This window comes from Gavia stellata, chromosome 15 (assembly GCF_030936135.1).
Source record: "Gavia stellata isolate bGavSte3 chromosome 15, bGavSte3.hap2, whole genome shotgun sequence".
Classification (NCBI taxonomy): Eukaryota; Metazoa; Chordata; class Aves; order Gaviiformes; family Gaviidae; genus Gavia; species Gavia stellata.
The window spans coordinates 21,043,662-21,180,346 of NC_082608.1; the positions used below are offsets into that span (position 1 = coordinate 21,043,662).

At 50.5% G+C, this 136,685-nt stretch overlaps 2 protein-coding genes across 2 annotated transcripts; one reads left to right on the forward strand and one right to left on the reverse strand.

Moving 5' to 3' along the window:
* Nucleotides 1-21,429: 21,429 nt before the first annotated feature.
* JPH3 (junctophilin 3) lies at nucleotides 21,430-79,742 on the forward strand. Its single transcript, XM_059824674.1, has 5 exons — nucleotides 21,430-21,811; nucleotides 37,863-38,640; nucleotides 60,289-60,413; nucleotides 66,555-67,474; nucleotides 79,662-79,742. The coding sequence occupies exons 1-5, from the start codon at nucleotides 21,430-21,432 to the stop codon at nucleotides 79,740-79,742; spliced, it is 2,286 nt and encodes a 761-aa protein (XP_059680657.1).
* Nucleotides 79,743-88,089: 8,347 nt separating this feature from the next.
* KLHDC4 (kelch domain containing 4) lies at nucleotides 88,090-116,010 on the reverse strand. Its single transcript, XM_059824675.1, has 12 exons — nucleotides 115,909-116,010; nucleotides 114,336-114,427; nucleotides 113,257-113,335; nucleotides 112,200-112,298; nucleotides 109,253-109,389; nucleotides 102,513-102,605; nucleotides 101,428-101,587; nucleotides 94,256-94,337; nucleotides 92,033-92,241; nucleotides 90,274-90,676; nucleotides 88,989-89,105; nucleotides 88,090-88,675 (listed from the first exon to the last, which is right to left on the reverse strand). The coding sequence occupies exons 1-12, from the start codon at nucleotides 116,005-116,007 to the stop codon at nucleotides 88,500-88,502; spliced, it is 1,746 nt and encodes a 581-aa protein (XP_059680658.1). The 5' UTR covers nucleotides 116,008-116,010; the 3' UTR covers nucleotides 88,090-88,499.
* Between the last annotated feature and the right edge of the window lie 20,675 nt (nucleotides 116,011-136,685).

Here is a 136,685-nt window from a genome sequence, read left to right on the forward strand (position 1 = left end):
GCAGCTGGAGAAGATTTCTTGTCGGAGTAACCAGTAAACAATAACTGAGAGTGCAGTTATTTTCCTCTTTTTGTATTTTCAGAACATGCAGAGGCTGTAACTGAATGTCTCAGTCAGGAGAGGAGAGAGGGTCCATTTCTTCAACACTGGATGCATCTACTTTAGTTCTCACCTGCTATCTTGAGGGTCTGAATTCTTGTACTTGGATTTCCTCAATCCTCTTTAACCAAGGAGCCTGGCTGAAGTGTTTCTTTTCCTTTAAACAGCATGTCAGAGCAAACATAGCCAAATTCACCAAGATAATTTCTTCTCCGTGTGACTTTGACTCAATGCAACATGGAATGTCCAAAAACATATAAAAATTAACTGAAATAATTCAGTGTGAGGTGGGTAGCCGAGTCCTGTGTGAAAGGAGCTATTTCACTTTTTTATCCACCCACAGAGTCAACACGAGATGAGAACCTCTACCACTGAAACGAGAGGGGAAGCTTTGTTTAGGAGGCTGCTGGTTAAAAGGCCAGTTGAGTTACCCAGATCTTTCTCACGTCCAATGCTCCCAGCCCACAGGACTCCTCCACAGGGACCTTTTCAGAGCTTTTGTCTATCACCTTTTAAAAGTTCTCCAGTTCCTTCAGGAGGCTGTTCAACACTTGCCGTTAAATGGGCAGAAGTTTTTGCGTGTGTGGCATTTTTAGACCTCCTAAATGTGGCTTAAATCTTAGCACTTCTGCCAGAAATTAAACCTGGAAATTCTAAGTTTTCTCCCAAAATGACTTGTAAAGCCATAGATGAACCTGCCGCTGTCTCGGTCTCACTGGGTGTGAGTTAGCTGTGATGGGCATCCTTCCCTCACATGGGTTCCACCCAAAGCCAGCTCTCCTCCCTTTTGGGATTGAATGCTGTCCCCGGGACAATATGCTGAGAGAAAGCATACTTCTGTGTATTGATGTACATAAAACCTGACAGACCAACTCTGTGTTGTTTTGAGTAGGACCTGTGTGGACTTTCACCATGGACCTGTTGGCTCCTTTTGTGGTCTTCAGCCCTACCTCCTCGCATTTCCTCTGCTCTATCCCACCTCCCACAAAGCTTCCGCTGCTGATCATCCCCTGCCTCTCCCCACACGCCCTTCCTAGCTGCCCTCTTCCAAAACCTGGCTCCCCATTGCCTGGTAAAACTGCCCATTCTGACCTGCCCGACATCCACCTCTCCCATTCCCCTTCTCCACTCAGCCTCAGTGAAGTCTTTTGATCCTGCAGCTCCACCCCAAACTCCCCCCCGTCTCCTTTTCCGCTGGGATGCAGTGAGTGACAGGAGCAATAGCGTTCTGTGCTGTCTGCGCCGTTATACGGAAGGGAAAGATAAATATTGCTTTTGCACATTCGCTCAACTACTTTTGTGCACACGGGTTATTTCCTGTAAGGTTTCTCGCAGATGCTGGAATTGGAGCTCTTGGGTTTGAAAAAACAAACAAACCCCAGCTTTGAAGCATGTAGAAAATTATCACGTGGACTTTGGGAAAAGGCAAAAAAAAAATAAAACGAAGCCAGATGTCGGGCCTGCAGCCTCCCTTGCAGTATGCCTTTCAAATAATAAACCGAATGCGTTTGGTTTGGACAGGGGTGGTGGAAGGTGTCCTTGCTGCGACAGCAGCAAAAGCAGGATGGATTAAAGGCTGGCAGTGATATGTCGGGGATGTGCGCGGTTGTGCACGCGTGTGCGTGCGAGTGTCACTGCCCTCTGCTGATAGACTCTGGCAGGCACAGACGTGCCTTTAGGGATTTTTCAGGGTTTTTTTCCAGCTGAAGGCATAAAGGATAGACTTGCCTCTCCCTGAGTAAAGGCCCCCCCACAATCACCACCCCGTCTCATCTGTCACCTTTCAAAATTCAAAGTGCGAGTCAGGCCTGAACTTCCCTCACCCCATGTCCTCTGTGTCCCTTCCCTTGTGGGATAGCCCTGGCACGTCCCTTCTTGGCCCCAGAAGCCCATCAGACCTTCTGGCTTTGCGCGGTTCCCTGTGGGGCTTGCCTCAGCGTGAAAATCCACAGCCCCTGGCTGCCAAAAACGCCTCCCCCAGCTCCCTTCCCTTACTCCTTGCATCCGTCTCGGAAACTGCTGCAAAAGAAATATTCTTGCTTTTCCCTGTCTTTCACTGCCCGTGCTTTGGCCTGTCCCTCCCTCTCCTGCTCTGCCTGGCTGGAAGGACGGGGCTATCTCAGCCTTTGCTGAAGCTACTGTTGCCTGCGACAGCCTCCCTGTCCCCACCGTCCCCGTCACAGGGCAGCTATTTCCTTTTGATTCCTGCTCTGAACTCTTCCTTACTTTAATCTCACCCCAGGAAAGTCACATTTTGGGTGACTCTTTACAAAACAAGGGTGTGTTGCAATCGTTTTCAGTTTCCTTTTACTTGAGCTAGCACAGCGGCTTGCCATGTCGGGGTCCAGGTTGCCAGAGCCAACGTTCGCCCCATGCGCAGGCTGCTGCTCTGGCAGCCCGGGAGGGATGTGCAGCAACCCGGAGTGGAGTCGTCCTCCCCTATCCACAGGCTGATTCCAACTCTCATCCATTACACGATGTTAATTTTCTCTTGGCTACAGCCAAATCACTTTACAGCTGGAAAGGAAAGTCTGGAAGTATTTACTTGACTATTCCAGTGACATTCCTTGGGCTGTTTTCACATCACATCCCTCCTCTCTCTGCCTTTGGTCAGTATTCCGCTAACCAGCTAGATCCGTTTCAAACGCTCAAGGAGAAAGCACGAGGGAGAAAAGGAACGTGCACAAGTATTTACCGAATATGAATGTAAAGTTCAGTGTTTCTTTGCAACATTTGAAATTCATGGTACACTTGGTTACAGAAATACCAGCTCGGGCAAGAGACATAATGTCATCCGCCCTCCCTGCTAGCCCCACACTTCACACGCTTCTGTGCAAGCATCTAATATTGACATGTTGCGATGCGCGCTGGAATTGCACGCTGGGGATGATTTCCTGAAGAAACCCACAAATAACTTCTGAATGACGACCAAAATGAGAAAATTGGGATTGGTTCACGAGCAATTCATGAATAGAAAAAGAGATGAAATTAGCTGAATGAACTGTTCATTATGCATTATTCAGCCAGCTGTACTAATTAGTGCCTTAAGGACTGTTCCTGTTCCCACTGCAGCCAACTCCAAAACTCCTTTTGATTTCAGTGGGAGCAGGACAGAGCCCTCAGAGAATGGGCCTGGTGCCTGCTTTCTCTGCAATGCCTTTTTTTTTTTTTTTTTACTATTGCTTATTGATTCCAACTGTTTGTGTCTTCTATTAAAAGGGCTGCTTCTAAAATCTCCTGCATCATGATCAATTTATCGCAGGAAAAGAAACGTACCGTCAGTCCCAGAGTGTGTGCCTTATGCCCGATGTGTTCTCTGAAGGGGAAGGTTTTCCATATGTCTTCTTTTGCTTTGCTTTTGTCCAGACTAGGTAGTACCGAGGAGCACAGAAGCTTGAAAGCCCTTTGGAAAACATGAATCAATCCAGAAATGTCACTAGGGCCGAAGATGCAGGAATTAAATGTTTGCACTCAGCCCAGAACTTGCAGCTGGGCATTTAATTGGTTTTTTTTTCCTGTGTAAGGATAATATTTATGATGTTTCTTTCCCACCAGAAAGTTCCTACTGCAGACCACCATCCACATAATCTTTCCTGCTGGTGATGAGGCCCAGGAGAACCCAGACTGATGTTCAAATGCTGGATTGAATTTGAAGGGATCACATTTAAATGAATTACCCCAGTCTCGCTGCAGAGCCCTTCTGTCCCCCCAGCCCAAGGCAGAAGTGTCTTCACTGGGGACTGTGTAGAGAATTGCTGGCCAGGTAGCAGCTTCCCAATTACGTGTAGACACGTGCAAGTTTTGCCTGGATTTTGCCCAAGTCTATCCATGTGGTAACAGTCGTCTTTTTTCTCCCAGTTCTTTCGATCCCTGGGCGAGCAGCAGCAATGCAGCTCCGTGGTGCTGAGGGTGGGTTTCTGCCCCAACCTGCCCCAACCAAGGTGGAGCTGCTGCTGGGTTTCCTTCCCAGCAATTCAGTAAAATTGCCTGCTGGAGAGAGAGCAGAGGAAGTCCCACCAGCTCAGCCTGGAGGAATCTCCACAGCCCCACTCTTTGGGCTTCTCTCCACAGACTGCCTAAAATGGATATAAAGAAGCCTTGGAGAGGAATTTATTTTCTTCCTAAGACCATCCTTAAAATAACAAACACCAGAAAGCTGGTGACATGCGGTACATCTGTTTGAATAACATGGGCCTTCTGTCTGTAATAGAGGAAACTCCAAATAACTCTTTGATTTGTGTTTCCTTTCTTCTCCTTCCTCATCTCCTCCTCCTCACTACTGTATACAAATCTGTTCTGCAAGCTCAAAACCACCAGTTCTCTCTCCCCTGACAAGCTTGTTTTTATGCCATGTGATAGTGATTTAATTTCCTCTTTGCTTCTAACACAGCTAATATTTATCTTTCCTTATGGGATTGCGTCTTTGTTTATACGCTGATGTCAAGGGGTAAGGACAGCACTTCTTCAGATCCAGCAGACCAAATTCCTGCCCTCTGACTGCATCTCATGGAATAGCATCTTTCCCTGCAGACAGTCCCGCAGCAGCCAATGGTCCCAGTTCAGAAAAGCAGTTAGGATTAAAACATGTGCTTAAAGTTAGCACACGTAGAAGTCCTTTTCTAAACAGGGACGGTCTCTAAAGCAGAGCCAGTGGAGTCACTGGTATGGCAGGCGAGGTTCAATACGCATGAGGCTGTTAAAGTCCTTGTGCCCAGTGTTAGCTGCTTAATTGCTTCCCCAGAAACAGCAAGGCTGTGAAAACAATGGCTAATGGCCATTTCTTCTTCTTTTTTAGGACGACCATTTAAACACAGAGTTTAAACATATGTAAAACGGAGATTGCAAGGCACCGTTTCCAACAATTGGATTGAAATCAATATGACCCTTAGAAAAGGCAGGATCTTACCAGGCGGTGTGTTTTGTCGGTTTTCCTTTGTTCAAAGCTACGCTCTAAACCGAGCTAGGAACCATCTTTTCCTCATTAAATTTGTTTCCTTTCAGCACTGATCCTTTCACTTCATTACCACATGCAATTTTTTAAAGCCCTCATAGCTAATATCACAACTATAGATCTGGGGTTTATTTATAGCCCTAAACTCCGCAGAGAGCTGTGTGTCTTGTTGCTGTGGAAACTGGGATTCTGAAAGTAAAAGGATTTTAAAGGGATTTTAGAAGAGACCTGCTGAATTTGAGTACTAGCTTTCACTTCCAGAGGTCTGTGTTCAACTGTGCCTTAAACTTATCAGTAAAATATATCCGATGGTCTCAGCTAGCCCTTGGGGCATAGAGGTCCTCTACTCTTTTTTTATGATCTGGCACTTTGCAGCCTGGTTTTTGCTCTCTGTTGTGAGACAAAAGATGCGCAGGTAGCTATGGGGCTGTTAAACTCTTGGTGTCAGCAATGGCATATTTGCCAGGCTCGAGGCAGTTTGCTTTTTTTCTTTCACTTTCATTGGTTTTTGGGAGCCTTTTGCCAAGGGAAATACCACCTTACGCGCTGCTACATTTGCAAACCTCCTGCACGCTGCAGTAAACTCAGAGCTTTGAGACTGGCATGGATCAGTCTTTCCTGGAAATTAGATTTTACTGTATTAAACAGTTATTTAAATGATTTTATTTATCTCTGGGTATAGTGTGTAAAGGACAAGAGCGTGATTGATGGCCTGGGTCCTACTTACGCTCTGCATCCTCTATTGGCAAGTCAGCAATGGGCAGACTCACACTTGGCAGAAATGCTGTGCTTTACCCGGGGCAGGGGTATCGCTGAGCCACCCAAGGAAAAGCCAGTCCTTCCCCATGGTCCATCTAGGGATCCTCAGCCCAAAGCCAAGCTCCTGCATGAGGTGCCAAAAGCCGGCAGTGTGACACCCCCTCCGCCTGGCCGTGGGCTGCGCGAGGCTGCCGGATCATCGCAGGAACGCTGTGCTTGCCACCACCCAGGCTTTTTCCCTGCCTCTAAATGTCAGGTGTCCCCCACCACCTGCGGACAAATCTTTCGAGAGCTCTGCCAAAAGGGCTGCGCACAGGACTTCTCTGGTTATGGGTGTCACTTTCTAGCAAGAGCTAAGCTTTAAAAAAAAAAACAAACCCTCATAATTCAAGCAGTAATTCTGTTTATGAATCAGCTCCAGAGCCCAGTCTAACCAGGGCAGAGATTTGAGATGCTTCCAGGCTGCCGAGCTTGGAAAAATAACCTGGAAAATGCCACCCTATCAATGTGGCCAAAGGAGAGGAGGGGGAAAGGGAAGGACAGGCAATGTAACATGACTAGCCCACTAGCATGTGTCTTAAATTCACGAACAAGGCACAAATGTCAGAGCTGATTAGCTATTGCCTTGCATTTCCATAAGTAAAGCAGCAATCCCTGTGCACGCTGGCTTCCAGGGCTTGGGGGGCGATCACCGGGCAGCCTCTCCTTCCCCAGAGGAGCCTTGACATTTGTTCAGCACATTCTCCGGGTCCGTGCTGGCATGGGGTGTATCGTGCCTGGCTAGAAGTTATTACTGTGATATTAGATTAAAAATAGAAATGCAGGAGCCAAGACTCACAGACCGAGGGAATGGTAATTCACTGACTTATCTTTTCCATTAGAGGGTGCCAGGAACCTACTGTTACTGCAGACCCCAGAAATCATGGAAAACGTGACTTTGTCCTGTACATTTTGGGACCGGGCAAATCTGTGCCCAATTTGGGCACCCAATCCTCATCCTGCCCAGCCAGGCCAACTAAAGTAACTTGAGTGCTCTGCTGAAATGTGAACGGGGAAGAGTTGATGAGATGAAGCCCTCCTCACACCGCTGTGTGTGAACAGGAGCATCAGCTGGGGATGGAAGAGGTCTTTACTGGGCTTCATGTGATGCTGATGAGACTCGGGTGCAGTCCAGCGTTCCCCACTTTAGATTGCGCCTATATAGGATGGACTTGCAAAGAGCTGGCTTTGCTCAGCCTGGAAGCAAGGGTTGTTAGGCTCAAAACACAGACCTGCAGGGTTGCAGCATCCCTTTGGATGCTTGTAAGGAAAAGGGGTGACTGACACTTATCAGGGATGGCCCCTGCGTCACCAGTCCCTCCTCAGTAAAGGGAAACCTTCCTGCAGTGCTTCCCAGCCCTTCAACTGTGAAATGTCAGGGGTCTCTCCCAGATCTCATCTGCACGGTGGGTGTTTTACGGGGCAGAGATGTGTTTTGAAGAAGTGAACGTGGAGAGCATGGGATCTCGACACTGCCAAGGGATTCTGGGCACTCTCTGAATGTGAATAGGAAATCCTCATTAAAAAACCCCAAGTATTAACCACCAAAAGTGAAAGAACAGGTGGTAGCTCTAGTGGGAAAGAATAGTTTGTATGGCTATCGCTTGTTGGACTCTAGGTCTAGTGGTGAGGACAGAGACAGTAAAGGATGTGGCCCCCATCTTCTAGTCTGAGTCTGCCAAAAATCACCCAACCTCAGGTACGACACAAACCCCCCAGTTATCAAATGGATCCGCTTCTCCATCCCAGAGATGCCACTTCGGAGGGGCAGAACAGCCTCAGGTCTGTGCTGTATACAGCAGACACCCAACAGTATTTTAACCCTTCCTTGGTTGGAGGGGTGTGCACAGCTCTCCAGCTCTCAAAATGCAGTGCGTTTGACCGCCGAAACAACCGATGGGACTTGGTCTCCACTTCTCAACACAGGTGTTGCTAAATTATTAGCAACAACCATCTACAGGGTTAAAAAATGACAATCCAAAGAAACTAGGAGATCAGTTTTAATGGCATGAGATTAAAAAAGGAAGTCAAATTTTTAAAAAGGGAAAGGAACCCGGTCCTCCCAATTTAGGCTTTTGAAAAGAAGTGCGGACTTTGGGAGACAACATGGCAGAGCAGGCTTAAAGAGTCTTTTTTTAGTTTTGAACTTTGGAAAAACAACTCCCAGATCGATCATTTTGTGGAAAAAGTGTTAGTGAAGCTATTCAGACCAGTCAGTCACTCCCAGCAGCGTGAAGACCCTGGCTCTTCTTCCTGCCCCCAAGGCCACCGATGGAAAGAGCTGAGATGGCCACACACGGGACATCAATTCCTGTCTTTATGCCTGGTGCAGCTGCAGCGGGGCACACTGCTGCTAACGCGTGGAAAAAGCAAGATGAAGCCTTGGACTAGGAGATAGCTTTGTCCTTGACCTGCCTCTGCAGTGATTCATGGTGCAATGCTGGGCAGATCCGTCCCCGCGCCTCGCTTTCCCCATCTGCCTGTCCAGCACAGTGCTCTTCTGGAGCATATGGCTTTCTGGTGGCCAAGTTAACTGGGGGATGTGAAGCTTTTTGGGGTTGGTGGCTGGAAAGCGATAGGTAATAGCAGTGACGGGAAGGGAAGGCTAGTGCTTCTAGATCCCAAAGCCCAGTGCTGCTTGGCTCTGCGTCACACGCTGACAGCTTTTCCTGTGGACTTCAGCCAACGTGGCTCAGGGTTTGGAGCCGTCTGCTCCTGTCCCAGCCGCAGTGGGTGATTCAGAGCAGATGGGATGAAGGGCCGACCCTGAACCCCACCAGCAAGACTGGTCTGTGCTTTCCTGCCTGGGATTTCAGCGTAAAGCAGGAGCAGCAGTGTCTTGACCAGGTGGGTGAGGGCTATGTCAGCAGCCGGCACACAGCCTGGTTTTTTTCCTGGCTCTGGGAGGAAGCTGGTCCTTCTGGACCCAAAAGTTAGCATCATATGCCGGCAATTATTTCTAGCTGACAGATTTAAAAACAAAGGTGGTAAAGGAGCAAGTGACTCGTCTGAGGCAGCAGTTTTGCAATAAAACCATGCTTGGCCAAGTGCTGGTGTTTGCTGAGGCCATCCTTTTGGTCACGGTGGTTTTCCTGGTGTCGCAAGGATGGAAACTGTGGTTCATACGTGGTCCATGTGGAGCTCGGGCGGTCCTCCAAGGGCAGCCCGTCTCCGGCTGCTCCCTTGCTGCCATGGCTAAAGAAGAAACCCCACACCCAAGTCTCCAGTCCCTCTCATACCTCTGAAGCACTCTGATTTCATGGGACGGGAATAGCAAATTGCCAGGCTGCAGTCACATCCTCATGGAAAGAGCCACCGAAGGATGGGGTCATCTTACATTGCTGGAGCGTCTTTCTTCCCAAAACGATCCCGAAGCATTTTGTGGAGTAAATATAAACCAGAGGTATCTGGGGAGGAGCATGGGGTGGGACTCATGGCGCAGAGAGGCACAGCTCAGCAGTTTAGGATAGGAAGGGAAAATACTCACGACATCTGACTACATCGGAGGGAGCGCAGGCCGGCAGAGCGTACAGTACAGCAATTGGCAAATCTGGGGCTTGGCCAAGTAAATAAACATAGGAAATACTTGAGACTGATGAAAACCATGGGCAGCCTGCTGTTGTTTAAAGAGGTCTTTTGGGGACACCGGAACAGACGCCCGTTGTTGGCGGAGCGAGATCCCAGCCCTGTTCAAACTCGTGGCGAAACCTTCATTGACTTCAGCTGGGCCAAGATTTCATTTCAGATGGTGCTGGTTTTTCCCAGGATGTGATTTCCCCTTTTTGGGCCCAGCAGGGACAGCAGGCTGTTGCAATTTTGGAGGTTTGTATGCAGATTTAGGGATGGATCCTGTACGCGGCTGAGTGCTGCCAGTATGCCAGGAGGAAGAAAGGGCGCTCTGCAGCACTCCAGAGCTATGTGCGAGCACGTAGGATCAATACATTCAGAGCTGAAGACCAAAACTGAGTGCTCAGCAGTTCTGGTAATCAGTTGGGTGCCTGCATGTGGCTTGAAAGCCTGTTTCTTCCAAATTTTCACTTTCAACAAATAACTTGGAGGCTTTTCACTCCAGAGTTTGCCTTGGTCCCCTTACTTTAAGAATTCAGAGCCCTCTATGTTCTTCAGTTTCCTAATGAAGATGGCAGGCCCTGGAGCATTCAAGATAAGTGAGAAATTGAAGCAGGTATTCATTTGGCACTGACTTGCAGTCTGAGACCTTCTCCAGAATTAACCATCCAAAATTCACAGGCTCTTGAAAATCCTGGTGACCAGTGACGACGGAAGTTTGGAGGGAAGGGTCAACTAATACTGGTAGATACAAGCAGAGGGTAAAGCAGGAGCTTGGGGTGGTTGTGTGAAGAAAAGCATTTCTAAGAGGTAGAAGCCCAAGGAAGATTTTATTCCTGCCTGAAAATGAAACTGGGTAAGAAGTGAATGAGACGGAGGACAGGGAAGGTAACCTCCAGCTCCGCTCCTTTCAGGGATCTCCATTCATCCCAATGTGTCCGGCACAAGAAGTGGCGTTTCAGTCCAAATTGAAATTTTCCCCCACTTCAGAAGAGTTCCCAGCTGGGATTCATCAGCACCGTGTACTCCTGGGATCCTCCGTTTCGGCAGGACCAAGGTGCACGTTTCATCACAGTGAAAATTCGAATACCCTTTTCTTCTTCATCCCTGCTGCCTCCCATGCTTTGTGCCCGGGCTGTCGCTTGACAGTGACAGCTGAGTTAATCTGGTGGTTTAGGATTCTTGTGGCTTGATTTCTAAATGTCTCGCTGTTCTAGGGCGACGTTTCTTTATCCCTCGCCCTTTCTTTTCCTGCTGGCTTATCCCATGTTAATAGGTACAATGTAATACAGTCTGGTGTTAACTACTCCTGAATCCTGCTTGTTGATTCCTTAAGCAGATCTTGAAACCACATGAATCTGGCTTTGAGTTTTGTGGAGGTTTGTTTTGTGTTTTGCTTTTTTTTTTTTTAAAACACAACGCATGAATGTGTAGGATAGCTTTCTACTCCGGCTTTTGGGAAGCCAAGGAGTTTCATGTGTTTAGACAGTCTAGTACGCTATTCCAGGCTGCAGAGTGCATCTGCTTAAATCCCTGGCAGAACAGGCTGTAAGAAAGAAACCTTGGTTGAAAAATTACATCAAATATGGAATAAATCCTTCCATAGCTGTTTATCTGCTCAGGAAAAAAGATCCTTGAACACTCTTGTGTGACAGTATTTCATAAAAAAAAGAGTTTAAGTAGTGTCAACTTTTTTACATTGCTGTGTCTTCTTGCTTCAATGAAAGACATTTCTTCTTTGTTATGAATTATAAATCTCTACTGCTACAGTCCAAACAATTCTGGGAACTACTGCCACTGGCTTTCTGAACACGGGAAAATACCCTGTCCTTACCATTTGCAATGCTCCAAGCATTTCCAAACATTCATTATTCACATAGAAATTAGTACATCAGCATCTCCATTAAACTGAAAACATAATTCCTTCTTTCTAATCAGGTGCCAAACTACTTCGTTACTTGGTTGATTCCTGAGTGTCCACGGTTTTAAGCTGAATGCTTGGCTTTGCTGAGGCTGGCGAGCGGCAGGCGATCCTGCAGAGAGGACAACCCTCTCCCATACAATTCCTACGGTCCGAGCCAGCAACAGGAGCATCTGCGCCGATGCATGATGGGCTGCAGAGCACTGAGAATCTTCTGTTCTCTTGAAAACTGGGAAAGCGCCTTATTTCTTCCATCAAGAGCAAATCCTGATCCCGGGGTTCAGAAGCGGCACCTTTTCCAAAGGGGCAGACCAGAGGAGCGAGTGTTTCTTTCTGACCCTGACTGTGTGACAGGAGCGGTGCTGCCTTTCTGTGCGACCTTTGCCAAAACGTGTCCTTGGTCCCTGCCTCAGTTTCCCCATTGGCAAAATCAGATACTGGTATTCAGTCCATTGGGAGCTTGAGAAAAGAAAAAGGTAAACCATTTTGGCCAATACTGGCAACCCTCAGCTCTAGAAGTCCTGGAGTTCTTACGAGAGCTTTCGGAATTAAAAAGAAGAAAAGCTGGGAAAAAAAGGCTGGAAAAAAGCAAGCTCTTCCCAGAAAACACCCCAAATATCCCCAAACCAAAACAAAAAACCCTCCGAGTTGTTTATTTTTTTTAAATCTCACGCAGGTTGAAGCCTGTCTCAAGACTGAGGAGGGACATGGCTTTTGCTCCTAGGTTTGGCAAAGCTCTGGGATGTAACCCGTGCCGGGTGGGCAGCCTGGCGAGCCCCGCGTTAGCTCCTCTGGCCCTTTCCACCATCAGCGGGCAGGAGCAGCCTTCGCACATGGCAGTGATGAAGATGGAAACCAGCATGCCAAGTCGTTTTCCGAAGCAGGTTTCTTCTCCTCACATTATGTCAGCCGCATTTCCTGACAAAACCAGCAGGAACACGCGGGTGGCAGATGTCCCTTAATTATCGGCAGCGTTCCCGCTCCTTGGTCTCAGACATAAAATTCAGAGGCTTGAAATGAAGGCCGTGTTTCGTTTGGTTAAGACTGGCTGCCTCGGGTTTATTTACAAGCATCTTTCAGCTATGGAAAATTAGTCACCTTGGGTTTTCTGCCATGCCAAGGGGTATGCCAGCCCTCCACGAGAGCACGGGGTAGGCTAGCGGGGTGGAAAATACGGGGAGATGTGGGTGGCTGGGGAAGCCAAGACCCTTCAAATAAATTACGTTATTGTATTGCCGATCGCAGAGGTTTGCCACCCGGGATGAGAAGGGCAAAGCAGGGCCACTCTGCGTGGCCGGCTGTGTCTTGCAGAGCGGTGACCGTGAGAAGGATCTGGGTTTTATCATGAACAAACAGCTCGACACACATTTATTGGAGGGTGATCCGCTAAACCAAAAGGGGAAATGAGACATCTTGGGGGAAAACCACATTGTTTTCTCTTGGCTTTGTTTTTCGGCTGCCAAGATCACAGTGGGCAAAAGCTACCTCTGTCCTTCAGCAAACATCACAGAGGGATGGAGGGAGGGAAGGAGGACGAGATGCCACCACCTGCGGAGCCACGTACTGCTCCTTTTCTCCTTGTATGATAATTGCTTTGCGGGCCTTTACATAGGATAGCAGGTTGATTTTACCGAATACGCTTGCTGGGTACGTTCCACAGCACATAGGAGCTCAAATCTGGTCGTCATCCATCTACCAATTTATCTAAACCTGCAGCAACAGAGTTTTTCCCCCAGTCTGAATGCCAAATGACCTGTATTACCTGCTCATCTTTCTTTACCCTTACTGCAAAACACCTCGTGCACACCTCTGCCTCCTCTGCATCAGTCTTGACTCGTTTGTCCCTTCCAGCTGATTGCAGCCCGATTCCTTCGCTCCTGAAAGCGCACGAAACATCAGCGCTCGGAGGAGGTCTCTGCCTGCCTGCCTGCGGTTCCCACACTCCCCGGCTCCTTCCTTCAGGCTGCCTGATGGGTGCTGGGGGAATATAGGCCCGGGGGGAAAGATCCATCTGGCCACAAGGAAGAAAGCATCATAACACACTCCGTGCTCCCAGCATTGCGAATCTTCCCTCCCGTGTGCCCAGTTGATCAGGATCAGCTTCTTTGCTGCTGTTTTTGTGCCTCTTGATTTCCACACGGAAACTGGCTCTATTTTTACCCGGCTAAAGCTGATTAGATTTGCTGTAATTGGCAGGATAAACAGAGGCATACTGTAGGCAGCAGGTTAATGCGATACATTCAGTGACCAGTAAATGCACTTAGCCCATGCCCAGCACAAAGACGACAATCAGGGTAATTTATTGTACGCATGCCTGTAACGTGCCCATTAGCCATCCCTGTCCTTCCTCTCTCTGCAAAGCCATTTCCCCTCCGAGACAATGAGGGTTATTGCAGAATGCAAAACATTTCGTCGTTTTCTCCTAAGCTCTTTGCAAGCCGGTATTAAACCCAAGGACACGCAGGAGTTTCTCTTTCTGGTTAACCCAGGTCTTGACTTTTGTTGACCTGTGAGAGATTATTAGCATGGAAGCAGCCACACATTAGAAAAGAAAAATGCTACTTACAACTCGAAGGCTGACCTCCTTCAAGTCATCTAATTTCCAACCATTTCAATCACTTTCATAAGCTACACTCTACCGGAGATTAGCAGTAGTCCTGCTTGCTGCCATATCATTCTGTTCTTTAATTGGTTTTTGGGATAATTTAGCTAGAGACCAAGTAGATAAGAGAAAACTTGGGGACAACATCAGGTGATTGTATACTCCTGGAATTCAATTAACTGGGGGAGGAAATGAGCAGGAAGCGAAAATGAAAATCATTCCAGTTTCCAAAGCTGCATATTTCAATCTAACGTCGTTAGACCTCGGGAATACTCTGGCTGTTGCGCTTGGCCTTTGCAAGGTGGTGGCCGTACCACCCGCTCAAGCCCAGGAGAGACACGCAAGACGAGCAATCCTCAAAAAATTTATGAGCCAGGGTGGGAGGTGCCCTGTTTATTTAAAACCACCTGCATCAAGCCTGATCCCATCCCAGAGGGCTTCCCCATCCCTCCGGCTGCTGCAGGACCCCACAGCGACCAGGGGGTTTTGAGCCACTGACTCCTAGCCCGGCTGCCAGGGATGTGTTTTCTGGAGAGTCCCGTGCGCAGGGCTCTGAGCTGGATATAGAGAATAAAGCCCTCCTCTTTCTTCTCCCCGGGTTGCTCTGACCCCCAGCATTCAGCTCCTCTGCATATGCTGGTGCCACAGGCAGGATATTCAGACCACCTCAGTCCTTACCTTCTCCAGGCACGCCGCAGCCCGAAGCTGCTCACCTGCGATGCCTCTGGAGACGCGCCTCATCTCCGTCGAGGCTCACTCGCTGCTTACAACTGTACTTTGAGCCCTCTCAGTTATGCAGTTTTAATCTATTTCGTGCAAGCCCTGTTGATTTTGCATTGTTTGCCGATCAATCCGTCGCATGGGACCAAGCCAAGGGCTGTGCGGAAAGCTAAGGATATCGCATCGGTATGATTATCTCTACCTAACACCTTGTCACCTCATCGGTGAAAGTCGGTGAGCTCACCACTGCCTATTTCCCTCAAACTCCTGTTTGCCATTCATTGCATCACCCCCTTTTAATTCTCCATCTATGAAGTTCAGCGTTAGTGGTTCCATTAATTGTCCAAGATCCCTCCCAGGCTTAAAGGCTTAAAATTGGTGTCGTCCTGTTCACCCCTTCAAGCGTGGGCACGGCGCTGGCTTTTTCCCAGTCCTCTAGTACTTTCAATGCCTGTTCCAAGACCTATTGAAAATCACCATTAACCATCCAGACAGCTCCTTGGCCACCTCCTTCACAACTCTTGCAAGCTATTCAGATGTGCTGGTTTAAAAATACCGAGCTCCATCAGCTTGCTGTTCGGCGTACCTCCGATGTACTCTTGGAAAGTCTTTCATTAGCATGTTGTCTGTTTTCCATCAGATACCAGGAAGAAACCTGCACTGAGCGTTTCTGCCTTTTCTATGTTATTGATAAATCCCCCATTTCTGTGTAGTATTGGCCCACTGCTAATGCAAGGCTTCTTTTCTTGAAAATCTTGGAAAATATCCTTCTGTCTTTAATTTCCCCAGCTTCTGAGGTCTATTAATTACTACCAGTTTCCCTTTTCTTCTTTTTGCGTGTTTATATTTTATGTGTTAGTCTTGGCAGCTCTTTCTCTTCCTTTCCAAGCCATGTCGGGTTTTTTAACAAAGATTTCTGTCTGTGTTGCTGCTTTTGGGGTAAAATATTCTTAAAGGCTTCTCCCTTTTCAACACATTTTTCATTTAAAGTCTTTCTCCAAATTGATCTGACGTGTAATTATTTTCTGCTTTGTGAAACGGGACCTTTTAAAGTGGCAAGTAAATATATCTATTACTGCTTTGAGCTTTACTTCATTTGCAAATAACAAATGTAATCAAGCCATGATCGCTTGTGTCTAGTACAGTGAGAAATCCGTCTTCTTTGGCCAGGGCGATGTTGAATGTGGAATTCCCTCAAGTTGGAGGCAATATTTTTTGCATTAGGAAATTATCTTTTTTTCCCCCTAAAATTCTAAGGATATTTTAATACTGGCAGCTCAGGACCTCCAGCATCCATCGCTCAGTCTGAAGTCCCCAGTGATCACAAGATTTTTATTAGATATTATGCATGTGGCTGCTTAAAGAAGCAGATTGTGTTGAGTCCCTGCTGCAGCGTGGCAGTCTGCTGCGGACCCTTCTTGCCTTGTGCTTTACTTCCCGGGATATTGATCCAGAAACACTCTGGATCGTTTATTTCCATGTTGCTAATGACTTGGAACCCACCTGGGACTGCTGGTGCTCAGGAGAAGGAGATAGCTGCTCCCAAACCAATCCCAGCGGGATGTGGATCAGGACCGGCAGATCAAGACCTCCAAGCACGAGTGGAAATCAAATGGAGAAGAAGGTGGTTAAAATGCAAGGCTGCAATACTCCGGCCGGAGAAATCTCCCCGCCAGCCTGCGGCGTTAGGAGCAGGGTTGTGGTGCGTATTCAACAATTCCACCTTGTGCCGCTTTGCATCCTGTGATTTCCCAATTGTATATTTTTTGGAGGTGAGTGTGGACCGGTGCCCTCGTTCCTCCTCTGTTACGTTACCAGGCTAACGTGCCCCCAGCTTGGCTGGCCAGAGGACCCCCCAGGAACTTTCCCCTTTGAGATGGAGGTCAGCTGAGCTCTACAGCTCCACCACGGCTGGCCTCACCCTGGGGAAACACAAATCTCCCTACACCGCTTAAACAACCTGGTATTTAATTCCACGTTTAGCTGCCTTTTCCCCTTCTTTCCCTGTGAAACGGGCGATTTTTTTAAGATCACTTTGATGTGCTTCCCCTTCAGCATCATTCGGACATCTCCAGCGCTGCCTGCGATCTGTGAGGTCCTGCGAAGCCCTGCTGCTCGTGCCAAACCCCGTCCTCCCCCGTGGATGGTGGCCCACTGAGTTGAGAAGCCTCTGAATCGCACCTCGCGGCTGGGCTCGGGGAGGCCAGCACGCCGTCCCTCCTCCTCCTCTCCCCACCCTCTGTTGTGCTTCGCAGGATCAAATTCCCAGAAAAAGCTGCCCGCCTTCCTGGGATGCTGGAGATGTTTTTCTGGGCAGCTGGACTTTGAGAGATACATCCCGCCGTTCTCACGCTGAGGATGCAGTAGCAGCATGGATTCCTCCAGCTAATCCTCTCTCTCCCTTTGCTCTGTGGCAGGTTTTTTTCTTTCTTAAGCATAGCCAAACTTCCCAGCAGGTTTTCTGCAAAGGCTGGATCTCCCCGATGCACTTGTCTTTCTGAACCACGTTGTACATCAAAACCCCTTGCCTGCATCCCCATCCCTCCCTGCGCTGCTCCATTAGGCTGTTCCCTGCTCTTTGCAGGGCCAGGCGGGTCTCCGCACACAAGGGCGGGATGGGATCCACCAGAAATCCGCATCTTTCCACCAGTGTTTTTGTCTGCAAGGCACACCAGGAATAGGCAGGTGCGAATTTTATTCTCTGTATTTTGCATCACTCCCGCTGCCCAATGCTCTTTTGTCTTCCCCCATCCATGCTCAGTTACTTATCATAAGCCGATTTGCTTTTTATTGTCTTTTTTCACCATTATTCTTTTATCCCCAGTGTCATCTCACTCCCCTCATCCACACAGACGCCAGGTTATAAAAATAAAAACTTGACAGTCCTATCTAACGCCGCCTGTGCCCTTGGGGGAAATGTCTCCAGAGTTAGTCAAATGTACTGGAGAAATCCCGCTGCGGTGTAAGGGCAGCCCGGCTGCAGCCCTGGCACGGCAGCGTCTGTGGAGGTCAACCTGGTGCTCACCGGCGGCAAAAGCATCTTCCAGAGGGAAAAGCTCACTAGTATTCGGGGCTGGTGTGAAATTTAATCTGGAATTTCCTCTCCCTCAGCCTCCCGCACATCAGCAGCACCGAGGAAATATGACCTGGTCTGGAAAGGACTCCTCAAGGCAGTAAGGACTGCAGATGATTGGGGCGTGAGTTTTTATTTTAAACTAAATCCTGAACTTTGGGTAAAGTCTGGAAAAAAACAGATTTATTTGGGGAGAGGCTCAGGGACAGCAGCGTGGCTGTGTCGTGGTCGGCCACCACGCCACGCTTGCCCTGGCATCTCATAATCAGAGAGTCACTAAGGTTGGAAAAGACCTGTAAGATCATCAAGTCCCACCACCAACCCAACCCCACCATGCCCACTAAACCATGTCCCGCAGTGCCACGTCCACACGTTCCTTGAACACCTCCAGGGATGGTGACTCCACCACCTCCCTGGGCAGCCTCTCCCAGTGCTTCACCACTCTCTCCATAAAGAAATTTTTCCTAATATCCAGCCTGAACCTCCCCTGGTGCAACTTGAGGCCGTTTCCTCTTGTCCTGTCTCTTGGGAGAAGAGACCAACACCCCCCTCCCCACAACCCCCTTTCAGGCAGTTGTAGAGAGCGATGAGGTCTCCCCTCAGCCTCCTCTTCTCCGTAATTGTCCATCCAGCCCCTTCATCTGGTATTCCCACGGTCGTCTCTATTTGGCTGCCAACGTGGCTTTTGGCAGTTTTCGGAGCCTTCTGAAGCCCACCGTAAACCCTTTAATAACCAAGATTGGTTAGATTAATAACCGAGGTTGACCAAACCCTCCACTCCCTCCACAGGGCAGCAAGACAGGCTACGGGCACACCACAAAACCTCAATCAGGTCACGAACAGAAGATGTACCACGTGGCTGCATTTTTAGTGGAGAAACTGCCCCCTCGTCAGACGCAAAGGTGCAGTTCCTAAAATAATACTCATTTTAAAACCACGCGTATCCCTGCACTAGCGCTTGTCACTAGGAAACCTCATTCTTCTCTCTGCTTCCTCAGCAGATTGTTATTAGTGATTTCTTTTTCACCAGGTGCCATTAAACATGCTGTTATTGTCAATACCTGTTTTATTAGGAGCAGCGTCCTGCGCTGGTCGGAGGTGCGTCGCACCTTGGTGCGTGCACAAGCATTAGCCACTGGTCTCTATAGCCCATTGAACTCCACAGAAGGAATAGCTGGCCATTAATTACCATGCCAATTAACATGTAAAACTACTATAACCATGTAAAACTACAGAGAAAACAACACGAGGGGTCTGGAATGTCTTGGTTTTCTCTGCCAAAATTTTTATACGCGTTTAAGCAACTTCAGTTGTAGTGTTTTTCTTGGAAAGTTTGGGGGTTTCCACCCAAAGCCTCTCTCTCCATGAAAAAAAAAGGGAGTTTGCAGTTGCCAAAAAATGCAGTACCTGAAGCGTGGGATTTTTGGGAAAAAAAAACAAACAAAAAACCCCATATATAACGTCCTCGCATTCACGAAGGACTCGGTGTAGTTTGAAAAGACATTTTCAACTCAAAAAAATGCTTCAGGGGAAAATTTCCACCCACTCTGGTTGCATCTCTTCCCTCCAGCTCTGAGGGAGAGGGAGGTTTTCTTCCCAACGAGGGTGGTGATGTTTCAACGGATGGACAAGAAAACGCATCGATAGAGAAAAAAAAGCCTGAGCGGGCAGACGCAGTCTGAAACTTCCACCTAGGTGGGCAACCGCGGCTGGTACCGAGCGTAACCGTCCCTTCCAGTGGGGATGCACGTGCCTGAATCCTGCGGGTTTCCATGGCCAGGGCTTGCACAGCTCATTTTTTTTTTCCTTGGAGTCCTGGCCGAGCCGGGTCTCGAATCCGAGCGGATAGTCTTGGCTCAAAACAAGCACTCCAGTAACGCCGGTGGCGATGGTGGGATGCGAATAGGAGCTGGCGCGCCTGGCAGTCCTACCGGAGATTTTCCGGAGGAACCGTGTTTTCATACATTGCTCAGATTTTGCTTTATAGGCGCTTGTGAGCATCTTTTTAATTTTTCTTAAACGGAGCTCCCCCTTTAATACTTGTGTATGAATACAAATATATGTATGTGTGTGTGTGCGCACAGACCTGCACCGACACCCCGATGCCGCAAATATTTAGAAACAAGGGGCAGCGTCGCCGGCCCGGGACCCCGCGTGCTCCAGAGGCATGGAGCGAGCTGCTGCCGCTGCCCGGGGAGGCTCTTCAGCCATCCCAAGGAAAAAAAAAATACAATCTGTGGACAGGACTGGCGCGGGCCTCCTGCTCTTTTGCCCCTTCCCGATGGATCCAGGCAGGATCCTGAGGAGATGCTCTGCGTTGGAGGGAGGGGACGGAGGTGCGCAGCAGCCCAGCCGGGAAGGGATAGAGCCCGGACCGCTGCCGTAAACCCCGAGCGGCAGCACGGCCTTTTCATGAATAAATAATTTCTGTTGCAGTTGCGGTGTGCTGGGCCCGGCACGGAGCGATGTCTGCCCGGAGACTTGGCGTTGGTGGTGCCGAACGAGGCGTTTGGCCCTTTCCCGCCGCGTCCCCCCGCGGCCGCCCACCTGCCGGTGGGGACCCCCGGCTCTGCCCCTCGTCGCATTGAAGAAGCGGCGGGAGAGTGGCGGGGGAAGAGATGAAGGGATAAATAAAAATCCGGGAGCATCGCGGAGCGGCGGCGAGGCGGTGGGGGGCTGCGGGGGGCCGCGGCCTTTGCTGGGGAGGGAGGCGAAGAGGCGAAGGCGACGCAGTTCGTGTCTCTTTAAATCCACCCTGAGCCGGGAGCCGAGGCAGAGCGGAGCTCAGGATCCCTGCTCATTAATAAGCAGGATTTATCCCCGTAGGGAGCCGGGAAGGGGCGGGGGGGGCAGGCCGCGGGGGGAGCGGACCCCCAGCCCCTCACCCCGGCATCCGACCTCCCTCCGAGCATCCTCCGGCCGAGATGCGGGCTCCGCTGGGCGCGGCGAGCGGGTACCCCCGGGGGTGAGGTTTGGGGGGGCGGGGGGGCGGCTATCGGAGGCGACGGCGGGTTTTTAGGGCGCGGGCTGCCTGCGCGGGGCGAGGCCCGGCGGGGGAGAGGCTGGGGGAGCCGAGCGGGAGGGCGGCGGCGGAGGAGGAGGAGGAGGAGGAGGAGGAGGAGGCACCGCATTGCTGCTGAGCCGCCCGCCGCGCCCGGCCCCGCCATGCCGCCGCTCCCGCCGCGCCCCCCGGCCCTGCGCCGGAGCCAGCCCGGGCGGGCGGGCAGCCCGGGGGGGGGGGGCCCCGCGGGGGCTGTGAGCGGGGGGCGGCGGGCTGCGGGGCCGCGGAGGTGCCCGCTCCTTCCCTTGGCATTTGGCCTCTTTCTGGGTTGGTTTTGGTTTTTTCCCTTTTTTTTCCTCCCCCACCCCCGTTCCCTGCCTTGGATGGTTTTTAGGTGGAGTCGTTTGCACCAAAACCCAATAGCTGCTGCTGTTCTTGCTGCTATTTTTTTTTTTTTTAATGAGACTGTTTCCACAGCAGGGGAAGAGAGAACTGATCCTGAACATACTCCCAGAGAATGAATAATCACGAGAAACTGGCTTAAGCAGCTCCCTGGATCTGGTGCATGATTTCGATTGAGTTTGATACAATTTGATTTTTTTTCCTTTTTTCCCCAAGTCATCGTTCGCATTTTATTTTCTGCATTTCTTTTTTTTTTTTTTCACCTTTTGGGGGATTTGCAAACCGAATTACATGCATGTCCAGTGGGGGAAGGTTTAATTTTGACGATGGAGGGTCGTACTGTGGAGGCTGGGAGGACGGAAAGGCTCATGGCCACGGAATCTGTACCGGCCCGAAGGGTCAAGGTGAATATTCGGGCTCCTGGAGTCACGGCTTTGAGGTGCTGGGGGTCTACACTTGGCCCAGCGGCAACACTTACCAGGGCACCTGGGCGCAGGGCAAGCGCCATGGCATTGGCACGGAGAGCAAGGGGAAGTGGGTGTACAAAGGAGAGTGGACCCACGGATTTAAGGGACGGTACGGGGTCCGAGAATGCACTGGAAACGGGGCCAAGTACGAAGGCACCTGGAGCAATGGATTACAGGATGGCTACGGGACAGAGACCTACTCGGATGGAGGTAGGTGCTGCATTGATACCTTCCCGGCCGGGGCGGGCGGCGGCGTGGGGGTACGAGCCTCCGAACGGGGACCCCGGGTTTGGGCTGGAGTCTGGGAGTTTGCAACCTGCTAGCTTGGAGCGAGGGATGCTCACACCCCGCGGGAGATAAGGAGCCAGCCCCGCACGGCATCAGCCCAGCTCTTTGCCACAGGTAGCCCCGTACGTTCAGCGGGTCTCTGGGTGCCGGGGGTCCTCCCCCGCCTCCACCAGGCTTTTTTGGGGAGGGGAGCTGGCTGTGCTGGTGGGGGGACGCCCCGCTCTCGCCCAGGGAGGGTCGGAGGGTGGGCCAAGCCGTCGGGAGACGACCCAAGTTGCACATGGGATTCGCAGTTCTGCACCACTGGAACCTGTAGGATTTGCATCGAAGCAAGCCGGGGCAGAGGGGAGGCGAGCGTGCGGGGCGGCCCAGGGCAGACGGGCGCAGCTCTGGTGCTGCAAATGCTGCTGGCGAGGGGCTGGGGTCTTTGCACGCCCTGCAGCCCCTCCGAACGCAGCCCCACGCTTAATAAGACCAGGCAGAAGACTTTAATTCAGACAAGAGTCTTACATTCCTAGTTTACGGCTTAATGCTTAGCGTAGGGGCTCAGAGGGATCACCAAAGCTATTCTCTGCCGTCAACACGGCTTAACGAGATGTGGAGGGGAAACGAGGATTAAATAAAAAACAAGAAAACCCAATTGGAGCGATCAAAAAAGAAAAATTGCTGGACTAACAAGCTTGTAAGGCCGAACTAGGAGAAACAGCTGGTGCTGTGCTGTAAGTGGCTGTCTCATCCCCTCTCATGTTTTGTGGCTACTTCCTTCTAAACTGCCACCATAATACGAGGCAGGCCTACCTGCCGGCAGCCGGGGGCATTCGGCAGCGCTGCCCCGTCGTTTTGCTGGCAAAGGCGTCCATCTAAAGCAGGCTCCTATTTATTTTTTTTTATTATTATTTTTAAGATGCTATCCTTTTCCAGGACTGCTACGTTAAGGAAATTGCAGCGTTGATGAGCTCCATCGCAGCCTTCCCGAAAGGTGCTGCAAGACCTAGAAAACCCAGTTTGCCGCTTTGTGATTATAGAGGGAGGCGAGATTAAACGTTACCTGCAGCTGCTCTTTTGTGCTCTCGAAGGGAGAGGTGGAACGATCTCTTGATTTTTTTTTTTTTTTTTAATGATAATTTTGTGCTGGTGGCTTTCTCCTAAAGGAAAATAGAGCTGCAACCTTTTGTTTCAGCTGCCTGGAATAATGCCGGGGTCTGAGCTGGAATCTGCCGGGTGTGTGTTTGCAAGCCGTCGATAAATCCCAGCAGTCCTTCAGTTGAGAATAAACCTTGGTCAGAGAATAATCGCGGTATCCCACCTTCAAAGAGGTCTGGGGGGGGGTTGTGGGGGGCGGGTTTCTGCGTCCTCCCGACGCAACTGCTGTCGCCCTGCTCCCCTCCTGGCACCCAGCCCCTGCCAGGGAGGTTTGCGGGAAGGCAGGCAGAAGTCTCGACAAACTACAGGTCTCCGAGGGCTGGGTGTTGCAGGGCTGGCCCCGTCCCCGGGCACGCACGTGCCCCCACCCCAGCACGCTTCCCCGTCAGCTGCAGCGCGGCGGCTCTTTGGGGAGCATCTCCAAATCGGGGTGGCTCACCGGCAGTTTCACCCTTTCTGAGAACCTACCAGAAGGAAAGAGCTTTTTCTTCCATCTTGTCAGGCCAGCCCGGCTTCTCGGTGTTTAGGGACCGAAAAGCTGTATTGCATGTTTGTCGTTTTTAGGAGGAGGTAAGAGGATCAGTGGGAGACAAGGGCAGGGTCTGTAGCAAAATGGTCCCCCCCTCCCCGGGACTCTGCAGACCGTCCTAGGAGGAGGGGACGGCCGTGCTGGGGAATGCAGAGCGGTGGTACCTCCGGCCAAGCCCATCCTGCCCCCGGGAGCAGGGACGGGCCACGCACGCCCCGACCGGGCTCCTCCGCACCAGCCTTCCCCCCATTTCGGTCGGGCAGTCACCACAGAGTGACTGAACCCAGCAGAAACTGCGCTTTCACCAACTCGGTTGCAAGTATCCGGAGGCCATGTCCCTTTCCCAGTTGCCCGTCTCCATTCTGGGTGGAAAACACCCAAGTTGGGCATCTCTAGCCTTTTGGACACCCAACCTTAATGAACTTTGCGTGTTTGGATAAAGGAACTGGTGCGTGCTGGAGCTCTGCTGGAAGGGTGGCTGCGTAGCTATGGCACAGGGGAGGCAACTGTTGGGAAGGATGTTTCTCATTAATCTATTCAAGTTATTACCTTCATCAAACTGAAGTATCCTAGAATCCTCGCCCCAGCATCTGTCACTTGCCACCCACAGATAAATATTCATCCCTTGCATTTTTTTTTTTTTTAGCACATCAACCAGGGCTAGGGGATGGGTCCCTAAATGCGCAGCGAGGCTCAGGAAGCGAGATGCCCCAGAATTCATGGGTTTCACTCCAATTTTACCATTTCCTTGCACAACAGTGGGTAAGGGCAAATCTCGACGCTCCACCAACCAGCGCTATCTTGGGGAGCGATATTTTGCGTGACTGATGCACACGTGCTGATGCGTTGGGCTTGGCCGTAGGGTATGGCATGCGGTGGCCCGAGCCACGCTGCCACCCCCCCACCCCGCCGCCGTCCCGGCTCTGCTCGCCGCCCCGGGGTACCGTCCCCCCCCTCCACGCCGGGTGCTCACACCTGCCACGCGCACACGCATGCACGCTTCCCCCACATGCAGCTTGCAGATCTCGCACCTCCCACGCCGACACACTCATCGCCATGCACACACGCCTCTCCTCCCCACGCCGCGACGCCGTTTCGCCCCTCCGCTCGCATACCCACACACACGTGGTCTGCCCCCAGCCCGGCGGCAGCGCTCTCTGACCCGTGCACGCGCTGGATGCATGCAAAGCGCGTTCCCCGAGCCGTGCGGGTACGTGTCCATCGACGCAAACCTATTACACAGAGCCCAAATAAGCAAATACAGCCTCGCCGTTCCCCTAGAAGCCCACGCTTTGCCAAATCTCCCTGGCAGTGCTGCATGGCCGACCCACGGTCCTGCACCTGCGGCACACGTGTGCACCATCCTGTCTTCCGCACGCACGCGCTCACTCGGACCCCCCCCAAACCAAGGTACTGCTGATGTATCCTTATCTTTCTGCCAAAAATCCCAGCCACCTCCTGCCCCCGTCCAGCAGCACCCCGATGTTACATAAACCAGGCTTCTGAGGATTGCTTCGCTCGGCTGCTGGGGTTGCGCCGCTCGTTTGCTGGGCCTGATTCAGCCCGGCCCCAGAGCGGGAGCAGGATTGCTCCCTTGCTTCAGGTGAAAGGGGCTGCATCCACCTGGATCAGCACCGATGTGAGCCAGAGCCACTGCCATCGCCCTTGCTGGAGCTGGTGGAACCTGTCTGGAGCGGAGGGCTTGGAGACCTCCTTCCGTTGGAGACCTCCTTCCGTTGGAGACCTCCTTCTGTTGGAGTCCTCCTTCCGTTGGAGTCCTCCTTCCATTGGAGTCCCTATCCTGAGCAGGTCTGGAGATCAGGAGACATCTCAGCTGGTTCCTGCCTTCCTGTAACTCCACGGACGCTTTGGAAATACTCAGTGATTTACCCTGGGGACAGTCTGAGTTGTAACGGCAGACTCGCCATGGGAATCCTAGGGCTGTGCGTTGGGTTTGGGTTTTGCTGCTGAAACCGTGTCTGTGGACAGGATGGGGTGGATGAAGGAAGCCCCAAATCTGCTTTTGCCCTTTCTGTCCCTGCCAAAGCTGTTTTTCTCCTTCCTCCACCTCTCCCCAGCTGAGCATTTGGGATCCGAGACCGGACAGGGGCTTGGGGAGGAGCCCAGCCCCTCTCCCGGGTCCCCGCTGCCTGGCCAGCCCTCGGGGAACGGCTCGCAGCGGTTCCCCGGACTGGAGGTGCCCGCGGTGCACCGGGGCTGTGCCGGGTCCCTCCTGCTGCCACCCCCTCGCCCCATCCCGGGCACCCATGTGCTCCACGCAGCCTTGTTTCTCGGGAGGGTTACCCCAAAACGGATGGGCGGTCGCATCGCGGTGTTCATCTTGTGTAATCCTCCGTGCCCACTCACCTGAATGAATCATCCCTTTGATAGGTGAGTGAAATATAATTAGTGTTTTCATTGTTAGCACCGTGTGAGTAGGCAAGTGGGTTTTCTTGGCCCAGGCTGGGAAATTTTCATGCTTTGCGAGCGATGGGGAGAGGGAAGCGGTGCGGTGGGAGCTGCCGGCGTGGGCTCTCTCGCAGCCTGTCCTGCCCGGGCAGGACCCACGGCGGCTCCGTGCCCCACTTTCCCCACCTCTGCAGTGGCACCGGTGACCCCTCCAGCCGCTCTCTTAGCGGGTGCACCAGGAGCTACCAACCAAATGGCTTTGAAGTGGTTGAGGAGGTGAAAAACATGAAATATTTCGCAAAAGCAGGTCCCTTGCCAGCGGAAAAGGGTCGCTCCGGGGGGGCGGACCGGGGCTGCCGCAGGGGAACCTGCTTGTCTGGGAAGGGGACGCAGCCCCTCGCCTCTCTCCCGACCGGAGTTTTTCACAGGTTACTCTACAGCTGCAGGGAACCAACTAGCCAGGGCAAATTTCCGTGCGGTCTATTCATAGCACGAATGTCAGAATTACCTTAGAAGTATCAGCTCTCGTCTTATTTTGCTGCCAGGAAGGAATTGTTGATGCACTTTAAGTAGTGGGCGGAAACAAGCAAATACAAATGCGCCCTGATCCCCAATCCTCCCGGTTCCTGCGGAATCCGGACACAGCCCAAGCTGGTCCTAACAACCCCCTAAGAACCTGGGAATGAAAAAAAAAGCTGTGAACTTTGTTTATGAAGCACCTCGCTGTCTACATTTGGCACAGAAGACGCTTGCAGTGCAACAGTGGTTACAGGAGAGCAGTAACCAAAACATCAGGACCCACCGAACGTAGAAAAATGAATCAAAATACTAAATGAAGATTCTGACCAGCGTCATTAAAAATAAATGATATGAACTCATGGTAATTACTTATCTCACTGGAACACGCTGCTTAGTTTCAGGTACAGCTCAGGACAGAGGAAGAAGGATTTTGACCCCGGGGAAAAGTACGGGAGGTAGAAATTGCCAGACAGGCTTAGACCCCAGCTCCGTCTTCTCTGTTTTACCCGGCGCGTGATGCTCCAGGGGATGGTGTAGGACCCCAGCCTTGGGGCAACGTGACCCCCTCACACGCCTCTCCCTGACCCATGGTAGAGGGTGACTTCAGTCCTGAAGCACAATGCTAATATCCTTTCACGGGGGATGCTGGGGTGGGTTACCCCGGGCTTTCTCACGGCTTTTAATGCAAAGCTCAGGATATTTGCATGTGATTTGATATCCCGTGGGGCTCCTCCTGGCTGGGTGACATCTGCTCCTGTAGCTGAACATTTTTATTTTTTTTCCCTTGAAGCTCCAGCTTGTGGAATCATGTGATTTTGCAAGATTTTCAGCTTCATTTTTGAAGCAAGGTTTCCACCCAGACTAGTGCAGAAAAGTCATTCTTACAGGCCTGGAAACCAGCAGACGTGAGCTAAAAATGCCTTCTGTTTAAAAATGCCTTGATTTTAAAATGAACCTGATTAATTTTGTATGCTTTGAGTCAGGTAACGCTGATGTAGATGAATGATCTGTATTAATGTAGGCATGACTTGAAGATAGAGAAGCCGGGCAGGATGGGGTTGGTGATGGTCTTACGGGGGGGTAACACCGTGATTTAGCATCTGCCTGGTGAGATTTTGCAGTTTTTGCCTGTTTGGGGTCTGGCTGTGGCATTGGCTGGAATCCTGACCAAGAAAGGATGGTTTTTTTGCAGGAGTTTGCAATAGTTACAGGAGACTCTTGATGCTAGTTTGCCCCTGCAATAAACTGTTTAACTTACAATTAAAGTATTTGTTAACAAAAAGGGGGAGCTTGGAGAAAAAAAAACCTCTTGAGCAGCAAGTGTTTATATTTTGGGGTTTGATATTGGCTTTTCAAAGGCAGATTCTGACCTGTGAATCAAAAATCCTTAAAAATTGCAATCGATGCCCGAGCATTCCCTTAGAACAGCCACTCCTTTCCCAAAATTATTCAATGGAGAGGTTCCACTTACTCTTAACATCCAACACAGCATCATGAATTTTCATGAATGAGTGAACAGCCAGAGCAAGATCCCAAAGTTTGCAGATATCCGCACCAAGATGATTGCTATGAAGATATGATTTCCTGCTCAGGGCATCACTTTGGGTCTGCAGGGTGTTTCCCTGGACTGAACGAGGGATTGATCATTTATTTCACAGGAAATAAATAAACCCTGCTCTCGCCTCATCCCATCCTGTGCCATCCCCACTCCTGCTGCAGCCTCATATCCCCAATCCCTGGGGAGCTCAGCCTCATCCCAGGTGCCTGAGCATCTCCCACACCTCGCAAGGGATGCAGCCCCCCAAAACCCGGCACCGGCACACAGCGCCGTTTGTGAGTGCCGGAGAATTAGCCCTTAGTCCTGTAAGCCTTGCTGAGAAATGGGGTGAGATCACAGAGTTTGCGATGAGGATTAGAGCGCTGGAGGATTAACGGACTAAGCAGTAGCCTGATTTCACTCTGCTTTGTGAGAGGAGCACATTAGCCGTAATAAAGGTGCTGAGCGATGTATTAATGTGCTTCACATACCTCATGCTAAAGCGTCATGCTGGTTTTGGCCCCAGTCGGTGGCCGAATCCGCAGGGATTCAGCTGTCCTGGGCAAAACTATGGGTCCCGTTTCACCAGGGGATGATGCTCCCTTGACTTTTCCTGGCTCCAGCGGACCCGGTGCTTCCCATTCCCAGGAAGCCTAGAAATTTCTTTCTTTGGTTCTTTCCTTTTGAAAAGCTGTGTTTCCCCTGACTCCAGGACCTGGCGCTTTAAGAAAAATCACAACCGGCCTGAAATGCCTTATGAGCCCCATCAGAATTAGCGATGCTGAGATTTGATTGTCATTATAATGGTTTGAAGCATTTCTCCAAATGCTGGCTGGAAGAGGCAATTACTGATGAACGAAAACAGGCTCAGGGAAGCAGGAGATACAGAAACAATGGAGAGGGAAGAGGGAGGGGATGCTCAGGACGCACTTGCGTTTCCCTGCACAGGGTGGAGAGCAAATTGAGATTTTCCCCCTCGAAGCAAATAGCTGAAATGCTTTGGAAGCCGTTGTCGGGTGAGCCGGAACGTAGTTGTGGGTCTGGGGGGGATGCTCCTCTTGCAGGTGTTATCTGAGCTGAATTTCCATATGTGATTTTTCTGGAGCGGCTTCTCCTTAATCTTATAAGGGCAGGTATTCATCGCTGGCCAGTCCCTATGGAAAATGGCTTAATTCCTGCAGCCGGGGTTATCTTCAGAGGCAGGACACCAGCTTCGGGGCTTTGCCCCGTTCCCTGCCCTGCCGTAGCTTTGCTGTGGGCTGTGCAAAGCCGCTTCGTGCCCGCGGGAGAAGGAGGCACAGACTTCGTTTCGTTGGAGGAGCTCTTCCCTCATCTTGCTCTGTGCCTCAGTTCCCCATCTGTAAGTGCAAATATCAGCAGTCTTTGCAATACCACGGCGCACATTAATGTTTGCCGGTGAGGGAAGTAGCTTCATTCTGCTGATCTCCTGATTGGGAAGTATCTTTGGGGCAGGCATCATGGCAATGAGAATATAAAGGGCTCCCCAAGTTTTGGATGGGGCTCATATCCCCCAGATGAGCATTCTCGCCACGGGTGAACCTGCCTTTCAGATGATTTTCCCTATGGAGAAGGGTTGAGCAATCCCTGTTCCGTGGTATTTCAGCCAGAGTTATTTTACGTTGTTGTTGACATCCACAGAGGAGGAGGCAGGTTCCCTGGCTGTGGCGTGAGGCTGTATAAATCCGTCTCCTCTCTCCAGCCCCCGGCTTTTGCTCCTGCAGAGGTGCCCAGCCCTGCACCCATCTCTACCTGCTTGCAATGTGATCTCCTACGGCGCATCATCCAAACCCAACACCTCCACTGGTTTGTTTCCTCAGCTGGAGGGTCCCTGCCATTTAGCTTTAAAAAGTGCGAGCTAACCGTGCTGATACGAGCTGCAGACTTGTAATGATTTATTATCCGTTGAGGCCCAGCACCAGACTTAATGCTACCCGGACGGTAGCAAAGCAGCCCATGACAGCTCTGCTCTAGTGCTCTTCTCCTCTCTTCTCTCCGCTCTGCTCTTCTCCCTTCTCCTTTCCCTCTTCCCCTTCTCTCCTCCTCGGATGCCTAGACCTCACGGTTCCCATCGTGTATGTATGTATCCAGCCTCGCATTAAGCAATATGACTAACATCCTTCACGTGTTCGTGCCTGCAGATTATATTTGCATACTCAAAAATCCGTACTTTATTTCTTCCCCTGTGTAAGCAGTTACCAGAGCATATTTTTGGCAAATAAGCAGCCACAGCAGAAGAATCTGTGTTTTTAGCATGCCTTGGTGACTGTCAGAGGCATGGAGATCCCTGGCAGGGCTGGGGGGGAGGTAATTTGCCACTGATGCTGTACCCGTGCGGCGTTGCAGACATGCACTGTCACCGATTCCCACCTTTCACGGCGGGCGATGCAGGTGGCAAGTCCTAGCCCTCCGTATCATGCCAGCGTGGGATTTAGGGGAGCGTCTGGGGGACGCGCCCAGCCCGACGCCTCGTCCCGCGGCCAGGAGTGATAGCGCAGGAAGGACGGCGCGTGGGGTGTCTTGGTAGCAAACGTGCATGCTCGGGAGGAGCTGTACATGCAGGCAGCATGTTCGGGGGGCACGTTTTTACCAGCGAGGCCCCCTGACTGCTGGACGTCAGCTGGGGTGGCCAACGAGGATGTCCCCATCATCACACCGTCAGGACCGAGGCTGAATTACCGTCCTCCAGTCCTCTCTTTTCTCTCATACACCTTCTCTTTGGGATAGATGTTTTTGAGATGCTAAACGTGATTTGTGCATGAATCCTCCCTGGGCCTTTCTGATATCAAGCAGCTGGAAGGTGATATCTGTAAAACTTGCTCCTTGTGTTGGAATTCAAGAGACTGGCCTAATTATTGCCATCAGACTTCTTTAATTAATATGCTGCAGAGTTCAGAGATGAGAGGGGAGGTGAGCATACCAGGAAGGATCCTTTGCAAGATAAACCAGCAATTTACAAGGCCTAATTACTTCGGCTTGGTTTGGAAAAGTAGACGGGCACTTCGGACGACTCGGAGCTCATTCCCAAATTTCGCTGAGTGGTGAAAGCAAGCCGGGAGGTTTGGATCGCTGCCGCTGCCGAACACAGTCACCATAACAGGCGGATCTGGCTGTGCTTCAAGGATGGGACAGAGGCTACAGAGAAACCTGCCCTTTGAAGCCTGCAGCTCTCCTGTTCTGTGAAAGCTTGGGTCGCTGCGCCCGCGTCGCTGATTATTTTAGCTGACCTGGAGATACCTTGCATTGACCCATGGCAGTGGGTTATTAGTGGGGTTTTTTTGCTCAATGTTAGTGATGGGTAAGGAATATTTTTCTAAGCATTGGACTTTTTCCGAGGTCATGTTGTGATAATAGCATGTATGTGTCCACAGACCTCAAAATGCTTTACAACATCCTAAATAACTGCTTGAATTTCTCCGTGCGAGAAACTGAAGCGGAGCAAGGCAGGGCAGGTCTGTGCAAACCTCCCCGCGTGCTTTACCGCCTGTGCTTGCCAAGGGCTTTGTCCTGCAGGACACGGAACCGGCCGTCTCGGTTTGGGAAAAGCCTGTGAGCAGCCTTCGGTCCGTAACGTTTGTACTTAATGGTGTTCCTGGACTGGAGCCAGCGGGCTCAGCAGCCTGCAAAATGCCAGATCCTCGGGTACAGGGGGAGGGAGGAAAGAGAATGCAGCCATTCCAACCCAAAAGATCCTGACTTCTATCTCCTTCCAATGCCATGGTGAAGATGGATCAGGTTTACATCCAAGTGAACCATCCCACCTTCAGCCAAGGGAAGCCCCACGTACGTTGCTGGGCTGTGAGCAGCTCATCTTCATCCCATGGGGCTTCCCCCTGTATCGTTCAAAATCCGCCTATTGCTCCGGCATGCCCTGAGGTGCTGCTTGTCTGAAAGCCAGACTCCCCTGGGCATCGTTGTTGGTCTTCGCCATCTCTCCGTAAGCAGGAGAGGACTGCGGGTACCAGGCGGCCCCTCGGCTCGGGGCAGCAAGCGGCAAAGCCGGGCGCTTTCCACCCCGTGGTATTTCTCACCTTCACCTGCTGAGTGCAACGCTGTAGGCCACCTCCATCTAGGCCAGAAAGACCATTTTCTAGAGGTTTCAGGTCTCCTTTCCCTCTCCATTTCGCTCTTATGTGCGAAAGGCACCTGGTACGGGGACAAATGGCATCAGTGGGGTGACTCTTCTTCTTACCCGAGGTTCCAGCCCCATGTGCTGCATGTGGGAAGAGCAAGCCATGAGTCGGTTGCCTCTTCCCAGCCATGGTGAAGACCTCGTCTGCAAGAGCAAGCAGCTCCCTCCGCGGTCCTGGGCCCGCGAGCACCCACACGAGCCCCGCCGCAGCGGTTGTACCCTGGGGAGATGAGATGGAGATGGGTCTCCTCCTTCCCCGCTCCCCAGGAAAAGCCCCAAAAACTCTTTGGCAAAGCCAAGGAAACGAATGGAAACCCATCAGTCTTCCCGGCGTCTGTAGTGCCTCAGATCCTTCCAGAGCACTTCGCAAATAGGAGCTAATTAGTTTTCCCAATACCCAGCTGAATTGCTGGAGTGCCGCTGCATTATCCCTGTTTCCAGCAGGGAACACGGAGGCACAGGGATTGCACCCAGCCATCTCACCACCGGCTTTGCATGGGGTCCCGCTCGCCTCCCTGGTTCTGCAAGGTGCAAACCGGGGCTGACTGTGATTTCAGGGATTTTGGCCTTATGGGGACAACAGGAGCAGCTCTGCAGACTCCCTGCTCTCTTCCCAGAATGAATTTTAGCCTCCTGAGCCAAATGCTGAGAAAGGGCTGAATAACGGCAACAAATTAGATTACTTTTTGGTACTTGTCATTTCTCAAAACAAATGATCTGCTGCTGGAGCATCAGGAATGATGCTTTGGAGGCCAGTGACTTCCCGCTTTCTGCTTTCAGCCTGGCTGGCTCTGGCCAAGGATGGGGCTCCGCACAGTCCTCAAGGCAATGGAAATTCCTGCAGGAGTCTTAAAAGCCATTTGGAAACAACCCAGCCTTCCTCCACGGGGAGCCAGCCAAAAAAAACCAACCCACCCCAGGCTTAAGAACACAAGTGAAAATGGCCAACAACCACATTGCCCATTTTCTTCTCTCCGTGTTTCCATCCCATCCTGACTTCCCTCATCTTTCCCGCGAGCCCGTTCCCTTTCTCACGCTCCATCTGCCCTTTCTGAAAGAGGAATATTCTCGCCGATCTGTCTTTCAGGATAACTTCAGTTATTTTCTCCCAGCCTCAGGTTATGCCCTCTCCTTATCTCCACTCTGCACGTGTGCACACGCGTGGCCACAGCCCCACCCTTCTTGGCATCACCTTTATCTTGGCCAAATCCTGCTGGAGCAATTACACCAGGAGTCAAGAAATCTTCCCCCGGGTAAAACCGCGGCAAGCGAGAGCGCAACCTGCTTATTCCCTTGGGCTCTGATTTTGCTGCCATTACAATGAATGGGTCAAAATTCCCATTCCCAGGGCAGCGTCAGGCCCTCTTTTCAGCAGGATCATGGTGGTGGCTGAGATTTCTTGGCTTGGCTGTCCAGTTCTCTCCTATCGTGCATCTGCTCTTGTCCACGACTTCCACTCAGCCCTAGCCCTGGCTGCACAGCTCGGCTGCCGGCAGCTGCCTGCACGATGCTGCCCTGGCCACATCATGGATGCTCCATTTTCCCCGATGCAATCGCTCCATTAATCTCATGCAATTAATGCTTTGGGAAGCATTTTGCAAATATTGATAGTAAAGAAAGAGCTACAACCCAGAAATGGCTGCTGCTTTGGTTGCATTACCATAGTAAGTCACAAATTACCTAGCTCAGGAGGATTTTCTTTCTGTGTCCAAGACTTTCTTGGCTGCTCCTCATCCTTTTTGCCCCGTGCAAAAGGGCCACACAGGAGTGGGATGGATATTTTTGGCGTCTTGGAGGCATCCATAAGAGTGACCTGCATGGCTGGGGGGAAGAGATTGGCACATTTTCCTCCCCAGCGATTCGCCTCCTTCGTGGTAGCTTTGCCTCTTTTCCATAGTGCTCCGGCTTGGGCAATGCAATCCGCTCGTGGCCAGGATTGCGGTAGTGTTGGCTTGCTCCCTGCTTCCCATCCCAACGGAGGCACGTTCCCCTCTTGTGCACAGTTAGAGGGTGTCTGCTCTTCTGCCCCGACCCTGGGAGGTGCTCAGCTCTCTGCGTTTGCACTGAAGTCCTTGAGGACCTCCATTCAGCACCTCAGCGGATCAATCTGGGGATCTTTTGCGTCAGACGTGCTCGCCCTGGTACACCCAGCCCCATCCTACGGTCCCCACTGCACGGGCTTCCCGTTGCACGCTCCCTAGCTCTGAAACAGCTATAGCCGATCCATCCTGGCACGTAAAGTGGAAAATCATAAAATCCTGTTTCCTCTGCAGGGAGAAAAGAGTCTCCCGGCTCCTTGTGAGATTAAGCTTTGTGCATATATCTGCAAATGTTAGGGGGCAGAGGTTAAGCTGAGCAGTGCAAGGGGAGGAGGTGACAGTGCTTAGCAATGCAGATCAGATGGCTCTGAGACCTTCCAGTATTCGTGGCCAAATCCTGGGATATTCAGGGCTTTAAAAAGTAATGAAGTCAGATGAAGTGCTCTTTGGGTGAGGGAGGATGGATGAAATCAGCTCCCTGGAAGGAAGCTCTTTGATCTGCTGGTGGCCATGAAGGTGGCCAGATGTCTTGATGGCCATCAGGGAGGTGACTGTGCCCTCCTAGGCAATCCCCAGGGGCAATCCATGCTGCTGCTTCCAGCAGGGAAGCAATCAGGAGAGCAAAGACACCCATGAAAGCAGACTTGGGGTCTGGGTTTTGCTCTCTGCTGGGAGTTGCTCCGTGTTGCTGGGAGGGGAGAAGCAGGAGGGGCTGGCTGGCTGGGATGGCTCCTCAAGTCCTTGCATCCTCTGCCTAGAAAAATCAGCCTTGCCAAGGAGATGCAGTGATTGCTCCTGGCAGCCTTGCAATTCTAGGAGTAGGTTTCAAGGCCATGCAAAGACGACAGCTTCCTGGGCACCTCTGCCTTGCCGGCGATACGCACAGGCGCTCGCTGCAGCTGTAACCTGCTATGACGAATTTGCCGCCTCTGCTCCAGCTGAGACGCGCTGTCACGCCTGCTCCGAGAGCGCTTTGTTCTGCTCTTTGCCACTGCCTCCAGTTTACAGCAAAGGGCCGTGCTTGCTTTGCGGTGCTTCGGTTTAATCTGTTGGGGTTTTTTTCAGCTGCAGGCTTGCTCGGAGACGGGGAGGTCAAGGGACCTGCCTGGGGCCAGGGACTGAGTCAAGGGATTCAGCCAAGGGAAAGGGAGTCCTGGGCAAGGCAGGCTCTGATGGATCTCATGCAGGACCTTTTCTCCCTGTCCCCTTGCCCTCTTTGCTGCCATCTTTCCCTGAAACCCGCTGAATCCATCTCTAGGGGAAACAGGAGGCTGGGCACGGGGCAAGGACATCCCAAGCCATCTTGGGGGCTCGGGGCGTTGGAGGAAATCTCTCTCACCCGGCTGCTGCCCATCACCCCCAGTAGGTTTTCCTGTCGAGATGCTCTGGGAAGGAACCAGAAAGGGGAGCGAGATGGTGCCAGGTTTGCAGGGGATGTTCGGACGGCTTGGTGGGCTCTCCCCTGCCTCAGGCACTGTTCCGGGGTGCCACTGGGCAAGGGGAGAGCCATGGGTGCACAGCATCGGTTGTTGCCTCTCCCTGGGGACACCAAAGTAGGCTGCAGCGGGGCAAGCCAGGCTCACTGCTCAAACCCAACCGGAGGACATGTCTGATGTCTCCACCGAGCTGTTTGCCGACCATCTCGCTGGTTGTCCCCCATCCTTCTCCCCGCCGGCACTGCCACCACCTCCTCGCCCTGCCCCACCGATGCCTGCCATAATCCCAGTGCTCTGCATCCCTCCCCGGTGCTAATCCTATAAACCCTCAGTAAATCCTGCCCACCTGGCCCTGCCTCTCCATGTCCTTTCTCCGAGACAGTCTTCCTGGGGTCCCCCAGCTTGGGGCTGGCATTTTTTTGGGGTGCCCAAGGCTGTCACCCAGATAACGTAGCACCTCAGGGGGGTTGCTTGCATCGGAGCACCGGGAAGGATGCCCGAGCCCCGAGGGATTTGTGCAAAGTGCTGGCGGCTATTAGACAAGACAGCTGATGCACCCCAAAATGCACCCCAAAACGTGCCCAGGTGCTGGTTTCACACTCTGGGGAAGCAGTTCCCGTGCTCAGCGTGAGCTGCTCCAGCACGTACCCATCTCCAGAGCTACCGCTGAGCCCCAGGAGGTGGAAACTCCCAAGGGAGTCCTGGGGGTGGGATCAGGATGAGGAATGAAACAGAGCAAAAGGATGCGCAGCGGTAGGGTTGGGATTGCTCCTTGCAGTGAGAGTAGTGTTTATCTGGGCTGGGGATAGGGATGGCCAGCACAGCCCCTTTTAATAACCCTTTCCGCTGGCCTGGTGGAAAACGTTGGGAGGGAAAGTGCCGCGGCAAGGTGGATAGGTATCAGGGAACAATATTTCTGCAGCCAAAAGAGACGGCTCAGGTGGACCCGATGGGTTGCTCATGTCTACAAATTGCAGCCTGATTGTTAACGGCAAAGAGCATCTTTTGCAGAGAGGGCATGGAAAGCCTCTATCAGACTGAGCCGGCGGTAATCATCCGGCCCGTTTTCATCGGGGCTGTTTCGGTTTGATTCCAATGGGGTTCACTCTTTCACCAAACCTATTTTAAGACTCCCTCGGCGTGCGGGAGCGGGGCTGGCACCAAGGGAAGCCCCAACGCTGCAAGGTGCTGCCTGCGCCCGTCCTGGCGCGGGACCCTGCTCTTTGCACCGCCGGCCAGGGGTGGGAGGCAGCAGGGCAGCCCGGGGCTGGGACCGGCCACAGCATCCCAGTAGCACCAGTACCAGGCGAGGAGCCATTCTTGGGCTCATCAATCCACCCCGCGAGAGCTTAGGCGGGCGGTGAATCACTGCATCTCGAGCTAGTCCAGGAAAGGTTAAGCCAACCTAAGAATAAAAACAAGCCCGACGGTTCAGCCGGCTGGGATAAAATGAGAAAGCGTGCCAATCGCCGAGCTCCAGGAGGGGAAGGGATTATAAACCCCGGGCAGATTACGGCCATGCGTTTCGGTACACAGGGCAGGCATTAATGCTCGCGTTGCGCTTCCCGGGCTGGATGGGTTTCTTGTGCCTCCGTTGCCAGTGCCGCGGCGAGGTCCCGTGTGCGTTTCATCCTGCTAACGACCAGTTAAGCAGCTCCAGTAAGTGCCCACGCAAATGTAGGAGTTCAAACAGGGCCACATTTCCAAGGAGAATAACCAAATGGATCTCTCCCCGTGAGGCCTTTATTTCTATAGAGCCGCTCCCTTCCGCTACGTGCCGGATGAAAGGCGCTATGTATATAAATAAATGCATTGCAATATACCATCCACTTTGATCACTGCTGGCAGCGTGGATGGGATCAGAGTCCGCTCCTGGATAACGATTCCCCTACCCCGTCTTCCCACTCCCTTCCCTTTCAAATTAGGGGTTGATCTAAGGGGCAGTTACTCGAAGCATCGCTCCCTGCGCGCTGGTGCCCTGGCTGGTTTCTGATATTTCCGCGCTGCAGCTGGACTGCATGCCTGCAATCCAGCCAAGATGTTATTTTTTTCCTCCCACAATGTGACGATCCTTGTCACAGAGATGGGACTGGGATCCAGAGCTGCACTTTGCTGCTCCCACTAAGGGCTCGCAGAGGAGTTTGATGCCGTTAGCGGTCCACAGGACGCCATGCCATGAAACCCCTCTTTGCTTTTGTCTCCTCTTTCCAGGGACATACCAGGGCCAGTGGGTCGGAGGGATGCGCCAGGGTTACGGCGTCCGGCAGAGCGTTCCCTACGGCATGGCTGCGGTTATCAGGTCACCCCTGAGGACGTCCATCAACTCCCTGCGCAGCGAGCACACCAACGGCACGGCGCTGCACCCCGACTCCTCGCCGGCGGTGGCCGGCAGCCCCGCCGTCTCCCGGGGTGGCTTCGTCCTCATGGCCCACAGCGACGCCGAGATCCTCAAGAGCAAGAAGAAGGGCATCTTCCGGCGGTCGCTGCTGAGCGGGCTCAAGCTCCGTAAGTCCGAGTCCAAGAGCTCCTTGGCCAGCCAGCGGAGCAAGCAGAGCTCTTTCCGGAGCGAAGCGGGGATGAGCACGGTCAGCTCCACCGCCAGCGACATCAACTCCACCATCAGCCTGGGCGAGGGCGAAGCCGAGCTTTCCGTCATCGAAGATGACATCGACGCCACCACCACCGAGATCTACGTCGGCGAGTGGAAGAATGACAAGCGGTCGGGCTTCGGGGTGAGCCAACGCTCAGACGGGCTGAAGTACGAGGGAGAGTGGGCCAACAACAAGCGTCACGGCTATGGCTGCATGACCTTCCCTGACGGCACCAAGGAGGAGGGCAAGTACAAGCAGAACGTCCTGGTCAGCGGCAAGAGGAAGAACCTCATCCCGCTGCGGGCCAGCAAGATCCGCGAGAAGGTGGATCGGGCCGTCGAGGCGGCCGAGCGGGCGGCCACCATCGCCAAGCAGAAAGCGGAGATCGCGGCGTCCAGGTAAGGTGGTCCCCGTCCTGATGCGGCATCTCGGCAGGGGTCCTGCCCCGACAGCTGTGGTTTGATGGGCGAAGTGGGATGAGACTTTTTGCGGTAGTAGGTGCTCAGGGAGGTATTTTAGGGAAGCTGCTGGAGGCAGGCAGAGGTTGCGGTGGGCATCTGCCAGCGCAGGCAGCAGTCGGTGCAACGTGGACCCCGAAGGGGGAGCGGGCAGCATGCTGGAAAGCCAAGCCGCTGGGCTTGCCCATGGGTGGTGTTCAAAACAGGGTGGATCCAAGCTGAATTGTCCCTCTGCTAACTCCGAGTGAGCTGTGGATTCACGACCTTCCCGAACCAGCTGGCGAGGCCATGCAGGGCAACGCAGAGCGGTGCATTCGCTGCAGCCTATGCAGGGGGTGGTTGCACCATGGCGGGACTGCATTTGTGGGTCACAGTGTGGGGCTCACAGGTTGATAGCTGTCACTTAGGAGGTACTGTGTTATTTACCCTGTTTCTCCCTAGCCTCTTTAATAAGCAGGATGATTCCCTTAGCAGAAGGGTTCCTGAGATGCTGTTTGCCCATATCCTCTGTCTGACTTATAGCCAAGAGGAACCATCCCAGGGTTGGCCTGTGCTGGGAGGATTCCCAGCTATTTCTGTTCCCAAAAGAGGTTTTGAGCGGAAAAGCAGTCAAATCGCTGGCTGCAGCTGATGCCTTGGGAGGGTTTACCCTGCCTGAGGCTCTGCTAGAAAGCAGCAGATCTGGGTGCCCAAATAATCCCTACAAGCCTGAAGAAGCCCCCGCTCCCCAGGCTGGCTGTAGCCATTGTGGAACTGTTCAGCGATTCAGAGCAGGGACCTGATCCAGCTGAAAACCAGTGGTGGGGTGGGAAAGGGGTTATGTCTAATTTAGACTGAAACAGGGTCCAAGCGGGGCCAAGTCAAGCACCTTCTAGCTGGGTCCCAAAATGCACCGAGAGCTTCGTGACTTGCAACGAGCTGCCAGACAAGAGGTGAGCCGAGGAGGAAAGGCTCCTCTGCTGAATTCAGGGCTCTTTTGTATCACTTTTTAGGGTTGGTTTAATAGAGCATGGTCATTCCTTTCTGGTTTCTGAGCAAGTGAATCCTGTGTTCAGTTTTGGGCCCCTCACTACAAGAAGGACATTGGGGTGCTGGAGCGTGTCCAGAGAAGGGCGACGGAGCTGGTGAGGGGTCTGGAGCACAAGTCTGATGAGGAGCGGCTGAGGGAGCTGGGGGTGTTCAGTCTGGAGAAGAGGAGGCTGAGGGGAGACCTCATCGCTCTCTACAACTGCCTGAAAGGGGGTTGTGGGGAGGTGGGTGTTGGTCTCTTCTCCCAAGTGACAAGCGACAGGACAAGAGGAAACGGCCTCAAGTTGCACCAGGGGAGATTCAGGCTGGATATCAGGAAAAATCTCTTTACTGGGAGAGTGGTGAAGCACTGGCAGAGGCTGCCCAGGGAGGTGGTGGAGTCACCATCACTGGAGGCGTTCAAGGAACGTGTGGATGTGGCACTGCGGGACATGGTTTAGTGGGCATGGTGGGGTTGGGTTGATGGTTGGACTTGATGATCTTACAGGTCTTTTCCAACCTTAATGATTCTGTGATTCTGTGATTCTGTATAGCTGCTAGGCTGAGGAAGAAGTGCTGGGGTCAGGGGAAGAACCCAGGTACCTCCTCAGTCGCCTGTGCTTGATTAATTGTTGGGTATGGATCATTTGTACGCAGAGTCACACCCGAAATCTTTATCAGCATGTCTGCCAATGACTTATCTGCAATGTGAATGAGACTCCCAGGCCTGCTTTGGGAGCATATTTGGGCTTGATGGTGTTTTCGAGCTGATGTTGTACCAAATTGTTGTCAAAGCTTTGGAAAAAAGAAAAAGAAATCCCACTAGATTGCCAGGTAGGAAACCGACTGCAGGGCAGCGGAAAGACCCGACCTTTCCCTGTGAGCTGAGGATGTGAATGCCTCGATACAAAGGCCTGAATCCTGGAAATGTGGAGCTCTAGTCTGCTGTGGGATGCCGGGTCTGAGAACCTGAGCATCCTCTGTCCCCAGGCAGTCATGGTCCTAGAAATCCATGAGGGTGGGAGTGGGAAGGGATATGACCCCCCATGTTGGAAATATTTTGATGAACTCTTGGCATGTGATGTTCCACCTTCTAATTATGAGAGAGAAGGAAAAAAATCAAATTCGATAGCAATGCCAGGGCACGAATACCTTCCTCCCCTGTACCGACCTGAGTAACGCGGTCCTGAGCTCTGCTGGAGAGCGGCAGCGGTGCTGGGGGGGAGGATGCAGCCCGTGACCACGCGTGTGCATGGAGGAGGAGAAAAGCTGTGGGATTTGGGGACCACCCAGAGGACCCCTTTAGTGAAGGTGCAAAGAAATGAATGAATGGGAGTGCACGGCTTCGAGGATACTCCGTCAGAGACTGAACCTGGTCCCACCAGAAAATGCTCCGTGAGCAACCTGGCAGCCGTTTGCGCTCGGTCTTAACTAGTCTGTTCTTGACTAGAGAGAAGAAAGCAAGCGCTGGGAACCCAGGGCTTTGCTCTTTTTATGGCACAGCCCTTGCCTCCGGTGCACGAGGGCTGCTGGTGTGTTGAAAAGCCCTTTATTGATCTGCTGCGCAGCCCATCTCTCCCCGCGCGAGCCGGGGACAGACAGACTCCAACATGACGCGCGCTGTGCATTAGTGCTGGGTTACCAACCGCAAATGACATCCGTCCCGGGAATTTTTGCTGCCTGTGTTAATGGCTTATGCTGAGGCCCCAAAACCTATCAACGAAGAGCCAAACCGTTCGGCTACGGCCGGGCAGGATCGCAGGATTTAAGACTTTGCTGGAGACAAGGGGCAGGTGGGATTAGGTGGTCTCCCAGCCCCAAGGTCTTGGAGGGTGTCTTGGGTTTGCAATTCGGCTGCACGCAGGAGAGGCCCAAAGACCTCGAATGCAAGCGAGGAGAGCTGCTTTAGTCCGAAACCTGCGGTCCGTCCGCTCGAGCTCTTCCCCTTTGCGAGGGTTTTTGCATGAGCAGTCTCTCCTCGGCTGCGTCCCAGCATGCAGAACCAGAAGAGAGCAAGGTTTTACAAACCTAGAACCTGCTAAAAAGGCTTTCATATAATTAGTCCGATTAATTTTAAAGCTTCTAAGTGAATAAACACTCCCCTGCAGTGCCCACGGCAACTTGCATCGTCCAAACAGAAAGAAATGCACAAAATAGGCAGTGGGGGCATTGGCGGAGGAATCCTGATGCTCCTTTCGGTGGCTTTGGGTCTCAGGGGTGCAAGATTCCCTCTCTAATACCAACGTGAGCTCTGGCTTACCAGCACCTGGGGATTTTATAACAGCACTGGTGTGTGTCTGTGTATGCGTGCGTGTCTGTGTGTGTGTATTCTCTTCTGTCTAATAATATGGCTGAGTTCACTCTGCAGCCTTTCCTGTGGTGGGGGGAAATATGTGCCCACCCACGTATTTCATTAAATTTGTAAGAATTCAGTATTTTTGAAAACTCTACCATTCTGTCAGATTTGGTTGGAATTGGCCAACACGTTCAAAAGTTATTAGTGTGGGAGTGATGGCATATAGATATATAAACAGCACAATCACATAAGTAAGCCCCATTTCCTGAGGAAAGTAGGCTAAAAACATAGTGTACTGAAGACAAGTAAATTGGATTCTTAAAGTTGTTTTAGTCTGAACAGAGTACAATGTTATCTGTGACACAGAAAAGTAAGCTCATTTAAGGAATAGTTTTTAGGTTCAGTAGATGATTCTCCTAAATTTTCTTCGATGCCATTAAAATGAAAGACCACTTTCTTTCCTCTTTCACCTCCCATTTGCTGAAATAGTTTGTGGGAAGTCAATGGGCGAGAGGGGCTATGAATCAGGTCTGAAAAACTACCGTTGGGATCAGCTGTTGGTTTTCAGAGGGAGCCAGGGAGGGAGCCCTTTTTCAGCCTGTTTAAAATGAAGGTGCAGGGTGTCCTCTTTGTGCCATGGGGCGCTTCATTCCCCTCTCGTGTCAGCCAAGAGCCGTCACTCTTTCTGCTGCTACCCTGGAAGGGTGAAGGATGTGCTGGAGACACCGGCTCCCATCTCATTAGTGCTAACGTTGACACCTAAGGCAGATTGTCCACATGCGCTGGTGTGTCGTGGTCAACTAAAATATGATATCCAGGGCCAGAAAGCTCATCCTCACCCCTTGGCTTTCGGCACAGGCACTGGCCGTGGAGGATAGATGCACGTGGAGCGTCGGGGGGAGCTCAGGACCGACTCCAGCTCTCCGCGACGGATGATGGTAGTGTAATGCAAGGCAGACAGACCCTAATTCCCTCCAGGGTTTCCTTCTGCTATCACACTTGAAGGTTTTGTAACTAGTGGCTGGACTGCTTACGAGAGGAAGGGCCATCACCAGTGCTGGGGGTATGAGTCCCAGAGACGGGCGGCGTTCGGCAAGCACTCGGCTCCTCTCCAGCGCACGGTTCATGGGACCCCACTGTTCAGCACCTTAAATAACAGCTCCTCGGAGCAGCCGATCCCTAGCACCCCAGAGAGGATGCTGTTCTCGGGTTAGTCCTAAGTAATGCACTTCCAGGCATAATTATAGCTGAGCCATTCACCAACAGTGAGAAAAATATAATTAAGCTCAAAGTCTCGGGAGGAGTCGGGCTACAAATTAGTACAGTGTCATTCAACTTCAGAAAGGGAAGCTGGAGAAAAAAAGAAAAAGGAAGCGAATAAAGACAACTGGCAGTGAGGATGGGTAAAGGAAAATGTTTGGACTCAGCATGGATGCTCCTTCAGGATGCTGCAGTGAGGGCGAAGCATCCGTCCGCGTTTGATGTACAATGGGGAGCAGGAAGGCCAGAAAAGCCCCGGAGAGCTGAACAGCAAAGTGCAGAAGGTTGTTTGAGCCAAACAGGTATTTTCTTCAGAAAAATGGAAATGCAGCCCAGGCAAAACCCGCAGAAAGGAATAGATTCTGCAGTTCTGATCCCAAACATTTTAACTTGCGGTAATGTCACTACCGGCAGTACACCGAGCCATAATAATGCTGCTTAATGCTCTCTCAGGCCTGTGCCTGCAGCTTTGCAATTGTACTTCGCTGCGTTTGATTTCAGGTTTCTGCTGGCTTTTCTGATGCCGGGGGGGGCGGCTGCGGGGCTCCCGCATTAGTCTCGCCCTAATCCCCGCCTCGTGCCGCCGGAGGGGCTTTCGCTGCGGATGGAGAGGGGGAAGGAGGAGGGATGTGAGTTAAGGGGAACGCTGTGGCCCCAAAAGGGTTACATGCCCCCTTCCTCGGGTCGGGATGGCAGGGACGAGCCGGCAGTGGACTGAAGCCGAAATGGGTCACGGCTGAAACGACTGTGAGGATGGGGCTGAGCGAATGCTTCGGGGATCAGCCCAAGTGTGTCGGGGCCTCCCACCACCTTGTCCAGCCCCTCTTTGGGCACCTCTGGTCCTGGGAGGGGGGCGGTTTGCTTTACTTATGGCCCCTCGAAGAAGCGCTGCCCCTTTCCCCGCTGAGGCCATGCAGGAGTCCAGCATCTGCAGCTCCCTGCGGCATGGGGTTTGCAGCTGGAGCTGGGGGCTGTGCAGCAGTCACCTCTACCCGTGAGTTGGGGGCAGATGGGGTCACTGACGGCATCACCTGGTACCCGCTGGGTCTCGTGCAGGGAGAGCGTGCACACTCCGTCCCTTCTCCATCCTTTCCTTGAGGGGTGCAGGGGACAGAGCAACAGGGAGAAAAGCGCAGAGGGGATGGGTGGAGGTGACTCGAAGGGTGAAATCAGCTGGGGCAGGAGGTAATTCTCTCTGTGGCAGCATTTTCTTTTTCCTTCCTGCTCTCCTTCCCTCCCAAACAGCCCCTGTGCAATGCAGAGAGGAGCAAAGCCCAGGGCTGGCAGCCTCCAACGGGCTTTACCATTGACAGAGAGCTGAGCCGGGCTGCGGCAGAGCACGCCGACTTTCCGTCCTGCCAGCTCCTTCCCTCTGCCACCTCCCTCCCCTCCTCCTGCCCGGGCACAAGCTCCCGCGTGTTGACAGGGGTCAGGGGATACCGCGACGGCAGAGATCGGGATCAGCTGTTATCCCTCCGGTTCGTTCGTGTGTCGCTGTCAGCCGGGATGACACGGGTACCTCTGACTCACGGCAAACACAATTTCCACCTCTAGTCCAGGACACTCGAGGAACGGCGGATCTCCAGCTGGCATCCCAGAGCATCGTGTCCTTACCGATCGCCGGCTCTTGCGGGACCTGCTGTCTGCACCGTGACTGTTTAAGTCCTCCTGCAACGCCAACTTAATAACTTCCTGCTCAGACAGGACTTACAGCCTTAAGCCCTTTTGCAGCCGTGTCGAAAGTCAGGACTGTAGCCGGCACCCTCACGCAGGGCCAGCTCCGCGTGTCCCCGACTGCCACCCTGCTGCCTGCGCCGCCGTGCAGAGGTGGAGGGGAGCGTCCGTGCGCAGGCATGAACAGACTGGAAAATCAAGTGCCTTTCATAGGAATGACGCTTTATGAAGTAATCCAACTGGACAAACCTCAGCAGGGTCTTTTTTAGCTTCTAGGAGAGCAGCTTGGTGTGGGTTTCGCCAGCCCCTCTCCCTTCGTTGCTCTCCCATCCTTCAACCACCACCACCGCTCCCGACTTGGTGTCTCCCACCACCTTCCCTTTCTGCTGAGCTGAATATGAGCTAAAACGCTCTGGCTCCGTGGTCCAGGTGTGCAACATGCTTTTGTTTGATCATTTCCACCATTGCTAGGTCGTGATGAAATAACGTGGGTAGAGGGGAGATTCACAGCCCGTTGGATTCGCCGTGATCCCAGCCGGCTCTGCCCTCCTCCCCGCCCTCGTCGGCGAAGATCTCCGAAATCCATGCAGTCCCAGCAGACATGGCAAAGCGCGGCTGGAGGGGCTGGTTTTGCCGTGGAGTGAAGCAAGAGAGGGGTTTTAGGATGCAGGAGGAAGGGAGATGCCCGGCAGCAGAGCCGGGATGGGAGAGCCGTGCCGGACTGCAATGTGCCGGTACCAACTCCGCAGTCGCTTTTGCAGTGGGACCAGATGGAAGCGGGCAGGGATGGCACCGGCCGGCAGCGAGGCAGGAAGGATGGGAGGGCGATTCACGCCTGGCAGCCACCAATTCCACAGGAGGGGGCTGCTCCGGAGAGCTAGGCAGGAGGTGGGGTGCCGCGCGGGGGGCCGAAGGGGAGGCTGCCTCGTCCTCCTCTCCGGCATCGCACGACAGCCCATTGCAGCCCGGATCATCTGCCTGGTTTCTAATCCAAGCCTTGTGCTGGCTTAGCGCATGGGCTGAGTGGCCGGCACTGATGTCCCGCTGGGGCTGGCCCCATGGCAGAATCAGCCCTTCTCAGGAGATGGTGCAGGATGATTTCAGCCCCCTGATCTGTGTCAGATCCCCCCACTAACAAAATAACCTCCTGCCTGCCCTGACTGCCTGCACAGCACAGGGAAGAGGGAATGAGCTGAAGAAGAGGATGGTGAAGCCTCTTCTTCACACTGATGCCAGCAGGGAGCAGGGTGCTGTCACCCGCTAGCTTTCGGCTGGAGCAGCCCTTCATCAGAGGTGGGGGAAAAAAAAGGAAAAAGCCAACAACAACAACAAAAAAGCCAGCCCCTGATTTTCCTTTCTGCTGCTTTTCCTATTCAACGAGCAGAAACTGCAGCGTTGCTTTTCTCAGGGATCTTCGGGAGGGAAGGGAGAGATCCTCCCCCAGCCTGTGCAGCTGCCTGGCTCGCAGCCCCATCGCTCTCCTCCATCCTCATCCTCGCCCTCCGCGGGGTGCTGGGAGACTGGTGGAGGGCACACATAAACCCGTAGCCAGGCCCAAGGGCTAGATGCAGGGGATGCCGACTGTAGCATCCCAGCCCCCTGCCACCACGTCCCGCCACCCTAAACCCCCCAGCCGTGTCGGTGGGAGCTGCTGCGCCGTGTCCCTGCCCGCTCCCACGCTGCACCCCAGCCATGCAGCACGCCGAAGCTTTGTTAGCAGAGGAGAGCCGAGGGGAAGGTTTGGGGTCCCTGCGCTATAGCTACGCTGCCTTCCCATCTCGCGAGAGAGGCCTGCGCGCTTTTTTCCTCTCCCAGCTCCCGTTTTGGGTTTCCTGACATGCATTCCTGCCGGCTGCGCTGCTCCTGCCCCAGCCGCCCACCCACCCGCTTCCCTGCAGCAACAGCCCCAACACCCCCATGCTCCTGTCCCCCCCAAAGCCCCTTCTTCCCTGGAGAGAGGTGAAAGTGATATCAGGAGCGCAACAGAGATGAAAATGCAGAGCTGGGCAAAAATATTGAGTATTTTCCTTGCTGGTGTTCATGAGCATTGCATCCCCCCACAACCAGCGACAGGGATGCTGGGGGGGGGGCTGGCACCGCCGTGGGGGGAGCGCAGCGGCCGGGCTGGGGGATCCCGGTCCCTCGGTGCTCTTGCAGTTAGTTTGAAAAGCCTCGAGCAATGAGGTTTCTGTTGCCTTCTCCACGCAGTACAAACGACAAGCTGTCCTGGCTTCCTAATCCAGGAAATTAAAGGATTTGACCATCGACCCCGCTAAGCAAATTTCCCCCCTGAAAATCCCAGCGGGATTTAACCCATGGATCCGACCGATTATCCCTTTGAAGTTGTGACTAAGAAAGGTCCCAATTCTTCAGGGTGCTGAGCATCCTAAAATCCCATTGCAGTGGTGACGTGGCCATGCCTGGTGCTCAGCCCACCATCCGGCGAGACCTTTTCCCTTTTATCCCCCCTCCACCGTCCCTTTTCAACAGCGGGCAGCAGCCCTTCGCTGCCTGCTCGCTGCCGACTGGCACAGCAGAGCCTCGCTGCAACCACAGCCCGAATCTGCCCTGTCCCATCCCTTTGTGTCACCTTCCAGGGTCATGGCACATTATGTGGGGACTGTTGGTTTTCCCGGTTCGGCATCAGGAGCAGCCCATGGGAGACAGGCTGGGTGCACCCCAATGGGAACTGGGTGGGCTCCGCGCCGGCAGTGCCGGCTCCCGTTCATGGACCTCGAGGGCAGAAGGGAGCATGGACCCAGGCCATATAGCTTTGCTGAATTCATTCTGCTCAATTAAAGCACATCTGGTATCCATCCCCAAAGCAAAACCTTCTGGAGATGGTGATCCCAAGCAAGGCTGGGTCAGCGGACACCCACCGCAAATCGTCCTCGTGAGCCACGATGGCTCGATGACACCGCTCTGAACCCTGAGCAGCACTTCCTCGGGGTTGGACTCTCTTACAGAGCAGAAATAGGTTTGTGGGCTCAAAGCTGGACACAGCGGTCACAGTGGATGTCCCACAGCCACCCCGCTGGCAGGCGGCCACGGCCGGTCCCCATCCAACACAAGGTCACTGGGGAGCTTCAAACAGCCGTGGCAGGTGGCAGCTCTTCCCCAATGCTTCGGTGCTGGGGAGAAACCCTCCAGGCACGCGGTGGCAGAGACAAGAGCCAGGGATGAGGCGCTTTTCCAAGGGGAGAGGTGTGGGGCAGGGCTTGAGCAGGGGCTGGTAGCCCTCTGGCTCACCCGAATCATATAAATGGCCTCTCTGGGGAGACAGGCTGCAGCCTTCTCTCCGTTTTCTGGCTGTGTCTCTCTGTCTGACCTGTCTCTCATCACTGTGGCACGGAGGTGAAGCATAAATAATTAAAAGCCCAGATTCTCTCCTGGCAGAGGTGGGCTCTGAGTCCCTTTCCCCTGGTGTGCTGCTGGATGCTTAAGTGGAAATTTTCGTGGGCTTTGCCTTGAAGGCAGCGCAGACCTGCAAACCTGGGGCCATCTCCCGGGGCACATCGGCATTTGGGGACCAGAAAAGGCACCCGTCACCCCAGTGGGTCCCCAATGGCAGCATCCCATCCGCAGCATCCCATGGGATGCTCGGGGTGCACTGGGACGAGCAGCACCCACCAGCTGAGGATCAAAGCCGGGTGCAGGCAGGTAGCGGGGCTGAGCGGCCAAACCCCACTGCAAACCCAGCAGCTGATGCACGGCCCCCCCATCTTGAGATGCCTCGTGAGAAGTGGGATTTTTGGGGGTGCAGGCTGGCTTTTGGGCTCCTGGGTGCTCAAAACCCCCCAAGCAATAGGGAGGAGAAACCCATGCAGGCAGTGGGGATGAGGGAAGCGGCTCCTTCTGGGTGGGCTCTGAAGTTTGAGGTAGGCAGGAGCTGCTCGTTGCTGTGGCAACTGGGATGATATATTTTTTTCCCGAGTCGGCAGGGCTGCGGATGGCACTCGCACCGCAGAGGGGTCTGCCCACCCCTGCCTGGCTGCCCAGGGCTGAGCACAGCCCCGGAGGCATCCCCAGCCCCTCTCCCTCCTGCCTGCACCCACCAGGGCTGCGGAGGATGCAGGGGACTGGGTGACGTGTGCCACGGGGCCGCATCAGCCCCAGACAGCACTCAAAATGACAAGAAATTTCACCAAACACTCCTGTCCCCTCCATCCCTCCCTATGGGGACCGGAGCTGCAGAAACCAGTGACAGCAGCCTGGCACTAAACATATTTCTGCAGCATTTTAGCATCTAATGGTGCTTTTAGTAGAGCCGATTTGGTGGGTACCGTTTCCAGCTGAGATTTCTGCGCGGGTCTATGTCCAACCAAACTCCGCACAGGGCTCGGCTGCACCGGGGGATAGCGGTACCCTGGGTTTGGGGCACAGCCGAGCAAGGTCCTCGTCCCCACTCAGCACCTTGCAGGATGGCGTTAAGCCATGGGGTTAAGGGAGTGCTGTCTGTGGCATGCTTTCCTTGGGGAATGTTTTTGCTCTGGTTTGGCATTCTGTCGTCATTCCTGGGGGTTGCTGGTGTGCAGGCGTGGGAGCTGGATGTGGCAGCGGGCGATGGAGGTGATGCTGCCGTGTCCCACACTCGGCTGTCTCCAGCTGGCTGCTTTGGGGCCAGTTGCCCCTTAGAGCAGAGAGAAGCTCCCCTGTTATCGCTAGGTCCATCCTGGCAAGGCAGAATGTGCAAGAGGTGCACGGAGCGGTGCCCACTTCCAGCATCTCGCTCCGGGTGGGGAATCAGCCTCCTCCCAGCTGCGTGGAGCAAGACACGGACGTATTTCCTTTCCAAGCATCTTTTAGGGCCCTGGTAGTAGAAATGCGTTTTTCCATCTCTCAGAGGACCGGACCGTTTTAACACATCCCTTAGAACCCTGTCACATCACCCAGAAAAGAGTCCTCTCTCCTACCACGCAGGGCTGGAGGTGGCGGAGAAGTCCCGGAGGGCAAGGCTGGATATCAACCACCTCTCCTCTGACAGCTGGAGCGCATCCGGCAGCGCTCCTGAGGCCATTTCAGCTCCATGTCTTGGCCTGAGTCCAGACTGTGCTGGAACTAAAATATTAAGTTCAGTTAAACGAGTTTGTTGTTGATCCTAGATGAGGGGTTTTTTTTGCAGTTTGCTCTGAACTGGGGTGGGTTTTGCTGGTGGGTGTTGGCTGGTTAAAACGGTGCATGGCCAGAGGTACGTCACGGATCGTCCCTGTCCATCAGCCCATCACTGGAGGAAAGGAGGACCATGAGCTCAACGCTGTGCTGCCTCTTTCAGGCTTTTGTGGCTCTGACAGCAGAAAAAAAAAATTGCCTGGAAAGTTCATTTGCCAAATGTCTGTTTTGCTTGAGGTGACCAAAACTTGTGAAACTGCCAGAGCATTTCAGCCAAAAACCCAAAAGGGGTGAAGGGTCAGGAAAGGAAAATAGACTTTTCCTTGTGGTTCTGTTGTGTTTTGCTTCAGAATTTGGTTTGGCTCGTTCTTTTTTAGGCATCAAAATGAAACTGAAATTAAATCAACAGATCTGCTTTGCTTGCTTGTCATCACCTCCCTCACCTGGAGTTTTTTTCTTGAACTCCCCGAATTCTCTTATTCTGAGCACTTTTCCCTTGGCTGTAGGGAAAGGCCCCTAACACTTCCCAAAGGGTCAGACTGTGCCGATGGCTCTTGGAAGGGATCCAGGGGCTTCCCTGGAGGCAGAGCAGAGGCTCCCTCGTCTCCCTTCGCCCATGGTCTGGTTGAGTCTCTCTCTCTGTGCTGCATTTTGCACCTTTGGCATTGAGGTTTCCACCCCACTCTTCATCCCGTGCGTGGCATCAGCCAACCAAGGAGGTCAGTAGGGAAAACGGGGAGGAATGGGCTGTTTTGGGATGGTGATGGAGGTCAGGGTGGGATGCCGATGGTCTACCAAATCATCCACCTTTTGACCTACAGCCTGGGGCAGGTCATGGCAGGAGGAGGTACTTGGTGTCCACACCGAGCCAGGCTTTTTCTAACAGCCTTCATCCATCCCACAAAGGTTGCTCCAAATTTGTGGTTGGGCTGGGGGTGATCACATCTGGACCGCATCTCTACCCTCCTCTCCTTGATAAATCCAGGAGGATGGGTAAAGTTACACCAAGCCACCTATCCAGACCCACCACGGTCAAACCTCCCACCAAAAACCTGGCATTTCCCCGGCGTAACCAACAGGGACGGGCTCACGAGGGTTTCGGCGGTGCCGCCTTTGGAGCCAGCCTTGCCCGGAGACAGGGCGATGCAACCAGAATGCAGGATCCAGCCTGAAGTCATTACAGTCAGCAGCATGTACAGCCAAACTCAATGCTACACATGTCCAAGCAGGCTGAGTTATGGCTGCTCGGGGAGCTATAACTTGGCCTGTTGTGCATTTAAAAATCTCCACCCGAATGCGGCATTGATGTAGGGCTTTTCTGCTGTTCTGTTTTTGCATTTAATACAGACAGTATAGATCTGCAGTGTGCGGATGATCCAGCGCTGCCCGGGTTCCTTGGAGATTTTGTGCCTTCGCTTGCTTTTTCTGGGGCTTTTGCTTCTTTTATTTTTTTTTTCTTTTCCAAGGGTTGTTAGTGATTTCTTCCAACCTGTCTTGCCTCCTGCCTGAAAGTGGCAGGCTCGTTTGTAATGCGCTATTTTTGCACAGGGTTCGAGGAGCATTTGTGGCATGGTCGCGCCTTTGGGACGTGTGCGTGGAGGGCTGTCTGCCGGCACTCTGCGAGAGCAGGGGATGAAGAGGGGGACGTCAGTGTTTCCCGTTTCCTCTCGCACTATCCAAATGGGCAGTCGCCTTTTCCGTCGTGTACGTGACAGTTATCCAATAAAATCATGGAAACCTGCCCCATCCAAACCGTGACAGCTGGAAAGCAGGCAGCATCCCCTCTGCTCACTCCTTCCCCTTCCTTGAAGCTAACTCTTCCCGAACCCTGCTGCGAGCAGGTTCCTGCAGGTTTTGCGTCACCACCCATCGCCTTCCAGAATATAACGGCGCTTCCAGCATTGCTGCAATTATCTCACGCCTTCCCCAATTTGTAAGAAAAGGGGAAACTCCATCCCCGGAGCTGGAGTTTGCTCTTGCTGCCTCTGTGTCTGATCTGGGAGAGGGGACTGCCCCGAGGCCGGCTGCGTCCCGGGGGCAGCTCCCCACCCCACTGCTACCCATCGCTGCCGTGTTTGAGCCCTTTCCATGGAGCCAGCAAAGTGCCAGGTCTGGAGCGAGGCCAAACCTGTCTCCTTCGGTCGGTCAGGCTGGGGCAGCGGTGGGGACGATGGCATCAAAGCTGTCCTTCTTCCGAGGCAAAGCCCGGCTCCTGCGCGTGGGTCTGGGCTGGCAGGCACCGAAGCACCGGGACGGGCAGGTACTGCCTGGCCGCATCGCTTACCTGCATCCTCTGTAGCTCCATTACAAGTGACAGATGGCAGGAGATGAGGCTCCCTCTCCAGATGTTAATTATCTTGCGAGCTGTAAATAACATCTCAGGGCAGTCTGTGCATCGTCTCAGGTGCAAAAGACCCATCAGCTTTGCCCTTGCCGGGGGGGCAAAAAATGAAAAGGAAGGAAACCCACCAGGAGGGAAATACACGGGTCTGCCAGGCTGTGCGTATTCTGCGTGTCCCTTGGCCGGAGAAGGATGCTGGCAGCATCCTGGCTGACGGTGGCAGATGTGTCTTTGGGTACCAGCCCCGCCTGGCCCAGCCCTTTGAAGTTGATGGAGTCCGATTTGCTTGTGCCAGGGCTGGCATTTTTTGTTTAGCAATGACAGGGGTAAAATAAACAAATAGGAGCAGCCCCACAACCTATTTGGGACGATGGCAATAAGGTGAGCTAGAGAGTATCCCGGCGTTCCAGCCCTTCGGCCGCTCTCATCCTTCTCCATCAGGAATGACCCGGCTCAAGGTCCTGGGGGATGTTTGGGGACGGGAGCAGCCAAGACGGTCGCTGCCTGCTGTGGGCTGTGCTTTGGGCCACATTTCTCCCAGGATTTTGGGGACGTGCCATTTGATTGCGGCCCATCCCTGTCCCCCAGGTCACCGTAACTTTGCACCATTACATGTTGTGAGTTCAGTTCTCCAGCAAAACTCATTTTGTCTACTTAAAGGCAAGGCATAAGACAAAAGGACACAGACTGGGGTATTTTTTTCCCTTACTCAGATTAAAAAAGTAATATTTCAGTGCAAAATGGCAAATCACGCCGTGGTGAATTCGCTCTCCATTTGTAAGCTCCAAAAATATAAAGGTAGAGAAGAATCTGGCACAGGTGCCTGGAGCAGCGAGTTAAAAGGGAACTGGCTCCATCCCTGTTTCCATGAATTTTGGAGACCTCATGTATGCCATGCCCCAGCTGGGTCGCGGGCACCTGCTCTCCGCGAGGTCTCCCAGCTGGCCTGGGAACAATTTCCTCCGTAACGTTACATTTCCCAGTGTAAAACCACAGGGAAACTCAGATTTGGGCTTTTGACCACAACATTTTCCATGCTTCTCTGTATTTCGCTTTCTTGGGCAATAACAAACGCACGCATCGAAGTATTTTTTTTCAGGATTAAAGACTTGGACTATGTATTATTTTTTTTTAATTCAGAACTTTTCTCTTGAAATGTGACTTCCAGAGCAATTTTTTCAGAGCCTGCAATAACCATCCCCTCTGCCCCGTGCCATCCCAGCCATCCCCAACCCTTCCCTCTTGCGGTCTCACTGATGGGAGGTTTCCACCTCCCGCTGCTCATCGCTCCCCGCCGGTACACAGAGCTCGGGCAGGGTTGGTCCATCCTCCCACCCCAAAATCTCCCTCCAGAGCCGGGAAGTCTGGCAGCGGGCGCGGGGAAGCCAGGCTTTCTCTTTGCTATGCACAGCACCCGCTTTCTGTCTGGCTGCAAAGAGCCAGAGCAGACGTTTTTGGCTGCATTACGTCATGTCAGAGGTCACATTAGCTGCTTCTTTCTTCTCGATTAAGAATTCCAGCGATGGGGGGGTGGAGGAAAAAGCAGACGGAGGAAGCGGGCAAGGCAAATCTGCTTGCGATAAGCAGGTAAATGGGAATTTATGCACAGATAGCTAATTGGTGTGTCTAATATTCCACCCCCTGAGTACCGGCACTGTAGTACTGCCTTCACAAATCACTCAAGGCAAGCCTAGTGCAATAACAACCAAGCCAGGAGAGCTGTGAAAAGAGTCAAGCTGGAATTAAGAGTGGGTTTTATCGGGGCAATAAATGCCAGATAGGGAAAATAACAAACAGATTGTTAATTGCTGCCATCTCCCCACTCCCCGAAGGAAATGTCTAGACAGAGCCTGGCCCTGGGTCGCGCCTACCCCAGCCCTTGCAGTCAGGTTATTGCACCGGTCTTCGGGGGCCAGAGAGGTGCTGGACGCGGGATGCTGTGCCCGATGAAGGCTGCCGAGCCGAAGCCCATGCCAGGGGCAAAGGGAGGCAGGACGGGCGCTGCAGCTCTCCCCAGCTCTGCCCTAAATCAGAGATGCTCCCGCAGAGGTGGAAGCCAGACAGTCTGCAGCGGCTATTAATAATTCAGTCCCAATTTGTCCCATCTAGGAGAGCATGAAGACCAGCCAAGCCTGCCCTCCTTGCAGGCAGGGTTTGAGACACTGCCCTGAGCAGCCAGAGCCTCTTTCCACCTCCCATCCCTCCCCGGTGCTGGTTGCAGCTATCGATCCCACGCCGGCAGGGTCGGGAGCTGGAAACACCTCTCCTTCGCTGCGGGGCGCGGGGCGATCGGATAGCCTTGGGACAGGGTTGCATCAGCGCTCCCTTCGGCTCTGGGGTTCGGTTACCGGCATCGATCGCTCGGGGACTTTCGCTTTGTGTTTCTTGGTGCGTCTCGGCTTGATGCAATTAGGGCTGGATCCTGCTCTCCGCTGTGCTGGTGGGAGCGTAAAATAACCCCTGGCGAGTCAATACGGTTGAGGGGCTGTCGTTCATGCAAGCCTGGTTTTTGCACGTGGGGTGGTTGGACTGAAAAGCTCCTTTTCCTCGCCTCGTCCGGCCATCCCTTCCCAGGACGACGTGCATCCCAACGCTTCCCTGTGCACCCCTGAGCCAGCCCCGCTGCAGCCACCGCTGCTTTTCAGAGCCGGGGTTGGAGGGGAGAGCAAAGCACCGAGTCTTGAATGCCCTGCAAATGCTCCCTCTGAGTTTTTCCTGAAGTATTTTCTTGCAGCTGGTGTATGTTTTAATTGAATTTTGCCATTTGAAAAATACATGAACCTCTGTAATGGAGGGAGAAAACATTCCTCCTGTAGGAAGATAAAGATGCATTTTAAAAAAAACCCAGAAAGCTGCCTGATTACATATTGACCTGAGAGACAAAGTGAATCCGATGGAGCCATCCTGGCCCCTTAGGAAAACTTGAGGCTGTTCATTATGTCCCAGGATGAGCTCACTGGCTGGTTAACTCCATCCTCGCCGCTTGCGAGTGCCTACGAGCCAGCAGCTCACCGGCCGAAGCGAAGCCTTCAGCGAAGACGGCATGTGGCGAGTTTGCGTGTTTTCCGTAAAAATGTGGGCCGTTTTCTCCTTTTATAGGGTAGGAGGAGTTAAAAAAGCTGCACGGAAGAAGGCTTTAATAATGGTTTTAACAATTTTCTTTTGATCTCAGCTTTCTTACTTCATTTCTAAGCTCTGGACAGTTAGATCAGTCTGTCCGTCACTCCTGCCCCTCCGTCTAAGCTAAGAAATGGAAAACAAGGGGGGGAGAAGACAGCAAACCCCTTTGTAGGGGGGGGAGCTTGGTTTTCTTGAGCTCCCTTGCAGGAGGGTTGATTTGTAGGTGTACAGGCGATGTGGAAAGGATTAAACCCTAATAGTGCTGTTGAAATCACCTCGGTACTGAGCAAAGGGTTTAGGGTTTGTTGCAGTCTCCCCTGTCAAGGAGTTGGGACTATCTGGAGAGCTCAGGAGAGGTTTCCATCAGCTCTCGGCATGGGATGGAGGAGGGCTGGGGGTCTCCATCCCTGCAGCAGGATCCCGACAATAAAGCAGCAGTTTTGTACTTCCCTGTCAAGCCTAAATCCCACTGAGGAGGGGGTCCCTCGGCCGAGCTTTGAGTTCAGGGGGGAAACCAGAGAAGCAAGGAGTTTGCCTGTAGAGGAACAGTAATCCCCCCGCAAGAGCTGCCATGTGAATTTTGGAAAACAGACCTTCTTTTCCAGAAATCTTGCCCATATGATGCTTTTTCGCATTTAATCCACGAATAATGCAGATTTCCCCCTTGTCCAGCACACAGCTTCCTTAGGCCCCAGACATACATTTGCTTAAAGAGTCTGTTACCTATTTTTATCAAAGAAGAGCCTGTTTCTCATACGGGAATGCAAGAAAAGAAGGGAACAAGGATGGTGAGTCCCTCATCTGGTTCCAGCTCGCCCTTTGCACCACCACTGCGCTCAAAGTAGGATGGAGGTGAAGGACTCGGAAATGAAACAGGTTTCTGGCGGCACCGGGTGCCATCCCTGCAATTACAGACATCGTCCTAACGACTCCCCAACAGACCCGTCTCCATTCAGAAATGTTTCTGGTGGTCTGTAAACTTACTCTAATTTCCAGCCCAATTTTTAAGCAGTTCGTCCCACTTGTTCTCCTGCCAAAGCTGTCCATTAACCTAAACACCACTCAAGCCTTGCCTGGGTTTAATTTTGCTCCGTTTCTGCCTGAGACCATCAGGTGCCACAGATTTTGCTGAGAGTTCACCCCTTTTTGGCTAAACTGGCCCCGAGCATCGGATTTGCAGCAGAAGCTCCTCGCGCATGCAAAGCCAGGCCAGAGTCGCTGTTGGCGTTCCTAAAAAGCCAAGTTCTTCCTTTCAAATCAGTTTATTCCAGCTTCTTATAGATTAGCCGGAGCTGATAAACTTGGCTTTACGTACCACCCGCAGGTATTATCCCTTCTCCTGTCAGTCATGGCCAAATCACAAGAGATCTGCAAAGATTTACAGAAATCTGTTTGGTTGCGATTTTTCCCTGCCTCCTGCCAGCTCTTCCTGCCAGTTTGACCAGTTGCCCGGTCATCCTCCAAGAGTCAGTCAGCTGGGCAAAAAAAAAAAAATATATAAAATATTCCAAACCAGGCCTAGTGTGGACTCTCTGCCCCAACCCAAACCGGACCCTTGGGTCTCGAGAGCTACAAACCACCCCCACCATCATCCCTCTGGCTCTTCCCGATCCCATCCTTGCCGAAACACCCTCCCCCAGTTCAGCTTGGGTGCTGAAGTGCACTAAAATGTGATTTAGTGGTTATAACAATCCTCAAAAGTCGCTCTGTGCTTGGATGTGCTGATGTTCAGAGAGCTCCGGCCGTCTCCATCACCTCGGGATACGTCGCTCCTTCTCCCCGCTCGTCCATCGATGGCAGAGGAAACCCAGATGAGCACCTTCGAGCTGATGTGCAACTTTTAATCAGCCTAGACAAGATGAGAGGAGCACCATGCTCTTGCAAACAACAGCTTTTTTCTGGTGGCTCGTTACAGGATGGAGGACACCACGGGAGGTAATGAAGGAGCGATGCAAGAGGACCTATTTAATTCCTCCCACCCCTGAGCATCCCCAGCCTCCTCCAGCTGTGATGAATCCATAGGGAAGGATCCAGCCTTATTTCGACTGTAGTTTCCAGGATGGCATCTCTGTCCGGGAAAGATTTATGGCAGCGCTTACGGCAGGAGGAGAAGAGTGATTAGATCGGGCCCCGTCTATGTGTCGGGGAGAAAGACCCACTTTAGAAGGAAATAAACTCAAGCAATTAACTGGGGAATTAAGATTTAGCGCACGCGACGAGCAGCAGGCGTGTATAAAGGAGACAGCTGTTAAATTTAGTATGTGACAAAGTCATGCGAACACTAACTGGATTACTTGCATTTATTTGGGAATACTTATGTATTTTATTATGCAACGTATAGATCACCATAATTCTGCTTTTCACTCCGACGGCGCCGCTCCTCCAAGCATCTTAGAGAGCATTACAAACAATTAAGCCTGCCTGCGCCTCTGCGCAGCGCTCGACGTTATATCCGCTTTGTGGGTATTGAGTATATTTTAGATCGGCGATGGCTTAATTAATGTGATTGATTTTTAACTCTTTCTGGGCCAAAGCTCCTAGTTGCTGCTCTTCCTGGGCTGACTGGGGAGTCCATGGGGATGAACTAGTCCAGAAGTCGCTGGAGTGAGTTTTCCAGGGATGGAAATTCATCCATCCATCTCCCAGGGATGGTGATTTTGACCCATTTTGGTGAATAAAGGGGCGGTGATGAATGCTGGAGAGGGGAGCATGGCTGGGGTGGTGGCTCCACGTCTGCTCTTCCAGCGTAACTTCCCGCTCTGCAGACATCTTCGTGTGTCCCCAGGTCCCTTGGAAGTGGCACAAGCTGCTTTTCAGCACTTCCAGCCTCCTTCCCTGGCAAGAAGTGACAGATAACTGCCTCCACTTGCATCTCCGGGGAGGAGTTTAGGGAGGCAGCGTGTAATCCTGCCTGCTGAGTTTGGTCCAGACACTCTCAGACGTTATTAATCCTTTGTATCAGGCCGGCGGGGACAGGCAGCCGGCTCTATAAATGTGCTGCAGTATGGGAGGGACAGTCCCTTCCCTGAACAGTTTCCAGTCCGAGGGGACGGCGGAGGGATGGACGGATGGAGGATCTTTGGGAGACGATGCCCAGACCATTGAGAAGCTCCCATGGAAGATGCCAGACATTTTAACAACCTCAAAGAGTTAGCATCTCAATTTTAATCCTCAGATGAACCGTTCTTGGCACTGGGGTGGTTTAAGCGGCGGGTCCAATGCCACAGCCTTTCCCTCTGACCATGTTTGTGCCCAATGACGGGAGCGGTTTGTGCCTCCTCTCCCAGTAGAGGAGAGGAGAGGTCCCAGTAGTTCACTGCAGCTCTTGCTTGGAGCATCCCTGCTCCTCCTAAGAGAGCCGAACTGGGATATCTGCCAGGGGATGGGGCTGTAACGTGCTTGTCCACTCCTCTGACCCTGCGTGAGTGTGGGGCAGAGTGAGCGCTGGAGCCAAGCAGGGTAAAAAAAGATTTAAAACCGATTTTTGGTTGCATCGGTCATGGGGGACCTGCAGGACCCGCAGCAGCATCACTGCAGCCCCTCCACCACCTTCGGTAGCTCTGGAATCACAGGTCATATCCGCTCCCTCAGCTACTCCAAAGCAGGCAATTTATATAAATAAAGCACTTATTAGAGCAAAGACAACTTGTCAGCACTTGAAAACAAGTGACAGGTTGGCTCCGGGAGCAGGGACCAGGCGTCTCGCCCGGGCTCAAAGAGGTGACAGCGCACAGACGCACGCACACCCGGTTTCGTATCCCCGGCTTGTGCTGCACGATGCAACGCCAGGCACATTACTAGCCCTATTTTCCATTTATAGGAGCCTGTCAGAAATGGCACTCCTCTCCGAGCAGATGTCGAAAAATTAGAGGGAATTCAGAGAGCGGCAGAAAAAAAAATGATTAAAGGAGATGGAGGGCCTGATTTTGGAGGGAAAAGAAATCAGCTGAGCTATTTATAACGCTGCCTGCACCAGGGTGGGTAGGAACAGGCATTTTTTTAAAGTGCCTCAATAGCTCAGCTAAGGGGAAGGGGCAGACCAGCCTCTGAAGGATGCTCGCAGGAACGCTGCAGAGGGGCTGTATAAGACAGTGTAAATCCTGAGCGATGGGTGAAATACCATCAAACACGAGTGTCTGGGGAATTGCCGGTAATGGGTGAGTGCAGGGGACAGTCGCTCATCCAGAGCGAAAAAAGAAAGCCCCGTAAAGGTGTGTTAAGGGGTGTTAGAGGCAGTACCCATGGCAAGCCCCCGCTCCTACCTCTGCTCTTGGTGACAAACAGCGCTTGTATTTACATCCAGCGTTTTACGCCAAACGTGTGGTGGCGGGGGTGGAAATCTTCGCTTTTTCATCCAAAAGCAAATGGTTTTGGTTAAAAAAAACCTACTGGCTTTAAATTCAGACCTTCAGCCCCGGAGGGTGGCGGGAGATGCATGCAGAGGTTGCCGCAGCCGTCTGCCGGGCTGGGGTCCGCGGCGGAGAGATGCGTGGTGGAGGGGGACCAACCTGCTTCGGGGTGATGCATCCCCAGGGGAACAAAGCATCCTGTCCCTACTTCCAAATTGCCTGGGTGATTTGCAGACTGAGAAGCAGTTTATGAGTGCGTTATCGATGTAACATCACCCGTTCCGCAATGAGCTCCCGGTGGCGGCTCCGTCATCACAACCAAAGGCCATCGGAGCAAAGGGGTTTCGTGGGGGCAATTTGGGTTTCTCCGTGCCTTGGTCTGCAGAGGGAAGCTGCCTAACACGGTCCTTGTCTCTCTGGTTGCCTTGCAGGACCTCTCACTCCAGGGCCAAGGCGGAGGCGGCTGTGACGGCGGCGCAGAAAGCTCAGGAGGAAGCGCGGATCGCCAGGATCACTGCCAAAGAGTTTTCGCCTTCCTTCCAGCACAGGGAAAATGGTCAGTGCGTGCTGCTGTGCTGGCTGGCCCCGCGGAAGCGGCTTCCTCCCCATGTCGCTCTCTGCACCGCTCAGCCCTGCAGAGACCCAAACCCCCCCAAAATGAGCCCTGCACGGAGGCTCCGTCTGTGCCCGCAGCTCCCAGTCCTCACCGGGACCCTTGGGGTGGGAAACGTCCTCGTAACACCGGCTTTCGGAGGGTTTAGCACAAGGCTTTCAATACTCAACACTTCCACCCTGTGCAGTCCTGTCATTACAGAGATCTCCTCTCTTCACATCAAAACACCCCCATTTTTCTAATTTGTAGTCCTTGATGGTTGCACAGAAAAAAACCAAGAGCTCCGAAAGCAAAATGTAAACAGAAATGGTCCCAGAGGTGGTCACTGATTTTACCCCCGTGGCTTTTAAAGCCTAGTTTATGGTTTCTTTTGAATGCTTGGGCTTGCATGCGTTGGTACGTAATCCTTCACTTGGGTGTGCAAATCAGTCACATGTGCGTGCAAAGGTGTTGGGGAAATGCGCGTTTGAGGTTTGCCTTGGTGACCTTTCCTCCCCTCCATCATCTTCAACATTTCCTCCTGGTTTGTCCGAATTTTTGCTCATTGACAAGAGGCTCGGGCTCAGCAAAGGCTCAGGGAGGACGAAGCCGAAGCAAAGCCACTGTCGGGCAGGGGTCTGCAACCGACAGGCGCATGGGGAGGATTGGCCCCGCGAAGGCTACGCCTATCCGGGAGCGAGAGGGGCTGCTCCGAGTGGGAGTGGAAAGCTCCAAGTCCCCACAGCAATAATTAACATAGTAATTAATATATGTGAATGGTTTTATTCAAAAGTTTTCCTGCACTGAACCCTCATTAGGAGGCGTCTATCATTATTTTCTCCACCTCCCAGCTCTCTAACTGAAGATTACTCATTCGGCTTAATTGCTCCAGGGGCTGGTGCCGGTGACTCACGTCGGCGGTGCCGTTCCCCGAGGCCGGTGAAAAGGGACCGTTGCATCTTTTGGACCAGCCAGCCCGTGCACGAGTCCTCAATTAACTGCGGCGCGGAGGCTGCGGGGGTGGCTGGGGACATCCCACCGCTCCACCGCCGTGAGCCAGACGGGCTTCGAGGTCTGGCTCCAGCCACGAACCTGCCTGAGCTGGGGTGGTGCGCCTAGCAAACCCCCGTCCGAGACACGGCCACGTGCGGATGGGCGTTTCGGGGGGCAGAGCGTGCGGAGCCCCTCGCAGCCGAGCCCTGCACAGCCCTCTGCTCGCTGGGAGGAGGCGCAGCCCTGTTCAAACGCCCCTCGGCATTTCTCCTCCTGGAGAGGTCCAATTTGTATATCGGAGATCTGAGCTTTTTCGCAGGGCTGCGTGGTCCCAGGGGCTTCTTCAGCCCTGAGATATTCCTCATCTCCATTTCCTCTTGCCAAGAGACTTTGCTGTTTTAAATCACCTCTTGAAAAGATATTTTTAGGTAATACATTTTTTACCAGCTTCTAGACGGGGACATGGTGCTTGACTTGTGTTGGGGCTTGTGTTTCTGGTGGGTTGTGTGTGAGTGAAGGGGGGGGAAGGAGTTTCCACTTAGAGCACATCATTAAAAAACAAACACACCATCCAAGACGTGTCGGGAAACCTGGGAGCGCCCGCGGACCAAGTCAGGCAGATAATAGCTGTGAGCGGCTGCATCACCCCACAGACCCCATAACCTCAGGCTGCCAACAGCCGGGGGGGCGGCTGGCTGGGGGGAGCTGCAGCAGGGACGGGGCGAGCTGCCGCCACACTGCACGGCATGGCAGGGGCTGGACGTGCCCACCTTGCGCAGTGCTGCAGGCGCTGCATGCCACCCCCCTTGCTCAGCATCATGGGTCCTGGATGTGCCCACCTTACACAGCATTGTGCGTGCTGGATGTGCCCACCTTGCACAGTGTTGTGGGTGCTACATGCCACCCGCTTTGCACAGAATCATGGGTGCTACATGTGCCCCCCCTTGCACAGCATCATGGGTGCTGGATGTGCCCACCTTGCACAGTGTTGTGGGTGCTGTATAGTACCCACCTTGCACAGTGCTGTGGGTGCTCTATGTGCCCCCCCTTGCACAGCATCATGGGTGCTGGATGCGCCCACCTTGCACAGTGTTGTGGGTGCTACATGCCACCCGCTTTGCACAGCATCATGGGTGCTACATGTGTCCACCTTGCACAGCAATGTGGGTGTTTGATGTGCCCACCTTGCAAAGTGTCATGCGTGCTGTATACCACCCACCTTGCACAGTGCTATGGGTGCTCTATGTGCCCCCTCCTTGCACAGCATCATGGGTGTTCGATGTGCCCACCTTGCAAAGTGTCATGGGTGCTGTATAGCACCCACCTTGCACAGTGCTGTGGGTGCTCTATGTGCCCCCCTTGCACAGCATCATGGGTGCTGGATGTGCCCACCTTGCACAGTGTTGTGGGTGCTACATGCCACCCACTTTGCACAGCATCATGGGTGCTACATGTGCCCCCCCTTGCACAGCATCGTGGGTGCTGGATGTACCCCCCTTGCACAGCATCGTGGGTGCTGGATGTGCTCCTTGCCAAGTGTCGTGGGTGCTGTATACCACCCACCTTGCACAGAGCTGTGGGTGCTGTATGTGCCCACCCTGCAAGGTTTTGTGGGTGCTGTGTGCCGCCCACCTCCACAGCATCACAGTGGGTTTCATGCCCACCTCAATGTCAGCCCCCCCGGCATCCTGGCGCAGACCATCCCCGCAGCGCAGCCCCTACTTGAACAGACCCAGACTCCAGACCGGCAGACACTGGCTCCGGCTCCAGCACCCCCAGACACGCCACAGCAGTGCCGCAAGTCCTTGACCTGGAAAAACCAAAAAATATCCCTGCTCAGTACCTTGCATCACCCTCTCCCCTGCGGTTTTCCATCTCTGTCTGCCGGGGGCATCTTCCACGTCCCCATCACGCTGGCTGCGGTCGTGCCTCCCCGGTGGCTGGCTCTGCCGGACACCCTTGGCCAGGCTGCCGGCGGGGTCAGCCCCCGGGCTGGACGGTGCCGGTGCAGTGACTCCCCCAGGGTGACGGCAGCGCGTTGGTGGCAGAGGCAGGAGCTCGGCACCGCTCCCGAATCCCGTACGTGGGTCCTCAGGGGCACCGCAGCAGCCGGGGGCACGTGCTTGGCTGTGAAGACGCGGCGGCTGGGCACGGCTGCCTCAATCCTGCTGGAAATCCAGACTTGGTGCGCCGCATCCTCCTTCGCGCTCTCACAACCGTTCTTCCAGGAACATCACGTGCTCCGCGACTAATTTTAGCTCAGAATAATCGTTGCACATCCTCGGGTATCGAAAGCTGGCAAGACAGCACCATGCATCTGTCGAGTCCCTCCGCAAGGCAACGCCTGCATCCCTGCGGGGCTCCGGGGCTGGAGGGGCAGCCGTGACCCAGCATCGCTCGCCCCTGCTCGTCCGTGAGCCCCAGCCAGGGGCTGCAAAACTCAGGGGATTAACCCGTGGAGAGGAGGAATTAGCTCAGCTCGTTGCAGGTCCGGGTGGGAAAGGTTTAGGATGAGGGGGTACTTAACAACATGGTCCCTGGGTGAGGATGCTGGAGCATCACTGGGCTTTCTCGCCTCCGCCGTGGGGCTCAGGGGGGCCAGGGAAGGTCGGGGTTGGAGCTAAGGTGCAGGGGCAGCGGGTGTAGCGAGGCTGTGGCTGGTTGTGCCGTTGGAGGTCGGCTTTGGAGTTGCCGGAGATGGTGGGAAGCTTTGAAGGCCCTGCACCTCCAGCCTGAGACAAACAGGGACACCCCAAGTCTTGGGTGAGCCCGTTTCAATAACTGGCTTTACAGCTGTTTCATACAAAGCCATTTATTCCCTCCCTGCCTCAGTTTCCCACCTGTGAAATGGGAGCGTGGCTGGATCGGGAATGTCTCAACAACAGCCACAAAATCAGTCTGTGTTCTTCCCCAGAGATGGTTATTCTGCATGAAAAGGGAGGGGGTGATCTCCGCCTTTCTCCTGCACCACAGCTTCCCACCAGTACGAGGATTGCTCAGGGGCCCCAGTTAAATCCCGAGGGGTTCAGCCTCCCACAGACAAACAGGGACACAGGGACCGAACTAAAACTGAACTATCTGAGTAATGTCCCAAAACACGAACAGAATTATCTGTGGCAAATAATACAGAAAAAATTGACGTTCATTAGAAAACCAATTTCCCATCCAGAAATTGCTTCTGTAGGAAATTTCCAAGCAGCCTTGTTACTTTTTACCTCCCCTGCAAGTGCTTGGATGGGGACATCCATCCCCACGCTCCCGGCATCCCCCGCATGTATCCGGACCACGGCACGGTGGGACGCGGGGACGGCTGCGGGCGAAGGCACGTCCCGGCAGCAGCAGCTCCCCAAGAAGATGCCATAGAGAAAATTACTCAGCAGAAGTGGAAAGATTAGAGCGGGCGCTTCAGAGCATTTATTTTTAAATCATGGTAAGAAATTGAGTTCTTCCTTTTTGAGACTCATTTCTTGTCTAGCCATAGCAATTGCAATTAGATGCATTTCAGGGGCATTAGGCAGTTAATACATTTATCAAATTATTCACGTAATTTAGCATGGCTTTAGCTGGGAACAACTATGCCTTGAGAGGGTAAAATGAGAATTAACCACTATTAGCTTGCACCCCCTTGAAATAATTTGGTGTTTCATCAATGATTAATAAGTTGCAGGTTTTTTCTAATTGTCCGGAGAAGCGACATGTTTCTTGCCAGCTGGTCACCTCCAGCAGAAGCCACTCAGCCGCTCTGGAAGTCCCTGTCCCCAGGGAGACACTGTTTGGGGTGTGCTCTGGGCTCAAAGGGAACGAAGTGCATTCAGCACGGTGAAATAAGGATGATGGTGTATGTTGTACTCGCGTAGCCCTGAACGTGCTACCTTGCTCCTGCCTAAACAAGCGAGGCACGACCACCCGTGTGCTCTCCATCGCATCCGGCAAGGGGGGCCGAGTGGGGAAATGTCCATGCCCTCCTCGTCTGTGTGGGGCAGGAAAGCTCTGCGATATATGGTTTGTGGGGTTTTGTCTTAATGAGAGGCTTGCACATCTGCCCGGACGGGACCATCTCCCTGTGAAAATTTCGAGGTGAGATTCCCCTTCTGAAACCACACAGCTGCAAAGCCAATGTGTTTCCCATCCGGGGAGGGGTGTGAAGGCTGTCGGCAGTGAGCCGGGGTGATCCCAGCAGCACCCGGAACGCACGAGCACAGGGTGTGGGGTGAGCCATGGGCTGCATCTCAGATTTCCCCTCTCGTGCCTGCAAACTGGGTTTGGAGCTGATGGAAAAAAGGTGGTCAGATGGATGCCCCAAAAAACATGAATGGGCAAGGACATAACCCCCTTAGCGGGGTTAGAGTGACTGCATGCACAGCGCAGGATCGGTGCCGTGGAGCAACGCAGGCTGCTTTCGAGCGGGGCTGCAAGCTGCTGCATCCCTGCGACCCAGCGGGGAAAGGAGGGCCGTAGGCAAAGCGCAGCGCCCGCTCCTCTGCCTGCACAGGGCTCCCGGCACCTCTGCGTCCTACGTGGCTTCCCCGCATCGCTGGGGCTGCAAAACTATTGCAAGTCCTTTTATTTGTAAGACATACGCACGGCCCGCCACACATGTCCCCATGCAAGCTGGGTGCCCGCTGGCAGCTGGGCAGGTGAGAACTGTGGGTGCTAAAGGAACAGCCGCCCTTGAGGCTGTTGGAATCAGCTGGAAATGAGAGCCGCGGTGGTGCCAGGTGGTTTCGAAAAGGGTTGGTAACCCTCGGGTTTGCAGCAGTGGAGAAACACAACCCTAGTGCAGAATGCCTCTGTCTTGACAACACCCGCAGCTGATGCCGAACCATCTCCGTGCCGGGCTGCAGCCACTCACACCGCGCTGCGCTGCGGGTGCTGGGGGTGATGGCAGGTTTGGTGTAAAACCCACGATGCCTTTTCTCTTGGTCTAGTAGCAGAAGCTGTTTATTGTACTACGCTGCTGCTGTCCTGATCTTGCCCCACGGTTTCCCCGCCGTCCAACACTCTCAGCCCTATTCTTTGACATGAAAAACCTGGTGGGCGCCCACAGAATAGAAATAACTCTGTTTCGTTTCTCTCTCCCTCTCTCTTTTCTCTTGACGGCTACACAAAAAGGGCTCGAATGCCAGAGACCGAAGCGCCAGAACTCGAGCGATGACATTGAGGTCCTCTCCACCGGGACGCCTCTCCAGCAAGAGAGCCCCGAGCTGTACCGCAAAGGGACCACCCCGTCCGACCTGACTCCCGATGACAGCCCGCTGCAGAGCTTCCCTGCCAGTCCCTCCTCCACGCCGCCCCTGGGTCCTTCCTGCCGGAACAAGAGCGCTCACTTCTCCAGGCAGGTCTCGGTGGATGAAGAGAGGGGTGGGGAGATCCAGATGTTGCTGGAGGGACGCGGCGGGGATTACTTGCGCCCCAACAGCTGGAGCGAAGAGAAGGTCGGCGGGACTCGCGGCGTGAGAAGCGGGACGCTGCGCAGCGGTCAGCTGGGGTCAGCCTCCGTCCCTGAAGACTACAGAGGTCGGAGTGGAGGACACAAACATTCGGCCTCCAACCACAAGCAGAGAGAGAGGTGGACAGATTCCCCAGCCACGGTTTCATGGACTTCCCACCACAGGTCTCACAACCACAGCTCAGGGAGCTCCAAACTGCTTGAGCTGGATGAGGAGAAGATGAGCAATTATGAGATGGAGATGAAGCCCCTCATGAGGATGGATTCTTATATGCAAGAGATTCACACCCAAAAAAGACACTATAGCAAAGGGGGACCCTGCAGGAGCATGGCTGACGACCACCGCGGGGAAGACCGGGGCTTCGGGGTTCAGAGACTGAGGTCTAAGTCCCAGAACAAAGAGAATTTCAGGCCAGCTTCCTCTGCCGAGCCCACGGTGCAGAAACTGGAAAACCTGAGATTCGGGGACAAAGCTGAACCTCGGCTACTAAGGTGGGACTTAACCTTCTCCCCGCCACAGAAATCCTTACCTGTTGCACTAGAATCTGAAGAGGACAATGGGGATGCGCTCAAATCCAGTACGGTAAGTAGGCAAAATTGCGTGTTGAAAGCCGGCCGAGAAACCCAGAGCAGAGCTGCGGTGCTACTGCAGCGGAGGGGAAAGGGAGGTCGCTCTGCCGGCAGAGCTGACCCCCGAATTACCATGGGTTTGTGCCTTGAATCCCCCCTCCTCCCTTCTCCCATCCTACATAACTGCGTGTGCTGGAAATCGGTGCGGGGTTTTTCTCCGCAGACTGTCTTGGTGGGAACAGCAGGTTTTTCACGGGAGGATGCGAGCAGCAAGTTGGAGTTTGTTTTGCAACCCAGCTCCGGGGCCAGCAATAAAAATACATTATTGCTGGGATTTTGAGCATTCACCTGGTGTAAAAGCTGCAGGAGTAGGCAAGGTGTTGGTGATGCTTCCTTGTGGTTAGGCTCCGGCAACAGAACTTCACGCTGGCCCAAGAGCGTGGCGGGACCCTGTTGCAACATCAGTGCTTAAATCCTAGTAGCTGGGCGTTGCATCAACCTGCAGCGGCTCTCCGTCACTCTGCTGCTGTGTGATGGCACTGCCTCTTGAAGCAGTGGCCTTGTCACCGCGTCGTACTGGGGACCTGACCCAGGGGGAGGAGGGAACCATGCTCGTGGAGCAGGGGACGTTGCAAAGGGGTTGCATTCCTGAGCTGACCACTGCTCAGGTTTTCCTATACTGACCTGCACGGCGCGATACAGCTCACGTTTTTTGGTGTGGGGATGCCGCTGAGCCAGGAGGGGTACAAGCCCCTCGGTGGGGGGGATGCAATGCAAAAGGGTCTTGGCAAACTGCGGTCAAGAGGATGCAATTCAGGAAGGATACCTAGGCAGGGAAAGCAACGGGCAAGTACAGCGAGCGTAGCGGGCTATTAGAGCTCTGCAGGTCAGGGTGATATAGCAAGTTACAGCCAAACGTCAGTCTGTACTATTGCTCCACTTGTGATGAGCACAAGTATGCTTTCCAAGCAGGAGCATAGCTTGTGGGACTTGGAGGATAACCCCCTGGGAGACATCCAGTCCTGAGCCCCTCGTTTCGGGAGAGACAAGGACATGTTGGGCATTAACAGCTGGCTGCTGGGAAGAGCTGGAGGTGTTCGGGCTAGGGAAGAGGAGACAGAGCGATCTTCAAACACATAAAACAGCTGCTGCAAAGTGGAAGGGAATAATCTGTTCTCGATGAGCAGAATTAATGGGCTTAAATTCAAGCATTAGAGGCAGTGGTTAGCCATTAGCCATTCCTAGTGAGTTGAGGGCTGGAATAAACTGCCTAGGGAGGCCGTGGTGACTGGGAGGGAGAAGGTGGTCTAAGACCTGGTTGGACATCTGCAGCTCAGATATAGCTTGGACAGAGCTGAACCTGCCTTGGGAGAAGGCTGAGCTGTGTGATTTTCAGGTCCTTTCCAGCCCTGGTTTTTGATGATTCCCGGACTTGGCATTGAGAGCAGCTTCCTCACCTATTCTCCCTGTTGGTTTGGCATTGCTAGGAGAGCTGATGGGGTCTGATGGGAGCAGTGGGGAAGCCAACACCGCTCCGGATTCCCCCTTGTCAGTCACTTTGAAAGTTTGGGCTAGATGCATCATGGTCCGTAATATACGATTACTGTTGCCATACCTCCAGCATCCCTCCTGCTCCTCCAGTCGCCTGCCGACAGCTCTGCCGGCAGAACAAAGGTGTCGGCACCTGCAGCCAAGGGATGAGAGCGAACGGGTGGGAGAGCGGAGGGAGCGGTGACATCTGCAGCCCGTGAGCAGCCGGGATGCAGGAAGGACTAAACTACAGATCTGCCACAGTTTCCCTGCTGTGGCTGTGGATAAATCACCCCCACACACAGCCCTGTAGCTTTCTGCCTTCCTATTCATCTTGCAAGCTTCGGCGCAGGCTCGACAGCACCCACACAGCATTTAAGAAGAGCTGAACACAATGTGTTTGCCAGTGGACTGCAGGGTAGGACACATCTTGCCAGTCCAGAAAAAAAAGAGAGCTCCAAGTGAAGCCAGCCCTGCGCACACACCAGTGAGCAAACAGCGAGTCCAGACCGGGCTGTCCTTACCTGCTAGTGTCGATGCCTGCGAAGCACTAGAGAAATGACAGGCAGCATTAGGAGCCTGACAGGCTTTCAGAGGGGAAAAGCAGCAGCAGTGATTGCACGGACATCAACCCTGTTGAAGTCTGTGGGACTCGCTGCGTGCCAGCACCTTTGATAACGTGACCTCCTCACGCGGCGGCAGGGAGCTGGGAGAGGCACGGGTCCCAAAGGAGGAATGAAACCACCGTTTCTCCTCGCTGAGAGGCACGCGTTCCTCGGGGAGATCGCTGGCACGAGTGGTCCTGGTGTCTGTCCCCACCCTGCCCAAGTTAGACGCGCTGCCGGGGCTCCCACCGCGCAGGCAGACCCCAGCCTGCACGCCGGAGCCGTCGTACATAACCCTCCTGCCCGGGGAGGAGGGCTTGAGCCGCAACGCTGGAGGTAAATAGCCACTAATGCAACATAACATTAATGGCTATTTTGAGTGAATCCTGGGCAATAACGAAGGGGCAGAGCCTGCATGGAAAGGCGCACAGAAAAGCCATTAGGATGCACATCATACTTTTTAAGTGCTGTAGCTGTGAAGCAGCATGTTCAGTTTTCTCACATTCATAACCGAGGGTGGAACAGATGGCGAAGGTTTGGGAGGAAGCTAATGTAATACAGAGGAAGAGATAATATGTGGATTTAAATAACCTACAATGCCAGCAACAATTTGTTCTAGCAAGAACAGCACCGTGCTAGCAGGGTTTTGTTCCGTGTGGCCTGGCAGGGAGGGGGCTCATCGGACAGGAGCAGGGGAAGGAGGGGTAGGAGAGGAATGGGAGGTGCAGTGACTGCCTAACGCCACGACCTTGCCTGCACCCGCCATAGAGGATCTCAAAGCATTTCAAACTTCAGCGAGCGTAGTGAGTCCCTGAGGAAGAGGGGGGGAAAGCTAAGGGGGAAGGATTTGTCCCACAGTCCCCACAGCCACCGCCCTCTGTGCACACGCGGTGACACGGGGCACTCGCATGCTTAGTCCTGCAAAAAAACCACCGCATCCTGCTCATCCTCCAGAATTAAGGCTCCCCAACTTCCCCTGCTACCCTGAAACATCCCTCCCCTTCCGACTCCCAGCAGCTCGCCTCCAGCGTGCGGGCAAACCGCAGCTCCCGGGAAGGGCCGGCTGCGCGCACGCGTGTGCGTGCACTCCTGTGTGCCCACGCCGTTTCAGCTTGCATGACAGCCTGCTTCCCTGTGATCCACAGCACTGCCATCTGTGAAGCTGCTCCCTGAAAAGGGCATTTCTCATCTCCCAGACAGCTGGGCTGTTTCAGAAAGGTGCCTGCCAATGAACGGGAAGGATGCTCTTAGCTGAGGAGGGCTATTTTTGCCCTACCTGGAGTATCCCTGCCCAGAACTGAGGTCACCCTCACAGGTTAGCTTGTTTTAAAAATAATCTGCCATAAGCCAGCTCCACACACGCCATCAGTGAGCCCGGTGGGTTGGCTCTGCGTCGGAGTGCCAGCTCCAGCTTCGAGAGCAAGCACACCTCTGGCAGTGCTCACGGGAACGGGATGGGGCTGCAGGTCTTGCAAAAATGCAGTTTTAAAATTATCACTTCTCCCCCCACACCTCTTCTCCCAAGTGACAAGCGACAGGACAAGAGGAAACGGCCTCAAGTTGCGCCAGGGGAGGTTTAGACTGGATATTAGGAAAAACTTCTTTACTGGGAGAGCGGTGAAGCACTGGGAGAGGCTGCCCAGGGAGGTGGTGGAGTCACCATCCCTGGAGGTGTTCAAGGAACGTGTGGATGTGGCACTGCAGGACATGGTTTAGTGGGCATGGTGGGGTTGGGTTGATGGTTGGACTTGATGATCTTACAGGTCTCTTCCAACCGTAGTGATTCTGTGATTCTGTAAGCCTGGAACAGCTCGGGGGTCCCTTGGTGTCCAACCTCTTGCAATGTGTGCCCAGGTGGGGATGCAGACCTCTGTAGAGGAGTCAGACCTATAGGTTGCTATATGAGCTATAGGAACTTAGTTCTTCTAGGTCATTTTTCACCAGTCCCTTAAAAAGAGGCTCCCAGAACCCCCTTTCATTGGGGCTGCACATCAGTAACTGAAAATTGCTCTTATAAAGGTCATTTCTTGAGGCCACCGCTCAATAGCATTGATGAAATTCAGTGCTGCTTGGTGTTCGCTGTCAGGGGACTTTGGGGTTTCAGGGTCATCAAGCTGGCGCTACAGTCATACAGACGCTTTTAAACTACATTTAAAGCCACCTGATCTTTCTGTGTCCCTGTGTGCACTGACCCCTGCACGCACAGAACAAACTCACATCAATTGTCATCATTCGAGCAGATGAAAACGGAAACCAACGTGCCAGGACCGGTGTCGGTGTTGTCGGATTAAGGGACTTATATGAACGTCACCGTCCTTTCGGGTCTTAAAGGCCCACAAGGCGTAAAGCTCGAGCCTGTGCCTGAGTGCTTCACAGGTTCCTAGAGCCTTTGAGAAGACCTAAAATGGGAAAGGAAAAAAGGAACTGTTGAGGCACTGGGAAGGGAAAGAGGCTTTCTAAAATGCCAGCAACGCTTTTATCCATCAGCACAAAACACATCACATTTTTAGGGTGGGGGGAAAAAAAAGGCTGTATCTCCTTTTCTGCAGGTGCACAACGTCTGCAGCTTCTAAAAGGGAAAAGAAGTGTTTTAGGCACAGAGGTCCTCAGCATGCCTGCAAGAAGGGCCAGTGTTCAGGCACGAAGGGAGCCTGATTCATCTGCCTGTCCTCATTTAGCAGGAGCAATCACGGGTATTTAGATGAAGACTTCTAGGGACACGTTGTTGTCTCACTGAAGGCACCCTGGAGATGTGAGTAGGCTCGAGACTTGGCCCTTTAGAATCCCCCTGTCTCGTCTCGCTGAGGAAGCCCAACGGGAGGGCAGCAGCCAAAAAAAAACCCACCCCGGCCACCCCTGACATTTTCTTCCATTGTCACACGCTGTCGGATAAAATCTCAGTGGTCTCAGCCGTTTGCTAACGGTACTGCTTCTTATTGCAAAGAAAGCAGGGGAGAGAGTTGCAGCAAATGGAGTTTGCAAGGCATCTGCTGGGTTAGGGATCTCGGAGAGACCCCCCGGTCGGCTCCAGGTACCCGCCGGGGAGGCGGGGAGGGATTCCAGCAGCTGCAGCATCTTCCTCGCTCGCTTTCTGCGCGAGGGGCGTATTTTCCACCAAGATATTCTGAGCAGGTTTCACTGTCGCTGGGGAAAGTGAGGAGGAGGCAGCCAATCTGCAGCCAGCGCAGGGCTCTGCCGGAGCGCGCCGCGCAGCCGGAGCCGGGGCCGAGGGAGGGTACCCGGGCAGGGGGCTCAGCCCAGGCTTCGGTGGAGCGAGGTGGCGGGGACGGAGGACGGAGGATGGCAACTTGCCCCAGAAATGGCACCTCCCTGCCGATGCGGGCGATGGATGCTCCCTTTTCCAGCAAGGTTATTCTTGACGGGTTTGACCTCGGGGTGGAGAGTTTTCTTCTGAAAAGTTAGGCACCTTTAGCCCTCAAGGGTGTAAAATGAGCTAAAAACACCAGCTGGCTGTTTGCTCTGTCCCGAAGGGGCACCCACTGTTTGAATGGTGAAGCTTCCCCTGCATCTCAGCCCGGGCTCGATGTCGCGCACAGAGATGCTCCCATCTATCTGCCTTTGGACCGGGCTGCTGAGAAAAGGGTCTGGATAACCACTTTTTTGTGGTTATCCTCCTCGGGAATAAACCCTGTGGCTTACGCCTGTGGTCCTCTCAGGCTTCCGACTTCAGGTTTTTCCATTATTTTCTTTTCCCCATCAGGAGCCTTCCCCAGGTCTCCTAACGCAGGCGTGTCTGGGTTTTCCTTATTTCTCTCGTCTCAACCAAACAGGTCCAAACCCCAATCCCAAACGGCCGTGGCATCTACACACGTCCATACAAGTATAAGCTATAATTACAAGGGAATAAGGAGGAGGATCCGGTTGCCATCACATCTCTAGAGATGAGCCAGGTCTGAGCATCGCCGCAGGGGCTGCAGCGTGCGCGGGAAGAGCCGTCACATGCGCAAAGCAAACGGTTTGGGGGTTGTTTCTTTTTAAAACCAATAATAATCGGAAACTGTTCTTCCTCTAATCCCTTTCATGTACAGACATCGCAGGCATTACTTGTAACAACACGAAGTAAATAATGTTCAGAGAGAAATGCGATGCTTAACTTGACAGCGTCCTTTTAAAGCCCTTTTAAATCTCAGGGGCCCTTTGATGTACCTGAAGAGATCACCTCGCTGACTTTGCTCTTGTCATCCTCCATTCATTTTAGGGTTTTGAGCCCAACTCCACGTCTTCTTCTAGCTTTGAATAAATTGGGGTCAAACGCCAGCTTTTGACCGCATGAGAAACAAAAATCTTAAAAATACACATGCAGCTCCAAACATGCAGCTCGCTCCCAGCTACGCAAGGTGAGGACTGAACCAGAAGCAACAAACCAGCTCATTAAGAGTCACCGTCTCGGGATAAATCCCTGCGTGGACTTCAGCCACCTGCGTTTTTTCTGCAGAAGCAGGTTTTTCCGTACCACCCCACTCAGATGCACACCGGTATCAAGTGCCCCTTCCTCTTACACGGGCACGTTCGGCATCTCCTGGGCTCCCTTCCTCAAGCCACAGGAGATGCTGAGATACGCTGGAGAAGGCAAAGTGAATCCTTTATGTTTCTTTTGCTAAATGCTCCTTAACCGTTTCACAGCAGCCTGTTCCTGGCAATTATGTGACAATTCAGCACAAATGTCACGGAGCTGCTAAGTTTTCAGCACTTTCCGCAGTGCTGAGGCTGGAAAACAATGCACATATATTTTTTGCTGATCCAAGTCCTTAGTAATTACACTTAATAGGTCCCAGAGGGATTCCTAGGTAACCTGCACTATGGTTTCCATGGCAGAGAGACAGAGCTTGTGCCGTGCGATAACAGATAATAATGGATTGTTAATGCTTAAATTAATTATGCTACAATTGTATTTGTAAACCAGCTGTCCCTTGTATTCCCAGGAAGACTCTTGAGCTGCTACACAACAGTTAAAGGATAAAAACAAACATGACGGAGGGGCAGGAATGGCGGTGCTCGGCCGCAGCCACCGTCGGAGCTGCAGTGTGCCCAAAACCACAGGCTGGAAGAAACCTTCACTCATTACTTCTACGGCTACGACCACTGTTATTACCCCTGTGCCATAACAAGGGTTTATTGATGTTTTAGTGTTTCCATGGTTTGGGTCTCTGTTCCAGCTCTCTGAACTTTGGAGGGAGTCTTAAAAGTCCTTGGGGACTACCCCTGTTTATGCAGAAGCAGCCTTTTGCCTGGCTAATACTGGTGTACGTTGCCCATCCTCGGCAGGTGTTTTCCTCCTCGTATGAAGGAGCCCAGGGATCTTCTTACAAAAAAATAAAAATAAAAAATCCCAGCCCCAGAGCTGCCTCCTTTTGCTGATGAAATTTGCCATCACCCCGTATGCCAGATGATGCTTAGGCACTCCAGGGCTTGATTTAATTTTTCCTTTCCTGGAGCCAGGCTGGTAACCATTCTGGGTGGAATTCATCTCACGTCACTTGGTCTACAGACAGCCTAGATGGTTAGCGCAGACTAGATGTCTAACATTTAGACAGCTAAAATTGGGTGAGAGGACGCTGCCAACTGGCGTCTGCTTCCCAGTAAAGCAGGTTCTGGACTTGCGGGCACTGTGCTGGGAGGCAGCACGGCGTTCCGCAGCGGAGCCCGGTCTCCTGAATGACAGGCGGGGTAGTTTAAACAAATCTCTGCAGTTCCTGACGGCCTGCTTTAGCACTACTATTTCAGGGCTAAAGAGCGTGTTGTAGCTTTAAAAAAAAAAAAAAAAAAGATAAAAAAGAAGAGCTTTGCAGGCTGCTTGCTGTCTGTGCCACACAAACCCCAGGCTCCGAAAATCAGCTCGACCTCTGGCTTTCTAGCAACCCAGAGCCTGCGATACCGCTGGCCCTGGGGATTTCTTTGGGCTTTTCTGAGCCTCAAGGATGCTGAAGATGAGATAAAGCACCACCGAGCTACTGAAGCGACATGCAAAGTTGCAAATCTCGGGCTGTTTCTCTTCGTTCTAAAGGTGGGTGGCTCCTGACAGAGGGCTAGCGCGTGGCGTGAAAAGTTGTAAAAGCTGCTAGTTCTAAAACGCTGGCTGTGGCTGCGGTAAAAGGGACTTCACTGACCTATTGCCGGGCTGGGCTCGGCAAAACATCTCTTCCAAAGCACAAACCCAGAAGTGATTCATCTGCTGCCTGGGCACTGAGCGGGAATCACTTCTTAGGAAGAGATGACACATACCCCAGGACACCCTCGCCATCGAAGGGGAGAAGGGCAAGCGTTTCCTCTGAGCAGAGGTTAAGGCACAAAGACCTTACAAGGGAGAAATAAGCCAGACATAAGCATTTAGAAGTGCAGCAGGATTCTTAATTGGAGCTGAAACAGAAGCTTCAGAGTCGCAAAGCTGCTTACCCACCAGCTGGCAGAGGCAGGACTGCAGCCCCTGCTAAGACACGCCGGCGTCTCACCGGGGGGGAGCAGCCGTACCTGCAGTTGCTGCGTGGAGAGCCCTTGGTGGAGTTAGCAGAGGGAAGAGGGTGTCAAAAAGAGGGAACTATAAAAAGGAAGCAGAATTCGTAGGTTGTCAGACGGTCGGATTTGAGCTGTTCACTTGGCAGAGACCCCTCCCAGGTCATCCTGTTTTTCTGGGATGCTTTTGCTGGCAAATGTGGAAGGCCCCACATATGCGGTGGCAAAGCAAGCATTTTCTCCTGCCTCTGCATTTTTTTGCAAGATGCAAATAGGTGCAGCCTGAACCAGAGGGCTGAGCAAAACATTCGTGCATGGGAATCCAGTTGCTGCTGATGCAAGCGGGTAGGTGCATGTTGACTGCTCCCGTTGTTCTAGATGAGGGCACAACTTCGACGTACCAGCGTATAAATGAAGGGCGTGCTCCTTCCCTGGCCACCATCCCATCAGCATCCTCCGAACACAAGCACTGAAGGGTTGTGATTTCGGTCAGTCCAACAGGTCCATCCCAAAGCATCCCTGTTTGGAGGGTAAAGCTCAAACACCAGGGAATTAAGAGGCAGCCAGCCCTGCGCTATGCCTTTTGTCAGGGCACAGAAAGCAGCCTCCAGATTATCCCGGGCTCACGTCTGCTGGTATACAACTTGGCCTCCTTCATGGTATTGAAACGATCTACTTGTCTGAGCAGAGCAGGGGCAGAAATGGTCGCTGCCGCTTTGGCAGGGGAAAGCAAACGGCGAGCGGACCGAGGCTAATGCAAGTACGAGAGAGAGCAGTTAAGTCCTCCCCTGGCTGCGAGGTGGAGGGAACCAAATGCATTTTGTGTCTCCGTGGTGCCCTGCCAACAGAAACAATGACAGTGATAATCGCTTGCAATCTGGTATTATATTAACACGAGCTCAAAAATCATAAAACCCAATAATCTTTTGCAATGAAGCTAAACCCTCCAAATGTAAATAACACACCGCATCGCAGTGCTTGGCAGCGGCAGGGCTGGAGGGGGGGGAGAAGTGGCAACAGGGGGGTGGTTTCTGCCTTTGAAAGGCTTTGCGTGGTGCAGGCGGAGAGATTTGCTGGAAGCAGTCAGGCGTGGATACCTGGCTGCCAGGAGAGGCTCTCCGCAATCCCTCCATTTGCTTGGCTTCCTTTGACCCTGTTGCTAAGCTACAAACATGCCTTTCCAGCAAGCTCCAGCATCCTCGCTCCCACCCACTCCCAAATGCGAACTGAATCAGCCTGCTCGGAAGAGAAACGATCTCTGGCCAGCAAGGAGCTTTATTTTTTTTCCCAGTGGCTCCGCAGAGTGGTACAAGGACCTGCTTAGAAAGGGTGCCCACCCCTGCCCCATGCCAACCCAACAGCCACGGGAGCGTTGTTATGAGGACAGGAGCGTGGAGAAAAGCATTTGTACCATTCCAGGTGATTAAAGCTGGCACAGCTCCGTTGCAGCAAGAATAGATGAGGATACCAGCTACTCCGAGAAATAGCTACCACCTACCTGCACACACGCTTGCTCACCCTGATGCCAGCCACGTTAACACTTTAGGACAGCAAATGTTTTATGGCAGGGACGAGGTGGCAGGGTGGATGTTTTTTTGACTGGTGTTCTGCAGAAAGATGCGTTGGAGGGTTGTCTGCAGTCCTGACGCTGAGTGGTCTCTTCCCATCATTTCTGGGATGCTAATAGGGTCCAACAGCCGCATCCTCATCAGGTCCAACACACGTTATCCGGGCTGCCTTTATGCTCAGTGGAAAGCAAAGGATGCTTCTGGGGTGCGCGTCAACCCAGCCTACGGTGGGTGGCTGACACGGGCCAGCTGCGATGCAGGTTGCTGCAATGGTTTCCACATAGTCTCCAGGAGCTTAATTTGGTCCATATGAACCTCGGGAAAGGTTATTAGTGCTTTCCCAAAATGTTGCCTTAACATAGACCAGCGTATGCTGGCCGGACTTTTGCCATTATCAGGACACCTGTACAAGCAATCACCTTTCTTGGGAGATGTCCTTTGAAGACTCCTCCAAACCATCCCCAAACCACTATATGATCCAACACAATCTTTGGTTTTTTTTTTTTCCTCCTTTTCATTGACCACCCTGGGTAAGCAACCAATTTTAGTTATTCTTTTAAGGCCAGATTTCCTATGTGCACAACATGGGGGAGTCCATGAGCAACTGTTGTCTTAATCGATGGGTCCAGTGGATGTCATCCAGGTGTCTGCTTGCAGACGCTGGGTCTGGGGCCCACATTGGGACTTAGATGCCATTTGTGCTAATGCATGGGGGTGTTGGTTGACAGCCGGCTGAAGATGAGCCAGCAGTGTGCCCAGGTGGCCAAGAAGGCCAACAGCATCCTGGCCTGTATCAGAAACAGTGTGCCCAGCAGGAGTAGGGAGGTGATCGTGCCCCTGTACTCGGCACTGGTGAGGCCGCACCTCGAATGCTGTGTTCAGTTTTGGGCCCCTCACTCCAAGAAGGACACTGAGGTGCTGGAGCGTGTCCAGAGAAGGGCGACGGAGCTGGTGAGGGGTCTGGAACACAAGTCTGATGAGGAGCGGCTGAGGGAGCTGGGGGTGTTCAGTCTGGAGAAGAGGAGGCTGAGGGGAGACCTCATCGCTCTCTACAACTGCCTGAAAGGGGGTTGTGGTGAGGTGGGTGTTGGTCTCTTCTCCCAAGTGACAAGTGACAGGACAAGAGGAAATGGCCTCAAGTTGCCCCAGGGGAGGTTCAGGCTGGATATTAGGAAAAATCTCTTTACTGAGAGAGTGGTGAAGCACTGGGAGAGGCTGCCCAGGGAGGTGGTGGAGTCACCATCACTGGAGGTGTTCAAGGAAGGTGTGGACGTGGCACTGCGGGACATGGTTTAGTGGGCATGGGGGGGTTGGGTTGATGGTTGGACTTGATGATATTACAGGTCTTTTCCAGCCTTAATGATTCTGTGATTCTGTGATTCTGTAAACAGAGTCTGCTCCAAGACTCGGAGGTATACGTGTCTATTGAGGCAAGTGGATGGAAAGTGAGTGTTGCAGCGGCTCAGAAAAGCGGGAGTCCAGCAGCTTTGCTCTCACCCAGGCATAAGAGGGACAGTGCTACCGGGGATGCTGTGGGGCCCGAGAATGCCTTGGGCTATGGGTCAGCGTGGGGAGGGAGCAAAGGGGCTCCCAGCAGAGCCCAGTTCATTTCTGTTGGTGAAACAGGAGAGGGATTTTGTCTGCCTTTGCAGAATCAAGTGGCTGCCTTAGGAGGACATCGTGCTTAGATGAAAGACCCAGGGGTGACCTGTTCATTGTGACAGTGACGGAGGCAATAGATCTGGGTTTCCTCCCTGCTTCTGCTGTTCGCTCACCTCTAAGGGGGAGATCTGCATTCACACCTTCCTCCCTAAGGCAGCAGCCTGCAAAAACTCCGTGAGGGTTACCGGCCGCTTTGGGATCGCTTGCTGGAGGGTGTCAATCGGCCGTTTGGGGTCTGCTCACCTGCAGACCCCCCTGCCCTGCGGTATCCCGAGCCGGCGCAGCGCCCGAGCCCTGCTACAAGGCGACCTTAGAGAGACTTTCAACGTGCCTTCTAACTCCTCTCCTTCTCTTTCTCTTCCAGGGCTCGGCTCCCATCCTGGTAGTCATGGTGATCTTACTAAATATTGGAGTCGCCATTTTGTTTATTAACTTTTTCATCTAATTCAAGACTGTCTTGTTTGCAAAAATAACAGTTACATGTATGAATGGGGGAAAAAAACCAAACCAAACAACAACAACAAAAAGGGAAAAATCATAACTCGAACTGTCCTACGACAATTTCCAAGTCTTTTCACAGAAGAACAACAAATGATCGAGTCTCACTCACAGTTTGCCTTTTTTCCTGGGTAATGTTTTTTGGATTTTAGCCAAAATTCTTTGCTTGTATAACACTACGCTGTGTGGCATGGCAAAATGCTATCAACACTCTGCCCCCCCAACACTGGAAAGGATGAGAAGGAATCTCAACAAAATAAAACCTCATTTCCCTTCCCCTCAGCCCAAAAAAATATATTCGTAACAACAGTAATGAACCCCAGAATGGAGACTAGGTGAGGGGACCGTGGGGAGATTGTGTTTGAAGTATGTACGGGTCCTGGGATGCTCCAGGCTGAGTTTCCCAGGGAAATCCACAACAGCTTTAATGATAAAGTAAATGGGAGAGAAAAAGTAAAATCAGGCAACTGGTACTTCTCTTCCTTCTCCCTTCGCACATGGAGAAGCGTTGCTGTAAGAGGGAGGAGAGAAGGAGCATGGGGAAGGCATGAACCCTGTCTAGATGTGAAAGATGGGAGAAGGGCAACGGGCCCCGTTTTGTTACTTGGTTTTAAAACAAAGCAGCAATTGGTGTTTTGCTAAATTTCCTGGGGCAGGGGGAGAATAGGGGACACAAGGCGTGAGCAGCAGCCCCACCACCCTCCTGCCTTCACTCCTCCTCCCCAGGCTGCTCCCCCCGCACGGCAAGGCTGGAAAACCACCCAGTGCAACTGTTCATTCACAGCCAACTTCTCCTGGGTAAAAATGTGTACCCAGATTCCCCCAAAAAACTTGCAGGCACCTTCAGCGACAGGAATCGAGTAGCCGCTGGTCATCGTGCCATGCTCACCAACACGTGAGGAGCAGCCTCGCTTGAGCATCCCATCCCAAACGCGTGCGTGCACAGAGGTGCCGGGCGCAGACTGGCGGGGAGGGACTGGGGAGAGAGGGCTCAATTCTGATCCACTTAGGATAACAATAAAACAAAATAAAGCAAAATAAGACAAAACTGTTTTTCAAAGGCATCTGGGGAGGAGCACTGGAGCATGTCCCAGAGAGGAGGGAGAGGGTGGTGGGTTTGTCTCTTACATCTTGCTGTGGACTGTTTCAGACATCATGCTTGGGCTCTGAGCATGTAGTATTTTGCACTTTGTAATGCAGGATGTATATTCCAGCTTCCAACATGTCCCTGTAAAAAAAAAAAAAAAAAAAAGAAAAAAAAAAGAAAAACAGAAAAACAAACATCATTGGCAATGGCAGCCTCTAAGGATGTATTCTTTTCTTTTTTTTTTTCTATGTCACTTAATTTGTTCGTTTCTACCATCTTTGTAATATGCCTGCCTTGATTTTCTCCCCTCCCCTGTCCCCACTGATAATATGCATACTCATTAAAGATGCCGTATCCCTGTTCTGAGCTGTTATGGTCCCAATCACAAGAGCGTGGTCTTAGCTCAATTGCTTGGAAATGGCTGACGTCCCCTCGCTTTTCAAAAACAACCGTGCTATTCCCTCCCCTCCCCACGCCGTCTTTCCCCGCCGTGGAGATCAGCTTTGCCGGTGATCCACCACCAACCAGGTACGGTTCAAATGGCTTGTTTGGGATTTGGTACGTCCAGGGACCAAATTCCACCCGCAGTTCTACCCACTGCAGCTCCGTTCAACAGGAGGAGGGGTGCGAGTGTGGCAGCAACCCGAGGCTGGGGTGAAACCCATATACAGATATATCGGGGGGGGGAAGGAGGGGAAAAAATCCTCCTTGACATTTCACATACAGAGTTGTTGGGTACAGCCCTGACTTGTGGACTCAGCTTTGCTTTGCTTCTGTTTTAGCTGTTTCTCTGCTACCTTTTCAGCAGATTTCTTATTACACTGCACTGGATTGCTATATTTTTAACCAGAAATAAACTAAGGATTAGAGCATGTGCCAGTTAAATTCAGTTCTTTTCCTTACATGGTCTTATTCCCTCCTGTCGCAGTTTTTCTTCCTCTTTTTCCTCCTTTCCCTTTTCAGGCAGAGGGCTATGGGTGGACAGGGTAAACGGTAACTGAAGGCAGCGAGACCCCAGTAACTTTTTTATTTCATTTTCTACAGTAACTGTCCATCTTCTTCGTACCTCTTCCTTTTTCTGCTTTGCTTTGTTTTTCCTTTTGGGTCCTTAGTCATCTTTTTTGCTGCATACTTGAACTAAATAATGACATATTGTGACTGTAGCCCTAGGAACTCATCCATGTGTTTTGCAATTCTGGTTGCAACTCGTTGTAAAGACTCTCGAGGACTTTTTTTTTGTACATTCAAGTGCATGACACAAAGGTCCCGCCAAGAGCAGGTTAAACAGTTACGTGCAAACACAGTACGATATTCAGATATATATAAAACAGCACAAAAATGCCTCTCATTATCAACCAAATAAAAGTACTAGTGATTTCATGACTAGCTTTTTCACACTGGTGACCGACTAGTTATTCCTGCTCTTGCCCACATACCAGCAGTTATGTACAAACACAAATGCAACTCGGATTTTTCCTCTCTTCGTTCCACGGGATAAAACCTCAGTCGAGCTGAGGTTTGTTCAGCATGAAAGATAGCCAAAGAATAATATTAATTGGCTCCCAAACCACGTGTTTAAAAATAATAATTCCTTTATTAATCATGGGGAGCTGAGCAATTTGTCTTAGTTCTGGGCTTTTCACATTTGCCCAAGGCCAGAAATACTCTTGAGTAGCCCAGAGAGAAAGGTAATTCAGTATGTTTCCCTGTCTTATGAGCCCTGGATTCATGCATATCTACCTAAGGCACATTAAAATGTCTATCATCGTGGCATATAAATCTATGTAAATTGTCCATACCTGCTGTTTTATGTCCACACTGACAGATGCATGCGGCCAGTTGAAGGTTTATATAATTCCTTTTTTTGGCTGCAACGGTATTTGTACGTTCCTACAGTGGAACACACAGCGCCCAAAACACAAGGAGGGGCTGGGGCTCGAGGAACCAGCCCACCTCCTGCCATCGCAGTAAAGCCGCGGGGAAAAGGGCACCTGTCCCTCCCCGGGGACAGCCGGGTCCTCCGGCCAGACCCCACCTGTGTGAGCGATGGGCTGGTTTGATGCCACATCTTTGGGGAAGGCAAGAAGGAAGGAATACAAAAATCCTCCCCCTGCCCGTGCCACGTCAGCTTCTCACCAGCCCATCTGGCGTCTGGTTTGCTTGTACCCGAGACCTAGATTCTCCGAGCGTGCTGGGACTCTCCAGGGCCTGATCTTTCAGAGATACCGAGCTGTTGCAGCATCTATTTGCCGTGTGCGGAGTTACGAAGTACTGCTGGGGAAAAAAAAATCCAGACTGCAACAGAAGGGGAGGGGCGAGAGGAGAAATAATGTCATATCGATGCTGAAGGTCTTAATTGAAACCCAAGGGCTAATTACACGTCCTGACAGGCTTTGGCAAGTTAAGGGAGGATGGAAAAGTAGGAATTTTTTAAAAACGGTCATAGGGTGAGGTTGGCTCCAGAGATTTGTGCTAAAGCAGAACAGAGCAGAGGCCGGACTGGATCTCCTGCACAGCTTCGCTGCACGTGCGGAAATTGTTCGCGCAGAAGACGGGCCTTGCAGACTCTTGACATGGTGGCGAGTTTTCCTGGTGTAGGGAAACACATCAACTCCTCGCACAGCCCCTAAATGAACTGCATCAGTCATGCTGTTGCCTGTCACCAACCTTCACTGCAAGGCTCCTTGATCAGCTCTGCGCTGAGCCCAAGGCTTGAACCGTGGCTGAAGACAACCCTGAGCCCAGCAAGAACTAGATAACATGCCTTGGAATAACAGATCCACCAGGACCATGCTTCCCTCAGAGGCATTTCAGGCTCTTGCATTACTTTTATTGGTCTGTTTCAACTAATATTAACCCACAGGCACTTAGCTTCAGTGCTACCACCAACCTGTTTTTCCAGGGTATGCGTAATCACCTAATTACCGTGCCAAGCAAGGGAGTTTCAACAGGCAATGAACCCCCATGGCTACTAATCAGTGCCCAAAGGTCTGAATATGTAACTCAGATACATCGTGTCCCTTCACTCGAGGCATCTCAGAGGTCGTGCTCCATAACGTTAAAGGCAACTTCACTTTCGAGATGTTGAGAGATGCTGAGCATTGCCCAAAATTTTTTGTTGGATGGATGGGTGAGAAATGCTGTGGCGTATTGCACGTTCCCCATCTGGAGGTGTCAATGGAAGATAAACTTTCTAGAGAGACTCACGTACATGCACAGGTGTTATTTGCTCAACTACACTGCTACCTGGTAGACTCACAATCCCTATCATCTGCTTATTTCCTTTTATCCCCAATTTGGGTACACTATTAACAGCATTGATAGCTGAGCAAGGCTCAGGTCTTACAGACTCACTCGCTTTAACGTTGTAAGAACACCAACATCCAACCCCTTACCTCCTCCGTAAGAGCAGCCGCCCCCACCCCAGCAGCAGCTCCATTTTGGTATCAGGTGTCTGGTCTTGCTGGAGGGGAGAGCTGCGAGAATTACGCCTGCAAGCAGCAGGAGCACTGCTCCCCAACCCTTTCAGCGTGGAGCATGTTTCAAAGCTCTCTTCTCGTTCGTCGGTAATGTTAAGTCACTGTGGGTTAGTGATGAAGGATGCTGCAGCTGTTGGGCCAACAGCTGTTTCCCGGCAGAAGCTAAAGCGTTTGATACGCTCCCATTCCCACTCCCCCAATCCTCGGAGACCTGCATTTGTAAGAACATGTGTGTCTTTAGCCTTTCTGTCTTGCTGACAGACACAAAATGCTCAGGGTTATTTAGCATTGTTTGGACCCACCCATGGTATTGCTGGAGCAAGGACGCAGAAGTTCTGCCGATACAAAACAGACGGTGAACGGACCCCGATTCTCTCCAAGAGGAATGAGGAAGGATGAGATGAGCCCAGCGTGTGCAGAGCACGACAAGCCTGACAAGCAATTTGCCAGCAGAAGAGTTTAGGAATGGTTTATCTCCACAAGCCACCACAGCAGGTAGGCAGCACTGCGAGGAGACCAGCAACTCAGAGAGATTAAACGAAGTCTTCACTATTAGCAAAATCCCATAAGCAGAGATGCTGGGAACAGTCTTTCCATCTACAAACAGCATTTGTCTCTGGGTCAGCCCAATTACCCCGATTGCTCTCTGATAAACTCCACAGCAAGGTTGATTCACTTCCATGCTCGTCACACTACAACACACGCACTGATGTGGGGGAGAAACAATCCCATGTGTTATAAACTAAGCTTGAGTTAGACGTCAAACCACTAACCTTCTGCTGTGGCCTTTTTGTGCAACCCCTAAAGTCAAACGCACTTCAGCTGGCACTCTCCTTTATTCGCTTTTTCCCTTCCTAGCTGTGCATGTAAACGTCATAGAAAAATCCAGTTTCACTGTGTTTCTTACAGTGCAATTACAGTATGTGTGTGGCCCAAAAGAAAAGGGATTACTGAATAAACTTTCCTCAAGGAGTAAAAAAAAAAGTTACTTTCAGCCTTTTAGCTGAAAAAAAAAAAAATCCCAACAGCTGATTGTTTCCAGATACAATAACAAACTGAGGCCTCTTTCTCCTATATAAATGTTTATACGTTCATCCCTTTACAATGAGATGGGCAAAAGCAGTGGTCTGATGGACGCCAAAGGAATAACTGAATTTTATCTGGGCGTTCATACACTAAAAAAGGTACATGCTGTTCTTTGTGCACATCAGACAAGAATAACTACTCTTACAACAGACACGGCTGGAGTTTCTTGTTTCCTAGTTTTCCAAGTTCTCGCCCCAGCCCTTCTCCTGGGTGTCATTTTAGGCAAGCCACTTCGCCAATTGTGTCTGCCTGCAAAATTCTTACCTTCCTCTTTAAGGTACTTTTGGACCCAATACAAGAAAAATGATCAGATATCTGATCCAGCAACCCTGAACAGCCTTCAGGGTCTGTTCAGCCAATGCTCAGAGGAGCAAGGTACCATTACAGTTTGACATCAATGTATCATAGTTTGCATTTCTTAAGACCACAGCAGAGCCCATCACATTCTGACCTCCTCTGTAGGCACTTAATGTAGTAGTAATAACCAGTCATCCCTGCTTAGGTGAGAAGTTTTACCTTTTCTCAGAGGTTTCTTTTGCTCAACCAACACATGACAGCTTCCAAGGCTTCCACAGTTACACCAGCAAGAGATGGCCCGGGGTGTCCAGACAGATCTTCGGCTGTTGCTGGCTGCAGGGCTCAAGGGAGTGCTGCATTTGTCTTGTTTGTTCTGCTCAGCAGTGGCTGCAGATGCACCAGAATTAATTTCTGTCTCAAGTCCAAAGGCTGCAAACACTCCAGTGGGAACGGATGCTGTGTGGGCTTCAGTCCCCATGCAGGCTGTTCCAATTACAGTGCTACAGCCTTGTTTTGTCAGAGCTGACAACTAAGCCTCAATTTTCAGGCCAGGAGAGTTTGCCATGGCAGCATCCTCTCATCATACAACCTAAGGACGGCCACCAGAGCCTCCTGAACCAAGCCATATGACCAACCCCAGCCCATGCTGGCTCATCCAAAATCCCAGCTCTGGGAAGAACTGAACCAAGCTGCACGTCCAGGTCCGCCCAACCTCACGGCAGAGCAATGAGCCCTGGGAAGCCAACATTTCCCCTGCAACCCAGCCCCAAAGCCTCCTCTCCCTCAGTGCTGCGAGGCAGGCGGTGTGCTCCCCACGGGAGGCCGCACGGACACGCTGCTGTGCCGCTCACAGGAACCAGTTGGCCCATCCTGACTCACAGGTTCCTTGGAAGCGTGTCTCCCAGTCTATGCCTTCTCCCATCATACTTAGCTTGGCACAGAGCACAACTAGGACTACGTTCCAGAGCCCTTGAGGAAAAGATGAAAGGAAAAACCTCAGATTATCGTTGCACACACTCCAGCTCATCTGATGCATCTGGTTCCCTCATCCAACAGCCTCTTTACCAGAGAAGGGGAGGGAGAATCTTTCCCTGCAGCTGCAGCAGCACTGTACAAAACTATCCTTCACCCTTGGCACTGCTGCAACCTGGCTTCAGCTCAGAGAAAAAATTCTTTCAGGGTGTCTATCTGTATTTGAGAAGGCAAAAAATGATAAAGTACCTCTGGCAAAAAGCATGGTTTCCCCTGTCTGGTTGGGCGTTTGGAATGGAGCCCTGTGCACAGATGCTGTGATTTTTAAAACCACTATTTTTCGAACAAAAATAAATAAATAAAAATAGTAATAAAACCAAAATCTGCAAATGCAACTGAGTGGCAGGTTCCCCAAAGCTTTACACAGAAAGCCATGGACATCATACACATACAAAGGATCAAATGTCAACAAGATCAAGGTATTGTATACTAAGCCAAGTGACAGAACAACACGGCAACTGATGCTGTTAGCCACGCGAGCACTACAAATTCTTTCCTAGGTTATCAACAAATGGTTTGTTTTCACCTCTCGTCTGTTATTTTGCATGGAAGGCACCTCCCTATCAAACATGTCTTTATCTTGACAATTAAATCACATTGGCAGCCTGCTGTTTAATCTTTATTACATGCTAATTAGCCTCGCAGAACCTAGCACTGCTCTCCTGAGAGCTGCTTCCCAGGTGATGCCTGGGCCAAAACAATACCCATGGCACCCTGGATTTCCCTGCACAAGGACAGCCAGTGCCTTCTGGTGTCAAGTCATCACTTGTTTGCTGCAACAGCCACACTCATATCCCGCCTGTTGTCCCTATGGACCACAACACTGCTCTGTTGGAAAGAAAGTGATGCCTTGAGAGGGGCCGAGTCAGGAAGCAGGGGTAAAAAAAAAAAAATCCTTTGAGAGCATCAGCCCTACTTCCTCCTGTCCTCAACACGCCAGCAGGTCTCAAGGTAGGACATTCACTAGTCATTTCACTTGTAGGAGAACTGCTTTCTTGGCCAACGTGTGAGGAACTGAACTGGGAGATTCCACAAGCAAAGGCAAAACCTGCTGCAGCTAACATTAAAAAGGAAGAGCCTTCTACAGTTGTATGCATCAGGGGTTACAGTGGCTCTCCTACAGATAAGGTGTGAAAGGATTCCCAGGTTTCTCCAGACAGTGCAGCCACATCTCGGGGCTGCTGGTGCATCTTACAACCACTACCTGCGTATTTCACAGCAGTAACAGTGATCCCTCTTCCACAGCAGAAGAAAAAGTAGAAAAGCTAGGATGGGATTAATTGAGAGAACCAAGATGATGTAACCAAGTAACTTTATTGTAGAAACCTTTGGAGATGCGTTCTGGCCCCAGTCAGGGTAGGGGATTTGGGACCAGTGAACCATTGTGATGTGCAGTTTGTCTTGACAGACTCAAAACAACTTTTGAACAAAAATATGACAGTATTGTATACAGCAGCCTCAGCGGAACAAGTGCTTGGACAGCAATCCTGTTCCTCAAGACCCTCCCCACAATCTCCAGGGGAATAACAGCACACCCAGAGCATTAATCAAGTAGGCATATTGAGACTGGTCAGCCCAGAGGCACTCATAAGAGTAGGCAAAAGCTGGAGTGCCAGGACGCCTTCCGGACACGCTGACTGCCTGGCACATCAGGCTGAGTTCAGTGAGGCTAACCACTGCTCCCCAGCATGTTTCTTCACTCATGGAAGAGACCCACCAACATCTAGACCGAATCTTCGTAGAAAGTCTTTGCCATGGCATGTGCCACTTTTACCACCTTCTTCTCCTTGGCATCCGGGCCCATGTTGCTGCGGGCTAGTTTAATCCAATACTGCTCCGTCCTGGACAGATAGTCTGCATGCTTCTCATCAGGCTGAACAGATGGGTGTTGGTCCTCTCCTAGTAACGCAATGGGAGAAAGACAGAAAGAGAGGTCACAAACAGCTAATGAAGGCAATCTGCTCTTCCATGTGTCAACCCAGCCAAGACTACTCTTCAGCTAATGTGTTTAAATGCAATAGCCTAAAAACCTATCAGTAGCCAAGGAAATTTCTCCTCTACTCTGAGAGCAGTGTGCTATGAAAACTTTGCTTTTGCTGGAAAACTCACCTGCATGCCAGTGAGGCCTTCCAGGCTGGCAGCGGAACCAGCAGGTATTGTACTAAAACCCGCTTTATATTGGTACAAAGACAACATTCATCTTAATCATTACCTCCCTCATCTTCACTTTCCTCTTCAGAGCTCTCCTCTTCCTCTTCCCCTCCCTCTGCACCTTCTGTATCATCATCCTCTTCATCTGACTCCGACTCCTCCAGCCATTCTTGTGCTTCTTTGATGAGAAAGAAAATAGAAGAAATAAATAACAAGCTGTTTCCCACTGCTACACCCAGAACTGCCATGGAGGATGCCAGGGCAAGGTCAGACAGATGTGCTCCTTAAAAGCCCTGCTGTATTCATTGCCCTCGCAGATCCACCCACTCACTGTACAGGGCCTGGCTCTGATGGGGAGCAGTGGGAAGAGATGGAATAGTCAGGAAGAAGTGAACAGCACAGAACAGCTGTGAAAAAAAAGCTGGTTAGTGCTGATGCTGACATCCTCTTTAGCACTTCACAGCTCCACAATTACGAGCAAGACTCCTTCCTTTCTGCCTTTGCCCATCACACACACGCAGACTGCAAGCTTCCAGGGCAGGGACACCCTCTTTTTACATCTCTCTGCAGTGCCCAGCACATGACCTGGGCTGAATCACTTGGTCACTACCATAACAGATATGTTGCTCTAAGATAGACCCACAGTTTCTTTCAATAAAGAGTAGAAAATCCATCAAATCCATCTTCACTGAGGTCTCTCAGGTAATGCTTTCTGCAACATCATCGAACATACTCATGTAATGACCATGTAGCCAGGAATTCAGGGAACTGACTTCCACGCTTGCCACATTCCCCGAGCTATAGCCTTCCCAGCTTGGGAACAGCCCAGCAGAATATTCAGAGTATGCAGCAAACATACTACACATTTAAGGTATGAAGAGAGAACCCTAGCTAATGCCCACATGCTTGGCAGTAGCCAAGACCCTCACTGCCCTGAGAAGGGGAGGACAGGCAAGAGCGTACATCCTTGTCCTCTGCCAAATGGACAAGCATGGCACAGCAGGACCTCCCAGGCCAGAACTTGCCACCAATGAACAAAGATGCTCCGTTCACATGTCTTGGTTTTCAAAGCAGACAGACCAGAGCTCACTCTCTACAGTGATCGCAAAGCTCTGGACCAGACAGGTTTCTGCAGCGACAGTGACCCTAAGACACTACATATCACATACTCCCTAGCTTTTTCCTGTCCAGGAAAAAAAAAACCACTACTCAAAGGCTCATCATCAGCCCTCGAGGAAGCTTGACAGTTGTGGTTTTTTTCCCCTAAAATACAGCACTGCCGGAAACCATATCCTGGGGGTTGCTACGCTAAAGGCAGAGAGAGAGATTCCACCATCAGAGCTTACTTGGATCCATCTCCACTAGCACCTTCCATTCTTCCATCTTATGTAGGTCGATGCTGTAGAGGTCACTGAGGGTGAACTGGCGATCACCCACCTCAAACATTCCCCCATACACATAGAGAACGCCATGCTTCACCGCCAACATGGCATTCGAACGTGGGCATGGCTCCACTTGCTGGCCCAAGGCTCCATCTTCCTCCTCCTCCTCCGATTCAGACCTCTCCTTCTCTTCTGCAGGTCCAGAGATCACCTGCTTGATTGTCATGACAGTCCCATCTTCTGCCACCACCTCTTTGACTATCTCCACTGGGCCCTGTGGAGGTTGCTTCTCCATCTCCTCATCTCCGGCACCCTCTGCGTCAGCTTGTCTGCCACGTCTTCGCTTCCTCTTCTCCGATTTTGGTCCCTGTTAAAAAGAACAAGGAACAGGAGGAGACTGTGTGTGAATTGTGTGCACGTAATAGCATGTACAGCAGTTAATACAAATACTGTGGATGCTGCTGGGAGGGAGCGGGGAGAATTCAATTATTTTTCACTAGAATTGTAAGTCTCAAGTGATAGGTGCAACCTCCCACGCAGCATGAACTTCTACCAGCCATAAAACAAGGAGCAATGAAACTCCTGGAGAACCCATAGCTTGAAGTTGCTCCCTCTATTAATGGCAGCATGTGCTGAAGAGACAGGAAACAGCTCTTTTGCTCTCTATCCTGCAGGTGCACGCAAACACACATACAGTCCACTAGTCTGTGACAGAAGCAAGAGAAAATAACCCACCATTTTGGGAAATCAAAACAATTGCTGGGTACTAAATTACAGTGCATTACCAGGAAGCACTCCAGGTCTTCAAAGTACTGTCTGAAAGGGCTGGAAAACAGTCAGCTAGGCAGGCAGAAGCAAACACCTGAGTGCATGTTTGCCTGTTACTATGTGATTGACTTCTCCTTTTTGAGAACAAAGCCAGAAACAGTGGGGATGGAAAAAGGAAGTTCAACCAAGTCATTTGCACCTCGCTTCCCCCTTAAGAGTAGTTCAAACAAAATCAAAGACCTGAGCTGAGGGCCACATTTCTGAAGTTCTTATGAGCCAAGGTTAATATTTCATCTCTTCAAGTAGCTCACCAACACTGGGGAAAAGAGGGCGGTTTTTGATCCCAACACAACACAAGATCTTTTCACAGTGGCTTTTACTGAACTATCTCATGTCAGACTTACTCTTCTGACCTGGAGCTGGCCTCCTGTAAAACACCGTAACTGTTTTCATGCTGCTTTGTTTCACTTTGCATTACACAACAACAGGGCACATGCAGCCTGACTCCTGGAGGAGGGGGATTGCCTTCTGACCCACTCTCGCTTTGTGCCCAACCATCAGGGCTCATAGGCTTCATCTGTCCCCAGAAGGGTGACAGTCTGCATCACATTGTGGAAGCAGGGCATGGAGAGCACAGGGAGCTATGTGGCAGGGAAGGAGAGGGGTAACATAAAGTTAGAGAATTCAGTTGGTCTGGTAGCAAAAACCTGCTAGAGTTGCACATCCCCAGCTTCATTTCTACAGCCTCTCCCCCTGTTCACAATCAGTGGGTCACAGATCAAAGCAGCAGCCACACCTGGTGGCTCAGCTTCTGGAGCACCCTGAGTTATTAGCAATAGAGGCTTGCTCCACGCTGCAAGAAAGCTGTACAAGGCAAATAAAAGGCCCAAAGGACATGTGTCAGATGATCAAGGAGAATGAACCGATTATATTTGTGTTATTTTTAAAACAAAACCTTTAGCTGTCCAGGAAACCAGCGGTTTTTCCCGATGTCATAGAAATAAATATCATTGAAGAAGTCCCCTTCAATGCTCTCTTCCTCTTCTTCATCATGCACACCTCCAAACAGAAGGGAGCGGTTATTGGGACCAATCGCCACAGAGAAGCCGGACCTGGGAGTGGGTTTAACTCCGGACGGGTTGAGCCGACTCCATGCCCACTTGTCTGGCAATGGATAAAAGCAAATATGAGCATCAGGAAAAGAGAATCCTGGTCATTTTCCTATCTTCCAAGGCCCTTCAGTACTCCAGCAGGTAACTCAACGACCCATTTTGGACATTCCCAGAACTGCACAGTGCGCCTTCAACAACAGCGTTAATCAGAACCACTTACATTTCCACCTCAATCACACAGCTAATCCGCACATCCCTTCTACACTTAGAGAACTGTTGTGTCTTCAATAAAAGCAAATGCAGAGAGCTATCTTCAGGGTGTGCCCTCTGGGGCAAGGAGCCTCTTGAAAGGTGTGTATGGTGGAGTTCAAACCAGGATTGATTATAACCTTTGAGTACCAAGGAAAGGTACCTCGGTTATCCCATGGAGCCCACCCTACACCAGTTCTCTCCACAGGTCCCTTCTCCTACAGTACCTTAGCTGCCAACTTGCACCACTGCTGTAACCCCAAGAATAAGTACAGTTCATTGTAAGGAGACCCAACCACACTTCAAAAAAGGGCTCAGCAGTGGGAGAAGGCGTGTGCTCTAAACCCTCCGCTTTTGCTCCAATCCTTTCTACTTTGGATTTAGAGCAAATCCCTAAAATGCAGGCTGGGAGAAGCATATGCACTGGCTAGGCACTGTGTTTCCAAAGGAACCACAATTTCGACAAGATAAACTATAAATAGGACATAATGCAAGCAGGGTCTGGAATCCAGACAATATATGTGACCAACCTCCTCCCCAAATCCCACTTTAAGATGGTCAGGTTTAAAGAAATCAGTCACAATTTTAACATTTTAGACATTCAGCTCAAAGAAGATTGTCCCATTCCCTAAGCCAAGGACAAAATACATTCCCTCCTAAGAAAACTGATGGAATTCCTATTTCTGGGGACATTCACAGATAAAACAACCAAACAACCAACCACTCTTGATAATATCCCTGCACTAGGTAATCTCATGAGATCACACACCAATCTTCCCTCTTAAGAGTCTATAAGTGAGCCACCACTACCAAACAGAGTTTGACAAAACAGGAATTTCCAGTGTGGAGAATTCTGAAATCCCAAAGACTTTCAGTTATGAAACAGAAAAGCAGTGATCAAAATGTCCCAGAGAACAGGAATTGCAAAATCTTGTTTTAATTCCCTCCCACACATAAACCAAAAAATCCCTAAAATACCTTTTCTTGTAATTTTTCCTGAAGCTGCCTGTGCAGGCCAGAGCTTCTCACATAGCTATGCAAGGAGCCTGGAGAACCTCCACTCCATCCCAGACCATTCCAGGACCAACTGGGAGGTGTCAACACAGACGATGCTGTGAGCTAGAAGTGATTCTCCGACAAAAAGTACACCCCAACCTTCCTCCAGAGCTCTGCCAGTACCTCACAGAAGTTTCTCAGCAAGCTCCAATCCCCAGTGTTTCAGTGCATCGGAGCTACCATTTACATGAGCTCTGAAATCAAGTCACCTGGAGCTGAGAACCACGACTCCTTACAGCCTTCTGCTAACCAGCAAGCTTTGCTCAGCAAAGCAGACACAGCCTCATCTTTTCAGGCTGTAACATGGACTGCAAGAAGGGGACAGAACCGCTGTGCAGCGTACAATCTGCTGCAGCAACTAGCACCCATTTCCCTTTGCAGAGCGCAGCAGTGAGTTAATTCTGCCTGCATGTGTGATGGCCCGTCTTCCTTTGCCAGCACACATAAACAAAAAAAAGAGGACATAATTCCTCCAATATCCCCCTGAAACTGCCGTTTCCTTCACCCTAGCCCCTTTCTTTTTAAACTAGAGCCACAGTATACAAATGCACTTAGCTACTCCTGGGAAGAAGAAATATTTAAATCAACTCATCTGCTGTGTTCAGCCCCAAAGCAAACACTGGGGTATAGTGCTTTTCAAGGGAAATTTTGTTCTAGGCTTGGGATTTTTTGGTCTGTTATTCAAAAGAAGAGAGGATTTGTATTCACAGTCCTGCAGCATCACTTCCAGCACAGCCCTCCTAGCTGCAGCAGTAGCTTACCTTCCTCCTTGCCTGCAGCTTCAGTCTTCAGCAGGAACATATCTGTATGCAGGGTGCCTTTGTCAACATCTTTCTTAATTCTCTGCAGAGAAGGGAAAGACAGGGATGCTCAGTGAAACAGTTTCAGTGGCCCAAAACACAGGAGGTCCAACTTTTCAAGACCTAGAAAGCCACTCATGCCAGAACGGCAGTATGTGCCATTCTGAACTCACCACCCCACAGATAAGCCTAATCTGTACATTCAATATTGTACATACAATAAGCCTGCATCTGTACATTCCCGTGCTGAAAATGCAAACACTATGACTGGGCAAGGAAAAGCCACACAGGTAGCCACACTGTGGCTCTGGAGCATCAGGCAGCTCACAACCATAGTGTTCAAACCAGGGCTACTCCCTGTGATGAGCCACGACCAGCTTCTGCCTGTGACAAACAGGCAGGGCTCTCCAGGCTGCAACACAGATCCTGGGACTCGTGGCCACATGAAGACTATGGAATGCAGTTTAAGGGCAGGAATTTTGGCACCCAGAGAAGAGAAATAAATTGTCACAAGGGATTAAAACCAATTGTTTTGTGAAAGAAAGGAAGACGGGCAGCACCAAGAAAACAGGAGACCCAAGGTCCTGCCTTTTACTTGGCCACAGACAGTATCAGGTGCTCTCCAGGGACTAATTTAACATCCAAGCCTCTGCTTCTCCAGCTGTAAAAGAGAGCAGATACCCACTCCACCAAAGTGGCAGACGACAACTTTTCACAGGGCTTGCAAGGCCCTCTGGGATTCTGCCCTTGAATGTTGAGCAAAAGCTCAGAGCGCCTGTGCTGTATCATTTGCACGGCCCAAGTTTAAATACAGATCTGTGCCTAGCACGCAGACTTTCAGTCCCTGCCATCCCCCATCTCCATCCCACTACAAGAGGAGCAGAGGTGACAGTTCACTCTCTGCACCACAGCCCGACTGCAGCTGTCATTTTTAGCATTCAGGACCCCACAGAGCCTTGAGCAACAGGTTTTTTTCTCCTACACAGAAACAGAACAGAAGCCCCACTTCCACCCCTAATAAAGGCAACAGCAAGACATCAGCAAGAGCAGGATCAAGCCTCAGTTGAGGCAATTAAATGCATCGTTTTAAATGCAATTTTCCCTTGCTCCTTTCACCGTAAGCCCCTGAACTCCAGTGCTCATAGCAACGTGCAGCATTTGAAAGCAGCACTATGCAACACCACTGTAGGAGGTCTTTTAATAATGTCGTTATCCACTCATCCTTCATGCAGAGCTCCTATTCCTTGTAATTCCCTTCCTCCTGGGGGCGATGGCATTGGTATGCTGTGTAACTGCTTCCAGGATGCAGGCAGTGGATCCCAGCAGAAGCTGGGAGGGTTGGATCCAGTCGTCAGGAAGATGAGCAGGGCTTGGGTGCACCTGAGAGCACAACAGCACGGTGCTGTCCTGTTCTTGCTGCGCATCTGTACCCAATCCTGTGCCTTGCACTTGACAGGTTTTGTTATCGCAGGGTATGCCGTGTTGTTACTGCATGGCCCGGTATCCAATTCGTAGGAATGGTATTCAATTCTTAGAAAGGCAGAAGAGAGGAAAATGTGTTTGAGGCATTGCACAACAACGCTGTAACTTGGATGATGCTGAGAAGCCCCAGGGAAGGCCGATAATGAAGTGCCGGAGGAAACAGGAGAACTCTGCTCACATTGCAGCAGAAAGGAAGCTTCAGTTAACTTATGAGTCTGCCTGTAGGGCTGTATTGTGAAATCTGTTAGTTTGGGGCTGTGACTTGCATGTCTTCTTGCTCTCCACATGCACCTAAGCACGCCCATTAGCGAAGTGAAAGACCCACACTCTTCAAGACAGGATGTCTACACTGGAGAGATCCTCTTCTGTGCAACCACTTCAATGAAGTCAAGAACTGCACTATTCCACATACTGTCCTTGAGTAACAGAACATCAGGCACACAGGGACAGGAAGCCTGTAGGAACAGGCATCAGTGACAGTCTTATTTTCTGAATAAGAGGTTATACAGTGCTGACTACTTCAGCCACTGCCAGTTCTCCAGCACATGGAAAACAAGCAAGACAAGTTTTTGCATTGATGAGTGGTTCTGAGGCATAGCTAGAGGAGCTCTGGTGTTAGAGGCGTGGTTGGAGGGGCTGGGAGCTGCCCACTTTGAACAGACCCTTGAGAGAGAGCTGAAAGGGCAGGAAGGGAAAGAAGCGCCTTCTAGGAAAGGTGCTGTTAAGTATCAAGTACACCAACTCATAGCCTGGCGGTGCATGTATTGTGGCATCTACAGCAGTAGCTCTCAAGTTCAAAGGGCTGTGAGTCACCGTGCCGAGCAACTGCCATGATCTGGCAACGTCACACTTCACTGTCTCTGTCACACAGGTCTAGAGCAGCAGAAGTCACCAAAAAGCTGCAGGCTGCGGACAGCTGAGATACAGCAGCCTTTTTAGTCTGTCCCTCACCTTAAACACCCTGCCAAGCCTCACCTGAGCAAACAGCTGTCAGGGACGGATGGGCAGAGGAAAGGGAGGGAGAGAGAGAGGCAGGAGCCTTCACACCTTATAGCACTGATGTGCACCCCAGTGCCTGCGAAGTGCCTGTCTGTTAACGATAACAGAAATGGAGGTTATTTCCTCCCCAGCCGCAGGTAGGCTGCAGTTTGTCCTTAAATGCTAGACAGAGTACACATTCGTATGTGCAGGGGACACACAGGCTGAAGGGTGCAGGAGCACAGTAAGATGTGCACTGTCTGCACGAACGGAGGGGAAATAACAACCACTGAGACAGCAGTTGGCTTCACTATTGTACAAGCTGCGTAGAATAACTGCATTATTTTTCTCCTGAAAACCACACGGCTCCCTGTAGTAAACACACTGCGTATGCAACATGACAAAGCTTCTCGGGCTGAGAAAACCCCAATGAGGTGGAGTGGGAGTTAGTTATTTGTTGTCAAAGAGATGCCTGTTTTCCCCAACTCACACTGGCTCAAACGCGGACACTTCACCAGCAAGCAATACAGCGCTACTGGAGAGATCAATTCCCTCGCGCCCAGGACACCCGCTTGCCCTGAGCAAATCACTGCGTCAATCACAAGAGGCTCCTGTTCCCCCCGCTGTCCTTCTTGCCTTGAAGTTCCAGGTGTTTGCTTTCAAGCACAAAACTGGTTTGGATAGCCACAGCCTATTGTTTGCACATACAGGTACATTAGCAAGTTACAAGAGCTTTTCAGGTATTAGCTAAAAAAAACCCAGCTCCACTGATGGACAGCAATACGCCTGTTTATCCCCCTTCAAAGAGCAAGGAAACTGAGGCAATGAGAGCTGTTCTTGAGAAGAAGGGGAATCAGGGTTCCCCGTGTATAAGGTGCTCAACATGTCTGATAAAAGAGATCAACACTGGCAAAATACATCCAATTAGCAGAAGCCTTTAGCAGGCAGAACTACAGAGGGAACCAGTCCCACCAGACCTTGCAATTCAGGCAAACACTTCAGCTCTGCCACAAGCAATCTCCCAGCAGAATCCAATTCAGCTTTGCAAAGCTTGCCACTAAAAAAACCCACACGCTAGTCGTCTTTGGCATCCAAAAGCCTTGCACACATGTAACGCCAGCCCTCCCATGGCTTGTAGGCTGCTTGCACCTGCAAGGTAGAGCTGCGTTAGCCTCAGACACCTCCCGGCTGCATTTCCCGTGCCAGTCAGGCACAGCGCGCTCACGTTGCCTAGCAATAGAGAGGTCTCATTGCTTTATACGGCCAAAAATGCAGCTTGCTGCAGCAAGCCCCATCCTCAGCATGAGAAACAGGTGAGGACATCTTTAAGATCAGCAGCAGAGCAAGTCTGAGCTCCTTGTGGGATTTTGAGGTACATTTTAGGCAGAGCTGACAATGTCCACAATATCCCCTTCTGTAAGGGACCACAGTAGTTGCCTTTATCATTTCTAGGCTGAAGACAAAACAGATGAACACAGGGACACCACTGTGCTAAGAATTGTGCATTTTAAAATATCTGGCACGCTCTTGTCAATTTGTGCACCAACATCTCAAGTTAGTCACACTAACGCAGGGCTGTAAAGCTCTTTTTTCACCATTCGCATCCTGGTTGTTCATCACTTGAAAAGCAAAATATAATGGCTGGCATAGGCAAAGGCATGTCTGGGTACCAAGGTTCTCGTCATGGCTCTGTCCACAAGTACTGGAGTGCCTTAGACAAGTCACTTAAGCTTTTCTGCCCCTGTTTCCCCAGCTGTGAAAAAGACTATCTTATTCAGGTCACATCAAGTGAATCCAGCAACACAGCCTGGACTGACAGACATTACTGAAAACTGACCCTCCACGCTCAGTTCTGTATGCAAGTCCAGCAAATCAAGGCAGGGACCAAGTCTCTCTGCTTCTGCCTTCCCAGCTGACAACGCCTGCTGACCAGACTGAGGGTGGGCAGATTGATCAATCAGGGAAACATCCCTGGCCGCAAGCAGATAGTGTTTCTCACTCTTTAGAGAGCCCCAACAGCCAGCTGGGTACAAAGGCGCCTACAATCCCACCCATAACCATGAATCTCCTGGGCTTATATCTCTTTTTGCCCTAGGCTACATGCATTATACCACACCGCACGGCTATTTAGGTACAGTACCTCAAAGCAGATTTACAAGGGCTAAGGGAACCACAGGATACCATGCATCAGAATTGCCCATGGCAGGAAAGCAGCCTTGCCACATCACAACTCTCCCCCAGCAATGTGACAGCCGTATCATGCCGATACTAAAACAGAGAAGCTATTATGATTTCCACTCCTCTTCCCTCCAAACCAATTCACACAGCGTGCATGCTTGGTAGCAGCTCCAGCCTCAGGAGGCCTCCACACAAATCTGCACCTTTTTTACAGGACGTGTGCAACTTAGTCCTGCCTCTTATGAGAAGTCTCTATATGACTTGGTGAATGGCACTTGGCTTGGACACCTGCCTCGTTTCATATGCAAAAAATGTCTTCATATGCCCAAAAATGTCTTCATAGCAGTCCTGAACATAGCATCTGCCTCTCTAATTGGAGACAAGGAACAGGGCTTCTCCTGCACCTGCCCAGCTCCAATTAAGTATTGTTCCCTCCACCTTCTACCTCTTATTTCTCCCAAGAGTACCCCAGCCAATGACTCTGGAGGGAGTACACAAGCCAAACACACCTTCTTCACTTTGAAGTAAACCCAGACTCAGCTCCACAATCAGCTATAAGCAAAGATACAACGAGAATTAAATAGCCACACATTAACGAAGCTGTGTTTCTCCTAGAGGAGCTAAATCTGGCTGAGTTAAATTTTCAGGACCATGCTAAAGGTTTGTTGCCTCTGCATCTCAAGAAAGCTGCAGAGAAAATTCTGTCCAGTGCTTTGGTCAGTTTGTAGCTCGGCTGCACCACCCCTGCCTGAAAGTTCACTTGTGCTATAGAACACGCAAGCAAAGTCTCTGTTAGGAATGGCACATAAGAGAGAAGCACACTTAGCTCTCTATATTACAAAGGAAGTAGATTCATAACAGCAGGGGTTGTTTCCATCTAAATGGTGTTCTCCAAGCTGGAGAGGAACTCCACCCAGCTCTTATCCTTGCTCAGTGTATGGCATAAAAGCTGAGGGCACCTTTGCATTCCCCCATCCCTTCTACTTCATTTTTATTAGCTCAAAACAACCCAGAGCAGTGCGACAGAGCCCACCCTCGTAAAGTGGAATAGAACCAAATGCAAACATGCATCAACTTTTATATTTCCATGGGGTTCAGCGTGCACTTGAAACCCAGCTGCTTTCAGTAGCCACGAGAGATCCACATCTAGCATAGCATGCAGGTTCATGCTTCCTTCCCACTCTCAAGAGTGAGGAAACAGGACAGAGAAAGGAAGAGGACAAAGCACTTTCGGGTAGAAAATGCCTCTGTATTGTTACTGCTATTTAATCAAATGCACATCTGATGAGATAGAGCCCTAAGCGCAGGCCGTGAGGAGGCACAAATGCTTCTAAATATATAGACAGACTATCTTCTCTCCCCTTTCCCTGCTTTTCTTCTTTGTTCATTTATTCACAACAGAAGAACAACATGTCCTCCTCCCCCAGCGACGCACTGCTGGAAGCGAAGCCTTTCCACTGAGACAGTAGCAGCAGGATCCGGGTCTTCCGTCTGCATTCGCAATATTAAAAGCTTTTTGCAGGAGCCTTTTGCTCAATGAAATATTTACTTCCTCCCGCCCAGCATGGAGACAGGGATACTTGGTCAATGAGGACATATGGTCTAAAGGGCTATCCAGTATAAACTACCATGATTAACAGAGAAGGAAGCAGAGTGGAGGAAGCCTGGTGCTCACCAAAACTCTTCTTTGGCTTACTGAGTCTGCTAACTAGTGCTGCTCCCTTAACTCTTTCACTGATGCAAGAAAACGTAAGTCTCCTGGCAACTGTTGCTTTTAACCTGCAAGTGCTGGAATACAGACGAGTACTACCTGAGAATGCTTTAAGTTGGCAGTAACCACCAAAACTGCCATTTCTCCTAGTCATTTATTCCTACCTCCGTGATATCATCTCCTTATATTGGATTAGATTAGCAGGGAAAATACAAAATTTATTTTAACCAAGATAAGCTCCTTGATCAGCACACAAGCGCGTGAAGAAAGGCACAACTAGAAGACAAGATGCCTCTTTTGGTAATAGTACTGATTCAGAGCAGCCTGAACCATCCTGTGTACGAACAATCCAAGGGCACAACTGCACATTCACTCCAAGCTGGCATAACCACAGGCTAACACACACTCTCGTTACCAGTGGTTTTTGGACATCTGGCAGCTGCCTGCCATGCGGAAACATCGTCAGTCAGAGCAGCAGGCAGTTATGTGATGAGATCGCCAAATCTTGCACTGGAGACAAGGCTTGTGAAACTGAGCAGAGGGAAGTATCAGAATAGAGATCTCAATTTTGCTCTCCCAAGCTCTAAGGCCACTGCCCTCTCCCAGCAGTCAAAACACAGGACTCCACAGCCAACATAGGTCAAAACCATCACATCAGCCCCACTTAGGTGGCAACTTGAGTTTATCGTATTTTAGTTTTCACTTTAGCCCCTTAGTTTTTCCATCAGCTATTCTGTTTAGCATCCAGAAATACTGCACTGGCTTACCACAAAGTCTCTCCTACCTGTTTGGAGTAGCCTCCATAGATGATTATGCTGCCCTCAGGAGTAGTAGCCATTTGACACCCAGATCTTGGAGCAGGCCCAATCCCTGATGGAGCCAGCTTGCTCCAGGTGAAGGAGTCCAGGTTGAAGGCATACACATCATTGTAATAGATGTAATCTCTAGGGAGAGCAAATTGGTACACCACAGGTTTTTGTAATGGTCACCATTTAGAACAGGATAAAACAACAATTCAGGAACAGCACCAGGAACCTCTGAAGAGGTACAACACCTTATTCAATTCCTTGCATTTATAGCTTCTCTCCTTCCGTAGCAATGTACAGATTTCTTCAGGTGAAGGTTACTATTTCAGTGCAACAATTTGCATTTGGCAAAGCTCCTTTAAGCAAGACCTGTCTCGGTTCTTTTTTACCTATGTCATTCCTTACTACAATAGAGGTTTCATCAACTCTTTCCAGATAACATGGTCCAAGGTAACTTAAAGCAGAACACAAAAGATCAAAACAGATTACAGCTATGTCTGTCTAGGGGGGTGGGGAAAAATATACATATGCCCTGTTCTCTTTGTACTAGCCAGCTCACATACTGCTAGTGGAAAATGCTCTGCACAGGTTAAACTCCCAAGGACGCAGCCAAATCTAGGGTGGGCTTTGCAACTTGCACTGTGCTCCCAGGGACTGCGATTATGCTGCTTACTGTCTCTGAAACAATATGTAGCTCAGCTCTCTTCACAGTCCCCATGACAGCGTAGCTGTGACCTCACATTGTATGTGAGAGCCTACTGGAGAAGACGTTTCTAGGAAGACAAGGCTCTTTGACAAGATTCAGAGGCCAAAAGTGATGTATTGAGCATTAGCTACAAGGATGAGTAGCTACTTCAGTGATTAGCTAAGTGGTACAATGGTTTCTCAAACACTTGAAGACTTTAAACAAAGATCACTTGTCTTTCTAACATAAAAGTCTAGTTCAGTAACAGTACTGCTGAGGATAATCCTTCCATTAAAGCCCAGCTTTCTATTACTGGTGAAATTCTGTTGTCTTTTTTACAGAGGATTCAAAACCACCAGCCATCCTGCAGTAACCCACCTTGCACTCTCATGGAAACCTCCAAAGACGAACAGCTGTCTTTTGCAAGCAACCATTCGATGCCCACTTCGTCCAGAGGGACCTCCTGATGCCCTGAAATGCACAGAAATTCCACTTATCAGCAAAATCCCCTTTCCTGTTAGTGTGCCAGTCCATTTTTATTTAAGTCATTGGCAGCTGGGCTGGTTGAGTTCAGCTTCTGTTCTCCTGGAATGGGAAACCACGGGGAACTTTGTTGTCTTAATGCATATGTATGCTTTTGTGCAGAACAGTATGTGTGCTCTTCCTGTAACTCTTGGTATTTGCAACACAGGCATTTTGCAGAAACAATTTTATTCCTAGTGATAAGCCATCTAGTCTCTAACAGAAACCAAAGTCTTGAAGTCTCTTCTGATATGACTCAGGAGCTAATTCTTCAGGAGAGCTTAATGAATAGCAGTTAACTCCCACAATTGCAAGAAAGGCACTCCAGAGATTTTTTCTCCAAGTACCAAGTAAGAGCCAGAGACTGGCTCTGACATCCACTCTCCTTCAATGTCTTAGAAAATCACATACCCACAGCATCTTCGCTCATGCACCTGCAGTTAGGATATAACATCAAACTAGTGAGAAGACTTTGTAAATTACTTAGATTTCCTCAAGAACAAAGGCATTGCAGCAAAACAAGTCATCATTATTATCTTACACATTAAAAAGCAGCTACGCATCCCCGTTTGCTCTTTCAAGCCTTCCTGACCTTTCAGTTAAATGTGCCACTTCCATTTCCAGGAACAAGCAACAACATTCCATCTGTCATTTCCAAAAGCTACGCGCGAAGCCAGGCAGCTGGCAACGACATTCCTGAGAGGCAATGAAGATGCACCTTCCTTCATGTTCACCAACAGACTGAGAAGCTTACGAGAGAGAACAAAAAAAATTTCAAGAACTCTCAAAACAAAGGCAACTTCAGGCCAAACTGCAGAGAAAACAGGGCTTTGCTTTCTGTGTTCTCTGCCCCCATGGATTAATCTATCACATTTTCACTCTCGCTGAGGAGTCTCCCAAAGTGCACACAGTTAGCACCACTGAACTCAGCAAGACTTCTCAAATAGGCAGTGCTAACACATGTTAAGCAGTTGTAGAATCAGGGCCTAAGTAAATAAGAAACCTGCTCACCGTTGAAAACAACAGCAATACCTAAGCCCACAACCCTACTGCTATGCTTTAACTGGCAGCAGGTAGCTGTAAAGAGCGGTGATAGATTTCTGTGGAGAGAGAAAATGAGGGCCCTTATTCACCATCAAAAATGACAATCTCACACCAGTCATAATGAAAAACTCCAAGCAGAACAGCAGCATTTGGGTAAGATTGAATTAATATTGATTGCTTGGACTTTGTATTCTAACAGAGAGTAGGGTTTTCTAGGCATTTACTGGATTTTTAAGTACCACCCTGCAGAACAGCACCTCTAGTATTAATTTTATCAAGATCTGAAATCATTATTTTCTCTTCTGTAACAAAGCTCTCATGTTATTATTCCAGAGGATGGCACCTTTTAAAGAAAAGAAGGAATTAAAAATCAACATTAGCAATAGAATCCTGTTCTCAGAGAGTATTTTCTGCCTTGCTTCTCCAACAGGTTTCCTCCAAGGCAAAAATCAATTCTGAACAATAAAAAGTCTATTCATTGATGTCTGTGTTTTAATAAACAAGTTCCTTCAAGTGTACAATTAACTCAAAGTCACAAACAAAAACATCCAGTCTGGGGCCTGATCCAAATTCAGAGAAGTCTCACTGGCACCAGCACCACTTGTTCTCAATCACAAAGCTGTTCTCCCCTTTCTTTAGACTACATATACAAGCTACAAGAACATATGCTGAAACACAGTTCCAGGAAGCCTCATCCTGCACAGTATTGTATCATCTCAGCTTCCTTGGCCTCAGCGTTACACGTTGCAGGAATCAACTATAAAGGAAAGTGTATAGCCTTTGATGTAAGGACATGCCCTCCTAAACTTGCAACAAGTGCTCTCAGAAAGTATTTTCACGTAGAGCTATTCAAACAGCCAAGGTCCTTTGTCCCCAGTCTCCAAACACAACACTGGAAAAACCAAATGGCATAGCCAAGCAGGACTGGCAGTAACATATAACCATGCTGCCACTCCAGAAGGCACTTGCTGCAAGCTCGAAGACTTGTTTCCCAAATGCAAACTGTCTCCTTTTACCTGTATCATTTCTCATGGTCCAAAACAAGCATTTTGGAAATGGTTTCATAGACTTTATGATTAATACTCTACTTCATGGGGTTGACACCAGAAAGCAGACATGTGGGAGGGAGCTGTAAATTCTCCAGACTTTTTTTAAAAATAGATTAAAAGATAAGTCTGGATAAGGACTGTCTCTACACGTGTACAGCATGAGTCTGATCAGAACTGCTCCATAAGGAATTTGCTTTTGCTTGTGGAGTTACAGTAATATAACAGACCTGAATTCAGCCCCTAGATTCAAGAATTAAAGACTTACATGTCACAGTGGCTACAAACTGCCTAAGTGAGTTACCTTTTCATTCACTCCTTCATCCAGCAGATGCTCAGATGAATCTCGGAACCTTACCATAATAATAAAAGTGATGATGCACAGAACATCCCATCAAAGGGGCACTTCAGGACAAAGCACTTTTATCCACCAGTACTCAAGGCAGCTGAAGCCCAGGACTTCAGCGTTCAGTTTTACATCTTACACGTGTGAATGCAAACAAGTGTTCTGTTCAATGGCACACACAGATAGTGTACCCATGTGTTTGTATACTCAGTTAGGAAGTACACAAGTGAATTTGCAATTGCCAAATCCCTTGCAAAGTGATCAACAGCTGCACGTTTGGATCCTGATCTACCAAAGAACAAGGTCACAAGGCTCACTTCTGGGCTGACAGAGGAAGTCTACTCAATGGTACACCGAAATACCCTTCTTTTCTTTAAGCACCAATGCACCTTTCTACCTTGTGTTGCAGGACCTGATCTTTCCGGTGACAGCGTGTGAGCAAGAAGAGCCGTCAATCAGAAACAAACCTATGCTGAAAAGCATCCTGCACTGCAGTGACTGCTCCAGTTCTCTCTGTAAACAGCATTAAACATACGCTTGTGAAATGCTACCCTGAAATATTTATAGCACCACATCCCACAAAACTGTTATGGGAAGTATCATTAACTTTCCAGTATTAAAGGGAAGGGAGCTATACAGTCTCAAAAGCAAGACAAAGAAATACACAGAGGAGGGATTTGCCAGTTCCAAGCACAACCCCAAAGCATGATGCTCCCCTGTCTCTCAGACAACATCACAGTCTGAAATCTAAGCTGTGGGGCTGGAATAACTAGATTTCCTAGAACTGCAAGTTCAGGTCACAGGAGGGTCATCTTAGCTCTTCAATCCACACAAACCAGTATATTCAAACCCACCTGAAACAGGGCACCTGTGATTCTTCCCACGTGGAACAGAAACAGAAACTTTGTCTCTCTTGTCCAGATATTTCTTAATGAATAATTATGTTACTTTATTATCTGCACTGAAATGACATCTTCCAAACCAACTGAGTTTACTCAATACTAGTCTATACCCCAAATGTCTATCATCAGGCAGTTATTCAGGTAACACTGCTACCACATTGGACACATGGAATTATTGCTTGGCCTGCTATGTGAAGGCTTGTTGTACCAGGGCTGGTGCCCCACCACAACCCAACAAACCTACACGATCTGCCCCCTACATTTAGTCTTCCCAAACATGTTCACTCTCCCAATACCACTAGCCCCCAAGCTGACCCCCACTGTCACCAGTCATGCCTCCTGGTTAATGGCAATCCAAAATAAGCAAGTGCTTGACTTCAGACAGACATGAGAAACCTATGTGGAAAAACAACAGCAGCAATGGGGTTCCCCGGCAAGAAAAGCAAAATGCTGAAGGAATTGAAATGCAGCACGTGTTATGATCATAGTTTTAAAAGAAGTAGGAAAAAAAATTCCTCGTACAACTCAACAATCATCTCTGCCCTTTCCTCTTCCCCTTTCCAAGCAGACTGTAATCAAGATGCCATATGGAAAAGCAAAGAGGCAGCAGAAACTTGATTTTCACACTCAGTCAGGTTAGCATTAAAACAAAGACATCCCCTCCCAGCCTCCTCTGCCAGATGCCTCATTAATGCAGCTCTTGGAGCTCTGCCCAAGGATGGGGAGGAGATGCACTTTGGTTTTTATTCGAGCACTGGGACCAGGGCACAGGCATTTTCAAAATTCCAGCAAGGCTGACAGACAGACGTCCACCCAAACACACCCGGAAGCTCAAATGGAGTAGATCCTGCATGGGGCAGGAAGAGCGAAAAGATCATCTCTTCAGGGCACTCTCACCCATATAATTTATGATGCTCACTTGGAAAATGTCTATCCTTTCATCTACTAAGAAACAATGAAGTATCAATGTCTCCAAATGCATCCTCCCACTGTGGCATGGCAGCCAAGGTGACATGTGACAACCAACACCTGGGGACGGAGGGTAGCTCTGGATAGCTTGAAGAGCGTGGCACCTAGAACTTGTTCCCTAGGTGGGACGAGGACGTCACCTTGCCAAACTGGCTCCCTCCTCACTAACTGTAACAACTCATCACAACAAAACCTCTTGCCATGGTTTTACTCCACTTGGGGTCTGGGACTGGTTGGGGCATCCTGCAACTCGCAGCACACGCAAACTTCATGCTCAGCTCCAGGGAAGGAACAGGTGCTTTTGCAGTATGAGTTACACTCAGCATCCCTGAGGCTGCTCTCCCACATGGGATAAGATGCAGGATGACTAGAGCCTCATAACCACCTCATTTCCTCTTCCCAGGCAGGTCAGGTACTGCAGCATTTGTTTTGGGAGTGGAAAAACCTAAATCAGCTCTACAGCAACGCATCTGCAAACCCACGAGAGAACAATTTGCGCCATCAGTGGTGGAGCTAACGAAGCCTCATCTGGATTCTCCGATGGCTCACAAAAACCAATCTCCCGCCCTCGCTCTCCTTGCAGCTGGGTATTAACACTGCTGTCTGGTGAGGATTTTTTCAACCAAGAGTTTGGTTGAAATGTCAGCCCTTTCTCTCAGCAGGGACTCTATGGCGAGCATCACTTCCTCCCCCCCGCCTGCTTACATGAAACCAGTAGGGACGTAACACATTTGAGTTCATCCCCTTTATTTGGCTGAGATTGAGCAAGGGATTCAGAAGTTATTTTGGGGGAGCTGGGAGGGGTACAGTCACAGTCTTTACGTCAGCTTCTGCCTAACAACAATAGGCAGATCAGCCTGCACGGTGACAGGTCTTTTTAATCCTTGCACCTCTTAAAGAGCCCTCCATCATTTTGGAGGGTTTCTCTCACCCCCACTTCTCAAAGTCAAGCACGGCTCACCAGAGTAAACCTGGCTTCCTATAACATGACAAATTACAGCTGTTATTAGATTAACACTGCCCGGTCTGGAGCCAGGAACCACACTAATGGACAGGAACCAGCCGCTTACGAATCGAACAGTTTTCCCTCAACCTCCCAGAGCTACTCAAAAGGACGATCCACGGATTCTCACAGAGCAGTCGGCTGCTGGGATCCTGTGCTGTGAAGCATCCTTCTAACCCAGCCTGTTTCGAACTCCTTGGGATTTCTGCACTTTGGCTCTATATACACCCCTGCACCTTCCACGCCAGAGTCTTCAGTGCTACATTAACATTAGTAAAATTAAACCTCCCAATTTCCCCCGTGTCAGGCAGTATCAATGCTCCAATTTTGCAGTGAGGGGGGAAAAGGCAGACAGGCACAATGACTCACTGTGTGGCCTCAGGCATGTGCCAAGGCAGAGCCAGGGTATCCATCTCTGCACAGCTCAGTCCTAAACCACCCTCTCAATTACTGCACAAGAGAAAGACATAGACAACAGGCACCCGCACTCTGTAAGCGGGGTGAAAAGTGATCAACCTAGGCAGATTTAGGGCTTCCCACGTGAAGGAAGGAGATGGAGCTCCTAACCAGGAGCTCAACAGGTCGAACAGCAGAGGAGCAAGTGTTCAAAAGCTGCTGCTTTCCCCAGGGCCACCTCAAGGGTCAGCTGCATGGGAGTTCCAGCCCACCCAAATCTGACTAATCCCAAAGTCAAGATAATCCCAAAGTCCAAGAGAAAGTCTATGTCAAAGTCAGAAACAAAGCCACATCGCCTGCCTCTCAGTCTACTGGATGACCCACCAGACCTCTTCTTCTCTCATGCCAATATAAACATGAGCAACAAAACCGAGAAGCCAAAGGTTAAGGCAACATTAGCAGAGGACTTTAGGCCAGATCCACAGAAGATATTTAGACACCTTAAATCCTGTCAAAAACTACCAGGACGTTTGGCACCTATTTACCTTGATAGGTCTGAATTATTGGCTTGTTTATCCCAAGGAATCTTGAGGCAGCTAATGCCAGTTATCAGGAGTGAAGTTGGCTCTGTGGACAGATACAAGCTGTCTTCTCAAGCAATGGTGAAATTGGGTGAGATCCTTCTACTAGTCTTGTACAGCCCAGCCAGGAGGAGCCCAGGCAGGTGGAGCGACAAGTACTGTTTTGAAGTCGGACATCTACACCCACCACGGTTGGGAGGACCGAGTGCTGTTCATGATACTCTTTCCTTCAGTTAAGTAACATCCAAGCACACCCATGCTCAAAAATTCATGAGGTCAACATCATTGCCTTCAGAACACGTCACTTACTTGATCTGCTCCCAAGTCTTGGTAGCCAAATGCAGGACCCAGAGATCCTTGTAATGATAGAACTGTTCCCCGTTGGGAGATGCAAACTCCCCGCCAAATACCCACAGCTGCCCGCCAGCTGTGGGCACCACTGCTGCCTGCCAGGAGAAGAAGGAAGAGCTGGATCAGACAAGAGTTCACAAACCAGAGACAGGAGAACTTTAACAGTCAAATGTGCAGCTGCCTCCAAATACCAGAAAGCAGACAAATGGCAGCAGCTGCTGCTGCCTTGCTTGGCAACAGCAGCTCTCTGGGGCTGAAGGAAGGGGAATTTTAAGTGCAAGTTACTCATTGTTTAGCACACCTTCCCTATAGCAAAGGGAAGTCGGCCAAGGAGCTGGGCTCTTCCTACCTCCCAGCATCTTGAGTTCCAGTTCTACAAATCCAAAGTTCCCTGGGAAGCATCTCGGGATTTAATTTAATAACAATTGTTCAAATCCCTCTGATCACCAAAAGGAAACCTCTCCACAGCTAAGGCTTAGCAAATTTTCACTCATCCTTTAGGCACACCAAACAAAAAAACCCCAAACACAGAAGGAAATGCACAGCATTTGGACAAGAGGAGACTGTTACTACTTTGATTATGGCAAGTAGCAGAGAGGATAGTATCAAACGGGTTTTTTGTTTGGGTTTTTTTTTGCACAGAACAGCACCAAAACACTGCTGCGATGCAAGTTGACAGTTAAAAGCAGGGAGAGAAGAGCAAGACTTTACTTTATTAAAATTATCTGCGTAAAGACTAAGGAAGAAGAAAGGAATCCCAAAAAAGTAAACTATGTGACTGTGCAAATTTCTTCCTTGACTGGGACCTCTTGGGTTGTTTACGCTATAAACAAATTCTTCCACACGTGTTTTTCCCAGGGTACCCATCACAGAACAGCATTGGGATAATGACCTCTTTCTTCAGAAGGGCTTCATTACCCGCCTATCTTTCCCAGTAAATAGCAAAGAAGATTTTTAGCATCAGACACATGACCATGCCCTGACATAAACCAGCCTATACATGCAACGATTAAACACATGAGAAAATATGAAGTGTGTTTGCAAGCAGGATTTGTGGGGATGTGAAGTTACCTAAACACAGGGGGTTCATGCCTGATTTTCATGGGTATCTAGTGCTTAAAAGCTTAAGGGGAAGCAACAGTCTGCTCATATTTGTGCATGACCTTTCGAAGAGCTGGCTCAAAATTCATTACACAGCCAAACCTTTTCCTTAAACAACTGACAACACCCATCCATAGCTATTCTCACCTCCGCTCTGTTGAACTGATGCAATGAAGCCAGTGTAACTCAAACAGAGGATCGTGTGTCAGAGACCAGAGATGACAAAGAAGACTGAAAACATGCACATGCAAGCCCATGGACACGCTTCTGTTTGCCTTTGAGCTAATGCAGAATATGCATTAAAAATAAAAATCACAAGAAAGACAAAAAACCAGTCAACTAATGAGGCTGAACTGTCTCCTGTGGGACTATAATTAATTATCAGACAGAAAACTTATTGTTGAAGCAGGACTCCTCAGATAGGTTTCTCATTTTATTCTTGTTGTGATCCAGTTGCAGCTCCCCGATGCACAGCCTGCCTGCTCAGTTCAGCTTCAGCTGCTAGACAGCCACCTGCTGGCTACCAACACCCAAACAAGGGCCTCTCAATTCCACACCCACAAAGCAACCAAAAGCAATTTTTACCTAGGGAAACGAGTTTAGGAATTTATGGTTTCCTTGTGGAATTTGGCCTCTGAAATCAAGTTCTATTTTAAGCACCACAAGGTAGCCCAAAAATCAAGTCAGAATCTTTCAATTCAAGAAAGGACACATAGCTCGGAGAAAGACTGGCATTTAGGCATATCATAACAAGGGCGTATGAACCTAACCAGGGTGTTGGATCTTACCAGGAAGCTCTAAAGAGCTTTGGCCATGGGCAGGAAAATAACATTCACATCCTGTATGGCAGCTTTTGAAATGTACCAGTCACCCAGCCACTTGCTGCGACAGGTAAGATAATCTATCAGACAGCTGGCGGGGGCCAAAGACCTGCAAAAAATACAAGTCTTTGGTCCAGTTTCTAATGTGCAGGTGTCCACATAAAGTAAACAAACCCAAATCCTTCATCATCACAACCAGCCAGTGACCTTAATGACACAGGCACCCGAGAGGTGAATTCTAGGGGAGTGACATGGTATCCCAGAAAAAAATTAGACAACTTTGTCTATTGCCTTTGCAGACAAAAGAAAAAAAGCCCGTCTGCCAAGGTGAGGGGGGGGGGAAATCACAACCCAAAGGCAGGACACACAGAGTCAGTGCTAGCAATCCATCGTGTTGTACAATTGGGACACCTGGCAAAGCCCAACTGCTCCATGCTAGCAGGGATACCCTACAGTAACGGGTCTTTCACATTGCTGGAGTGGCAGTATCTGTAATGCCCACAGATGTAGGCCTGTGGGCATTAAGGAAATAACCATGCATAGCAACTCTGCCATTCATAGCACTTTGGTCAAATTCAAAGTTATAGCCTGACCAACATTGTGAAAATTCAGTGCCATCCTGGGATTATGAATGGTTGAGCTGGTCCCTATATAATGCAGCTAAGAGAGTTCATCTTCAAAAAAGTCACCCCATGAGTCCTGCTTCAGTCCTGCTGACCCAACAGATACAACCCCAAACCTTCATTCCACACTTAACATTTCCAGAGGCCACCCAGTGATCAGAGAGCACAAGCACCTTGGACAGGCTTGGACAGGCCCCCTCAGCAGAAGAGGTGAAGTGACACCATTGGTAGCCCATTACAAGGAGAATGAAAAGAAGCCAGAAACCCTTAGGGGGGAGGGGAAAAAAAAGTCAACTCCCATCCATCTTTAGCGCAGCATTAGAACAATTCCAACTGCTGCTCTGGCACCCAGTACTTTACCTGGTGAGCACATCGCCTTGGTGGTGGGTTGGGGATCTCTACTTTAGACCAGCTGTTCTTCCGGATGTTGTAAACATACACTTCGTTATACAGGTACGTCTGTTAGAGAGGAAGAGAAAATACACATCACCACAGCTCTCCATTGGACAGGGTCAGTCTGTCCAAGCACAGGTACCCCTGAGGGTTATCTGTGAGGGGAGAAAGAGCACAGCACCAGCTTTGCAACGCCACAGCTCACCTGCCTCATCAGGCAGGGAAGGAGGACAACAACCTCCTCCACTAGACTGGGAGTCAGCAACTTTTTCAGAGTGGACGGGACTGTCCTTTCCCAAACCCTTGGTTAAGCTTGTGATAACTCGAGACATGAGGACTTAAGAAGTTGGAGCTTAACACAGATGTGCAGGTTAAAGTTGCCCAAACTGCTGCTCAACTCCAGAGGCAGGAACAGCTTAAGGCAGTGAAGCAAGCAGAAACAGTTTAGCACATTGCATTGGGTGATCCTAAGGTGGCCAAATATGATTGGCAGGCTTCAGTTTTCAAGCTACAGTATGCACAACCTCTTAGGGTCATAAGGACCAGTTTGTCTCCAGGAGCACAATAAACACTTGCAACTTGCAGAAATTCAGTAACAAGAGTGCCCACTTGCAAATATTTGCTACTGTACACGTCTCCAAGACAGGCAATGCCTTGCCAGCAGCAAAACTGCAGAAGTATCTTGTTTAGAAAGGTGGAAGATAGAGATTCTTCAATAGTTATCAAAAATGAGGGGCAGCTATGGCTACAATTAAGTCTGGAGAAATTATGAAGCCCTGAAATATTGATGCTGAGACAATCACTTCGACTCCTTAATGGGTTCTAGCATGTCTCCTTCCTGCCAACTGTTCAGGCATGAGACATATCACGGCAGAATTAAAAGGCTATTTTGCTCTCATTCAGGGACAAATACATATTTTATGACTGCTGCCTTGAATTTCACTTCAAATGAGACTCATGCAAATTACAGTAAAAGGCAGGGAGAGGGTAGAATAAAGAAGAAAAAAATGGAAGTATACATTACTTTTTGGCCATTGAAATATTCACCTCCAAAAAGGATCAATTCGTCTTTCTCAGGGTGAGCACAGAGGGAGCCGTTCAGCCTGCAAAAGAAAGAGGGATGGCCAAAACAGTAGATGTGTAAGAGTCTTGTAAAACTCAGAAGCTTGCAGCCTTTAACTCAGCTAGCACTAGCACATCTGCCCTCTAGCCACAAAAGTCTCTCCATCATCTACCAAATTACTAGGCTGCGATATTCAGCCCAGGGCTAAAACCTTCTCAAAGAAATTAACTTCTTAAAAACTTCCAGCAAGATTAATTTGACACTGTCTGAAATCTTCTCCTATTTTAGGAGCACACGTTACACTGTCATTTAACACGCCTTTTGACGTGAGCTCTTGAATTTTAATGCTGGTGTGTCAAGAACAAAAATTAGTTTTATGGGGGCACATAACTATGGGTAGAACTGGGCTGTCTCATATCAACTTATCTGCGTCATTATTCTGCAGTCACCACTGGTCATTGCTCATCTACATACCACCAAAGTGTTTTGCACCATGCAGAGACAGATCCCTACCACTCCCAAGGAGGAACTGACCACTGTAACACACCTGTGAGATTAACAGTAGTGTACTGACCTGTCCCACTACACAGAGAGGAAAACAGATATCACAGAGAAAGGCACTTATTTAACAAGCCGCAGGAAACAGAAATACAGAACCTAGGGACTCCAAGCTACACTTGATAAAGTGTCTTGTATCTCATGACACATCCTTTTGCCTCTTAAATCCTTTCAGCTTTCTAGTCCAAACGCAAAACTTTCTCTTAACTTTTATTTTTCCTCAAAGTCCTGTAATCTAATCCTGCTTTGCCTCCTTTGTGCTGGTGGGATGATTAACAAGTGGATTTTAAGGCCAAAAAAAAGCTTTTGGTCCCTTTTTTAACCAGGGAGTCAATATACCAGGTATTTTATAACTCCAGATATCAGCTATGCCAGATATTATGCCTTCCACTCTCGGGAAATAACTTTACACAAATAAATTTCATTAAAAGCACCATCAACCACTGTATAAGTGATAGCCAAAGCCTCATACAAGGTCTTACCTGGGTGAGGGGGGTGGGCAGGATGTCTCAATTACTTGGGTCTTTTTAGCATCTAAACTCTGGAATTCTGCTATCAGGGCTTCAAGATCCTCCTGAAAATAAAAAGCCAGACATGAGTTCCTTGACATGAACAGAGCCACCTGCACACCACATGAAACCAGCACTCAACCTCACAATTTCCCTTTCTTTAAGAAAAATTGTCAGCCGAGGTTTCCTTCATTCAACTACAAGAAATGGATGCTGAGTGCTTCCACATATGCGTTAAAGATTGGTCTCCCCTAAAAAACTAACAAGTTGCTCAGAGGAGTCCTAAAAGGATGGTACACAAAAGTGCATTTAGTGCACACCTGCTATTCCTGCAGCAGAAACACTGCACAAATCAGCAAGTAAATGTAAATCATTTAAGCCCTAACAAAGTGACGAGCAACTATACACTACAATCCAGCTAGTCCTCCTCTTTGTCTGCAATGGAAAAATGCCTAAATGGAACTGGAAACTCTTTTCTATTTCCAGCTCATACTTTAGCTGGAGAGAAACCTGCACGTATTTTTATTCCCTTTCAACTTCTGTCAATTAAAAATAAAATCTACCTCCAAAACTGCAGATACACCGAGTTGCAAGGGCAGAAGCAGGACTGCAGCTAGGGGGAGTTTCTGATCCACGGTCTCTCCTACAACCCCCATTACTCACCACCTCCCTTCAGTTAACCTTTCTGAAGGTGTGGTCAAAGCAGTTATTTCCAAAATCTGGGGATTTTGCCTCTGCAGCATGGCATCAGCTCTCCCTGCAACCAGTATACGTGTACACTGGCACCTTCCCTGTCTTAAGTTTTGCATTATGCTGGTAACACCACTCTTCAACCAGAGAAAGGTAGCTGTTTTGAGGCCTAAATACAAGCAGCCACTCCAGGAGTGAGGGGAACAAACATTTTCATATGCTTTTAAGACCAGAAGAAAAGGATGGGGGAGATGGAAGGCAGGAAGGCCCCTTAAACGGCATTTTCTTGTCCTCCTTTTACATCTTCTGTCACACGCTGCACCCAGCTTGTCAGCGATATAGCAAAAGTCTTCCTGGCACCGGTTTTCATTTCACCCCTTATCCTCTCTTCCCCTTTCCCGAGTGCCCTCGCACACAGGTGCTGATGGCTCCACAGCCCTTAGCCATGTACTGACTCGGAGGCGTGTGCACAAGCACCGCTTGTTCACCAGGACTACCCTAACGCTAACCCTAAAAGTTTCCCGAAATGTGCACTGACCTCAAAACCCCTCCGCCTGCACATCTTGTACCCACCCAGCTGATGACCTGCAGGCCCCTAAGCCACTTAACCAAATTATAGCTGCTTGCATTTGGACGAACTATAAACTCCTTTGGATTCAACTTGAAATACCCCTGCCTCCAACCCACTCCTCCGGCCGCCCCGTGCCTCCTCCTCCACCGCCGGTTTTCCCTTCAGGCCCCCTTTCGCAAAACGCCCCGAGCCCCACAAAGGGCCCAAGGGAGCGCCGCAACGCCCCGGAGCAGGCCCAGGCCTCGCAGGCCGGGGCTACCGTGGCCCCCCGCTCCCGCCCCTCACCTCCTCCTTCTTGGCTCTGCGGGACACCTTCCTCTCCATCTTCGCAGCCGTCTTCTCGGCCCCCTTCCCCTTCTTCTCCCGCTTCCCCTTCTTCCCCATGGCTGAAAGGCCCGGCTAGGCCGCGCGGGGAGCACCGCCCTCGCCGCGCCGCGTTGGCCGCCCCGGGCGCACCGCGGGGCGGGCAGCGGCGCCCGCTTCGGCCCGGCGCTTCCAGGCCGCGGCCCGCCTCCTGCCGAGCTGCGTGGCCGCGGGGGCCCTCTGCAGGCCCGGCGGACTCGGCGCAGCCGGCACGGGCCCATCACCTTCCCTCCCGCGGCTGCCCAGCTCCGGGCGCGGGCTAAGGGAGTGCTGCGGGCAGGGGCTGTCCTGGCCCGGCCCTGTGAGCCCCGCCGGGCCGGGGAGAGGTCTTAACGCGGCTCCACAGACCGATGTCACCCGTTCTCAGAGTCCAGACCCCCTTTTGACTCATTTTCCCATTTATTCCTGCCCTGAGGAGACCGTTGAACCCACAAAATGGCCCCCTCCCCTCAGACAAAATGGCCCCTTCTGGGAAAGTGAAGGGCCTGGGGGTCTTCTGAAGGCGTGAGCCAGGCCTGGGGGAGAGGCCCTGTGCGGAAATAAAAATGAACCACCGACTGGAAACCTTGGGGACTGTGGGGCTGTGTAAGCATTTTTATTTTCAGCTGCAAAGTTTTGAAAATTGGCTTTATCCCAGCCGGTCTCAGAGCCCTGAGGTGTCAGAGAGCCGAAGGACATGGCGGGCACCGTGAGGCGATGCCAGGCAGCTGTTTTTTTCCCTCAGTGGTGGGGAAGGACCTCAGTGGCCGGGAAGGAATAATGATGATTGGGCTTTTTAAGTGGTATTTCACGCAGATGCTGAGCCCAGGTAAAATTTCTGGGAAAACCCCAACTTTGAACACATAACCAGCGTGTACGCTCTAAATACGAGTTCAGATACATCTCTGAGCTGTGAATTTACTTTCATTCCCCTGCACTTCAAAATTGCCTTTGTGATTGCTTCTCACTCCCAGGGAAGGAGTACAATCATTACATTTTTCACTGAATTCCCACAAAAACCCGCATTGCCTGGAAGCAGGGTGGTTTTCATCACTGTCCAACCCACCACCTAACCCAAAAACAGTGAGGATATCCACTGAAGGTACAGCTCAATGCCCACCAAGTTAACGCAAACATCCAGTACATGCCATGGAAAATGCAGGACAGATCCTATGCTTTGAACGTCCGCCTACACTTGAACCTTGAACCTCAGATCTTGGAAACACAGCCCCGAAACACAAAGGGAAGAGCTGGGAAAATATTCTGAGGTTGCAGACAACGTGCATCCCAACCAGCGTTTTGTTTGTGCGGTCGTTCTGAAAACATTGCGGTTACAACTAAAGCTGCAGCGTGTCAATGTTTATGCGCAGGAAGCGAACAGAAAGCTACGGAGAGACCAGGTCAAGTGAACGGGGCAGTTTCTCAGCCAACATAAGATGCAGGAGCTCTGCTGAGTTCCCTGGTGCTACACACAGGCTAGGAAGTCTCCCTGATGCTTCTCGGTCTTTAACCTCAAAAAGACACCAGTGTGTGAAAACGCATCCCCTCCTGATGTCTACAGGAGTTTGGTCACTGATTCCTCTGGGGACAATCTTCTTCTAACTCTTTTTAGGGGGACTTTGAAATGAAAAAGGCTGCATCTTTGTGAAACCCGCTCTTGAAGTCTTCACCAGGCATTGGTTTACTGGCGGAGCAACGAGTCTTTCACCTCCTGCACACTCTGCTCCACCTGTCCCCATTTGCATCGGCCTTTTTGGTGCTGCATCATTCATGGTTATTTCCATAACTGAGTGTGCAGAGATCCTCAGCTCTGTGAGCTCAAATTGCATTCTCAGAACTTTATTTTCCGTATTTCTGAGTGTAGTTTCAGATGTTTGGGGTCATTTGGAGCTAGGCACTGTGTGGGGTAGAACTTTCTTGGTGTGAGTTCTCTGATCTCTCGAACCACATAGTCTAGTTTCTCATGGTTTATGTGAAAAAAGAGGATGAAAGGACAGAAAAAACTTTGCGCTGCACTTTGAAAATACAAAGCACAATATAAGCATGAAACAGAGCATGAACTCCTCAGGGATAAATACACCCTGCTCCACCATGCTGTAGAAATCCTGCTGTAGCAATGATGGTAACTGTTAAGAGATGTGTTTTCCTTGAAGGGATCCGATGGACACCTTGACTGTATAGATGAGACTAAAGATTGTGCCGTGAGAGCACCAATTCCCTAAAACATGAATTTAAGACTCCAAAACTGACTAAGGTGAGCTCTTTTCACAGGCTTCCCATCACCCTGAACGGTAAAGGCGACTCCACATTCCCACACGGCGTGCACGGATGTACTCCTACATGTTCACACAAACATTTTCACCCAGCTGGCAGACAGATGTGCACTCCCAAACATGGCTGAGTTCAGGCGCACACACACACACATGCTCCCACGCACAGATGTTCTCACACTCTCATTTCTCTTATGTCTCAGGTTTTGTTTCCGCTTTGTTATGAGGAACATAGCATAAGCTCGACTTTGCCTGTGTTTGCACATTTCATTCTACTGCTATGAAGTTGTCCTATGCTGTTATATCTGGCAGCTCATCTCCAGTTCTGACCTATACAAAGAGCACGTGGTTTTACTTTGTTATTTTTTTATAGTCTGGAATATGCTCATTCAACAGGATGGTAAATCCAGCTGTATCAGCAAAGTAAAGAATAACAGGCATGAAAGCTTCAGAAAAGACTCAAAAGCTTTTTCCCACAAGTCTTCTTTGTGCTCTAACACTTGATTTATCTTTCCCTTGTTAATGCTTTCTGAAGCCAGTAGCAAGGAAGGAATTAATGACACAGATTAAGCGGGAGGACATGCTGACAGCACAGTAACTAAATCAACCAAAAATGCATTGCAATTGTAGGAAGAGCTGGTACGTTAGAGTATACTGACATTGTCTTTATAGAAAGATGAGAATGAAGATAAGCCCTTTAAACAGAGAGCACCATGGGACTGCTGAGTGGGGACTGCTTCAACCATGCTGGGATCCACCGCAATGGGATTTTCGTGTAGGCCCTGCAGAGCAAGAGGAGCGCGCTTGCGGGGGAACACAAAATCATGCCTGCGTAACACCCGGGAACACCAGTGTGTTGGAGAAGGTCAGCAGACTTGGGGCTCCGAGTGCCGCATGTGCCCTGGGACACATCAGGATGCCCAGGAGAAATAATTTTCTTTAACTGCTCTGTGGTGTGTAACTCACACAGGAAAGCTTCACATAACGAGTCAAAAAACAGCCCCCTTGGCCTCCTCCAGGCTCAGGCTGCAATTTTCCTCCTCCTCACATGTAAAATAGGGAGGAGGAAACCAGAAAAAATATGACCCCCCAGGCTCTGGTGACAGCATTTCAAAGTCATTCATCTCCAAAGGCAAATAAGGCTGAGGGTCAAGGAAGAGCACATGCATAGCCAAGGCTCGTTTTGGAAAAAGTCCCTCGTACCAGAAAGTCTGGGGCTTTATCCTGGCCGTGCTCACAGTCCAGCAGAGGCCCCTCGGCCCCTGCTTATGTGTGTAGCACCTGAAACTGGATTCGGACCAAGCAGGCGGCTGCTGCAAGTCAGTGATGGTACTTTGCTCCATTCAGGCTCATTTATAACCAGAAGCTGATAATATCTCATGGCCATTCAATTGGCTTCCTGAATTTTCTGTTTTGAAATTGGTGCTTTAATATCTTGAAAACAGAGGAAGCAGAGGAAGGCAGAGGCTTCCCTGGAGGGAAGTACAAAGTGTGGCTTTATTCAGATACAGATCCCAAGGGACATTGATCTAAATCCTTCAGCAAATTGTCACACTTGAAGCCACAAATTCTCAGTGAATCTGCGAAAGCCCTTACTTTTGCCATTCCAGTGGGACTTCATTGGGTTTTCTGAGTTTTTGAAAAGAAAACTGCAGAGAAAGAATTAAAAAGCAAGACAGAGCAGGAGAGTGGTTTAGAAAGTCACATTTCTGATCATTAATGACGGTGCAGCAATTTTACATATTCTAGATAAGGATGTTAGAGCACTCTGGTGTTATAGCACTAATTATTAGTATCAGTACCAGTAATAATGAAGGTGGCAGCTCCAGTTCACATATAGAAAACACCTGCAGGTAAAAAAACCGCAGACATGATAAAGTAAATTCTCACCTGAATACACCACTGATGTACAGTAAATAAGTAAGAATTGTCTCCACCACTGGTCCAGAGCAAATGAGCGTGCCTCTCCCCTCTCTGAGCTCAGGCTTTAAATGCCAGTGCTTCCATCTAAACTCTAAAATGAACAGCGAATGCCTAAAATAGTAAGCTTGGTTTTAACATCAAACTGAGCCCCTTCACACCATATTTCTGCACATGTGAAGCTTACCCAGCCTGGCTGTGCTTGCTTCATTTTTAATGAATTTCCTCACAGTCAAAGTGCCAGGATGAGAAGCGTGGTAGATAGAGAGCAGGAAGCATTAATATGTATTTCCTGCTGTAATGTTTCATTCTTCAACGTCACACCAGGCTCATTTGTGGGTGATGGCTCTAGGTCTGAAAACAAGGTCATTTGGCACAAGCACCGGTTCTAGCCTTGAAGATGGAATAGAGGAGCCTTCTCAGGGTAGTAAAATATTCAGCTCAGGCTGATCAGCATTTTAAGGGTGTCTGCGTACTGGGAGAATGATATACTTTCTGATTTGTGTAAAACAGCTGAAACTGCCTACAAGGGTGAGGAGTGAATGCTGATTGCCTTGTACTGCTGAGGGATCCTGTTCATGGGGCACACACCTTCTCTTCCAGAGAGCAGCGCAAGACTGCAGAATTATTTCAGCTGTTCACTGTGAACAACTGCCACGTGAGAAAGGTCTGCTCCCACTGTTTGCTGAACATGTCTTTTCAATTTACCACCACACTGATAAGCACCAGAATCCAGAAAATCTTTTCAAAGAAAGGTTTTGCTAACTTAATGCAATGACACGTGTGTGCACACATATATGAATGAGCACAGGAGGACAGGACTCTTGAAGGAACTAATGTTTTCATGCTATTCAAGTCAGCCTCTGCAAACTTCCTCATAGAGCAGCCAAATTCTTCTGCACATGTCACTGCCTTCTTTTGCTTGTCCTTTTTCAGACATCACGAACTGCTGCAGGGACCAGTCTTTGCCTCTGCTATTTCATCAGAGCGGCTTTGATGGTGGTATTTCAAGTGTGTAGGGTGTCCACAGTGTCACTGAGCCATGGCAGTATTTACCAGCCCATCCTTGAAGCTGCTCCTGATTAAAATGCTCCAGCAGCTGCACAGATCTCTGTCCAGCTATTGTCACGTCTTTCTGTGACACTGGCCCCCATCAATCTGCTCGAATCAGTGTGCTAGTTCCCAGAACGGCGATGAGAAAGCAGAAATTTTAGACTGCCTTTATGTCTGTCCTGGATCTTCATTAATTAGGCTAGTGAACCATTAATTAGGCTACCTAAGCTTCTTTAGAGATGCTTAATCTTCCCTGTGTAAGGCAGTAGGGCTCACAATATCAGGGATGGAGTCTGGCTGATACCAGCTGAAACATTTTCCTTACCCATCATCAGGCTTGTTTTGCTCTATTCCCATTTTATTTATGAGCACGTTTAGATATTTTTCCATTCATTTACGTACCAAGGTGATGCAGAGGCACTCCTCTTAAATGCCAATGTCATTGCACAGGTCCCTGGCTCACCTCATCTTGGGGGCAGGGTTTTGTAGAGAGATTGGGTCCAGGTGCACAATTTGGGGCTCAGCCCCCTTCACAGCACTCCAGGGATCTTTGAATCCACTTTGTCATTTCTAAAGAGAAGTATAAATAGTTGGGTGAACCAGGCAGAAAAGAAGTGAGTAAAAGGAAACCCCAGAAAGCTTGGGGTGAGAAGTGAGTTCTGGACAGGAAAGGTCATATTGCTCATAAGAGCAAAGCAGCCAAAAATACCTTAAAATCCCCCGTCCTTATGTACACAACCGTTTCCCCCCCCCCCCCCCCCATTATTCAAATTCTAAGTCTGATGCAACCCAGACTGGAATGTAGTAAGACTTGTAATGGCTTTCATGTCCCACCAGATGTCAGCTCCTCTGCAGACAAGGGCCCTGAGCCGGCTCCCACTGCACCATGGTGCAAGAATTGCTGAAACGTTGCATCATCTGCGGAGGTGCAGAGCTCTTGCTAGTGGGAAACGGATAACCAAGCCCAGGGCCAGGCTTCAGGATGCGAGGAGAAAAGCAGCACAATGGAGGTTGTTTAGGTGAAGAAATCCTCAGTTTCTCCAGCTTTCACTGACTCAGGTAGTGCTTCCTTCTTCTTAAATCCTCAGGAATTAGGTGACAGAGAAAGCAGTTCCAGCAGGGACTCAGTATTAATCTGATGTTCTTGCTTGCCTAAGAACAAGTCCAAGCATATTTGTTTCACCCAGGGAGACTTATTCTGCCGTGAGGTGCCTGAACAGCTCACACTTGGTTATTGAGATACACCATCTCCAGAGCCGGAGTGTGCAGTGCGTTTGCAGGTGCTGCTTTCTCTTGGACACAAAGGACTGGCCACTGCATACGGTTATCAGTCCTGTTTTCCCTCGGCAGGCAGATACAAGTTCACTTAACAATAATCAGTGCTCTGTTAACACCTAGCCAACACTCAATTCCCATTACAAACCTCTTCATCATAGGGTCTCAGAATATTTTAGAGAGGAGGAGTGTTTCACTTTAATGGAGAAGGACATACTGGGGGCAAATGATATCCCCAGTAATATGAAGGCAGGCTGTGGCAGAGCAGGGTTTGGTATCTCCCCGGCTTTTGTTGCAATCACCAGGCTAGGTAAAATGCTCTCATTCAAGTGCTCTCAAGCACCAATTTTCCTCCGTCAGTTCATAAGGGAGCACATCAACCTGGTCTCGGTGGCTCACTCGGCTTGCTTTCCGGGGGGGAGACCTTGTAGTAATCTCATGGCAGGTAGAATGAGGAGACTGGTGTATATATTAGCAAAGAAAGGTTTAATTTAGACTTTAGAGAAAACTTACTGACTGCCAGGCTAGTGAGACATGAGAAGAGACTGTCTGGGGTGGCTGTGAAATTTCCAGACATGTCTAAGACCCTATGAGGCCAATGTAGGCCAAAGATGGTTGGAGCGAGTCGACCTGCCTTGTTGCAAGAGTGGACATGGGTCATTTCTCACTCTTCTCCCATACCCAACTTTTACAATTTTTTACAGCTGAGGAGGTAAAGGACAGGGACTGACCCTCAGTGTTTGATTTTTACCTACCTCAGCCCTGATAACAGTGACATTGATGAAATTAATTCTGTTTTATCTTCACAAAAAGCCACTGACCCTGGCCTGATGGGTGAGTAGGTTTTTCCACAACTGATTGGCATTTGCTTTTCCTGGTAGTGCTGTGACAGCTATTGGGATCAGATTATCTACTCACTGCCGTACCTGCTGCTGTCACCTTGATTTGACAAGGCTTTACCAGCCTGAGCGATGCACTGTGGAGGGATTTGGTATGTCCTGCTGCTCCGGTTCAGTCTGGTTTTGCTAGCCCCTCAGTAAAGATAGCTCCATACATCCCTTATCATGCCAAACATTTACCCTCAGGGAACGATGACCCTGGCAAGATTCCTTGTGGTTTTGCAAAAGAAAAGAAAATATTTGTTCATTCTCAACGGCTTAAAAAGCTATGCTTGGGTATACTAACCACTCTCGTGAGCAGAAATGTTCTCCTAAAGCATTAGCTTTTAGGAGAAGGAGCTGCTGTAGTGGGGTCTGTGCTTTGGTGTGATTGTGCTGGTTGTGGTGGGTATGAGAAACCGTGCGTGGAGCGGGAGAGGTGGGAGACACGTGCTCCATGGTTGCAATTATATCAAGTTGCCTCTTTCTCACTCTTCCCTGTGAACCCCAAAAAACTCAGCGGACCCTCTAGGATGGTTATCAATTTTGGGACAATGAAATGTAGATAAAACTGTATTTTTTCCTTCCAGGAGAACACTGTGTGTCATCTACAAAGCCCACCACCTTATCACAATACTGTTCTCCTGCATTGACTGTTTGGATAGATTCATACTCCAGCAATTAGTATGCTTTAGTTTTTAAAAGATGACATCACATCCACTTCTGAACTTGTTTCAGGGTGTTTTTACAGACATGATGTAATAGGTGATTGTCCCATATCTGCCTATCTATCACTGACTCATTTTTTAAAGAAAAGGTTTAATTTTGACCTCAAGCTGCAATCGCAGTGAAAATAATATCCTTAAACAGTTTTTCTGTCAGTGTACTCTTTTCTCTCAGAAATAATCATCTTGGTTTCCTGACCTGTGATGTCATTTTTCTTACTAGAAAAGGAAGAGTCACACAGGAAGGCAAAAAACAGATCTTGGTGATATGTCACAGCGGGCTTTTTTTCTGTGCTGTTTGAATGGAAAGCACAGCTTTATTATTAAGATAACCACATGAAAACCAATCTGACGTGCCACACATGTTCCATTCTGCTGATGAAGCAGATGGGAATTAGGTCCCATCTGAAAACCAATATTTACTCTGATATCTGCTGCTTGCACTGCAGCGCTGTCTGGCAAGGATCGGGAGCGTAAACTGGATTTCTGTGGTGGCTGTTGACACTCAGGCCAGCTTCACGCTTTCCCACAACATAAACTGTCACATTACGGGACCGAGGTGAGAACCAACCCAGCCGCACAAGGGAGGGAGCGGGATTGTGGCCGGGTGCTTGGGTCCAGTGGGCTGCAGGATGCCCATTCTGGTGCTATTCCTCTTGCCCAGGCTGTCCGCACACCAGCCAGTGGGAGTGGTGGGTTATACTCCTGTGCAAAGACCCAGCTCTGATTTAATACAATTGCTTTTCCCTGCTCTCCAGGTACAAAGTGAGAGAACAGGACAGGCACCAGGAGGGGCAGCAGGACAGGTCTTTTCCAACCTTAGTGATTCTGCGATTCTGTGATTCTGTGACACAGGGGATGTATTATTTGTGCAATGCCAGCTGCAGAAGCTGCTCATTCCCCTCTGCTGCCTTCATGGACAGGCTTTTCCTGCTCACTTGTGGCACTGGGGGTTGCTGGTCCACTAAAAAGAGTATGGGTATTACAAGACACCATGAAATAAAGCTGCTGCGCAGCCCACACAGGGCAATGAGTCCTTCAGTACCACATCGCTGGCGTGGGACATCGAGCAGAGAGGTCTGCCAGGAAGGTCATTTCTTCTGCACAGAGCTGTTAGCTCACATGAGCCATATTACAGCTTTTTATCAGTATGAATCAGTACATATCAGACAAATACGTAGCAAAGCAATCTGGCGATGCTCTGAATTACGAAGCAGCTACCAGGGGAGGCTGGTGGCTCTCCCCAGGCACAGACTTGCCTGACGAAGGGCTCAGTTGGAGACAGGCATGGGCTGGTGCTGGGGTTCCTCATTCCAAGCAAATCCCTTTATCCACTGCACCTGGAGGCCAGCGGGGTTTGAACAAGCTGGTGGTTATTTGTTGGGGAGAGGCAGCAAGCCGAGCATGGCCTGTGCCTGAGGCCATGAGGGGAACCTCACCAAACCCAGCTGGAGAAAATCCTTTAGCTTCGGGTGGTAACTCCATCGGTCTAAAAACCTGGGGAACTTCACCCAAACAGTGCAGGGAGTTTGGGTTGGCCTTTGAGCAGCAGTATCCAGAGCCCTTCACTTTCCAAGGCGCTGCAATCCACCTGAAAGGTTGTGGCCCAATTCCTCCTGCCACCCCTTTGGGGTTATTTACAGAGGGGAGGATTGCCAGCTCCTCTGCCTGCCCCACCACCAAACCATGTACCTGGCAGGGAAGCTCTTCCTGACGTGCCTTTTGCCTTTGATCTATTGCAGATCAAGATCCCTTTTTCATTCCAGGTCAATTTTCCTCTTTGTTTCCAGTTCCCCATCTCTTCCCAAGCCCTGGTTCCGCCACACCTGGCTGGAGTTAACCAGCCTTGAGATTAACTTTGGCCTTTCATCTCCATGCTATTTTCTCAGAGATGGGTGGGAGAGGAGTTTCCCCCATGTCTGTGGTTTCTTTCCAACACAGGCCCTGAGAGGGTTCAAACATGCAGCCACTGCAGGTTGCTGGTTGCAGCTTCCCGTCCCGACAGGGTTTTGGGTGTGAGGATGCAGCAGGTCAACCCTCGCAGCACTCGCATTGACGCTCGGAGCAAACCACCCTGAAACACCAGTGCAGCACTTGGCCCGCCGTGATTTGCACCAGGACCACGACTGGCGCCTGGGAGACCGTGGCACACAAAGCAGGGTGTGCAGCTCCACAGAAAGGCTGGAATTCATTTCATAAGAGCAACGAAAATCAAATGAAAGCATCCTTCCCTGCCTAACCCCCTGCATGAATCAACAGAGCTGGCTTCAGCATCCAAAAGCTCTTGGGCTGAAGCCTTTTTCCCAGCGCACAGGCGGAGAACAGGCCACAACAAGCAGGTGGTTAAATCACCGATAGTTGCTGTAAATTGTGTTTCTGCGGGGATCTTATTCTGTAGCAAAACGGCCCATTTCTGAGACACTGTTACAGCTCTACACTGAGCAGCCTCGTGGCTGCTGGCTTGAGTACAAGACTTCTTGCCTGCAAAAAAGAGCCTTCTGCGAGGAAGGAAGCAGAGCCCCCAGTTTCGGGGGAAGACGGGGCAGAGCTGTGCCTCTGCAGGCACTTTCCCACCCTGCGAAATGGCTCCTGTTAATTTTCTTCTGATGCAATGGCCCTTGGCAGGGTCTTGCATCAGATGCTGAAGAGGCTGCAAGCCCACGGCCAGAATTAGGCGGGTGTAAAAGTGGTTTTGCAGGCTTATTTTTCTGTGCTGAGGGCAGGGAAGAAGGCCAGGTGGTATTTGGCCCACATAGCAAGAAAAAAATCCCACAGAGAATATTTTGCAAGATTTTTGGGTTTATCTTGTTTGACTCGGGTGCAGGAGGTTCTCTCAAATTTGGTTTAATGAATAAGACAGACAAAAGCTGTTTATCCTTTGCTCAGCAGTGATAGCACCTGCTCAGAAACTCCATGGGGTACTAGAAAAAAGACAGACTATTTTTGCTTAAGTTTTCTATGTTTTAATTTAAAGTATTAATTTTAATTAAATATGGAAACTGAAAAAAACCTAAAGAGGTATGAGGCTTGCAGGCTTTCTAAGTAGGTAATGCCAGGCTGCTGGGTTCTTCTAGAAAATATTAGAGTTATATGAAGAAAACAAACATGAACAAGTGACAAAAGGATTTTCCCATCCCCAGATGTTCCTTCTAAAGAAAAAATTTGACCAGCAACAGTAATTTTTGGTTACTCAGAGGGTCCGATCTACACTGGGATTCTTGTGGCTTTAAATGTCTTTCTTCTAGGAACTGGCATTTTTATTTTGAAGCAATTTTTTCTCTACCTGAGGAAGGACTGTCTAATTAGCAGCTCGTCAGCCCAGACCTTTCCGTTCGGCTGCTTTCTCAGGTTCCTGCTCTCCCCCTGTGACCACGCTGTCTAGAGCCAATGCTGATTTCTGCAGTAATTGCACAACCCAATGTGTCATGTGAGAGCTTAAACTCTTTACATTATGGAAAGCCAGCACCTCTTTGAAAAGACTATTTCAAGCAACTTTGTCGATCTGGATTATTTATTTTTTTTTCGCTAATGCAAACACAATGTTGGCAAATGGCTAAATACCATTTAGCAGGAGCAACGCTGCAGACGGATGGACAGGCGGCTTCGGCAGCATTAGGAGACTGCAGTTAACAGCAGGGAGCTCAGCCTGGCATGAGCATTCCCAGCCCTGCAAGTTCATCAGGACATCTGGAAAATCCTCTAAAGATCCGAACAACCAGCTGACTTCAAACATGCAAGAAATAGTGAAACAGTGAAAAGGTGGCAATGCCCAGCATGTCGGGCTGCTTGTGGTCACCAAAGCGTGTTTCCTTTGGGTCCCTGTGGCATCCGGTGGCTTTTTCCTTGATCCAGCCAGCTCTCCCCCAGCAATGCCCACGTCCCAGTGACTTGCAGGCAGCTTTCACGGCTGCCAGTGCCTGGCAGAGGGACAGGGCAGGGTGAACTGCCAAGTCTGGGCATCCCTTTCAGTCCTTGCAGTAATGTCTGCAAGCTGAGCTCCTCCTTGCATGTCTTGGGCTGGCCAGATCTCCCTGTGGCCATGCAACTGCTTCCCCCAACTGCTGTTGATACAACCCCAAAATGTCCAGCTTGATTTTGTCAAGACTCGATGCAGAAAGATTACATGTAGTCTTGGTTTTATTATTTATGTGCAATTGGTCTGCTGACTTCTGCTTACTGAAAGCCAGGGCCAGCAGCAACCTCATTTCAAGTCCTTGCAGACCCAAATGTGTTTTGCATATTATTTATCACACGGAGACTTGCAGGGCTTTAGTCTCTATCGGCTGAGCAGGAGCTTCACCACCCGCCCTTCTCCTGGCAGAGGTAACACATCCCCTCCAGACATTGGTTTGGTTTTTTTCCTTTGACTGATCTGTTGTCTTTGCAGCAACGCTGCTCTCAGATATAACATGCACCGGCACCTCCATCCAGCTCGTTACACCGCAAAACCTCCCGAATACCTGAGATGCCCAGACCTGATTTATGAGCTCTGCAAAGCCAAAGGCTAAGAGGGACGAGCTCTCCCGCCCTTGTAGCACGCAGCGGTTACACAAGGCGAGGAGCTGCATGGGGAAAGGGGGGAGCCCGTGCTTTTCCCAGGCAAGTTAGAGCAGAACTGACCTCACTGAAATCCAGAGCCAGGCTCTTGGAGACATTGACCAAACCAGCCAGAACACTGGTCCAAAGTGGAGAACACACTCGTGTTCCCACCGTGTAGTCATGCTTTTAGGGTTTGTACAGGCATATTGCCACATCCTTAGAATTTGCTTATGGCACTTAGCGTGGACAAAGCTCTGTGCCTTTTATTTTTATTACTCATTTTTGTGATAACTGTTGACTGCTCTGGAGGCTATGAGATTCATAACTTGAAGCCATTACAGACAGTACCTCATTTTCAGAAGTCTGGAGAGGTCTTTGAAGATACCCTGTTCAAAGCTTGCTTTGAATTGTGCAAAGAGCCTGGCCCAATGTGTAGACGGAAAACATGGTGGCAGAGCACATATAAAGACTTTCTGCTGCTCTGGTCGGTCAGCCATGGACAAATGCATCCCTACCCACCGAGGCAGCTTTGCAACCCATGCACATCCCTGCCACTGCCGGCAATGTGGGCTAGCTCTGAAGGACACACTGACAAGTGATGACAACCCACGCAGAGAAGCTGGGAGAGCAGGATAGGATCCTTGAGCTGGATCCTTTCAGTGCTTATTGCCCTGGCTGCAAAGGGGAGGCAGGGAATCAGTTCCAAAAGGAGGTGTTGAAAAGAGCTCTTAATACCAAAAAAGAATTATTTTTCTTACATAATTTGTCATCCTGCCTGTTTCCGTTGTCTCAGGCACTGTCCCTCATCCCAACATCCTTCCCCTACTCAGCGCCTTGCCAGCTCCATCCAAACTGGGCTGCCTCTCGGCTCTTTGCTGGCCGACACCGCTGCCACGGCTCCTGGTGTACACGGTGGGTAATTGGATTGTGCTGAAAGGGCTTTCAGCTGACCCAAATCCGGGGACAAGCTCCCCAAGGCACCTATTTAACCGGACTAAGACAACAGGTACATTTTCTGCTCTAGCAAACCTTGACTGCAAGCTGACTTTCAGGGACAGGGTGCTGGCAGAGCTCTTCACGTGAACATGAGGTGCCTTGCATGGTGGCCCCAGAAAGAGAGCCTCTAAAAGACAAGTTAGTTAAATGAGAAAAGAGAGGCTCAGGCAAGAGGAATTGTCATTTCTTACTCCCCTGGTCTCTAATTCAACGTAGGGATTCAAATGTGGATTTATCTTTCTCATTGTGCAGCTTGGATGAAGACCAGGGGAATTTCCAGCACTTATTGCCCTGCCTGATTCAGGCAGCGCTTTTTATCTGTTCTTGGCAGGTGGGCAAGATCGTTCACAGCTGGGGAAACTGAGGCACAGCCAGGCACAGTGCTGGTTGCCTGGAGGAGAGCCCAGATTTCCAGATCCCCCCCAGTCGCACCACCATCTCCTCTGCCATCCATCCCCAGTGCGGGGGATGGCAGTCTGAGACAGGCAGAAAATTTGCATATTCAGTAAATATGCAGGGGGAAAAAACCTTATAGGTATCTGGAAAAAACCCTCTGTTATATTTCAAGGTCTGGTAATCCGGGGGTTAGAGGCATACTTTTGTTAAAGATCTCCAACGCCCACCCTTCTATAAATCCAGAGTCGCTGAGCTCTGACACCTTAAATAGGTCTCCAGCAAAATCAGGACAGGCTGGCATGTTGTGAAGAGACACTTTTATTTCACAGCTTTTGTACAACAGGTGAAATATTAGCAACTCCTTTTAAAAACAAAAAGACTCCCAAGCAGATCTTCCATTGCTTCAGTATTAAGGGGACACTTTTATTGTCGGGTGCATTTTGCTGCAAGGAAGTTTGTCAACATCAATTCTTCTTTTATTAAATTTCCTCATACCTGTATCTTGGTTTTGGTGTATTAATCTATCTGCCTCAGAGGATTCCTTTATTAGTTCTAGCCGCAATTCCTCAACAGCTCCTTTCTTTCATTTATATTTGCACCCTTGAAGCAGTTCCCAGCCTGTGTCACACCCCACCCTTAGTGGCTTCTTCCCAACCCAAACATACTCAGTGCCTTTCATCTTTCGCACAAATCTTCAAATAAACAACTGTTTTATTACTTTTTGCTGGGCCTGCCTCCAGTTTGCAGAGGCATTTCTACCTGCTGCTTCAAGGGGTCACCCTTCTTTGGTGGCAGACCCCCCTGCCTCTCTCCGTGCCACTCAGAAACATAGGCGCTCTGGGGTTTGGGGAGAAAAATGTCATGGTTTTGGTTCAAGGGTGGAAAAAAGTCAGTCTCACTGCCTATGTGTCCTCCAGAAGGGCTGTGTTCCCACGCCTGCCCCCTCCCATCACCACTGCAACCTCCAGCCATGAGGACAAAAGACCAGCAGCCTCAAGACCGAAGCTGGGGAGATGCGTCTAGACAGCTCGGTGCTGCCTGGGGACCGGGCTGGGTCCACATGTGGCTCCCATGCAGTGAGTTCTTCCCGGGCAAAGCCCAGCGCAAGGCTTCCTCTACCACTGTTTGTCTTCTGCCACCGTTGATGAATCAATGTTCATCCTCCGGGCACAAAGGCACGGCGGCTGCAGTGGCACCAAAGCAAAGGACAACTTGGGGGGAGCCAAGGGTCAACACATGGCTGAAGGACCATGTCTCCAGCACCCAGCAGTAGGGATCTTTTAGAGAAAACTCGTATGAAACATGAGGTCTGATCCCTTCCCAGATTTATCCTTCCAGCCTCGGACTCACAAAGATAGTGCTCCTTGAGGCTGAGGCTGCAGCAGGGCTTGTTGCAGTTAATAACAAACCCTGTCATCTGAGCTCTTTTTGAACTTTAATGCACACATAAAAGTTGTCTCAACAACATTCCCTGACACCGAGTGCATGACTAATGCTGCCGTGTGCGAAAAAACACTTCCTGCCTTTGTTTCGGGCCATCTGCCTGAGCGCTTGCCCAGTGCTCGTGCGACAGTGAGTCCGAGTCCTCTCCCACTCCCCCTCCTGCAGCCCTGTGGCCCCCAGCCCCGGTGGGGTGACTGGACCAGCTCAGCGCTCAGGACAGGCGTGTGGAGCAACATTACACAGCAGAATTGCAATTTTTCTTTTTCGTTCTCTCTTCCTAACACTCTTTTAATCTGCAGTTTTATTGCCCTGCCAGGAGATCCCTCATTGCAATCAGTTTTATATTTGATGAGCCTGAAAAATGCTTATTCTCCAGGAGACTTTGCTACCCCTGTCCATCTCCTTTTCCAGATCGTGTGTGCTGAACTGGCCTGAACCAAGAGAAGATCCATCAGCAAGCTCTGCAGACCACCTCCCTCCACTACTAACTACTTTTGCCAGTGTTTTCACTCTCCCAAACAATTATCACTGAAATTAATTCTTTCTTTCAAACCCCGTGGGAAGCTCAGCAAGACCTGAGCCTGCTGAAAACCCAGGGATACAAGGCACTGGAAGCTTGGTGGTCTGCTGAGGACTGACTTCCCTGTACCAAAGTTGCATGTTTCTCCCCAGGATGCTCTTCTCCGTCTCTCTACTCACTGTATCCTCTACATCAGCTTCTTGCAACCCAACTGGGCTACTCCTGGAGCCTTTACCTGTACCGGCATCCCGTTTGCCACCTCCATAACACGGGCATCGCTGCCGTGTTGTGCAGTGGGTTGCATATGTCTGCTGGTAGCACTTAATCTGATCTGGGACCCTTTGCAGCCCTTGAAGGACTCTGAACCCCACAGCTGGAGCTTTGCTCCAAAACACGATGCTTTATCTGGCAGCAATTCCTTGGGCTCGCTCCCTGTGAAGAAAGGCTCTAGCACGGGAACTTCTCCAAGCAAGCCTGTAGCAAACACGGATGCAAATAATTCATTTCGTTTCTGTGCTACCGCCTTATCTGTCTGCTAAAGTGCTTTGCAGCGCAGCACGGGGCCCACTGTGTCTCTGGCAGGCTTCCTGCGGGCCTCACAGCCCTTCTCCTCCTTGTGCCGTCAGCATCCCACTTGTGAACGTACTGTTGACTTGTCTTATTGAGGTTTTATATTTAATTTGCCAGAGTTTATTCTCTCCTCTGTTTTCCTTCTTTGGCCGCAACTGTCACTTTTTGAATGATCTCTTTTAAATCGCTGATGGCACAGGCTATTTGTCTGCTTAGCCATGCTGGCTTTTAGAGGTGTTTTTCTTAGATTACTCTAATTCCTCCGCTAAGAGTCTCTAATGCCATATCGGAGAGTCTCTGCGCTGCTTGTCGTGCACGTTATCCTTGTAACTGCATTCTCATTTCTGCACCTCTAACTTCTTCCTTTTTTTATATGTATATATTTAAAGTTAAATGTTACTGTGGTAGCTGGGTTTGGTCTTACAAGGATGCTGGGCTTGAGCACATAACACTGCAGCTTCTCTCTTCCAGTGTTACTTTCTGAAACAGCCACAATGCTCGACAATTAATCAAGAATTGCCTCTTTCTTGTGAATTCTGTCATTGTTCGAGACATTGGTTGACTGCAGTGCCTAAAATTCAGTATGAAATTTGTGTATAGTGTCTATTCAGCCTGTGTAGGCATCACTGAAGTCTCCCTTTACTACTGCGTATTCTTTGCAGCCTTCCTAAGCTCCATTAGCATTTCATGCCCATTTCTTCCCCTTTGGAGGGGGGGTGGGTGTCAACAGAATCGTCTCAGCACCATCTTCTCCCTTTAGGAAGGAAAACTGAGCTCTGCCTTCTGCACCCCCAAAAGTGCAAATCTTCAAGCAACCCTCACACCTCCACCTTTCTGTATGCCCCAGCATCCCCTCTCCTCCCGCTAGCCGGAGCATCTCTCTAGCGTGGAAGGAGGGGAAGAGGGATTGCAGCAGAAGATCACTTTCCCCGTATAAAGTTTGATACCTTCCTGCTGTTAAGACACTTTTTTTGGCTGCAAGTTTTTACCAGCAGCAGCTCCATCATATAACCATGCAGATACACCCTGGGAATTCAGACATCTGTCATCTGCTCCCACCTCTTGCCCAAAGCTCACCCACTTTCCCATTCCCTTAGTTTTAACACATACAAAACGGGAAACGGTAACTAGAATTTAAGCGAGGAGCATGGTGATAGAGGAATGGATGCTGTCATTGCTAGGCTATGCTCCTAGACCCATCTGCAAGGGGAATACTTGGGACCCCAGGGCTCAGGTGCTGGTGGATGTGGGATAAACAAGACAACCTTTTGCAAAAGAAAAGTTTTAGAGGCAAAGACCAGCAACAAGAGAGTTGTAATTCAGCTTTCTTTGTTAAAAAAAAAAACAAAACAACAACCCAAAACATAGAACAACCCAAACATTTAACAGATTTGTTAACCACAGACATAAAAGAATCAAGAAATACTTGAAAAAATACATTGCAGGAGACATCTTGTTTTACAAGGCAATTTGATTAAGTTACTACTAGCTGACCAGCACTCGGTCAGCCGTGGAATAGCTGTGTTGACAAGAACACAAACATTGTAAATAGACAGCACTTACTGTAGAAGTATTAAGACTAAAAGATATTTACCCTTTAAAATAAATAGAAGTGTCATCTACAGCAACATTTAAATTAGTAAAATATTTTTAAAGCAACCAAATATAACAAAATTGTAAATCAGATTTAATTTTCTTCTGTATGTTAAGAACCTTTTTTTCTGTGTTTTTAAAAAAAACCAACAAAAATACAAACCTTAGAAGAAAGGTGTCTCTGAAAAGTCAGATTATTCACTAGAAGGGAGTTTCACCCTCCTTTTGTTCTGCGGGCCAGCGCAAGGTCTGGGTACCACTTAGAATTCTTCCTTTGCAAGGATTTAGGTGGGACACGGACCTCACCCTGTCCTCTGAACAAATCAGGTTTTTTTTTCCCTAAATGTGAAATTCATCCCAGCACAGGAGACGCATCCAGAGCCCGCAGCACTACGTCCCGCTGGCTGGGGCGTGGGAGAGCATCGGAGCGCTTGCAGAGCCCCTGCGCCAAGATGAACATCACCCAACGGGAATAATTTAGGTGTAGATATAAAGTCTCTTTTAGGCCATTTAAAAATTAATTCAATATTTAAAAAAATACTTTTTTTTCTTCTCATTAACACTTCAACAGCTGGAGGAAGCAACACCCCTTCTCACGCAAGGAACAGGGGGCTAAAAGCAAAGAAATAATCTTCTGGACATCAGTTCCTTAAAGGCAACCCAATCCAAGCCACATTTCCTATGTGCAGCTGAACAGCACTTGGCTTTGACTCCCAGCAGCATCCCACACACACGCACCCCCCCACCCCAGCTGCTAGTTCCAGTTCGGACCATGTAAACTGGGAAGAAACTTCTCAAGTATGGGCAAAACCAGTGTAAGGCTGGCCGGCTGTAACTCCTCAAGAAGCCACCAGAAATGAAAAGCCCCTTGAGCATCCCTCAATGCTGAGGTCTAGCGGGATGCCCTGGCAGGGGCAGGGTCCCCGGCAGAGGCACGGGAGCAGACTCCCATCACCATGGGGAGCCGGCTGTCACACTCCCTGGTCGGCAGCCAAGCGCTGCTGGCTCCAGCCGCGCCGGCCCGTCCCGTGGTCAGAGATGCTCGCTGGGCTCCCGGGGCCAGCACAAGGCTGCGATTCAATCTGCGGAGCTCTGCCGAGGTCATGGCGCCAGCCGGCAGACCTCAGCATGAGCCCCAGGGGGAACTGGAGCCGTCTTGCCCCTGGGCTGCCCTTTCCCAAGCTCCAGGAGGAAGCTTTGTTCCAGCCCTTTCTCAATGGCCAACGTCGCCTTGCCCTTTCATGTCATTAGAAATGGAGTTGCGCAACCAGTTGATGGAAAAGCTGGCGTCCCATAAGAATAGCCCCAAAAGCCAGAGTGTTGCGTAACGACAACGTTTGGCTGTTTCCTTCTTTTTTTAATATATTTTATTTATTTTTTATTAAAGCCCGAGAACACTGTAGCCTCAGCTGAAGGCACGGGTACCTTCCCAGACTGAGAGGAAAGCTTCCCCGCAATTCCCCACAGCTGGACCAGCTTCGTGGTTGGGAAGTCGCGGCCGCGGGGAAGAGCTCGGCTGCAACGCCGCTGCCCCTCGAGGGCTCTGCTCTTGGGGCATACCCACAGCAGAGGAGCCGACGGAGGAGCCCAATTTATTCCCCTGCCTGAGCTGCCTGCAGGGAGAGGGCTCGGAGGACAACCAAGCTGCTTCTTTCGAGTTTCAATCCAGTTGAAGGGTCTTTAAAGTTTGTTCAACAGTGACAGAGTGAGTCCCTTTGAACTTAGTATCCACAGAGGGTGCCGTTAAAAACAAAAGCACGTTTACCAGAACATGGTTTCTGAGATAGAAAACACTGCAAATACTGGAGGAAGTTAAAAAAAAAATTAAAATCCACCTAGGATGACTTATATCCCCCCCATTTTTGGCCGGGAGCATTTTGCAGGGCTGAGCAGGGCTGGGTCCCCTCTCAGTCGGGAAGAAGGTTTCTCATTTAGAAAGAGGAACTCAACGGGTAAGGAAGCGCCTAGCCACCGGCTCCTGCACACCCCTGCCCTACTGTTTAGCAAGCCCTGTGGGATGCTATTTCATGAACACCCCTAACAACTGACTGCCTGGGACTCTAAATACTTAAAAACAAGCTAAGAAGAGCGATAATTGAAATGCGGTTTAGTACAAGGACCAAGGGAACACTGCAGCACAGCCATCACTTGCAGAAATATGCAGCCACGGCTCCACGGTTGGACTCGATGACCTTAAAGGTCTTTTCCAACCTAAATGATTCTATGATTCCACTGACACGACCGCTCTGGCTGTATTTGCAGAACACTGTCATATGAAATAGATTCACACGGTACCTCAAACTGTAGCTACTGTTTAGGAAAGCAAACTCATGGTCACTGTGGCCATATGTGTCCTTTGCAGGAAGGGTTTATCTCCCTTGGTGGGTTGCAACAGGCGTGACTGATCACGGGCTCGAAAGAGCACAAGCAAACAGAGAAACAACAGAAAAATCCCACATCCAGTGCTGGGAAGGATAAGAAATATTCTGTGAAGTCTCTGCTGCTTGCCTCGCCCTCCATGACACATCTCATTCCACGTCTG

Coding starts and splice junctions, on each gene's coding strand:
- JPH3 (XM_059824674.1), top strand. CDS start 21,430: ATGTCCAGTGGGGGAAGGTTTAATTTTGACGATGGAGGGTCGTACTGT. Junction 21,812..37,862: donor AGAGACCTACTCGGATGGAG/GTAGGTGCTGCA, acceptor TCCTCTTTCCAG/GGACATACCAGGGCCAGTGG. Junction 60,414..66,554: donor CTTCCAGCACAGGGAAAATG/GTCAGTGCGTGC, acceptor CTACACAAAAAG/GGCTCGAATGCCAGAGACCG.
- KLHDC4 (XM_059824675.1), bottom strand. CDS start 116,007: ATGGGGAAGAAGGGGAAGCGGGAGAAGAAGGGGAAGGGGGCCGAGAAG. Junction 114,428..115,908: donor GCAGAGCCAAGAAGGAGGAG/GTGAGGGGCGGG, acceptor TTTTATTTTCAG/GAGGATCTTGAAGCCCTGAT. Junction 94,338..101,427: donor ATGGAGGCTACTCCAAACAG/GTAGGAGAGACT, acceptor CCTTCTCTGCAG/AGAATTAAGAAAGATGTTGA.